This window comes from Malaclemys terrapin, chromosome 11, assembly GCF_027887155.1.
Source record: "Malaclemys terrapin pileata isolate rMalTer1 chromosome 11, rMalTer1.hap1, whole genome shotgun sequence".
NCBI lineage: Eukaryota > Metazoa > Chordata > Testudines > Emydidae > Malaclemys > Malaclemys terrapin.
This window is the reverse complement of record NC_071515.1, coordinates 11,162,355-11,306,533: the sequence shown is the minus strand read 5'-3', so window position 1 is coordinate 11,306,533 and position 144,179 is coordinate 11,162,355. Positions and strand designations below refer to the sequence as shown.

Sequence of the window (144,179 nt, the reverse complement as noted above, 5' to 3'; positions counted from 1 at the left end):
CCGTGGAACGCCGATTCTGGGCCCGGGAAACAAGCACAGACTGGTGGGACTGCATTGTGTTGCAGGTGTGGGACGATTCCCAGTGGCTGCGAAACTTTCGCATGCATAAGGGCACTTTCATGGAACTTTGTGACTTGCTTTTCCCTGCCCTGAAGCGCCAGAATACCAGGATGAGAGTAGCCCTCACAGTTGAGAAGCGAGTGGCGATAGCCCTGTGGAAGCTTGCAACGCCAGACAGCTACCGGTCAGTCGGGAATCAGTTTGGAGTGGGTAAATCTACTGTGGGGGCTGCTGTGATCCAAGTAGCCAACACAATCAAAGACCTGGTGATATCAAGGGTAGTGACTGTGGAAAACGTGCAGGCCATAGTGGATGGCTTTGCTGCAATGGGATTCCCAAACTGTGGTGGGGCGATAGACGGAACCCATATCCCTATCTTGTCACTTGAGCACCAAGCCACCGAGTACATAAACTCCAAGGGGTACTTTTCAATGCTGCTGCAAGTCCTGGTGGATCACAAGGGACGTTTCACCAACATCAACGTGGGATGGCCGGGAAAGGTACATGATGCTCGTGTCTTCAGGAACTCTGGTCTGTTTCAAAAGCTGGAGGAAGGGACTTTCTTCCCGGACCAGAAAATAACTGTTGGGGATGTTGAAATGCCTATAGTTATCCTTGGGGACCCAGCCTACCCCTTAATGCCATGGCTCATGAAGCCATACACAGGCAGCCTGGACAGTAGTCAGGACCTGTTCAACTATAGGCTGAGCAAGTGCCGAATGGTGGTAGAATGTGCATTTGGACGTTTAAAAGCGCGCTGGCGCAGTTTACTGACTCGGATAGACCTCAGCGAAACCAATATCCCCATTGTTATTGCTGCTTCCTGTGCGCTCCACAATATCTGTGAGAGTAAGGGGGAGACATTTATGGCGGGGTGGGAGGTTGAGGCAAATCGCCTGGTTGCTGATTATGCACAGCCAGACACCAGGGTGGTTAGAAGAGTACAGCAGGGCACGGTGCGCATCAGAGAAGCTTTGAAAACGAGTTTTGTGACTGGCCAGGCTACGGTGTGAAACTTCTGTTTGTTTCTCCTTGATGAACGCCCCCCCCCCTCGGTTCACTCTACATCCCTATAAACTAACCACCCTCCCTCCCCCCTCTGAGCACCGCTTGCAGAGGCAATAAAGTCATTGTTACTTCACATTCATGCATTCTTTATTAATTCATCACACAACTAGGGGGATAACTGCCAAGGTAGCCCGGGATGGGTGGGGGAGGAGGGAAGGAAAAGGACACACTGCAGTTTAAAACTTTAACACTTACTGAAGGCCAGCCTTCTGATGCTTGGGCAATCAACTGGGGTGGAGTGGCTGGGTGGCCGGAGGCTCCCCCACCATGCCTCTCTGGCTTTGTGGTAGGCTTGCCTTAGCTCCTTAATTTTCACGCGGCACTGCTGTGCGTCCCTGTTATGGCCTCTGTCCTTCATGGCCTTTGAGACTTTTTCTAATATTTTTCCATTTCGTTTACTGCTATAGAGTTCAGCTAGCACTGATTCGTCTCCCCATATGGCGAGCAGATTCCGTACCTCCCGTTCGGTCCATGCTGGAGCTCTTTTGCGATCCTGGGACTCCATCATGGTTACCTGTGTTGATGAGCTCTGCGTGGTCACCTGTGCTCTCCACACTGGGCAAACAGGAAATGAAATTCAAAAGTTCGCGGGGCTTTTCCTGTCTACCTAATCAGTGCATCTGAGTTGAGAGTGCTGTCCAGAGCAGTCACAATGAAGCACTGTGAGATAGCTCCCGGAGGCCAATAACGTCAAATTCCGTCAACGCTACCCCAAATCCGACCCTCAAAGGCCGATTTCAGCACTAATCTCCTCATCGGAGGTGGAATAAAGAAACCGGTTTAAAGGGCCCTTTAAGTCGAAAAAAAGGGCTTCGTTATGTGGATGTGTCCAGGCTTAATTTGATTTAACGCTGCTAAATTCGACCTAAACTAGTAGTGTAGACCAGGCCTTAGGAACCCACTATATTAAAAATGCAAATGGTTATGTCCTATTGTGGGAGCATATGCAACTTCAGTAGGAGGAAGACAGGATTAGTGCAATAGCTGGGCAATACTGTGACCATTTCAAGACTGTGTGTGGATCAATGTAGCAAATGTGGGGTTATGGAAGGAAATGGGCAACTGCTGGGTGGTTGCTGTGGTGGAGGAGGCCTAGTAGTTAATGGCCTATGAGTAATTCTATTATCTCTGCCCCACTCCCACCCCTACCCCTGAGCTAAAATCATGGTTTCTACAGAAAACCCCGCATCTCAGGACCAGGGGCTGGAAAGTAGGCCTACCAATATGCAGACAGTCGGCCTGGGTTTGATAGAAAAATTAAGGGAGATGGGTCCAAAGCTGACCCCAAATCAGGAAGCACCCTGATGAGAGAAGTGGCACCTCCTCAAAATGCAGAATGGGCTAAAGCAGAGCTGGGTGGGAGGCAACAACTCAGAGCAGGATCCCTGGCTAGACCACTGAGGGGAAATGCAGGTGCAGTTGCCCTGAACTGTGACATCCAGGTGGGAGTGGGAGGAGCAGAGCTCAAGTTGAAGGTTTTGGGGTAAGAAGGGATGTGGGAGAGCTGAGCTGCAGGGGATCTAAAGAGAAAAATTATACAGGACGCTAGATAAACACCTCTGCATGGAGTTTGGAAGGTTGCACACTGTCTGGCTAGCAGAATGTTTGTTATCTGAACAGGTGAAATGTCACAATATGAACCATAATGTGCAAACCGCCAGTTAGGAAATAAACCTATCAAAGCAATATGTCAAAGTGTTTCCCTAGGGTGTCAGTCAGCACCGTAGATACACTCCCTTCTTCAGCGGGGAGATGGACAGATTGCAATTTCCTGCAGTATTCTGGACAAACCTTACTGCGTTGTTTCAGTATTTTAGAAGCCCATTAAATTAAAAATGGAAATGTTTAGATACTGTTATGGGATTTTTGTAAGATCTCTTGGAGGAAGCCTTATTGCACCATTACTGCAACCTCTGGGAAGTAGTTCAAACTTGAAAAGATTCTGTGGCACAATGTAGCAGACCTGAGTGGTCTTTTGGGCCAATACATGGGAAGTGCAGTTCCTAGGAAGTACTGGGGAGGAGGGGATTGCAACCCCCACCTATGGGCTCAGCCTTTGAAACTTCACCCTGAGGGGGTCACTTTATCTGCTGACCACCTGTTACATGAGGCCAGTTCAAAGATCCCAGTTAGAATCACCAGGGACAACAGACAAAGAAAGGACGTTGGTCTCAAGAGCCTGAGTTTAAGCTGACTCTGGGCTTTCGTTCTGACCTAGTAAATGGCAAGGACCTCAGGTTCATGGAGACCCCCAATCCCTATGGATAGGTTGGAAGGACTGACACTGACCAGAGCCCTTGCGGTAAAGGTGGGTGGTGAGCTCTGGTAAGCTTACCATGTGTGTAGGTTCTTTTATTATTTTCAATGTTTCCCCTCTAATTTAGTTTGATAGTAAAGTGACATTTTATAGATGTCATCTCTCTTTGGGCTGGGATCCCTTGACTGCAGCAGCTCCCAGATGTCCTACCTCTCCTCTTTCCCTTACATCCTTCACTTCTCTGGCCATTGGTTTGCTGCATCTCTGAGTCCTCTCTCTATAGGCCCTGCCCCCAGCGGCTAGTTACCCAGACTACACTCCCATTGCCATCCGTGGGGGTATCCTGGGCTGTGAGGGCTGCAGGTTTTGGCCCATGGTCAATGCAGGCGCTACGGCTGCTGCACACCTACGTGGTGACTCCTGCAGCCCATCGCCAAACTGCTGGGCCATATTCTGCAGGGTGGCCTCCCTGGCTGAGAATCTGGGAGCAGAGAAATCCTGAGTTAGAGAAGGAAAATAGTCCCAACAGAACACTCTGTAAATGGCTCCCAGAGACGTCCCAGTGACACCCGACTGTGCAGCCATGGGGTTCTCTCGCAGGAGTTCTCCTGCTTCTTCTTTGTCACCGCGGGCAAGAGTCTGGCAGTGGGAATGGAGAGGGGTGTCTGCAGGCTTTCTGAATTGGAGCCTGACAGGGCTTGTGCCCTTGGTGGTGGAGGGCCCAGATTCAATCCCCACCCGTGCCCATGGTGTCTCTGTGTGGCCATGGGTTCTCTTACCCATCACGGCAGACTGTTCAGGAGGTGGAGGAGAACCTTAAGAGGAGGTGGCTCTGGGCCTGGGCAGCACCAGGACTGGGGAAGCCAGGCGGGACACTCTGGTACCTGAAGTTGAACGTGGTATCCATGGAGCTGTAGAGGACAGAGCTGGGCCCAGAGTCCAGGGGCAGCTCCTCAGTCAGCTCCTGTGAGACCCAAAGGAAACAAAGTAGCATGTGAAATTCAGGCCTCACTGATCCTTTGGCGCTTCCCAGAGAGAAGGCTGCCCAGCACCCAGACACAGACAGCACAACTGGGCCCTATTCTCCCTATTCCCTCCCTATTCAACTCAAACTTGGCTCTTCCTCTCCCCACCCCTCCTCAGTGCCAGGAATCCCTGCTCTCTCCTGTCCCCTTCATCCCCACCCATCAGCCTTCTGGCACAAGGCAGGGCCCCTCCTCATCCACTGTCTCCTGCCCCCCGCAGAGGTCCCATGTCTCACCATGACCCTCTCCATTAGGGTAGCTTTGCAGCTGGGGAACTCCAGGGTGTCCTGCCAGCTCTTCTGTGCTGGCGAAGTGCACGGGGGATGGTGTGCAGGTAGTGGATCTGCTCAGCCATGTCCTGAACCCTGTGTGATAGGAGTGGGACAGAGAGAGTCTGATAGCCAGGGACACCCCTTGCGATTCAAACCAGCTCTGGGTCTCATGCCCACCATGGGGGAGGCCAGGAATGGCTCCCCTTTCCCCAAACCAGCACCTCCTCCAGCAGAGGCAGGGTTAGAAGTTGGGACAGGGCCTGTGTGGGAGGGGCCCTGCTGAAAGTGGGACCATTTCTGGGGGATCCAGAATTCTAGGGGATAAACATCCCTATTAGGGGCTGTGGATTGTCAGGAACAAGACCCATCCATGGAGTGCTGGGATGGGATGAAGGGCAGACAGACTCAGTTCCCACTAAGATAGGCAAATTTTGTACCTTGTCTCTACTTATTTTGTGGTCAGATCCTCTTCATCTTCGATGACCAGGCCCTCATTATCTTTCTTCTCCTCTGCAGCCAGGTCCTTCTCCTCCTCTTCTTCCTCCTCCTCTCTGGCATCCTCTTCCTCCTCCTTCTCCTCTCTGGCCAGCCCTTCTGCCTCTTCCTCTTCTGCGGCAAGGTCCTTCTCCTCTTCCTCCTCCTACATGGCCACAATCTCCTCCTCTTCCATGGCCAGTTCCTCTTCCTACATGGCCAGGACTTCCACCTCCTCATCCACGTCCTAGTCTTTCTGCTCCTCCCTGGCCAAGACCTCCTCTTCCTCCTACGTAGCCATGTCCTCCTCCTCCTCTTCCTCCATGGTCACTTCCTCCTCCTTTTCTATGGCCAAGGCCTCATCATTCTCTTCCTCCTCCTCTGTGGCCAGGTTCTCCTCTTCCTCCTACTGCTCCTCCTTTTTCTCCTCTATGGTCAGATCTTCCACCTCTTCTATTGCCAGGTCCTTGTTGCCATCCTCCTTTGACTGGTTACTGGGGGTCACTGGGCAGAGAAGGGAAGAGAGGGAGCTCTTATGCTGCTGGGGGAGGAAGGGGACAGACAGAGGTGCAGCATTTAATGTTCCCCTCTCCAATGCAAGGGCCACATGGCAGAGAGGGCCCCACATGGCCCCTTCTACAGACCCCCCTTCAACTCCTGGGCTCCATGGCAGAGAGGGCCCTGCATTGTCCCATCCTCCTTGGGAGGACCCACCCCCAGAGCATCAGTGACCCACTTCCCAGCACCACACCCCATACCTGCTGCAGGGGGCAGCTGTGCAACTCCCAGTGGCATCAGTGGGGTGAGTGGTTCAGGCCAGACCCCTTGGCTGGGATCCCCCCAATAACTGACAGAGCGATGGATCACAGGGGTTAATGACCCCTTACTACTCCCTGTGCCCAGGGATCTCCTCACCTGCAGTAGAGAAACATTCAGCACCTGTGCTCCAGAAAGCTTCCAAGGAGTGTCTGCTCTGCTCAGCAAAAGCAGTCCCAAGACATGTTGCCTGTCTCTCATCATGGGCTGGATCCCACCTGTCCAGCTGGAACTTGGGCCCATCTCAGCCCAGATGTCGTCTCTCTCCCCTTGCCACCAGCCCCGGGAGCTGGTCTCCTCCTGGTGAGCAAGGCCAGACACGTCCCCCCTGCTGTGCTGATGTGGAGATGCTTCTCCCCCAGTGGAGATGGAGGGGCAGCTCTCTGGGGGTGATGGCAGCTGCCCCCCTCTGTCTCCAGGGCCACCTGCAAAGCCTTCCTCCTGAGAATCCTCCTCAGCACCTCCATCCTGGAACTGAGCACAAAGCAGCCGTAAGTCTGGGGATCACAGCCTCTCACCAATGGGCCTGTCTGCCCCCCAGCTGGGGTGACTCCCCTTAACCCTGTGCCCATCGGGGGGCACCTGGACTGGGATCTGCACACACTGGCAGGGCTCACCATGCAGGCTGCTCCCAAAGCTCCCCTGGCACTGGGACTCCTGGCCCTTGTTCCCATTTGCCTTGGCATTTTATAGCTGGTTTTATTAGTGACTTGTGGGACCTTGAGCAAGTCGCTCCCCACTCTGTCACTCAGAGCCCACCTGTAAAAGGGGGATCTGATACTTACCTGCTATTATATACGGCTGTGAGATTTACCCAGGGAAATCTGCTCTTGAGTCCACCCACAGAGACATGTTGTAAATGTAAGCAGGGTCTGAATGAGCTCTCCCCTGACATCTAGTGATGAGCTGGGGGAAGAGGACTTCAGGATCCGACCTTGTTTGCATGGGCACACCCACCCTGCATAGGTGCTCAGCATGATGGGATTGCTTTGCCCAAATGATCACTTCTGGCTGGTGTTGGATCACAAGTCACTTTGTTATAGGGGGCAGGAGTGCTAAAAGGTTGTTATCCTTGTATGAATCAAGGGCAGCAGAACTGTGCTTCGCATGCCCTGATTGAGGGACTCACCCTTAACTAAACTGCCAAAGTCTTGTAGAATTGAGAGTGTGTGGGTATGTATGTTTATACAGGAGGATAGGGGTTGTGTATAAGGTTTTTTGGACTCTATTTGGTTTTTTCCCCTTTTACTGTGTCATAGTAGAGCTGATTAAGATTCAGTTGGGAGTCTTGTTGCAGGCTCCTAGAGCTGAAACCAGGTCTAAGCATTAGACTTGCTTTGGAACAGTGTTTGATGTAAGATACTTTTTGTACTACCAGTGAGGCTCCCTACTAATAGCTAAACTCCTTGAGAGCTGTGTTAAATGGTGGGACTTCAATACATCCCAGAGGGTGTAGAGTGGCTGGCTGGGTAGCCGGTGGAGTGACGAGTGGCTGGCAGCATGGCTGATGCTGGAGTGAGTGCCTGGCCAGCAGAGCAAGCAAGGTGCTCCCTCCCCTCTGCCAGGGTGGCAGGTGAATTCTGCACATGCAGCTCTGAAATTTGGGTCTTCACTGACCAAGGACAACAACTGTGAGCAGGGTGTAGTGGAGGGAGGAAGGAGGGGTATGTTAAAGGAACTTTTGGTTGCTGGTCTTAAGAACCTGTGGCGAAAGGACACTGCCCAATGTACTTTGGGGTGTGGGTTTTTCTCATGTGTTTTTCTCATTTTCCCAAGTTAATGCTGGGTTACTTTCCCCCTTTTTATTAAAAGTTTCTTTTCTACACTCTCTCTGTGTTTCCAAGAGGGGAAGTATTGCCTTTAGAGATACCCAAGGGGTGGTGTGAATTATCCCAGGATTACTGGGTGGGGACTCGAGCAGGTTTTGTGTTGTACTGTTGAAAAGGAACCCCTAGATATTGAACCCAGCCCTGGTTGCTCCTGACTCCAACTGGCAGAAGGGTTATATTAGACATTTCATTATTGGCGTGGGATGGTGCCCAGCAGGAGATCAGTAGGGATTCTTGCCAAACAACACTTACCCACTGTCCTTCTGAGCTCAGAGGATGTAACACCCATTGTCTGATCAGGACTCACTAGTGCTAGGAGCTGGAGAAGTGTCTATACCATCCCTGGACAGATGGGGACGCTGAGGCATAGAGTAGGGAAGTTGACTTGTTTACAGTGTATAAGCACAAGGGATAAAAGTACAGTCATAATCCCCACAGTAACAATACAACAAGAGGGGGAGCTTATTAGGTACAGGGAACAAAGGACAGGGCTAAGGAAAGAACAGGAGTAACCGGAAGGAGAAGCCATCAACAGTACTTTAAACCCAGTGCAATGCCAGCATTTACAAGGGACACAACCCCTCTGCCCATATCTCACTCCCAGCCCCTGTGTAGCAGAATGGTAGTTGAGTATCAGTTCTCTAGGGGATGCTGCCGCCCTGTACTCATTGGCCAGCTTGAAATTCACAAGTAAAACAAGCAAACCTATGGAGTCTCACCAGGTCTTCAGTCTCCCTCTACAGTGGACAATTCGGGTGGCTCTTGGTAGCCTGACCACGAATCGTTCCTCAGCCCCCGGGTTGCTGGTCTCTGTGGCTGATACCCATGGCCCAGTGGCCACCAATAGGGTTCAAAGTCTCCCTTTGTATAAGAATGGGAAGGCCAATAGAGGATAAATACCCCCAAAGACAGGGCTCGAATCCAGGGGTCCTGACTCCCCACACCCTGCTGTAATTACTGCACCCCCCGTGCTTCACAAGTTGCGTCTTCCCACCAGATCAGCCACTAGGCTGGAAAGGCATCATTTACTGCCATTCTTTGCACTTCCTATGAGCAGGGTGAGTTCCAAAGGCTGCACAGACACTTGAATGGATCCTCATAGCCGCCCCTGCGCAGTGAGAGAGGTAGGGGGAGATTATTGTGCCCCATTTCTTGATGGAGAAACTACAGCAGAGGAAGGTGAAGTGATTTATATAATATCAAATGGGCAGGCAGTGGCAGAGTTAGGATTAGAACCCAAAAGTCCTGCCTTCCCTTGGGAGACTTTCCCCAGCCTCCAGGAGGAATAGGACCCAGGAGTCCTGATGCTCAAACTTACTGACTGCTCAAATTTCAGACACCAAATGCTCACAGTAAAGTGCTCTCAAATTAGCTACAAGAATTGTACATTGAAAAGAGTCAGCAAGTAATTTGGAAGAACTAACAATCAAAGCCTCCCAGACATTACTGGAGAGAAGGTGGAAAAGCTTATCAACTAAATATCTTTGTTATGAATTGTTGCTCAGTCTTCAAAGTGACTACTCTTTCAGAGGGAAGTGGCAAAATCAGAAGGGATTTCAAGCTCTTCCCCCCCACCAATTTCCTGACTGCTCCCAACTCAGACTGTCTCTCCCTCCATCTCTGGCCTTCCCCCACCCTCCCCTGCCTGGCACCTCCATACCCCAGACACACAAAGGGAACCCCACTAAGCCGATCTCTTCCCCTCCTCAATCCCCAGTTTTGCCATGGGGCAGATTCTGGCAGGAGATCAGTGGCTTCAGTGCTGTTAAGGCAGCTCGGATCCCGCCCACAGGTGCATTAACAACAAGTAGCAGATTCCCAGGGGCTGTGAGATCTGAGGCTCCTGGTGACATTTGTGCAGAGTCACTTTTCTGACCACCCCCAGGGTCTCTCTCAGTCACCTGGAGTCTCTGGCTCAGCAGTTGGGGTTGGCAAAGCCTGGGGCTGCCTTGGAGGGCTAGTTCCTGCCACTGGAGGAAGTACCTGCCTGGACTGGGAACAGAGGAGGCTTTAATGAAGGTCTCTCCACAGCACAGACCCTCCTGAGGAGCAGCAGTGGCTCAGCCTGGGCTCCCAGATCACAGGGGAGGCAACACCATCACACCCAACCCAGCAGAAGAGACTGTTCTATCTCGGGGACTCTCTTTTTGTCCCAGCACCCCCACGAACATGATACAGTTCTGCGGTGATCTGGAAGCCTACTTTCGCCGCCTCCGACTCAAAGAATACTTTCAGGATAACACTGAACAGCGCACTGATACACAGATACCCTCCCACCAACAACACAGGAAGAAGAACTCCACATGGACTCCTCCTGAGGGTTGAAATGACAGTCTGGACCTCTACATAGAATGCTTCCGCCGACGTGCACAGGCAAAAATTGTGGAAAAACAACATCGCTTGCCTCATAACCTAAGTCGTGCAGAACGCAATGCCATCCACAGCCTCAGAAACCACTCTGACATTATCATCAAAGAGGCTGATAAAGGAGGTGCTGTTGTCATCATGAACAGGTCTGACTACCAGAAGGAGGCTGCCAGACAACTCTCCAATACCAAATTCTACAGGCCACTTTCCACTTTCCTCAGATCCCTCTGAGGAATACACTAAGAAACTGCACCATCTACTCAGGACACTCCCTACACTAACACAGGAACAAATCAACATACCCTTAGAGCCCTGACCGGGGTTATTCTATCTACTACCCAAGATCCACAAACCTGGAAATCCTGGATGCCCCATCATCTCAGGCATTGGCACTCTCATTGAAGGACTGTCTGGATATGTGGACTCCCTACTCAGACCCTACGCCACCAGCACTCCCAGCTATCTCCGTGACACCACAGATTTCCTGAGAAAACTACAATGCATTGGTGACTCCCAGAAAACACCATCCTAGAGGCTCTCTACAGAAACATCCCACACACAGATGGAATACAAGCTATCAGGAACAGTATCCCTGATGATGACACAGCACAACTTGTTGCTGAGCTCTGTGACTTTATCCTCACACACAATTATTTCAAATTTGGTGACAATATATACCTCCAGACCAGTGGCACCGCTATGGGCACCCGCATGACCCCACAGTATGCCAACATTTTTATGGCTGACCTGGAACAACGCTTCCTCAGCTCTCGTCCACTCACGCCCCTTCTCTACCTACACTACATTGATGACATCTTCATCATCTGGACCCATGGGAAGGAGACCCTGGAAGAATTCCACCATGATTTCAACAGCTTCCACCCCACCATCAACCTCAGCCTGGACCAATCTACACGGGAGGTCCACTTCCTAAACACCACAATACAAATAAGCAATGGCCACGTTAACACCACCCTATACCGAAAACCCACCGACCGTTACGCCTACCTTCATGCCTCCAGCTTCCACCCCGGACACACCACACGATCCATCGTCTACAGCCAAGCGCTGAGGTACAACTGCATCTGCTCCAACCCCTCAGACAGAGACCAACACCTACAAGATCTTCACCAAGCATTCTCAAAACTATGATACTCACACAAGGAAATAAAGAAACAAATCAACAGAGCCAGACGTGTACCCAGAAACCTCCTGCTACAAGACAGGCCCAAAAAAGAAACCAACAGAACTCCACTGGCCATCACCTACAGTCCTCAGCTTAAACCTCTCCAACGCATCATCAGTGATCTACAACCCATCCTGGACAATGATCCCTCACTTTCACAGACCTTGGGAGGCAGGCCAGTCCTTGCCCACAGACAACCCACCAACCTTAAGCATATTCTCACCAGCAACCACACACTGCACCATAACAACTCTAACTCAGGAACCAACCCATGGAACAAACCTCGATGCCAACTCTGCCCACATATCTACACCAGCAACACCATCACAGGACCTAACCAGATCAGCTACAACATCACCGGCTAATTCACCTGCATGTCCACCAATGTTATATATGCCATCATGTGCCAGCAATGCCCCTCTGCTATGTACATTGGCCAAACTGGATAGTCACTACACAAGAGGATAAATGGACACAAGTCAGATATCAGGAATGGCAATATACAAAAACCTGTAGGAGAACACTTCAACCTCCCTGGCCACACAATAGCAGATGTAAAGGTAGCCATCTTACAGCAAAAAAACTTCAGGACCAGACTCCAAAGAGAAACTGCTGAGCTCCAGTTCATTTGCAAATTTGACACCATCAGATCAGGATTAAACAAAGACTGTGAATGGCTATCCAACTACAGAAGCAGTAGTTCTCTCCTCCCTTGGTGTTCACACCTCAGCTGTTAGCAGAGCACCTCACCCTCCCTGATTGAACTAACCTCGTTATCTCCCTACTGATTTATACCTGCCTCTGGAAATTTCCATTACTTGCATCTGAAGAAGTGAGGTTCTTACCCACGAAAGCTTATGCTCCCAATACTTCTGTTAGTCTTAAAGGTGCCACAGGACCCCGTTGCTTTTTACAGATTCAGACTAATACGGCTACCCCTCTGATACATCACACTCAAGAAACTCAACCCTGATACCTTAAGTAAAGAGAGACAGAGAGAGCAGCCTCCCCTCCCTTAGCAACAGCCAGAGCCCTCTGGTGACAGCAGCTAAGGACACCACTTCCAGGTTCTTATTGGCTCCCATGTTAATCCAAAGTCACTCCTCTTCCTTCCTTGCAGCAACTCTGGAGTCAATGAGACCAGAAATGTGACATTGGGGAGGGGAAGACGCCAAAATCTAGTTAAACACTTCTCCCTTTCCCCTGCTCTCCATATCTGGGGCAAGGACTCAGGGCAACTATCTTCCCTCCAAACCCTGAACATCCTACAGTTCTGAAGGGGGAGATCAACAACATTTGTGGTGATTTTATATTAGTATTTGATCAATGGAGAGAAAGTTATCACTGCCCCCGACCGGCCATTCACACAGTCCTGGGCAATGCTGCTTTAACAGGAGATGGGAGGGGATGGAGGAGCCAGAAGATTCAATAAACTTCCATGCCCTGTCGCTGGCTAATAATGGCTACCGTGGACCCACCCCAGAAGTGGCTGGTCTCAGCACTGCAGGAAGAGACCCCTCATGGTGAACGTTCTCCATGGTCTATTCAGGACCCTTCTGGTGAAAGCAGCTATCGGAATGTGAGGAGTTAGTACATGAGGATGGAGCATCTCAGCTGCTCTGGGCTCTGCCTGAGGGAATAGGGACACATCCACACACAGAACAGTCCACTGAGGGGATTGAACCCCTTGTCTCGCACCGTCTGAGGAAAGGAAATTCAGTCAGGGTCTGGCCACCTCTCCTGTTAGCAGTTGGAAGTTACGGGATAGTGTGAGGCCCAGATAGTGCGAGGCCCTGCCTGGGATGTGTATCTGAAATGGGGCAAGTCACTCTGATCAGCAACCCTGTGGATTTTAATGGAGATAAAGGGGGAAACAAATGATTCTCAAATGTGATGGGGAAAGTTGATCCCTGGGGAATTTAACCCCTCTGCAACCTCTATTGTGGAGAATGACTCAGGGCAACAGGGTCCCTCCAAAAAGGAGAAGGGACGTCAAATGAAAAATATGGGGAATACCTCAAAGCCTAAAAGGATTTTTTAAAATTAATAATTGATAATTATATGGCAATGGTAAAATCTGAAATGTGATATCAGTAATTAAAAAGAAAAAGGGGCAAATATGAGAAATCTGGAAAAGTTTGAGGGATTTTCTATCAACCATTGATACAAGATAAAGAGGTAAAATCTGAGTGGATTTCATATCAATATTTGATAATTAGGGAGAAAAGGGGAAATCAATATTCAAGGATTTAAGAAAAGGACAACATCTGAGGAGATTTTATGTTAATATCAGACGATTAGATGGGGAAAATCTCAGGGGATAATAAATCATAGATAACGAGAGAGAAAATGGAGCAAAATGTTCAGGAATTTTCTGTCAATATTTTAGAACTGAGGAAAAAATGGGGCAAAAACTAAACATTTCCTAATATAACAGGAAAACACCAACATCTGGGGGGACTTTATGTCAATATTGAAGAATTGGAGGGAAAAGTGGGAGTGTTTAAGGGGATTTGTGATGGGATGCAGCTGGCCTTTGCAGCTCCCTACAGGAGACCCCACAATCTTACTACACCCCACCCCAGGAAGCAGCGAAGGTGGGTCCTCTGGGCCTGCCTAGTGCCTACACAGGTCTCACAGAAGCAGCCACTCAGAGCCCAGCAGTCTCAGAGAAAAGTTGCTGCAGTGGAACAGCAGGTCAGTCCCTGGCTGGGACTGAAGGAGTAAAGCAAGGGGACTCTTCCCTGGCCTGGTGAGTGAGAAGAACCCTGTGACAGGGCTGCAGATAGAAGGGCCCTGTCAGAAGAGGCCAGGGAAATAGCAGTGATGGATTGGAGTGAGCAGTACATGGCTGCTGTGTATAGGGTCGAAGCCTAAAAGGATTTTTTAAAAATTAATAATTGATAATGATATGGCAATGGTAAAATCTGAAATGTGATATCAGTGTTCAGTAATTAAAAAGAAAAAGGGGCTAATATGAGAAATCTGGAAACCTGGGTTGGAACCTGGGGTAATGGCCGGGCTCCCCTGGCAACAGGTAAAATGGTGTAAGCCCCCAAAAGGGGACAGGCCTAATTTGGGAGCCTGAACAAAGGGCTGAATTAAAAGGACCCAGAGCTGGGGCTGAAGGCCCTAGCGAGGAGAAGCAGACTGCTTCTTTGTTGGACTCTTAATACCCTGGCAGGGGTTCATTGAGACTTTGGGACTCGGCCAGAGGCCCGACGACGGAATTCCCACCAAGCTGGCCGGCGGCCTGCAGGGGACACCAGGAGGAGAAAAGGTCTGAGATGCTGCACCGAGATCCTCCAGAGGTGAGTGCCCCATTAGGGGATTATACAGCAACATACAACAAACAGCACAAAGTGATGGATCCCCCTTGCCTGACATTCACAGAGGCAGCAGGGAGCCCTGGGCAGTGCTGCTTTAACAGGAGCAGGGAGGAGCTAGAAGGCCATGAGGGGCAGGCATTGGGGTCTGGCAATGAGACTGGCAGCTAGTGGCTGAGGGAGGCAGGGCAGCTGCCCTTCCTGCTGGCTCTCACCCTAGATAGAATCATAGAATATCAGGGTTGGAAGGGACCTCAGGAGGTCATCTAGTCCAACCCCCTGCTCAAAGCAGGACCAATCCCCAGACAGATTTTTGCCCCAGATCCCTAAATTGCCCCCTCAAGGATTGAACTCAGGTCAATGTTCAAACCACTGAGCTATCCCTCCCCCCTCATCCCAGCCAGGGCTTTGTCAAGCCTGACCTTAAAAACCTCTAAGGAAGAACATTCCACCACCTCCCTAGGTAACCCATTCCAGTGCTTCCCCACCCTCCTAGTGAAATAGTGTTTCCTAATATCCAACCTAAACCTCCCACACTGCAACTTGAGACCATTACTCCTTGTTCCGTCATCTGGTACCACTGAGAACAGTCTAGAGCCATCCTCTTTGGAACCTCCTTTCAGGTAGTTGAAAGCAGCTATCAAATCCCCCCCATTCTTCTCTTCTGCAGACTAAATAATCCCAGTTCCCTCAGATGTAGCTGTGCCTCACAGCTCTCCCAAATTGCATCCCTCACCCCATTCCTACTTGGCGAATGACTCATGGCAACAATTTCCCCCCTAAACAAGGACAAATTGCTGCAGATAAAATGGGCAGGAACCCCCCCCCAAATCTGAGGAGATTGTAAATTCTGCACTGGGGAGAAAATGGGGCAAAAGCTGTGGCAGAGAACAGAGGAACTCAATCATGGGAGAGAGAAGAAGGGAAAGCGACAGGGGTTTTACATCCATATTTGCTAATTATGGAGCAATGGAGCAGAGCCGGGGATGATTTTATCAGTCTGGGAGAGGGAAGAGGTAAAATCAGAGGGGATTTCATTCCCCCCTCCCCCTCCTGTATGGGCACCTGCTCTTCTCGCCCTGTAATGTCCTGGCTGCACAGAGATGGTAAAATCTACCACTCATCACATGATCTCTCTGCTCCTTACTTTCCTTTTCCCTTCATCCCCGGCATATTTCACCCCTCCTCCACCTGACAATTCTCCCCCCCCTTGATCCCCAGAGCACCCCTGCCCCCAGTGTCTTTTCCGATTGCATCCCCGGGCCTTGTCCTGGGGGCAGCCCCTGGCCGGTGCAGTCACAGCACGGGTCAGTTGGGGGCAAACGGCCCTGTCTCCGGCCCCCGCCACAAGCTGCAGGTTGGTTGGGGGTGCATGGCCCTGGCTGCAGCCCCCAACTGCAGTCCTGCCACAAGGGTGCAGGAGGGGGTGTGGGCTCTGGATGGCGCATACTTCAGGTGGCTCCCTGGAAGTGGCGACATCTCCCTCTAGTCCTAGGTGGAGGCATGGCCAGGTGGCTCTGTGTGCTGCCTCGCCTGCAGGTGCCACCCTCCCAACTCCCATTGGCTGCAGTTCCCAGCCAATGGGAGCTGCAGAGCAGGCGCTCATGGCATGGGCAGCACGCAGAGCTCCCCTAGCCGTCCCTGCACCTAGAACCCAGAGGGAGATGTCACCACTACCAGGGAGCTGCGCGGAGCCGGGTAGGGAGCCTGCCAGGCTCGCACCAACCAGATGCCTGGCAACCTTAGAATATCAGGACAAATGGCGTCCCGATTGTACATCAGTTGAGATGCGGGACAAACAGTTAAATATCGGGACAGTCCCAATTTTATCAGGACATCTGGTCACCCTAAATACACCACTCCTATCTCCTGCACTGCAACACTTTCACAGTTTGCTAACCAAGGACCGCCAAGACCCAGAGTTCAGAGGTGCGTCCATGTGGTTTCAGCACCAGCCCCTGAGGGTAGCGGGGAGCATCAATCAATGCCTCCATTGCTGCTGCTTCCCTGTCTGCAACTGGCTCACAGAGGTGGGCCTGGGTTACCGGAGCTCTCTGTGCTAACCCCATGTATTGGGGTGTGAAAGGGGAACTCTTAGAGCTCAGACCTGTGGTTGCCCCCTAAAGTTCATTGACACCCAGTGACTGTGAGCGGTGTAAACTGCAGAGCCTGGAGTTCAGGGCAAGCTGTGGCTGGGGAGCTAGGATGCAGGGCCCTGTGTACTGGCTCCCTGGAGTTGCTCTAGCGGTTGGGGAGACTGCAGTGGAGGGTCAGATTATGGCAATCTCACCAGGACTGCTGAACACCCTCAGCCAGTGACCCCCGGAGAGTAGCATGCTTCCAAACTCCAATTGACTCCAGCTTAGGGTCTCTCTGATCTGCTAACTAAGGGCATGTCTACACTGGCAGAGTTACAGTGCTGGGAGTTACCGTGCTGCTCAGAGAGCGCTGAAGGGAAACGGCTGTTGTGTGTTCACACTGTCAGCTGCCTGCGCAATAGCGTGTTCACACTTGTGGCACTTGCAGCGGTAGTTGGAGCATTGCATTCTGGGAAGCTATCCCACAGAATATTTCTTTCTCTTCTGCCGCTAAGAGTTGTGGGAAGATGGAGGGGGTCACGGGGCATCCTGGGTCCTGTCCCAATGCCCTGTGATGCATTGCTTCGCATCCCAGCAATCCCTGTGCTTCTGTCCGCATTTGGCGCCATCTTTCAAAGGTTTATGTACTGCGTACCCTGCCTCTTTGGGCTGCAGGAATGGATCCCGAACTGTTGACCAGTTGGCTGCTTGCTCTGACCAACACATCACGAATAGCAGTGGAGTTATTCCTTAAACTACAAAGCCAAGAGGAGTGCGACATTGATCTCGCCACTTGTACTAGCTACGACACGAGATTGCTTGTGGCATTCACGGAGGTGCTGACCAGAGTGGAACACCACTTTTGGACTTGGGAAACAAGCACTGCGTAGTGGGATCACATCGTGATGCACATCTGGGATGACGAGCAGTGGCTAAAGAACTTTCGGATGAGGAAAGCCACATTCTGTGTGATGAGACTGTGTGATGAGCTCACCCCAGCCCTGTAGCGCAAGGACACGAGAATGAGAGCTGTCCTGTCGCTGGAGAAACATGTGGCGATTGCACTGTAGAAACTGGCTACTCCAGACTGCAACCAGTTCAGAATGGGAAAGTCGACTGTTGGACTTATGTTGACGGAAGTGTGCAGGGCCATTAATTGCATCCTGCCCCGAAAGACCATGACTCTGGGCAACGTGCATAACATTGTGGCTGGCTTTGCACAAATGGGCTTCCCTAACTGCGGAGGGGTGATAGATGGCATGCACATTCCAATTCTGGCACCGGACCACCTAGCCACCGAGTACATTAATCGCAAGGGGTATTTCTCAGTGGCTTGTGGATAACCGTGGGCATTTCACAGACATTAACGCAGACTGATCTGAAAAGGTGCATGATGCATGCATCTTTTGGAACACTGGCCTGTTCAGGAAGCTGCAAGCAGGGACTTTCTTCCCGGACCAGAAGATCACTGTAGGGGAAGATGAAATGCCCATTGTGATCCTGGGAGACCCTGCCTACCCCTTAATGCCATGGCTTATGAAGCCATACATGGGGCAACTTGACAGCAGCAAGGAGCGGTTCAACAACAGGCTGAGCAAGTTCAGAATGACTGTTGAGTGTGCTTTTGGCCATTTAAAGTCCTGCTGGTGCTGCCTCTGTGGGAAGCTGGACCTGGCTGATTACAATATTCCTATGCTTATAGCCTATGCTGTATGCTCCATAATATTTGTGAAGGGAAGGGTGGACTGCAGAGGCTCAGCGCCTGGAGACTGAGTTTGAACAGCCGGAGACCAGGTCTATTAGAGGGGCGCAGCGCAGGGCCATAAGGATCAGGGATGCCTTGAGGCAGAAATTTGAAGCTGAAAGCCACTAATATTTGTTGCTATGCTTGGGAGTGCAGTGCTTGTAATGCTAGTAGGTGATTGTGATTGGTGCAGATGATGCAATATGAAGGTTTATCATAATTGTCTGTTGCTTTGCAGGGCTCTGTTTGCTTTCAATTAATAGAATAAAGATTGCTTTCAAACCAATACAATCCTTTTATTAAAAAACAACTGGAGGAGAGAATCAAACAAAAAAAAATCAGCAGTGAGGGGGATGGGAGAAGGGAAGGTCCCAGGAGGAGGTGGAGTCCCAGAATGGCTAAAGATTTGTGTATGTTCAGGGATCAAATCCAACCTTCTCCTTTGGAGTACAGTGCAGCAGGTACTGTACTTCAGCAGGGCCAAACTGAAGAGGGATGGGTGCTGAGTCCAGTGGGCAGTGACAGTCCTCAATGCTGGACTGTGAGGGGGGAGGAGTGGAATGCCGCAGGTATAGACTGGAGCCAGGAGGTTGATAACAGTGTGTTGGCGGTGTCTGGGGGGAGCATGGGAAAGAGTTTTGTGACAGCGGCTGCAGGGGAGGGTGGGCGTGGAGCTGCTCGGTTTGCAAATCTAGTATCGCCTGGAGTGTGTCCACTGGTGCTCTATAACATTTAAGAGCCGCTCCGTGGCGTCCTTCTGGCATGCCACATTCTCCTTTCGGTGTCTCTTCTCGCTGTCCCACCACTCCTTCAATTCCTGTTTCTCGGTGGTGGAGCGCATCATAACATCACGCAGAAAGTCCTCCTTAGTTCTTCTTGGCTGCTTTCTAATTCTGTGCAGCAGTTCAGCCACAGATAACTAAGAGGAAGGCTGGACTCCTAAGGTCATCTCTCTGAAGTTTAAACACAACATTTTACAGAATCAGTATTGTTTGCAACACACAACACTGATTCAGTGATTTAAAACATAGCCAGTACTCACACACCTGTCACTAACTGGCTGACCCCAGGCAAGCATGCATGATGAGCCACAAAACCCCCAAAATGGTGAGTAGCCGCAGGGCAGGGTAAATCACTCTTCCCGGACCCTGCTGTACACTGGGCACATGGCTTTTGGGGAGAGCCAGCACTGGGGGGTGGGGGGGCTGATAATCATTCCTGTCCCCACACTTTCTACAGGATGTGATCATTATGGAAAATATCTCGCTGCTGAGGGTGAGCAGGGAATCAAGAGAGAGTCTAGTCCAAGACTGCGGCTTCCACCCTGGCCTCTATGTGGCTGGCCTGTGTGCAGCAGTGGTCCCCTGCCTCCCCCCGTGATGGCACAGCGATGCGGGAAAGTTACCGTTAATGGGGCAAGAAACAAAGCAGCTCTGCTGAAGAACCTGCAGCAACGAATTGCCCAGTATCTCCATGAGAGTTTCCTGGATATCTGAGGGAGATTCCCGTGAAGTGAGGGAGTCAATCAACAGCCTGTTCCACCACTCAGACTAGGCATGCGGTGGGAGACAAGCCTGCTTTCTGCAACCCTCCTGCCCCCAACAACTCATGTCAGCAATTCCCCAAATCAGATCCACTTACCAGGGGCCTCCTCTCCTGTTTGAGCTTTGCCAACATCTGACAGCTGCTACTGGCTAGGCTCCTCCAGGATAGAAAAGAGCTCCTGACTGCATGCATCTCTGACCTCCAAGTCATCCTCTGCCTCTGGGTCCCCCTCCCCCTCCTCATCCTCCTGACTTAGTCCACTCTCGACTGGCACGCGAGCCACCCAAGTATCCACAGTGGTCTTCGCAGTGGAGGTGGGGTCGTCGCAGAGTATCATGTCCAACACTTTGTAGAACCAGCAGCTCATGAGTGCAGCACCGGAGCAGTGGTTTGCCTCCCATGCTTTGTGGTAAGCGTTCCGCAGCTCCTTCACTTTGACTGTGCACTGCAGTCATGGCCTCTTTGTCATGCATTGAGAAATCTGTCCGTAGGTATCATAATTCCTATGGCTGGAGTGCAGCTGGGACTGGACAGCCTCCTCTCCTCAAATGCTGATGAGGTCCAGCAGTTCAGCATTGCTCCAAGTGGGGGATTGCCTGGTGTGTGAAGCAAAAGATGTGCTGAGACCATCACCGAGCAAACAGGAAGGGGACTTTCAAATTTCCAAAGGAATTTACGCAGTGGGGATGACAGTTGGTCACCTGAGGGCAGGGCAGCAGAGTTCAAACCAATGACCAGAGAGGCGAGAACAGGCATTGTGCAACCACAGTGTCTACAGCGTTATAGCCCCAGCGCAGAAAGCTCTACACCTCTCTTTGGGGTGTTTTTTTTAAAGCACTGCAACAGCTCAGTTTCTATGCACTAAGTGGCTTGGCAGTGTGTACACCTCGGGAGTTACAGTGCAGAAAGCTGCTTTACTGCGCAGAAACTTGCCAGTGTACACTACGGGATTAATCCGAATTTATATAATTTGAATTTTGGAAACAGACTGTATAAAGTCGAATGTATGCGGCCACACTAAGCACATTAATTCGGTGGTGTGTGTCCATGTACCGGGGCTAACGTCGATTTCCAGAACATTGCACTGTGGGTAGCTATCCCATAGCTATTCCATAGTTCCCGCAGTCTCCTCCGCCCATTGGAATTCTGGGTTGAGATCCCAATGCCTGATGGGGCCAAAAACATTGTCGCGGGTGATTCTGGGTATATCCTCCCCCCTCTCCAGGGAAGCAATGGCAGACAACCGTTTTGCGCCTTTTTCCTGGGTGAACAGTGCAGACACCATACCACGGCAAGCATGGAGCCCGCTCAGCTCAAGATAGCAGTCATGAACATTGTAAACACCTCACGTGTTATCGTGCAGTTTATGCTGAACCAGAACCTGCAAAACCAGGTAGCGAGGAGTAGGCTACAGCAGCGCAGCGGCCAGAGTGATGAGGATATGGGCATGGAATTCTATCAAACCATGGGACCCGGTGCTTTGGAGATCATGCTGTTAATGGGACAGGTTATAGCCGTGGAACACCGATTCTGGGCCCGGGAAACAAGCACAGACTGGTGGGACCGCATCGTGTTGGAGGTGTGGGATGATTCCCAGTGGCTGAGAAACTTTCGTATGCATAAGGGCACTTTCTTGGAACTTTGTGACTTGCTTTCCCCTGCCCTGAAGCGCCAGAATACCAAGATGAGAGCAGCCCTCACAGTTGAGAAACGAGTGGCAATAGCCCTGTGGAAGCTTGCAACGCCAGACAGCTACCGGTCAGTCAGGAATCAATTTGGAGTGGGCAAATCTACTGTGGGGGCTGCTGTGATGCAAGTAGCCAAAGCAATCACTGAGCTGCTGCTACGAAATGTAGTGACTCTGGGAAATGTGCAGGTCATAGTGGATGGCTTTGCTGCAATGGGATTCCCTAACTGTGGTGGGGCGATAGATGGAACCCATATCCCTATCTTGGCACTGGAGCACCAGGGTGCCCAGTACATAAACCGCAAGGGGTACTTTTCAATGCTGCTGCAAGCACTTGTGGCTCACAAGGGACGTTTCACCAACATCAACATGGGCTGGCTGGGAAGGGTTCATGACGCTCGCGTCTTCAGGAACACTAATCTGTTTAAACGGCTGCAGCAAGGGACTTACTTCCCGGACCAGAAAATAACCGTTGGGGATGTTGAAATGCCAATAGTTATTCTTGGGGACCCAGCCTACCCCTTAATGCCATGGCTCATGAAGCCATACACAGGCAGCCTGGACAGGAGTCAGGAGCTGTTCAACTACAGGCTGAGCAAGTGCAGAATGGTGGTAGAATGTGCATTTGTCCGTTTAAAAGGTCGCTGGCGATCGTTACTGACTCGCTCAGACCTCAGCCAAACCAATATCACCATTGTTATTTCTGCTTGCTGTGTGCTCCACAATCTCTGTGAAAATAAGGGGGAGACCTTTATGGCGGGGTGGGAGGCTGAGGCAAATCACCTGGCTGCTGATTACGTGCAGCCAGACACCAGGGCGATTAGAAGAGCACACCAGGAAGCGCTGTGCATCAGAGAAGCTTTGAAAACCAGTTTCATGACTGGCCAGGCTACAGTGTGAAATTTCTGTTTGTTTCTCCTTCATGAAAACCCGCCCCCTTTATTGACTCATTCTCTGTAAAGAACCCACCCTCCCCCTTCCCCCAGCTTGCTTTCACAGGAAATAAAGTCACTATCGTTTAAAAATAATGTATTCTTTATTAATTGATTATAAACATAGAGAGAGAACCGACAAGGTAATCTGGGTGAGGTTTGGGAGGAGGATAGGAGGGAAGTAAAAGGCCACTGAAAAAATTCAATATAATGACAGCCTTTTGATTGGGCTGTCCACTGGGGTGGAGTGGGAGGGTGCACAGAGCCTCCCCCCCCGCGTTCTTACACGTCTGGGTGAGGAGGATATGGAACATGGTGAGGGGGGAGGGAGGTTATACAGCGGCTGCAGCGGCAGTCTGTTATCCTGCTGCCGTTCCTGAAGCTCCACCAGATGCCGGAGGATGTCCATTTGATCACGCAGCAGCCCCAGCGTTGCAGCCTGCCACCTCTCATCTCGAGCGTCCCTCATGACCTCACGTTCACTGTCATCTTTCCTGTATTTAGATACCATGTCCTTCCACTCATTCAAATGAGCTCTTTCATTGCGGGTGCATTCCATTATTTCTGAGAACATCTCGTCTCGTGTCCTCTTTCTCCGCCGCCTTATCTGAGATAGCCTTTGGGATGGAGGAGGGAGGCTTGAAAAATTTGCAGCTGCTGGAGGGAGGGTTGAAAAAAAGGAGAGAAGTTTTTAAAATGATACATTTTACAGAACAATGCTTATACTCTTTCATGGTGAACAACACTATTCACATTACATAGCACATGTGATTTCAGTACAAGGTCGCATTTTCCATCTTAATATTGAGTGCCTGTGGCTTTGGTGTTAGAGATCACAGACGCAGGTCCGGGCAACAGAATTCAGCTTGCATGCGGCCATGGTAAGCCATTGTCTTTCGGATTCTGCGCCCTCCTTTCCCACATACCAAGCAAAGCCCGTTGACTGCTGCGGTTTTCCTGTTAACCTTCAGCAGCAGAAAACAAACTAACCCCCCCCCACATCCAATTCTCTGGGATGATCGCTTTATCCCTCCCCCCACCGCGTGGCTGGTATCAGGGAAGATCCCTGCTAGCCAAATGCAAAAAGCTCAGGGCCAAATCCCCCCCTCCCCCGTGCTTGGCTAACTGCAGGGAAGGATTTCTTTTCAGCCACAGGCAAACAGCCCAGTAGGAACGGCCACCTCTGTCCCCTTAATTAAATTCCCATATTTCAACCAGGTTACCATGAGCGATATCACTCTCCTGAGGATTACACAGCGAGATAAAGAACGGATGTTGCTTGAATGCCAGCAAACACTGGGACCATACGCTGCCAGGCTTTGTCATGCAATGATACCAGATTACTTGCTGCAAGCATGGCGTGGTCAAGTGTCCTACCATGGAGGACGGAATAAAGCTGCACTGCCCAGAAACCTTGTGGCAAGGCTTTTGGAGTACCTCCAGGACAGCTTCATGGAGATGTCCCTGGAGGATTTCCGCTCCATCCCCAGACACGTTAACAGACTTTTCCAGTAGCTGTACTGCCGCAAATGCATCCCAAGTCCTCAGGGCAAAGTAATCATTAAAAAACGCTTGCTTTTAAAACAAGTTTTATATTTTAAAAGGTAAACTCACCTGAGGTCCCTTCCATGGTCTTGGATACTGGCTTGGGAGGGTTGGGAGGGTACTTCAGTCAGGCTGAGAAAAAGATCCTGGCTGTTGGGGAGAACGGAGTGCTAGGTGCTCTCCGCAAGCTCGTCCTCCTCCTCCTCTTCCCCGTCTGCAGACTCCTCAGGTGTAGCTGATGAGATTATCCCCACCTTGGAATCCATGGTCAGAGGTGGGGTAGTGGTGGCGGTCCCCTCTAGAACTGCATGCAGCTCGGCGTACAAGCGGCATGTCCGCAGCTCTGACCCAGAGCGACCGTTTGCCTCCTTTGTTTTTTGATAGGCTTGTCTGAGCTCCTTGACTTTCACGCGGCACTGATCTGAGTGGCCTCTCTCCATCATGCCCTTGGAGATCTTTTCAAAAGTTTTGGCATTTCGTCTTTTCGAACGAAGTTCTGCTAGCACTGAATCCTCTCCCCATATAGCGATCAGATCCAGTACCTCCCGTACGGTCCATGCTGGTGCTCTTTTTCGATTATCGGCCTGCATGGTTACCTGTGCTGATGAGCTCTCTGTGGTCACCTGTGCTCTCCACACTGGGCAAACAGGAAATAAAATTCAAATGTTCGCGGGTCTTTTCCTGTCTACCTGGCCAGTGCATCTGAGTTCAGATTGCTGTCCAGAGCGGTCACAATGGTGCACTGTGGGATAGCTCCTGGAGGCCAACATCATCGAATTGCGGCCACACTAACCCTAATTTGAAATGACAATATCGATTTTGGTGCTACTCCGCTCGTCGGGGTGGAGTACAGAAATTGATTTTAAGAGCCCTTTATTTTGAAATAAATGGCTTCGTTGTGTGGACGGGTGCAGGGTTGATTCGATTTAACGCTGCTAAATCTGAATTAAAGTCATAGTGTAGACCAGGCCTGGGCCTAAGTGATCTAAGGAGGAGCTTTACTCCTGTCCTGGGCAGGTGGCTGTGCTCAAAATGCCCTAAGCAGTTAGTTGGTGGAGGTGCTTTCTTCCCTGTTAGACCCAGCTGCCCCAGGGCACTGACACAGCCTGTTGCGTGAGTAGCTGTTCCCCCTGGGGTGGTATTGTGTAATCACCATGCAGGAATCCTTATTTAACTAGACCCTCAAAGCACAGGATACTCTCTACTGTGGGACATGATGAAATGGATCTTTAATGGCCCACAGTTGGGCGGATTGTTACCGGTGCCAGTGAAAATTCGGAAACAATGTTTAATGCATAGTAATTTATTTGAGAAAGAATCACACAAGCAATAAAGGTTACATAATAAACATCTCCCTAGTAAGCCTCAATTCCCCAAGCATAAACCCTCAGTAACTACGTTGCACTTACACAGTATCCTGATTGGCAAACAAAGCAGGTATAGCCACCAGTTCTAGACGGAGACTTCTTTTCTTTTCTTCTTTCCACTCTCAGGTACTTGGTCTGTCAAATGCCTCCTGGAGTAAGGTCTAGGTTACCCTGAGGCCTTCTGGTTCAAAGGTCCCACAAAGGTCCCTCACAGCAGGGTCTTGGTTATGCTGAGGTCTTCTGGATTCCAGTATCACGGAGCTCTTCAGATGTTAATTGGGAAACTAACCAGCTAATTTACTTTGTTTAGCATTTATACCTTTTCTTCTCAAAGGAGTCAGATGTTCCAGAAATATGCCCAGTGGGTGTTTTATTACTGTTGTTTTTTCTAATTCATATTTTGGAAGTGGGGCTGCAAAAAAGATGCAGACCAAAACGCAATCAACGTTTACTCTCTCATCAATCATTCACTTGAGCTCTTAGTGCGGTATCTTCCAAAAGTGGTTATTTCGACCTGGGTCAGCCTGTACCAAGCCCACTTGTTTTTATGTCTTCTTTATTTTGTGAGCTGCCCCCTCCCCCACCCCGGCTGATATATTCCAAAGTTGAAATTCTTGCACAAATTGAGCCATTTCAGTACTTCTAGTACATTTCCACATCTAATGCTAAGAGAATTCTGCTCTCAGAATCCTTTAGCCACTTCAGACATCCCAAGCCACACTGAACTCATGCTTATCACATTCATTCATATCAACCACAGTAATTCACAATAATTTGGCACTGTTCCAACAGTTTCACAATAATTTGGCACCGTCTCAACTGTCCCCCACTCGATATCCAATTATCAAAGGTAATCCAACTTATTCATAAATTATCTGGAGGAAAGGGTAAATAGTGAGGTGGCAAAGTTTGCAGATAGTTAAGACCAAAGATAGTTAAGACCAAAGCAGACCGTGAAGAACTTGAAAAAGATCTCACAAAACTAAGTGATTGGGCAACAAAATGGCAAATGAAATTTAACGTGGATAAATGTAAAGTAATGCACGTTGGAAAAAATAACCCCAAATATACATACAATATGATGGGGGCTAATTTAGCTACAACTAATCAGGAAAGATATCTTGGAGTCATCGTGGATAGTTCTCTGAAGACGTCCCCGCACTGTGCAGCAGCAGTCAAAAAAGCAAACAGGATGTTAGGAATCATTAAAAAAGGGATAGAGAATAAGACAGAGAGTATCATTTTGCCCTTATATAAATCCATGGTATGCCCACATCTTGAATACTGTGTACACATGTGGTCTCCTCATCTCAAAAAAGATATACTGGCATTAGAAAAGGTTCAGAGAAGGGCAATTAAAATGATTAGAGGTTTGGAACAGGTCCTATATGAGTATAGATTAAAAAAGCTAGGACTTTTCAGCTTGGAAAAGATGAGACTAAGGGGGGATATGATAGAGGTATATAAAATCATGAGTGATGTGGAGAAAGTGAATAAGGAAAAGTTATTTACTTGTTCCCATAATGTAAGAACTAGGGGCCACCAAATGAAATTAACGGGCAGCAAATTTAAAACAAATAAAAGGAAGTTATTCTTCACACAGCGCACAACCTGTGGAACTCCTTGCCTGAGGAGGTTGTGAAGGCTAGGACTATAACAGGTTTTAAAAGAGAACTAGATAAATTCATGGAGGTTAAGTCCATTAATGGCTATTAGCCAGGATGGGTAGGGAATGGTGTCCCTAGCCTCTGTTTGTCAGAGGGTGGAGATGGATGGCAGGAGAGAGATCACTTGATCATTACCTGTTAGGTTCACTCCCTCTGGGGCACCTGGCATTGGCCACTGTCAGCAGACAGGATACTGGGCTGAATGGACCTTTGGTCTGACCCAGTATGCCCATTCTATGTTCTTATGAAAAGTGATGACTAAGAGGGCATATGATAGAGGTCTATAAGTTCATGAATGGTGTGGAGAAAGTAAATAAAGAAGTGTTATTTATCCCTTGTCATAACACAAGAACCCGAAGTCACCAATGAAATTAATAGGCAGTAGGTCTAAAACAAACAAAAGGAAATACAGTAGAACCCCATTTATCTGAACCTCCATTATCCGTATTAACTGAACAACCAGTGCATGCAGGTCCAAAAGCAGGTGATTTCTCCTGTGGCTGCTAGATGATGATGCATCCTCACACATTCCCATTCTCCAGATTATCCAATTTTTGATTATCTAATGTGGCCCAATTAGATTGGATGAACAGGGTTCTGCTGTACTTCCTCACCCCCCACACAGCGAACCTGTGAAACTTGTTGCCAGGGGATGATGTGAAGGATAAAACTGTAACAGGGTTCAAAAAAGAATTAAATAAATTGATAGCGGATGGGTCCATCAACTGCTATTAGTCAAGATGGTAAGGGATGCAACCCCATGCTCTCGGTGTCCCTAAGCCTCTGACAGCCAGATGCTGGGATTGGACAACAAGGGATGGATCACTTAATGGTTGCCCATTGACTGCTGTTGGAAGACAGGATACTGGGTTAGATGGACCATTGGTCTGACCCAGTATGGCCAGTCTTAAATCGCATGCCTGACTGCCGCAGAAACCTCTGCCCCCACAGTTAATTTGCCAAGACCAAACTGGTTAGCAGTGGACCTGTAGCAGTCAGGAGTGCACAGCTTCCAGATGATTATAGCAATCCACTTCTGGACCAACTTCGCCACCCACTTGTATGTGTCTTGACACTGCAGAGTCAGGGCAAGCTCCTCACAAAGCTCCAGAAACATTACTTTTTGCATATGAAAGTTCTGCAGCCACAGGTGGTCATCCCAGGTCTGCATAACAATGTGATCCCACCAGTCTGTGCCTGTGGCCCTTCTTCACAGGTGCAGGACTACATAGGGAGCATCAGCAGCTATACCAAGAATCATGAGCAGCATCAGCCAGTTGACGTGTATCTTCCTCCTCTGACAGAAGCCTTCAATAGCTCGGAATCTGCCACCAGCATCTCACGTATGTTCTGCCCACTTTATGAAACAGGAGTGAAAATGCAAGCATGGCAAATTCTTCAAATGGGGCCTCACGCATGTTGCTGGGTCCAGCTGACGGCAGCTTGCAGACCCAAAACACAGCTTGGCTGGCTGTATTGGCGGGTGAGACAACTTCTGATAAAGTGCTGCGAGAGGGACACTCAAGTGTTTCCATGGTGCACAAGGAACAAAGGGCTGAAGAGGCTACAGCTCGGAGAGAGCTAGGAAGCCTGGGAGAGGCTGATTTGACTGGGTCTGCGCAGTGCACTGTGGGCACGTGAGCGCTGGTGTGAGACTCGGGTCTTGAAACTCTAAACCCAGGGTCACCGTTCAGTGTGGACTCTCCAGCACAGGCTTAGACACACTGAGCCTGCAGACTCGAGTCCCACACACCCAGGCTCACAAAAAACAAAAAAAGAAAGAAAAGAAATAAAAACCAATATAATTTGCAGTCTTACAATAGAATTCTGGTTATCACATAATCAGTCTCTTATTCTGTAATGATTAACATCATGTTTAATTCCATTATCACTGGTAACAACAACATATTCAAAGATTACAAAATCTTATCATATTGGTTAGTTTTCTCTCAATCCTCATTTCCACCAATGAGCCCTGTGTAATGCTCTGTTCTCCACTAACACAGGTGCCTTCCATTTCTAAGAGTTCATTTGTCTCTGGGGTGTGTCTATACTGCAACATAAGACCGTGATTGAGCCCAGGCTCAAGCCTAACCCCTTTTGCATCTACACTGCAATTGCGCTAACCCAGGGTCCCAGGACCCTGCAAGGCTGGAGGGCCCAAGCGCAAGTTAAGCTGAGATCCAGGGTCTGAGCCCCATTGCTTTGCAGTGTAGATGCAGCCCCGCTTGACTGGGATCCCAGGAGTCAGCTGGAAGTATCCCACAATTCCATGGGACAAATTCCTTAGTCCTCTCTCCCCCAACAATCTGCAATCCACTCTACTGAAAGCAGAAGCCTTCCCCCCTTTGCAAATGGCAGCTGCTCAGGTCAGCATTAACCCATTCGCTTCTGACTACTGATCTGTAAGCACACTATCAGAGTCTCTCCTGGGTGTGCAAAGGAGAGCGAACCCATCAAGCGTTTGGCAAAGCGAGCTGCTTCCTGGTAACATGCAGGGTGGGCAGTAAATTTTCCCAAAGTGCACCACAGTCCTGGAACTAGAATGGCCACAATTTTTTGGTGGGGAGGGGAGACAAGGGATGTGGGTACTTTGACTGGAGTCTGCGCACATCCAAAAGCATGCCGAACCAGTGCTGGCGAGGCCATGCCGGAGCCACCAGGATGCCCTTCACTTTTTCCCTCTAGATCTTCAGTAGGATCTTGTGAACCAGGAGTATCGGTGGGAAAGCGTACAGCAGGGTTCTCATCCAAGGGAGCAGGAAAGTGTTGGACAGGGAGCCTCTACTACTTTCAGCACCCCATCATGCACCGGGAGTGCCACCCTAGATGGCACCGCAACGGCCAAAATATCCAAGAGGCTGTCCAAGGGCTCAGTGAGTTCCTCCGCCTCTAACCCCAAGTTTGAGGTCACCCTCTTCAAAATATCCTGATGGGCCCTAAAGTCATCTGGAGGGAGCGGGTGAGCAGGCCTGGTGACCACCTCGTCCGGGGACGACGAGGACGATGGTAACACTTGGTGGGGTACAGGTGCCCCTTCCTCCACTGGAGAGGCTTCCCCTTGAGTCGAAGCCTGTACCTCGGTACCCACGTCAGAACCCGAATCCGGTTCCTGTAGTGAGGTGGGGGTGGGGGATGGTTCACTTTCCCAACACGGCTATGGACGATTGCGGGGAGTATGGTCCCAGCATCATAGGGAGCCTCCATGGGTTCCAGTACAGCCAATGAAATGGCCACTGAACTTGTGGCAAGACATCCGCTGCAAGGCTGGTACTACTGTCTGGTGTGTGGGCCAACCCAGTTCCTCTGAGAACAGGAACCAAGGTCCCCTTCCAACTCCAAGGAGGACTCCTCCCTCAGGGACCAATGCTGTGCCTCTCGCTGCCGGTTAAGATGCAGAGCCAAACAGCGCCGGGGGGAACAGGGGCTGCTAACAGGGAGTTTCGCAAGGGAGTCTGGAAGGGGAGCAGGAAGGGGGCGAGGGTCCCTTGCCAGTTCTATCTGTTTTCCCTTTATTCCCCTTAAAACCTATAAACCAACTACATTCAAAACTTCTCGCTTAAACAACCCTTTCAGCGGACAGGGGGCTGCAGACAGGAGTTTGACAGAGGGAGGCTTACGATGGTGAGGAACACCACAGAAGGGTAGCAGACATTTTCAGTTTCATATAAAATGAAATTCCAGAGCAGCTTATATCGGATAACTCAAAATCAAAACAGATTCTCCCATTGTGTTCTCCTCTGGTCCATTCAAACTTTCTTCACTCTGTGCCATCTCATTATTATTGAGTCATGTTATATACAAAAGATTTAGTATCAGGGGGTAGCCGTGTTAGTCTGTATCCACAAAAACCATGAGGATTCCGGTGGCAACTTAAAGACTAACAGATTTATTTGGGCATAAGCTTTCGTGGGTAAAAAACACTTCTTCAGATGCATGGAGTGAAAGTTACAGATACAAGCATAAATATACTGGCACATGAAGAGAAGGGAGATACCTTACAAGTGGAGAACCAGTGATGACAAGGCTAATTCAATCAAGCTAATGCTGCTGGGGCGAGGGGGGATTGTGACAGTGATGGGGAAGGAGGGAATCCGTTTGACTCACCCCATTTCCTTTGGGTGTCACCCGAGGCTGAAATGACACATTTTTCCTACCCCGCTCCTGCTCTTTGTTCTATTTCAATCTACTATACATGAGGAAAATGGTAGAAAAAATACTTCTGTCCAGCACAACCCAGACCAAAGTGAGAACAACTTGGATTGAGACAATCTGTCCCCAAAGGGGAACTCGATGACTAACAATCACTTTGTAATGGGGGAATGGTATCAATGTGATGCTCATAGTTTGTCTAGGGTAGGAAAAATGACGGAGGTGAGATCAGGCCAAGCGGAAAGCTAACCCCAGCCACTGTACCCAGGTTATGTCTGCACTGCAAATGTAGTCATGTTGTTACAACAAGATTGCTGAGCACCTACTTCCATATACAATCCCAGTGGAGACAAGACACAGGCTGTTTTTACCTCAGTGTAGCTAGTCAAGGTCAACACTATCTCTCGTATGTGGTGCTGATGGATATTTCTGGCAGGAGAAGGACACACTCCCAACTCCTGTCTTCCACAGGGACTGGTAATGTAGGTACTCTTCCTTTCTGTATTATGCTGTATTAATCTTTGTAATAAAAACCTCACTAATAAATTGATTAAACCTAGTTATTGGACAGATCTTTTTTTTAATTTACATTGCACCCACAACAAGTGTGATCGTGTCCAGTTACTTCAATTAGTTCTACAATTTGTGGTATGCCGTTGTTTACTGTTTCAGAATAGAAATATGAAAATGCTACCTGTTTCCTAGGTAGCACACCAAATAGCTTGGAGTATTCTTTCCCGCTGGCTGAACTACACTTGAACTTCCTCCATATCATGATGGAGGAGTGGGGGAAAGAGCCACAGAAAATAAGATATTAATTTAGCAAACGGTCATTTGTCTCAAAGTCCCCAAAAAATCTGAGGTACATTCTGTCAAACAAAAGTAATATCCAATTATGAGACTAAATCACCTTCAGGAGAGAGAGAAAAATCCACAACACAGAGGGGTAGAAGACACTTTCAGTTTCATATAAAATGAAATTTCAGAGCAGGGTATGTCTGATAACTCAAACTCAAAATAGATTTTCCCAATGTGTTCTCCTCTGAGCCATTCAAACTCTCTTCACTCAGTGCCATCTCATTATTATTGAGTCATGTTATGTACAAAAGATTTAGCTTCATCACAAGGGGGAAAAGCAGCCAAATTTCCCACCTGCAACAATCCCAGCTCAGCAGGAAAAAGCCCAGAAGCAGCTTTGCCGGAAGCAGAAATGAAAGCACAGAATGATTACTCTATGTTTGGGATCCATTCAAATTCCCCCGCCAGGTCTTGACAATTTCACATCTAGCCCCAATGACTCTGATTTAGGATCAAAGTGTGATACCTAAGCACAGGGAGCATGCAGATCATGGCATCACGTGACACACTGGGAGGTGCACGGGTAGAACGTGGGGAGGATAAACGCTATTATGGCTTACACAGAAGCTAATGCTGCTGGGGCAAGCGGGGATTGTGACAGTGATGGGGAAAGAGGGAATCCCTTTGATCCTTTGGGTGTCACAGAGGCTGAAATTACACATTTTTCCTACCCCTGCTCTTTGTTCTATTTCAATCTATTTTAATTGAGGAAAATGGTAGAAAAAATACTTTTGTCCAGCACAACCCTAAGCAAGGTGAGAACAACTGGGATTGAGACAATCTGTCCCCAAGGGGCTAGGAATCACTTTGTAATGGGGGAATGGTATCGACGTGATGCTTGGGGTTTGTCTAGACTAGGAAAAATGATGCGGGTGAGCTCAGGTCAAGGAGAAAAATAACCCCATCCACTGTACCTAGGTTATGTCGGCACTGCAAATGTAGTTGTGTTGTTACAAGATCACTAAGCTGAGCAGCTACATCCATGTACAATCCCAGTGGAGACAAGGCACAGGTAGTTTTTACTTCAGTGTAGCTAGTCAAGGTCAAACCCATCTCCCCCATCTGGTGCTGATGAATATTTCTGGCAGGAGGGGGGCACAGTTCCAGGTGATAGCAGACAAAGGAGTTGATAAAGGATGATGGGATTCACCCCAAAAGAGAAGGGGCAAAAGACAGAGGCAGGCAACTCACGTGGAGCTGAGAGACCACACTGAACAAAATGGTGCAAATTACTTGGGAATTATTTTACAAAAAATCTTTGGCCAGCTCTAGTCAAGAGGTTTATGGCATTACTTGCCTGTGTGGATTCTCTGATGTCTGATAAAAGCTGACCTCTGTCTAAAACTTTTGCTGCACTCAGGGCATGTGAAGGGTCTCTTTACTGTGTGGATTCTCTGATGTGTGATGAGGGTTTTCCTCTCACTAAATCTTTTCCCACATTCAGAGCATGAGTAGGGTCGTTCTCCTGTGTGGATTCTCTGATGTGATATAAGGTGTGAGCTCTGACTAAAACTTTTATGGCATTCAAAGCATGTGTAGGGTCTCTCTCCAGTGTGGACTCTCCGATGTGCTGTCAGGTTTGATCTGTGTTTGAAGCTTTTCCCGCACTCAGAGCATGTGAAGGATCTCTCTCCTGTATGGACTCTCTGATGTGTGATGAGGGTTGAGCTCACATTGAAGCTTTTCCCACACTCAGAACACGTGTAGGGTCGCTCTCCTGTGTGTATTCTCTGGTGTGTAATGAGCTGTAATCTTCCATTGAGGCTTTTCCCACAATCAGAGCATGTGTAGGGTCGCTCTCCTGTGTGGATTCTCTTATGTATGATGAAGGCTGAGCTCCAACGAAAGCTTTTCCCACACTCAAAGCATGTGTAGGGTCTCTCTCCAGTGTGAACTCGCCCATGTCTGATAAGGTGTGAGCTCACATTGAAGCTTTTCCCACACTCAGCGCATGAGTAGGGTCGCTCTCCTGTATGGATTCTCTGATGTATGATAAGGCTTGAGCGCTGATTGAAGCTTTTCCCGCACTCACAGCATGTACAGGGTCTCTCTCCTGTGTTGATTTTTTCATGGCTAATAAGGTTTGAGCAGCTACTGAAGCTTTTATCGGGCCTACACTGACTCTCACAGGTTTTTGCCTCTGCACGACTCAAAGAATCTTTCCCTTTGGATCTTTCTGCTAAAATCCCATGTGGCTCTACTTCCTCAGTATTTTCCTTCTTGGGAGTCGTCTTCTTGTTCTCACTCACCATCCCATCACCTGGAAGGACAGAGAGAGAATCGAGACATAGGTCACTCCCTGTGCTGGGAAGAAAGGAAACCTCAGAGAGTGGAATGGAAAAAGTGAGAACAAACCAAAATAAGTGCGGGAAAGATCAAACAAAATAGGATTTGATTTCCACCCTTTATCCCTGCCCCCCAAATCCATTCCCCAAAGGACAGAGAGGTGGGCAGTAAATTTTCTCACAGTGCACCACAATCCTAGAACCAGAGCAGCTATATTTGCGGGGGGCACTAGAAATTCTGTGTGTGGTTATTTTGACTTGGGTCTCAGCACTGCTGTGTGGACACCAGAGTCCTAAGTTCCAGCACAGGTTAGAAAAGTCTTAACACAGGCTTAAAATACAATACAGACACTCAAGACCAGGGTTTTTTCACATGTGTCATCTGACTCAATTCCCACTAAGCCTGAGCCCTGGTCTACACTAGGGGTGAGGTCAACCTAAGATACGCAACTTCAGCTACGCAAATAGCGTAGCTGAAGTCGACGTATCTTAGGTCGACTTACCTGGCCGTGAGGACGGCGGCGAGTCGACCGCTGCCGCTTCCCCGTCGACTCCGCTTCCGCCTCTCGCGAGCTGGAGTTCCAGAGTCAACGGGACTAGACGAGATGCGATAAATTGATCCCCGATAGACTGATCTCTACCCGCTGATCTGGCGGGAGTGAAGACCTGCCCTGAGATTATATTGCAGTGTAGATATACCTAATGTCTTTTGCTGTAAGCATTGGAGGAAGGGGTCTCACACTTTGTTGGAAGATTTGCATCATGAGAAAACCACCTGTATTCTATTTTCTCATTTTCTAATCTGTCAGAGTAGCAGGAGGTGGAGAAGTGATGCAAATGCATAAGACACAAGAGCAAAGCTAAGAGATAAAAGCATAGAATCAGGACTCAACATTCCTGTACCCTGCAGTTTGAACTTGGAGTATGACACATTCATTCCTTCACTGACCATCATCACATGCACAGCATGGAAGTGCTCCTTGTCCAAAAAGGCCGTTAGATGGGGATCCAGGGAGAAGGAATGTCCTCTGAAGGCACCAACTGTTTCTCTCTTTGCCCCATAAACTTTGGACCCAAATGGCAAATGACAATTGCTCCCAATTTAATCATGGCATTCTTTGGCACCAGAATGAATTCCCCTGAACTAAGGAGCAGTGTTCTAACAATAAATAGTTTAGCTGAGCCATAGGTCATCATAGTTTCCATCTCTGTGGTGAAAATCAACCACTGGATACCTGCTATTTCTACCTGATCTAATCCTTGGCCTTGCTCGGGATAACTTGACACTTCTCTGTGGTAGAATCCTTACCAAACCACACCAAATGTCAGTAGTGATAGTGAGGAATAGCTTCCACAAACATGCCCCGTTTGTTTATTAGATATGGTGGCACAGATCTAAGATAGGGACTAGATCCAGGCTTGGACCAGAATCCCTGTAACCCACCAAAGGTGGGGTGTTTATTAAAAACTGGTATAATTCTGAAGCTGTCTCACATTCAACAATGACTTCGTTGTATACATATTTGCAGCATCTGCAAGAGGTAAGCTCCTCAAAAATGCCACTTCCATGTTCTCCATCTCTGCAGAGATAGGGATTGTGTTTCCCAAATAACAGGCAGCGTGCACCTGATTTGGAAGGAAATGTCTTCAATAGTAAGCTCCTGTAGGGCCTGGACAACAATTGCTTTGTCACTAACTGGGGAATACACTTCCCAGATATCTGAAATTATATTGCCATATTGCCAAGTGAACAACAGTGTGTTGACCAAACTAAGTTAAAACCCACAGTGCTTCATAACACTAGCTGACAGAACTGGATCAGAGGGATTTGCGATCCAACTATTGAGCAAATTGAGTCAGTATACTCTTCAGCTAACTAAAGAAAAGTGGAAAAATACCGGTTGTGAAATCATGGCAGTGCTGTTGCAATGACAGCTACCATGTAAGAATGGAATTTTACTGAACCCTAAGTTCTACCATGGAACTATTATTCTGGAATGTAGTTTGCTTATCTAAGTTCTCACAATCAGAATTATTATTCAGGGATGTAAATTGTTTTACTACAAACTACCAGTTTGTCTGAATAAGATGTACTGGGATATCAGTTCTTATAAGTAAAAGGTTAAAAGTGTGATAACTGATAAAAATATAAATGTATTATTGTAGCAAGTGTAAGTGAAATAGTGGTATTTATAATCAAAATAAGAAAATAATCAATAATGCATATATAAAGTATATTATATTTGAAGTCCTTTGTATTCATGTTAACTTCTAACAAACTGTATGGCAGGTAGATGCTGCAGGAGGAACATCTGATTTGTATCTGTGCTGCAGAATGAAAGCTTAGCAAAAATTAAGATACAAGAAGCTTGTAAAATACACTTAAATACAACAACTTCTAGGTGTTGTGCTATATTTGGCTCTGACAATATATATGAAATTAGGTGAGAGAAAGTCTGTAAATTCTATAATTAGCCTATATTAATAGTATATACAGTATGGAAATTATATATAATATCACATGTTTCCTGAACTGTCCTCATGTTAATATCTTCCAAATTGCTTTTTCACTTACATTAAACAAAGAATTGAAATATTGTAATTAAGGGCTAGGCACAAACATAGCATAGATCAGTGCTTCTCAAAGTCGGGCCGCCTCTTGTTCAGGGAAAGCCCCTGGCGGGCCAGGCCAGTTTGTTTACCTGCTGCATCCGCAGGTTCGGCCGATCGCAGCTCCCACTGGCGCGGCTCCCACTGGTGCTCCCAATGGAGGCTGCGGGAAGCGGCGCGGGCCGAGGGATGTGCTGGCCGCCCTTCCCGCAGCCCCCATTGGCCTGGAGCGGCAAACCGCGGCCAGTGGGAGCCGCAATCAGCTGAACCTGCGATCACGGCAGGTAAACAAACAGTCCCGGACAGCTAGGGGCTTTCCCTGAACAAGCAGCGGCCCGACTTTGAGAAGCACTGGCATAGATAACCTAGGCCTGGAATGTTCAAAACAAAATTCTAGTCTTGTGTATATGCCTCACTGTTTTTCTTCAATGAGTGGGGTCTGCATAACTGTCAAAATGTGAAGTATACGCCATATTGAAACCTACAACATATCCACCACATAGAAGGCGTAGCAATTACTGTCTATGAAAAACATATCACAGAAAATAAAGAGGAAAGATACATTAGATAAAGTGATATGGGGAAAATTGCAAACTCCCCCTCCCTGTTAGGTATAAATATAGGAGGGATAAGCACAGAATCTTTGAGGAAGTGGACTGCTGCAACTCCTGTCTTCCGCATGGATTTGTAACATATTTACTCTTCCTTTCTCTCTTATGCTGTATTAATCTTTGTAATAATAATTTACTTATCACTTGATTAAACTTAGTTATGGGACATCTCTTGCTTTTAATTTATATTGCATGCAAAATAAGTGTGATCATGTCCAATTACTTCAGTTAGTTCTAGAATTTGTGGTATGCCATTGTTCACTGTTCCAGAGTAGATTTTTTTAAATGGTTCTGTTTCCTTGGGAGCATGCCCAATAGCTCGGAGTATTCTTTCATGATGGCGGAACTGCACTTGAACTTCCTCCATATCATGATGGAGGAGTGGGGAAAAGACCCATAGAAAATAAGATATTATCGCATTAGCAAACGGTCATTTGTCTCAAAGTCCCCAATAAATCTGAGGTACATTCTGTCAAACAAAAGTAATATCCAATTATGAGACCAAACCACCTTTAGGACAGAGAGAAAAACCCACAACACAGAGGGGCAGAAGACACTTTCAGTTTCATATAAAATGAAATTCCAGAGCAGGTTATGTCTGATAACTCAAAATCAAACACATTGAGAGATGCAGGGGTAGAACGTGGAGAGGATAAACGCTATTGTGGCTTACACAGAAGCTAATGCTGCTGGGGCGAGGGGGGATTGTGACAGTGATGGGGAAGGAGGGAATCCCTTTGATTCACCCCATCTCCTTCAGGTGTCACAGAGGCTGAAATGACACATTTTCCCTATCCCGCTCCTGCTCTTTGTTCTGTTTCAATCTATTTTAATTGAGGAAAATAGTAGAAAAAAAATTATTCTGTTCAGCACAACCCTGAGCAAGGTGAGAACAAGTGGGATTGAGACAATCTGTCCCCAAGGGGGAACACTGTGACTATCACTTTGTAATGGGGGAATGGTATCAATGTGATGCACGGGGTTTATCGACACTAGGAAAAATGATGGAGGTAAGTTCAGGTCAAGGGGAAAGCTAACTCCAGCCACTGTACCCGGATTATGTCTGCACTGCAAATGTAGTTGTGTTGTTACAACAAGATCACTAAGATGAGCAGCTACCTCCATGTAGAATCCCAGTGGAGACAAGGCATGGTAGTTTTTACCTCAGAGTAGCTTGTCAAGGTCAACCCATCTCCCCCACCTGCTGCTGATGGATATTTCTGGCAGGAGGATATAAGAGAAAGAAGTTGATAAAGGATGATGGGAATCACCTCAAAGAAGGGAAAGGGGCAAAAGACAGAGGCAGGAAAGTCACGTGGAGCTGAGAGACCACACTGAAGAAAATGGTACAAACTATGTGGGAATTCGCTAATGTAGTTTACAAAAAATCTTTGGCCAGCCCTAGTCAAGACATTTATGGCATTACTCACCTGTGTGGATTCTCTTATGTCGGATAAAACCTGAGCTCCAACGAAAGCTTTTCCCACACTCAAGGCATCTGTAGGGTCTCTCTCCAGTATGGACTCTCCGATGTCTGATGAGGTATGCACTGACTTTGAAGCTTTTCCCGCAATCAGGGCATGTGAAGGAGCCCTCTCCTGTGTGGATTCTCTGATGTGTGATAAGGTGTGAGCGCTTGATGAAGCTTTTCCCGCACTCAGAGCACTTGTAGGATGTCTCTCCTGTGTGGACTCTCCGGTGTCTGATGAAGTATGAGCTGTCTTTGTAACTTTTCCCGCAGTCAGAGCATGTCAAGGATCCCCCTCCTGTGTGGATTCGCTGATGTCTAATGAGGTGTGAAGTCACACTGAAGCTTTTCCCGCACTCAGAACACTTGTAGGGACGCTCTCCTGTGTGAATTCTCTGATGTCTGATAAGGTGTGAGCTCTCACTGAAGCTTTTCCCACACTCAAAACACTTGTAGGGTCGCTCTCCAGTGTGGATTCTCTCATGTATGATAAGGTTTGAGCTTCGATTGAAGCTTTTCCCACAATCAGAGCATGTATAAGGTCGCTCTCCGGTGTGGATTCTTTGATGTGTGATAAGGTCTGAGCGCCGAGTGAAATGTTTCCCGCACTCAGAGCATATGTAGGGTTTCTCTCCCGTGTTGATTCTATCATGTCTAATAAGGTCTGAGCCACTACTGAAGGTTTTCTCTGGCCTATGCTGACTCTCACAGGCTTTAGCCTCTGCATAACTCCAAGAAACTTTCCCTTTGGATCTTCCTGCTAATGTCCCATGTGGTTCTACTTGCTCAGCATCTTCCTGGCAGGAGGTCTTCTTCTTGTTTTCACTCACCATCCCATTGCCTGGAAGGAGAGAGAATGCAGACACAGGTCACTCCCTGTGTTGGGGATAAAGGAAACCTCAGGAAAAGGAATGGAAAAAGGTGGGAACAAACCAAAATAAATGCTTGAGAGATAAAAGAAATCAGGATTTGATTTCCACCTTTACTGCCCATCCTCAAATCTCTTTCCCAGAAGACAGAGAGGTGAGCAGTAAATTTTCCCACAGTGCACCAGTCTTATAGCTAGAGAGGGCACATTTTGGGAGGGGAAACTAGGGACTCTGGAACGTGTTTACTTTGACTCAGGTCTGGGCATTGCTGTGTGGACGCCAGAGTCCTAGGTTTCAGCACAGGTTAAAAAAGTCTTAACATAGGGTTAAAATACAATGTAGACACTCAACCCATGGTTTCTTCAAGATTGTTAAGCTGAGCAGCTAACTCCATGTACAATCCCAGTGAAGACAAGGCACAGGTACTTTTTACCTCACTGTAGGGTCAACCCCATCTCCCCAATCGGGCACTGATGGTATTTCTGGCAGGAGGACAACACAATCCCAAGACATATCAGACAAAGAGTTGTGAAATAAGGGTGAGGTGCAAAAGACAGAAACAGGCAACTCACGTGGAGCTGAGAGACCACACTGAAGAAAATGGTGCAGATTACTTGAGAATCAGCTAATGTATTTCTTTAAAAATCTTTGGCCAGCCCTAGTCAAGACATTTATGGCATTACTCGCCTGTGTGGGTTCTCTTATGTCTCATAAAAGCTGAGTCCTGTCTAAAACTTTTCCCGCACTCAGGGCATGTGAAGGATCGCTCTCCTGTGTGGATTCGCTGATGTGTGATAAGGTGTGAGCGCCGAATGAAGCTTTTCTCACACTCAGCGCATGTGTATGGTCGCTCTCCTGTGTGGACTCTCCGATGTCTGCTGAGGTTTGAGCTGTGGTTGAAGCTTTTCTCACAATAATAGCATGTGTAGGGTCTCTCTTCCATGTTGATTCTTTCATGTCTAATAAGGTCTGAGCAGCTACTGAAGGTTTTCTCTGGCCTATGCTGACCCTCACAGGCTTTAGCCTCTCCACAGCTCCCAGAAACTTTCTCTTTGCATCTTCCTGCTAATGTCCCATGTGGTTCCAGTTGCTCAGCATCAACCTGCTGTGGATTCTGCTCCTCGTTCTCACTCACCATCCAATTACCTGGAAGGAGAGAGAGAGAATCCAGGCATCGGTCACTCCCTGTGCTGGGGAGAAAGGAAACCCCAGAGAGGAATGGGAAAAGGTGGGACCAAACCAAAATAAGTGCTGGAGACATCAAACAAAACAGGATTTGATTTGCATCCCTGCCCCAACCTGCCCTACCAAAAGCCCTTCTCCTGCGGACAGAGAGACGGGGTCATTTCTGGGTCCACATCCAATTCAGGGGGAAGGAAGATTGGGGAGGAAGCTACAGCCAGATGTCAATCAGGAGAGGTGGGAAGCCAGGAGTGACATCTATCATGAGGATGCCAAACCTGCTGGTAACAATTTTGAATTCCAAGAAGTCACAAGATCTTTGTAGGAAATCCCAAATGTTTCCTTCATTCATGGACAGTTTCTGAGTTGGTTCAACAGATGCCTCACCTGTCTGGGCACCTTTCTGGAGCTCTCTTTCTTCAGAGCCCTGGAGATCTGGCACCCATGGCTCTTCCCCTCGTTCCAGCTGGAAGATCACATCAGGTTTGGAAACTGGAAACCCTGCGTAAGAGAACAAAAACAAGAGAGATCAGTGGAATTTGTGGGATACTTGTCACAAAGAACATTCCATGATTTTACCCTCAGATCACTTTTAAGCATTCCTGGGCTCCAATCAGTAGGACAGTTATTATTATTAATCATGTTCATTACAGTAGTGCCTAAGGGCCAATAAAAATGGGGCCCCATTGTTCTCGGCATTGTATAAACACAGAGTAGTAGAATGTCCATGCCCTGAGGTGGGGGAAGAATTAGAATACAGGAGCAGAGTGAACAATGTAATGGCACACAGATATGACAAACACAGGCATAACCTGAGGGTATGTCTACACTACGAAATTAGTTCGAATTTATAGAAGCCGGTTTTATTGAAATCGGTTGTATACAGCCGATTGTGTATGTCCACACAATAAAATGCTCTAGGTGCTCTAGTCGGCAGACCGCGTCCACAGTACGAGGCTAGCGTCGACTTCCGGAGCATTGCACTATGGGTAGCTATCCCACAGCTATCCCACAGTTCCCGCAGTCTCCGCCGCCCCTTGGAATTCTGGGTTGAGATCCCAATGCCCGGATGATGCAAAACAGTGTCGCGGGCGGTTCTGGGTACATGTCGTCAGGCCCCTCCCTCCCCCGTCACAGCAACGGCAGACAATAGATTCGCGCCTTTTTATCTGGGTTAGTTACCTGGGTTACCTGTGCAGACAACATGGAGCCCGCTCAGCACAGCTGAGCTCACCGTCACCATATATCCTCTTGGAGCCGGCAGACGTGGGACTGCATTGCTACACAGCAGCAGCTGCTAACTGCCTTTTGGCGGTAGACGGTGCAGTAGACTGGTAGCCTTCATCGGCGATCTGGGTGCTGGCAGCCGTGAGGCTTGCCTTTTGGCAGTAAATGGTGTATTATGACTGTTAGCCGGCCTATTACAAGTCGGGTCATCGCACATTAGCAGAGTCTTCCCTGAGCAGCAGCTCGTGCAATAGGCCTGAAGACCATCGTCATACACCGCCCCGTATTTGCTGCCAAGCACCCAGAAAGATGCCGAGGGCTATCAGTCACGCTGCACCGTCGTCTTAAGATGTAAAAAATAGATTTTCTCTGTATTCATTTGCTTCCCCCTCCCTCCGTCAAATCAACGGCCTGCTAAACCCAGGGTTTTCAGTTTAATCTTTGGGGGGGGACCAGTCTGTGACAGTTGTTTGTGTCTCTCCCTGATGCACAGCCACCGTTCTTTATTTTAATTCCCTGTGCCTGTACGCCATGTCGTCACTCGGCCCCCCTCCCTCCTTCCCCTAGGCCGTCAGATACTACGTTTGCGCCACAGCTCGAGCCGCGAAGCGGTTCACGCCTTTTCTTTGAATTCTGGGTTGAGATCCCAATGCCCGGATGATGCAAAACAGTGTCGCGGGCGGTTCTGGGTACATGTCGTCAGGCCCCTCCCTCCCCCGTCACAGCAACGGCAGACAATAGATTCGCGCCTTTTTACCTGGGTTACCTGGGTTACCTGTGCAGACAACATGGAGCCCGCTCATCACAGCTGAGCTCACCGTCACCATATGTCCTCTGGGTGCCGGCAGACGTGGGACTGCATTGCTACACAGCAGCAGCTGCTAACTGCCTTTTGGCAGTAGACGGTGTAGCATGAGTGATAGCCGTGGGGCTGGCAGCCGTAGGGCTGCATTGCACCAGCCCCTTCCAGGCGATGGTATATTATGACTGGTACCCGTCGTCGTCGTACTGGAGTGGCTGTCAATCATGGCCACCTGGGCAGACATGCTACTGTCTCGATGATGACGGTTACCAGTCATAATGTACTATTTTCTGCCAATTGCCCAATATTGTCTGCTAAGCACCCAGAAGAGGCCGAGGGCGATGCTGGGTGCTGGCGGACGTGGGGCTGGCAGACATGGGGCTGCATTGCTACACAGCAGCAGCCCCTTGCCTTTTGGCAGATGATGGTATATTATGATTGGTACCCATCATCATCATACTGGTATGGCTGTCACTCATGCTGCAGCGTCGGCTGCCACCTTAAGATGTAAAAAATAGATTTATTCTGTGTTCATTTGCTTCCCCTTCCTCCGTGAAATCAACGGCCTGCTAAGCCCAGGGTTTCCAGTTTAATCTTTGGGGGGACCATTCTGTGTGACAGTTGTTTGTGTTTCTCCCTGTTCCTGTACCTGTACGCCATGTCGTCACTTGGCCCTCCCTCCCTCCCTCCCTCCCTCCCTCCCGCCCTCCTTCTCCTGGTCCATCAGATACTACTTTCGCGCCTTTTTTCTGACCAGGCGCCATAGCTAGCACTGGGATCATGGAGCCCGCTCAGATCACCGCGGCAATTATGAGCACTATGAACACCACGCGCATTGTCCTGGAGTATATGCAGAGCCAGAACATGCCAAGGTGAAACCCGGACCAGGCGAGGAGGCGATTGCAGCACGGCGACGAGAGTGATGAGGAAATTGACATGGCCATAGACCTCTCACAAGGCACAGGCCCCAGCAATGTGGAAATCATGGTGTCACTGGGGCAGGTTGATACCGTGGAACGCCGATTCTGGGCCCGGGAAACAAGCACAGACTGGTGGGATCGCATCGTGCTGCAGGTATGGGACGATTCCCAGTGGCTGCGAAACTTTCGCATGCGTAAGGCCACTTTCATGGAACTTTGTGACTTGCTTTCCCCTGCCCTGAAGCGCCAGAATACCAAGATGAGAGCAGCCCTCACAGTTGAGAAGCGAGTGGCGATAGCCCTGTGGAAGCTTGCAACGCCAGACAGCTACCGGTCAGTCGGGAATCAATTTGGAGTGGGCAAATCTACGGTGGGGGCTGCTGTGATCCAATTTGCCAGGGCAATGAAAGACCTGGTGATAGCAAGGGTAGTGACTCTGGGCAACGTGCAGTCAATAGTGGATGGTTTTGCTGAAATGGGATTCCCAAACTGTGGCGGGGCCATAGACGGAACCCATATCCCTATCTTGTCACCGGAGCACCAAGCCACCGACTACGTAAACCGCAAGGGGTACTTTTCAATGCTGCTGCAAGCCCTGGTGGATCACAAGGGACGTTTCACCAACATCAACGTGGGATGGCCGGGAAAGGTACATGATGCTCGCGTCTTCAGGAACTCTGCTCTGTTTCGAAAGCTGGAGGAAGGGACTTTCTTCCCGGACCAGAAAGTGACCATTGGGGATGTTGAAATGCCTATCGTGATCCTTGGGGACCCAGCCTACCCCTTAATGCCATGGCTCATGAAGCCGTACACAGGCAGCCTGGACAGGAGTCAGGACCTGTTCAACTACAGGCTGAGCAAGTGCCGAATGGTGGTGGAATGTGCATTTGGACGTTTAAAAGCGCGCTGGCGCAGCTTACTGACTCGCTCAGACCTCAGCGAAAAGAATATCCCTATTGTTATTGCTGCTTGCTGTGCGCTCCACAATATCTGTGAGAGTAAGGGGGAGACCTTTATGGCGGGGTGGGAGGTTGAGGCAACTCGCCTGGCCGCTGATTACGCACAGCCAGACACCAGGGCGGTTAGAGGAGCACAGCAGGGCGCGGTGCGCATCAGAGAAGCTTTGAAAACGAGTTTTGTGACTGGCCAGGCTACTGTGTGAAACTTCTGTTTGTTTCTCCTTGATGAACCCTCCAACCCCCCCCCCCCGACCCGGTTCACTCTACTTCCCTGTAAACCAACCACCCCACCCCACCCTCCCCTCCCCCTTGCAGAGGCAATAAAGTCATTGTTTTTTCACATTCATGCATTCTTTATTAGTTCCTTACAGAGGTAGGGGGATAATTGCCAAGGTAGCCTGGGATGGGTGGGGGAGGAGGGATGGAAAAGGACACACTGCATTTTAAAACTTTAACTCTTATTGAAGCCCAGCCTTCTGATGCTTGGGCGATCATCTGGGGTGGAGTGACTGGGTGGACGGAGGCCCCCCCACCGTGTTCTTGGGCGTCTGGGTGAAGAGGCTATGGAACTTGGGGAGGAGGGCTGTTGGTTACACAGGGGCTGTAGCGGCGGTCTCTGCTCCTGCTGCCTTTCCTGCAACTCAACCATACGCTCGAGCATATCACTTTGATGCTCCAGCAGACGGAGCATTGCCTCTTGCCGTCTGTCTGCAAGCTGACGCCACCTATCGTCTTCAGCCCGCCACCTCTCCTCTCGTTCATGTTGGGCTTTTCTCATCTCCGACATTGACTGCCTCCACGCATTCTGCTGTGCTCTATCAGCCTGGGCGGACATCTGCAGCTCCGTGAACATCTCGTCCCTCGTCTTACGTTTTCTCTTTCTAATGTTCACGAGCCTCTGCGAAGGAGAAACATTTGCAGCTGGTGGAGGAGAAGGGAGAGGTGGTTAAAAAGGACACATTTTAGGGAACAATGGGTACACTCTTTCATTACAAGGTCGCATATTTCGGCTTGCAGGCAGCCATCGTAGGCCACAGTGTTTTGGCTTTTTTAACCTTCTTAACATGCGGGAAAGGTTGCAAACAGCAGCGCATTTCCCATATCAAGGATGAATTGGGTTGTCCATTTAAAATGGGGTTTCAATGTAAAAGGAGGGGGCTGCGGTTTCCCGGTTAACATGCGGCACAAACACAAGTAAACCACCCCCCCCCCCACACACACACACGATTCTCTGGGATGATCACTTCACCCCTCCCCCCCACCGCGTGGTTAACAGCGGGGAACATTTCTGGTCAGAAGAGCAGGAACGGGCGCCTCTGAATGTCCCCCTTAATAAAATCACCCCATTTCAACCAGGAGAGCTTTCTGGAGATGTCCCTGGAGGATTTCCGCCCCATCCCCATACACGTTAACAGACTTGCTTGCTTTTTTTTTGTAATGTTTACAAATATTTACAAAGTTACACTCACCAGAGGTCTCCTGTGTGCCCTGAGGGTCTTGGGTGAGTTCGGGGGTTACTGGTTCCAGGTCCAGGGTCACAAACATATCCTGGCTGTTGGGGAAACCGGTTTCTCCGCTTCCTTGCTGCTGTGAGCTACCTACAGTACCTCCATCGTCATCTTCCTCGTTCCCCGAACCGTCTTCCCTGTGTGTTTCTCCAGTGAGAGAGTCATAGCACACGGTTGGGGTAGTGGTGGCTGCACCCCCTAGGATCGCATGCAGCTCCGCGTAGTAGCGGCAAGTTTGCGGCTCTGCCCCGGACCTTCCGTTTGCTTCTCTTGCTTTGTGGTAGGCTTGCCTTAGCTCCTTAATTTTCACGCGGCACTGCTGTGTGTCCCTGTTATGGCCTCGGTCCTTCATGGCCTTGGAGATCTTTTCTAATACTTTTCCATTTCTTTTACTGCTACGGAGTTCAGCTATCACTGCTTCATCTCCCCATATGGCGAGCAGATCTCGTACCTCCCGTTCGGTCCATGCTGGAGCTCTTTTGCGATCCTGGGAGGACTCCATGACGGTTACCTGTGCTGATGAGCTCTGCGTGGTCACCTGTGCTCTCCACGCTGGGCAAACAGGAAATGAAATTCAAACCTTCGCGGGTCTTTTCCTGTCTACCTGGTCAGTGCATCTGAGTTGAGAGCGCTGTCCAGAGCGGTCACAATGAAGCACTGTGGGATAGCTTCCGGAGGCCAATAACATCGAATTCCGTCCACACTACCCCAATTCCGACCCGCAAAGGCCGGTTTTATCGCTAATCCCCTCGTCGGAGGTGGTGTAAAGAAACCGGTTTAAAGGGCCCTTTAATTCGAAAGAAAGGGCCTCGTTGTGTGGACGTGTCCAGGCTTAATTCGGTTTAACGCTGCTAAAGTCGACCTAAACCCGTAGTGTAGACCAGGCCTGATACTATTGTATTTAACTGTGATGGGGTACACAGTCCCCACATTGGGCCTGATAGGGTTAAAGGACTACCGGCTACAGGCAGCCACGCCCCGAGGCCTATGAAACATGCTTCAGCTGAAAGAAGAACAGGAGTACTTGTGGCACCTTAGAGACTAACAAATTTATTAGAGCATAAGCTTTCGTGGACTACAGCCCACTTCTTCGGATGCATATAGAATGGAACATATAATGAGGAGATATATATACACACATACAGAGAGCATAAACAGGTGGGAGTTGTCTTACCAACTCTGAGAGGCCAATTAATTAAGAGAAAAAAAAAAAAAAAAAAAAAAAAACTTTTGAAGTGATAATCAAGCTAGCCGAGTACAGACAGTGTGATAAGAAGTGTGAGAGTACTTACAAGGGGAGATAGAGTCAACGTTTGTAATGGCTCAGCCATTCCCAGTCCTTATTCAAACCGGAGTTGATTGTGTCTAGTTTGCATATCAATTCTAGCTCTGCAGTCTCTCTTTGGAGTCTGTTTTTGAAGTTTTTCTGTTGTAATATAGCCACCCGCAGGTCTGTCACTGAATGACCAGACAGGTTAAAGTGTTCTCCCACTGGTTTTTGAGTATTTTGATTCCTGATGTCAGATTTGTGTCCATTAATTCTTTTGCGTAGAGACTGTCCGGTTTGGCCAATGTACATGGCAGAGGGGCATTGCTGGCACATGATGGCATATATCACATTGGTAGATGTGCAGGTGAATGAGCCCCTGATGGTATGGCTGATGTGATTAGGTCCTATGATGATGTCACTTGAATAGATATGTGGACAGAGTTGGCATCGGGGTTTGTTACAAGGATAGGTTCCTGGGTTAGTGGTTTTGTTCAGTGATGTGTGGTTGCTGGTGAGTATTTGCTTTAGGTTGGGGGGTTGTCTGTAAGCGAGGACAGGTCTGTCTCCCAAGATCTGTGAGAGTAAAGGATCATCTTTCAGGATAGGTTGTAGATCTCTGATGATGCGCTGGAGAGGTTTTAGTTGGGGGCTGAAGGTGACAGCTAGTGGTGTTCTGTTATTTTCTTTGTTGGGCTTCAGCTGGAGGAACAGGTTAAAAGATGCTTAGAAGTCCAGGGAAATGGGGAAAAGGGAACAGGCTAAGGGAAAACAGGTCCTTCTCCTGAAAAGCCACTTGGAAGGTTGGACCTGGGATAGAATGACAGTGGTGAGACCCCCGCAGGCCATGCCTTCTCCAAACCCCACTCCTCCTTTTCTCACAACCAACAGACCCCACATGGCTCTGCTCTTTTGAACTCAGGGGGAGCTTGAATGGGAGATGAGACACTAACCAGGACTCTCAGCAGAGGCCGTTGCCATGGTGGAGAACTACCTGATGTCCCTTGGGTCCAAAGCTGAAACACCAAAAGCCAGTCTGGTGCACCTCCGGAGCCCCAAGTCCCACTGAGCCCAAATCTCACTGAAGCTATCCAGCTGGTCTTGGACACTGAATCCTAGCAGATAGGAATACAAAGACCAATAGAGGAACCTGGAAGCCCACCTTCAGCTAGTGAAGAGACATTTGGGTCAAGCCGAGCAGTCTTATTTGAAGGGGACATCCCACTCAGGAGAATTAATGGCAAAACCTGGGGGTTGCTTGCATGTGAGCAGCCAGGCCATTTCAGGTGGGACTGCCCACTCATGGATTATAATTATGGGCAGGCCTGGAGAGTGGATAACTGGGCTCAAAAATGGGCCCAGGGAAAATGTTAGTCTCCTTGCTAGTGAATGGAGTAAAAGTACAAAATAGACTCTGGCTGCAGTCAGACTTTAGTCAGGGAGCGATTGGTGGAGTCAGAAGCAGAATCTAGAGGCATGATCTACTGCCCATGTATCCATGGGACATACAACCCTGTTCGATGGGACCAACTCACTGTGCAAGACCACACTGAGACAGTGCAGGCCAGAGTGGCCAAAGACCTGGCCTATCTGGTCATACTTCGGCATGACTGGAAGTTTTTCAGGAAGGATGTCCAGGGATGGCGTGGAGCATCTGCAGAGGGGCTAGAGCCTGGACTGGAAGAACCAGGAGGAAAGCAGATGGCCATGGTGGCCAAGAGGAGGTACCAGAGGAGATAGCTCCATTGGAAGCCAAAGATCCAGGAGAGAGAAAGTATGCTGATGGATAAATGACTTTTCTCCTGAACTTAAATGAAGCAGTAAGGGCCTGCTACCACCTCTCAACCTGGACCTGCTGTCTAACAAATAAACATTGTGGGAAAGCAAAGGAGGGACCCAACCCTGAGTCAGGTTTACTAACATCTCACCAATGTAGATGACAAAGTGCTAGACGCTCAGCAGCTGAAACAGTGGCGCTATTTCTGATAGGGGAGGTCAGAATACAGCTTCTGTATCCAGGAATTTCCAAAAGGGATGTGCTTCAATTGGCCCATGCAGTGCTGTGCCGGGGCACTTGGGGACAGAGAAGACACTCAACAGAGTGACCACGGAGTTCTACTGGCTGGGCATCCACCCCAGAGGCACGGGACTATTGTGCCTCCTGCCCCAAATGCCAGTGGGTGAGCCAGAAAAAGATCTTAAAGGCCCCCCTGGTACTACCACCCACTGCAGGGGTCCCTCTGACTGTCAGATGCTGGGATTGGGGGACAGGGGAAGGATCACTGGATGATTGCCCTGTTGTGTCCATTTCTTTGGAAGCATCTGAAATTGGGCCCTGTCAGAAGACAGGATATTGGGCTAGATGGACCATTGCTCTCACCCAGTATGGCCATTCTTATGAATAGGCATAGAGCTTGTGGGCCCATTGAAAACATCTGCAGCCAGGTACTAATGTATATTGGTGACCTTGGACTGTGTGACCACATAACCTGGGGCTATTCCCCTCTGGTCACAAATAGCAGCTGTCATCGCCAGTAAGCTCATGAAAGTATTTGCCTGACTAGAGATCCCAAAAGAATTATTGACAGAGCAAGGGACAAACGTCACCTCACCGTTAATGAAGGAGGTGTGCGACCTGTTGCAGTTCAAGTCCTTGAAGACATCGGTATACAACTACCAAACCGACAGCCTGGTGGAACAGTTTAACAAAACATTAAAAAATTGAGGAAGATCATGACCACTGACTCCTAACACTGGGACCATTCTACCTGTTCTGCTCACCAGGCATCCACAGGTTTCTCCCCATTTGAATTACTTAATGGAAGGTAATCAAGGGGAATCCTGGACCTCCTCCATGAGACATGGGAAGGGCAGAACTCCAGAACAACCTACGTAGTGCAGTATGTTATACAGTCAAGAAAGAAACTGAAGACCCTGGGGGCACTTTTGAGGGAAAAGCTGCAAATGGCACAACACAACCAGGAGCAGGTCACCAGCAAGGCCCATCTCTGAGGGCTCCAACCTGGAGACTGAGCGATACTTCTGTTCCTGACTTTGAAATCCAAGCTACTGGCCTGATGATAGGGCTCTTTCAAGGTGATAAGACAGGTGCGGGAGATTGTTTATGAGGTCCGATAACCCAGAAGGAAGATATCAACCCAGGTATATTATGTCAACCTGCCCAAGTCTTGGAAGGGACAGGAAGGCCTCCTTGTCATCCCATTCCCTCCCTACCCCAAACTCGGCCCTCCGGCCCCCACACCCAAGATAACATCACGGTACTGGTAGGGAAGAACCTGCAGCCCAGCCAAGAGCAGTGAGGAAATGGGGTAGAATGAACAGGCTGGAGGGAAGCCAGGTCCTTTTCCTGAAATGCCACATGGAAAATTGAACCTGGAAGGGAACCATGATGCTGGTGAGTCCCAATTGCAGTGCCTTCACCAAACCCTGCCCTTTCCTGAGAACTGGCAGGCCCTGCGAGGCTCTGCTCATCTGAACTCTGTTCAGTTCCAGATTGTTTGGACTCTAGAGGACCATGATCCAGCTCAAAGAGAGGAGAGGTAGGAAGTGGCCCAGGGTGGCAGGTTTACATCCTCTGCACGGAGGAGTTGGTTGGTGTTGCTTCCCATGGGTCCTTGGCTGGGACCCAGTGGAGAGAAAGGCCCGGATCCCCCTACCATGCCCCGCTCTTGAGCTAGACCAGAGACGAGCCAAAATTGTGATGCCTCTGGCCTAGAAGCAGGTGTAGGCATCTCTACACACCCCCTCTTTGAGTCAAGAGATGGAAAACTGGGTATGCTAACCACTAGGTCACCTGGCCTCCCGAACAAACTATTACATTAACATCATGAATTTTACCTGTACATTTGAACAAGCTCTTGAAAGCATGAAAACATCACTGAGTATTATACTGAGATAGGCCAGACTATATTGGACCACAGAATATTTACACACCTTTGTATCAATGTGTCATGTATTTGTGTGTTCCTGGCTCGCTGGGGGTTGGGGTGGGGGATGGGTTTCCTGTGGAATCTGCTATCAGCACGGGGTGATTATTGCCAAATTCCAAGGCTGATTATGCAGATATCCAGCGTTTGAGGCTTTGTCCCACTTCGGTAAGAGAAGTGACTGGTGCTACCTGTTTCAGGAGACTGGGGAACAAAGAAAGATTTGGGGCACAGAAGGCTGTTTGAGATGATTGAGGTGGGTATCCTTGGGTATGTACACTGCAAAAAAACACCTCACAGGGACCCTCTGAGCCTGGGTCTGCAGACTTGGGCTCACACTACGGCAATAAAAAAAGCAGTGTACATCCTGCTCAGGCTGGAGCTTGGGATCTGAAGCCTGGGGTGGTGTGTAGGTCTCAGAGCCTGAGCTTCACCTCAACCTGGAACATCCATGTGGCTATTAGTGCTGTAGTGCTGTCACCATGCCTCAGTGGGTCACAACTGAGAACACCAAATTCAGAACAAACTACTGAGAAATAGGGCAGACTCACCCCAAAGCTGGTGGTTATTCTCCCATAAGTTATATCAATCCAGCAACAAACGTAAACTTCTATCTCACCACACTGGCTAACAAGAAGTCAGAAATACAGCCTCCTTAGTTATTCCAGTCCTTGTATCACCACCAAAACACTAGACTTAATGATGAGGGGTTATTTACAACCAATTTCATTAACTAGAGGGTTCTTCTGATCCCAAAGGACTAGCCACATACCCAGGTCAATATATAACTCAGATATTACCCAACAGTCACTTTTGCCAATACTTTAGTATCTAATATCTGAGGGTTTATTTATAAAAAGAAAGAAAGAGATGAGAGTTAAAATTGGTTAAAGGAATCAAATACATACAATAATTGAAAAGTTCTTGGATCAGGCTTGTAGCAGTGATGGAATAAACTGCTGGCTTGTTAAGTTTCTGGTTGCTTCCAAATCATTGGAAGGTTCTCAGTCCCTTGGTTAGAATGCTCCCATTAGTATAAGTTCATAGTCCAGAGGTTTGAGCAGGAAAGAGGCAAAACAGAAATGCTTCCAGGGCCTTGTGGAGGGAAACTCATTGTTTCAAACAAAGCCCTCCACACAACTTGTGGAAAATCACAGGTAACAAGATGGATTTTGGAATCACATGAGCAAGTCACATGCCCATGCATGCTTTGCTTAGTCATATCAGAGGCCATTACCCATACCCATACCCATTACCCATAGCAGAGGCCATTACCCACACAGGACTTTCCTGTAAACACTCTGGTTAGAATGTTGACAGGAAAGTCCATTAAGCATAGATGGGTGACTTCCATGGTCCACTGTGAGTACCTTGATGGGCCATTCAGCTTGAATAGTCCCTTCACCATATGCAAGCTAAATAACTTGTGCGTGTTACCACATGAGCAAACACATTTGAAATATATGTTATACATAGTTAATGTTATACATAGTGAATATACATAGTTAATATTCATAACTTCAGATACAAAAACGATACATGCATACAAATAGGATAATCATATTCAGCAAAACCCACAACTTTTCTATTGACACTGTACTTGTCACACTTTGTACAAGATTTGTTACAATTTTATAACAGTGGTAGCAACAATGAACTACCTGGTCTGTAGACCCAAGCTCAGAGGCTTCCTGCCACGTGTATTTTTTTGCAGTATAGACATACCCATTGTCTTTATCGATACTCCACTGATGTGAGCTGGTTTCATCTAGTACTTTAATGACCCATTCATACCATCCCAGACACCTCATGTCTCCCGCTCTGCAGCATGAGCATTTTTTTAATCCTTTTGCACCCCCTGGCTAGTAATCCCTAGGCAAGTAGGTCACTACCGTGTATATCATTCATGAAAATTCTCACTTCATCACAGCTCTTCCCCCTTTCAGACAGAACTGAGCAGGGTCACTTTAACCGGTGACCTTGGGAAGTTTAATCCCAGAATTGTTATCCATGGATGCCAAAACCAATTTCCTATGCCTTGGTAGCTGTCCTACCAGAATGTCATAGAATTATACAACCAGAGAAACACAAGATTAGAAGGGACCACAAGGGTCCACAATTCTTACAAACACAGTTTTCATAAAACATAAGAACGGACATACTGAGTCAGACCAATGGCCCATCTAGCCTCGTATCCTGTCTTCCCACAGTGGTCGGTGCCTGATGCTTCACAGGGAGTGAACAGAACAGGGCAATTTATCAAGTGATCTATCCCCTGTTGTCACATCCCAGCTTCTGGCAGTCAGAAGTTTAGGGACACTCAAAGGTGATGAAGTTGCATACCTGACCATCTTGGCTAATAGCCATTGATGGACCTATCCTCCATCAACTTATCTAATTATTTTCTAAACCCATTATACTTTTGGCGTTCACAAGATCCTCCTGGAAACCAATTCCACAGGTTGTATGTGTGTTATGTGAAGAAGTATTTCCTTATGCTTGTTTTAAACCTGCTGCCTATTAATTTCAGTGTGTGACATCCGGTTCTTGGGTGACGTGAAGGGGTAAATACCATTTCCTTATTCACTTTCTCCATGCCATTCATGATTTTATAGACCTCTATCATACCCCTCCTTAGTTGTCTCTTGTCTAAACTGAACACTCCCAGTCTTTTTAATCTCTCCTCATATGGAAGCTGTTCCATACCCCTAACCATTTTGTTGTCTTTCTCTGTACTTGTTCCAATTCTAATATATCTTTTTTGAGATGGGGTGACCACAACTGCATTCAGGATTCAAGATGTGAGTGTACCATGGATTTACATAGTGGCATTATGTTATTTTTTGTCTTATCTATACTTTTCCTAATGATTCCTAAAATTCTGTTAGCCTTTTTGACTGCCGCTGCACATTAAGAGGATGATTTCAGAGAACTATCCATGACTCCAAAATCTCTTTTGAGTGGTAACAACCAGTCATTTTATATGCATAGTTGCGATTATGTTTTCCAATGTGCACTACACTTTGCATTTATCAACAATGAATTTTATCTGCCATTCTGTTATCCAGTCATCCAGTTTTGTGACATCCCTTTGCAACTCTTTACAGTCTGCTTTGGACTTAACTATCTTGAGTAATTTTGTATCATGTGCCAAGTTTGCCACCTCACTGTTTACCCCTTTTTCCAGATCATTTATAAATATGTTGAACAGCACTCGTCCCAGTACAGATTCCTGCAGGACCCCACTATTTACCTCTCTCCACTATGAAAACTGACCATTTATTCCTACCCTTTGTTTCCTATCTTTTAACCAGTTACTAAACCATGAGAGCATCTTCCCTCTTATCCCATGACTGCTTAGTTTGATTAAGCACCTTTGGTGAGGAATCTTGTCAAAGCCTTCCTGAAAGTCCAAGTACACTATATCCACTGGATCACCTTTGTCAACGTTTGTTGACTCCTCAAATAATTCTAATGGATTGGTAAGGTACGACTTCCCTTTACAAAAGTCATTTTGACTCTTCCCCAACAATTAATCACAGTTAACTCATCCAATTAACTCAAAAAAATTATTGTGATTAAAAAAATTAATCGTGATTAATTGCAGTTTTAATCACACTGTTAAACAATAGAATACCAATTTAAATTTATTAAATATTTTGGATGTTTTTCTACATTTTCAAATATATTGATTTCAGTTACAACACAAAATACAAAGTGTACAGTGCTCACTTTTTTTTTTACAAAACGAGAGCCAACATAATCCAGAAACTAGCAGGGGCAACCTGGGTGCATCAGCATCAGTGTTGCGAACATCTGCAAAAGTACTTGTATATTTGGTAGCTGAATATGGAGCAGATGCAGCCACACACAACTTGTGGATACCCAGCTAAATACAGTGATGTGGTGCATCACGGGAACCCTTAAGTCGACTCCAACACCATGGCTACCTGTCCTGTCTAACATTGCTCCCCTCCAATACGCCAAACTGCTGCAACATTCCGTGAAGCTCAGTGAATCCAGGAAAACAGATGTCTTCCTATCACCAAGACCTTGACAACTCCCCCACGCAATGTCTTAAGTCCTGCAAGCCTTTTTGGGAACATTCGTTTAGCCTCATGCAATTAGACTATGATCAGAAGGAGGTTTGGAAAGCAACTGGGCTACACAAGATACAAAAAGTAAGCATCTTGTGCCAAATCCCATGCAGAAGGTTCCTGGGTTTAATCTTTCACAGTCATCTTGGTCAACGCCGAACCAAATTTGAAACAACCATGGTAGATGCGGATATCGGAATTCAAAAATGGAAAATCAAGGACTCCCCGGTGTGCGAATGTGGTTCCCCATGAGAGACCATCGAACATATCACTACCTACTGCCCAATTTATAAATATGAAGGAGGCATTACTGCAGTAGATCCTGCTACTCCTGATGTAGCCATTTGGCACGATCAGCTTCAGGTGAAACTGTACTTGATGCTGTACACCAGCCATACGAAAGAAGATTACAAATATTTGCACTGTAAAAAATGATGAACAAAAGAAATAGTATTTTTCGATTCACCTCATACATGTACTGTAGTGCAATCTCCTAATTGTGAAAGTGCAATTTACAATGTAGATTTTTTTTGTTACATAACTGCACTCAAAAATAAAACAATGTAAAACTTTAGAGCCTACAAGTCCACTCAGTCCTACGTCTTGTTCAGTCAATCACTAAGACAAACAAGTTTGTTTACATTTGTGGGAGATAATGCTGCCTGCTTCTTATTTACAATGTCACCTGAAAGTGAGAACAGGCATTCACATGGCACTTTTGTAGCTGGCATTGCAAGGTATTTACGTGTCAGATATGCTAAACATTCCTATACCCCTTCATGCTTCGGCCACCATTTCAGAGCACATGCTTCCATGCTGATCATGCTCGTTACAAAAATTATGAGCTAATTACATTTGTGACTGAACTCCTTGGGGGAGAATTGATGTCTCCTGCTCTGTTTTACCCACATTCTGCCATATATTTCATATTATAGCAACTGGTTTCGGATAATGACCAAGCACGTTGTCGTTTTAAGAACACTTTCACTGTAGATTTGACAAAACGCAAAGAAGATACCAATGTGAGATTTCTAAAGATAGATATAGCACTTAACCCAAGGTTTAAGAATCTGAAGTGCCTTCCAAAATCTGAGAGGGACGAGGTGTGGAGCATGCTTTCAGAAGTCTTAAAAGAGCAACTCTCTGATGCGGAAACTACAGAACCCGAACCACGAAAAAAGAAAAACAACCTTCTGCTGGTGGCATCTGACTCAGATAATGAAAATGAACATCCATCAGTCCGCATTACTTTGGATCATTATCAAGCAGCATGGATGTTTGTCAAAAGGAACAGGAGGGGCAAGGATAAAACATAAAATAATAACATAAAAATGGCCCTACTGGGTCAGACCAAGGGTCCACCTAGCCCAGTATCCTGTCTTCTGACAGTGGCCAATGCCAGGTGCCCCAGAGGGAATGAACAGAACAGGTAATCAAGTGACATCAAGAGACTTGGTGGGATAACTCACATGACTGGAGTACTGTCATGGATGGATATAATCTGTTCAGGAAGGACAGGCAGGGCAGAAAAGGTGAGGGAGTTGCATTGTATGTAAGAGAGCAGTATGACTGCTCAGAGCTCTGGTATGAAACTGCAGAAAAACCTGAGAGTCTCTGAATTAAGTTTAGAAGTGTGAGCAACAAGGGTGATGTCGTGGTGAGAGTCTGCTATAGACCACCAAACCAGGGGGATGAGGTGGACGATGCTTTCTTCCGGCAACTAACTAACAGAAGTTACATGAGTCCCTGGTTCTCATGGGAGACTTCAATCACCCTGATATCTGCTGGGAGAGCAATACAGCGGTGCACAGACAATCCAGGAAGTTTTTGGAAAGTGTAGGGGACAATTTCCTGGTGCAAGAGCCGGAGGAACCAACTAGGGGCAGAGTTCTTCTTGACCAGCTGCTCACAAACAGGGAAGAATTAGTAGGGGAAGCAAAAGTAGATGGGAACCTGGGAGGCAGTGACCATGAGATGGTCGAGTTCAGGATCCTGGACTTCAGAAAAGCAGACTTTGGCTCCCTCAGGGAACTGATGGGCAGGATCCCCTGGGAGAATAACATGAGGGGGAAAGGAGTCCAGGAGACCTGGCTGTATTTTAAAGAATCCTTATTGCGGTTGTAGAAACAAATCATCCCGATGTGTAGAAAGAATAGTAAATATGACAGGCGACCAGCTTGACTTAACAGTGAAATCCTTGCTGATCTTAAATGCAAAAAAGAAGCTTACAAAAAGTGGAAGATTGGACAAATGATCAGGGAGGAGTATAAAAGTATTGCTCAGGCATGCAGGAGTAAAATCAGGAAGGCCAACTCACACTTGGAGTTGCAGCTAGCAAGCGATGTTAAGAGTAACAAGAAGGGTTATTTCAGATATGTTAGCAACAAGAAGAAGGTCAAGGAAAGTGTGGGCCCCTTACTGAATGACGGAGGCAACCTAGTGACAGAGGATGTGGAAAAAGCTAATGTACTCAATGCTTTTTTTGCCTCTACTTTACGAACAAGATCAGCACCCAGACTACTGCACTGGGCAGCACAGCATGGGTAGGGGGTGACCAGCCCTCTGTGGAGAAAGAAGTGGTTCAGGACTATTTAGAAAAGCTGGACAAGCACAAGTCCATGGGGCCAGATGCGCTGCATTCGAGGGTGCTAAAGGAGTTGGTGGATATGATTGCGGTGCCATTGGCCATTATCTTTGAAAACTCATGGCGATCGGGAGGTCCCAGATGACTGGAAAAAGGTTAATGTAGTGCCCATCTTTAAAAAAGGGAAGGAGGAGGATCTGGGAAACTACAGGCCAGTCAGCCTCACCTCAGTCCCTGGAAAAATTATAGAGCAGGTCCTCAAGGAATCAATTCTGATGCACTTAAAGGAGAGGAAAGTGATCAGGAACAGTCAGCATGGATTCACCAAGGGCAAGTCATGCCTGACTAAACTAATCACCTTCTATGACGAGATAACTGTCTCTGTGGATGAGGGGAAAGCAGTGGACGTGTTATTTCTTGAGTTTAGCAAAGCTTTTGATACGGTCTCCCACAGTATTCTTGCCGGCAAGTTAAAGAAGTATGGGCTGGAGGAATGGACTATAAGGTGGATAGAAAGCTGGCTAGATCGTCGGGATCAACGGGTAGTAATCAATGGCTCCATGTCTAGTTGGCAGCCAGTTTCAAGCGGAGTGCCCCAAGGGTCGGTCCTGGGGCCAGTTTTGTTCAATATCTTCATTAATGATCTGGAGGATGGCATGGACTGCACCCTCAGCAAGTTTGCAGATGACACTAAACTGGGAGGAGTGGTAGATACGCTGGAGGGTAGGGATAGGATACAGAGGGACCTAGACAAATATTAGAGGATTGGGCCAAAAGAAATCTGATGAGGTTCAACAAGGACAAGTGCAGAGTCCTGCACTTAGGACGGAAGAATCCCATGCACTGCTACAGACTAGTGACTGAATGGCTAGTCAGCAGTTCTGCAGAAAAGGACCTAGGAGTTACAGTGGACGAGAAGCTGGATATGAGTCAACAATGTGCCCTTGTTGCCAAGAAGGTTAACGATATTTTGGGCTGTATAAGTAGGAGTATTGCCAGCAGATCAAGGGATATGATCATTCCCCTCTATTCGACATTGGTGAGGCCTCATCTGGAGGCCTGTGTCCAGTTTTAGGCCCCACACTACAAGAAGGATGTGGAAAAATTGGAAAGAGTCCAGCGGAGGGCAACAAAAATTATAAGGGGGCTGGAGCACATGACTTATGAGGAGAGGCTGAGGGAACTGGGATTGTTTAGTCTGCAGAAGAGAAGAATGAGGGGGGATTTGATAGCTGCTTTCAACTACCTGAAAGGAGGTTCCAAAGAGGATGGATCTAGACTGTTCTCAGTGGTACCAGATGACAGAACAAGGAGTAATGGTCTCAAGTTGCAGTGGGGGAAGTTTAGGTTGGATATTAGAAAAACTTTTTCACTAGGAGGGTGGTGAAGCACTGGAATGGGTTACCTAGGGAGATGGTGGAATCTCCTTCCTTAGAGGTTTTTAAGGTCAGGCTTGACAAAGCCCTGGCTGGGATGATTTAGTTGGGGATTGGTCCTGCTTTGAACAGGGGGTTGGACTAGATGACCTCCTGAGGTCCCTTCCAACCCTGAGATTCTAAGTGTTCCATCCCCTGTCGCTCATTCCCAGCTTCTGGCAAACAGAGCGGGTTCGAGCAGATGATGGAGCAAAGACATGAGGAGGCTGAAGGGAAAAGCTCAGACTTGCAGATGGAAGCAGGACCAAAGAATTCTGAGGGGAGACTGCTGGGTGAGGAAAGTGGACAGTGAGAGGGCAAGGAAAAAGAGAAGAGCAGCTAGTCCTATAGGAAGAGGGGAAGAGTCAATGGAGATAACAGCACCAAATATGAGCCCCAGGAGGATACGGGATGGGTTGTGGAGGTTTGCAAGGGACAATAGAAATCGAGAGGACTTGCAGCCAGAGGGAACAGGGGATAGACCAGAGAAACGCACCATAACCAGGGAAAGGCAGGTCTACGTGATTGGGGACTCCTTACTGAGAAGAATAGACAGGCCTGTAACTAGAGCTGATCCAGAGAACAGAAGGGTGTGCTGTCTGCCAGGTGCTAAGATACGGGATGTGGACCTGAGGCTGAAAAGGATCCTAACAGGAGCAGGAAAGAATCCGCTGATTGTCCTTCATGTGGGAACAAATGATATGGCTAGATTCTCGCTGGAATATATCAAGGGAGACTATGCCAGGCTGGGGAAGATGCCTAAAGAAATCGAGGCTCAGGTGATCTTCAGTGGGATTCTGCCTGTTCCTAGAGAAGGGCAACAAAGGAGTGACAAGATTATGGCAATCAACAGATGGCTCAGGCTGTGGTGCTATAAGGAGGGCTTTGGGATGCATGACCACTGGGAAGCATTCACAGACAGAGGACTGTTCTCTCGGGATGGACTTCACCTGAGTAAGGAGGGAAATTGACTTCTAGGATGGAGGCTGGCACAACTGATTAAGAGAGCTTTGAACTAGGAATTTGGGGGAGATGGTTGGGAGATGTCCAGGTAATCTCCACGCCGGAATTTAACAATGAGAGGGAAGAAAACAAAGTAAGAAAGGATACAGCCATGGGTATGAGAATGGACATAAGGAGGAAGGGTAGTGTAGATACCAGTCTAATAGGTGGTAGAATGTCTGTGCCTAATCGGGTAAAGAATGTCAGTGAAGCCAAACGGCAAAAATTAAGATGTTTGTACACTAATGCGAGGAGCCCAGGTAACAAAATGGAGGAACTAGAGCTACTGGTGCAGGAAGTGAAACCATGTATTATAGGGATAACAGAAATAATGGTGGAATAGTAGTCATGACTGGAGTACAGGTATTGAAGGCTATGTGCTGTTTAGGAAAGACAGCAATAAAGGCAAAGGTGGTGGAGTAGCATTGTATATCAATGATGAGGTAGACTGTAAAGAAATAAGAAGCGATGGAATGGATAAGATATAGTCTGTCTGGGCAAAAATCACACTGGGAAAGAAAGCTACTAGAGCCTCCCCTGAGATAGTGCTTGGGGTGTGCTACAGACCACTGGGATCTGATTTGGATATGGATAGAGGCCTCTTTAATGTTTTTAATGAAGTAAATGCTAATGGGAATTGTGTGATCATGGGAGACTTTAACTTCCCAGATATAGACTGGAGGACAAGTGCTAGTAATAATAATAGAGCTCAGATTTTCCTGGCTGCAATAGCTGATGGATTCTTTCACCAAGTAGTTGAAGAACCAACAAGAGGGGATGACATTTTAGATTTGGTTTTGGTGAGTAGTGAGGACCTCATAGAAGAAATAGTTGTAGGGGACAACCTTGGTTCGAATGATCATGAGCTAATTCAGTTCAAACTAGATGGAAGGATAAACAAAAATAGATCTGGGACTAGGGTTTTTGATTTCAAAAGGGTTAACTTTAAGAATTAAGGAAATTAGTTAGGGAAGTGGATTGGACTGAAGAACTTGTGGATCTAAAGGCGGAGGAGGCCTGGAATTACTTCAAGTCAAAGTTGCAGAAACTATCAGAAGCCTGCATCCCAAGAAAGGGGAAAAAATTCATAGGCAGGAATTGTAGACCAAGCTAGATGAGCAAGCATCTCAGAGAGGTGATTAAGAAAAAGCAGAAAGCCTACAAGGAGTGGAAGATGGGAGGGATTAGCAAGGAAAGCTACCTTATTGATGTCAGAACATGTAGGGATAAAGTGAGAAAGGCCAAAAGCCATGTAGAGTTGGACCTTGCAAAGTGAATTAAAACCAATAGTAAAAGGTTCTATAGCCATATAAATAAGAAGAAAACAAAGAAAGAAGTGGGACCGCTAAACACTGAGGATGGAGTGGAGGTTAAGGATAATCTAGGCATGGCCCAATATCTAAACAAATACTTTGCCTCAGTCTTTAATGAGGCTAATGAAAAGCTTAGGGATAATGGTAGGAATGCAAATGAGAATGAGGATATGGAGGTAGATATTACCAAACTCAAACAGCTTAATGGAACTAAATCGGGGGGCCAAGATAATCTTCATCCAAGAATATTAAAGGAACTGGCACATGAAATTGCAAGCCCATTAGCAAGAATTTTTAATGAATCAGTAAACTCAGGGGTTGTACCGTACGACTGGAGAATTGCTAACATAGTTCCTATTTTTAAGAAAGGGGAAAAAGGTGATCCGAGTAACTATAGGCCTGTTAGTTTGACATCTGTAGTATGCAAGGTCTTGGAAAAATTTTTGAAGGAGAAAGTAGTTAAGGACATTGAGGTCAATGGTAATTGGGACAAAATACAACATGATTTTACAAAAGGTAGATTGTGCCAAACCAACCTGATCTCCTTCTTTGAGAAGGTAACAGATTTTTTAGACAAAGGAAACGCAGTGGATCTAATTTACCTCGATTTCACTAAGGCATTTGATACGGTTCCACATGGGGAATTATTAGCTAAATTGGAAAAGATGAAGATCAATATGAAAATTGAAAGGTGGACAAGGAACTGGTTAAAGGGGAGACTACAACGGATCATACTGAAAGGTGAACTGTCAGGTTGGAAGGAGGTTACTAGTGGAGTTCCTCAGGGATCGGTTTTGGGACCAATCTTATTTAATCTTTTTATTACTGACCTTGGCACAAAAAGTGGGAATGTGCTAATAAAGTTTGCGGATGACACAAAGCTGGGAGGTATTACTAATACAGAGAAGAACTGGGATATCATACAGGAAGATCTGGATGACCTTGTAAACTGGAGTAATTTACTGGAGTAAAAATAGGATGAAATTTAATAGTGAAAAGTGCAAGGTCATGCATTTAGGGATTAATAACAAGAATTTTGGTTATAAATTGGGGACACATCAGTTGGAAGTGACAGAGGAGGAGAGGGACCTCAGAGTATTGGTTGATCACAGGATGACTATGAGCCGCCAATGTGATATGGCCGTGAAAAAAGCTAATGCGGTCTTTGGATACATCAGGTGAGGTATTTCCAGTAAAGATAAGGAGGTGTTAGTACTGTTATACAAGGCACTGGTGAGACCTCATCTGGAATATTGTGTGCAGTTCTGGTCTCCCATGTTTAAGAAGGATGAATTCAAACTGGAACAGGTACAGAGAAGGACTATTAGGATGATCCAAGGAATGGAAAACCTGTCCTATGAAAGGAGACAAAAAGAGCTTGGCTTGTTTAGCCTAACCAAAAGAAGGCTGAGGGGAAATATGATTGCTCTTCATAAATATATCAGAGGGATAAATATCAGGGAAGGAGAGGAATTATTTAAGCTTAGTACCAATGTGGACACAAGAACAAATGGATATAAACTGGACAATAGGAAGTTTAGACTTGAAATTAGATGAAGGTTTCTAACCATTAGAGGAGTGAAGTTCTGGAACAGCCTTCCAAGGGGAGTAGTGGGGGCAAAAGACATATCTGGCTTCAAGACTAAGCTTGATAAGTTTATGGAGGGGTTGGTATGATGGGATAGCCTAATTTTGGCAATTAATTCATCTTTGATTATTAGCAGGTAAATATGCCCAATGGTCTGTGATGGGATGTTAGATGGGGTGGGATCTGAGTTACTACAGAGAATTCTTTCCTGGGTGCTGGCGGGTGAGTCTTGCCCACATGCTCAGGGTTTAACTGATCGCCATATTTGGGGTCGGGAAGGAATTTTCCTCCAGGGCAGATTGGCAGAGGCCCTGGAGGTTTTTCGCCTTCCTCTGCAGCATGGGGCACAGGTCACTTGCTGGAGGATTCTCTGCACCTTGAGGTCTTTAAACCACGATTTGAGGACTTCAATAACTCAGACATAGGGGTTTGTTACAGGAGTGGGTAGGTGAGATTCTGTGGCCTGCGTTGTACAGGAGGTCAGACTAGATGATTATAATGGTCCCTTTTGACCTTTGAGTCTATGAGACACCATTTCTGCCCATCCTGGCTAGTAGCCATTGATGGACCTATCCTCCATGAATTTATCTAGTTCTTTTTTTAACCCTGTTATGGTCTTGGCCTTCACACCATCTTCTGGCAAGGAGTTCCACAGCCTGACTGCGTTGTGTGAAGAAAACTTCCTTTTCTTTGTTTTAAACCTGCTGCCTACTAATTTCATTTGTTCTTGTGTTATGACAAGTAGTAAACAACACTTCCTTATCTACTTTCTCTATACCGGTCATGATTTTATAGACCTCAATCATATCGCCCCTTAGCCGTCTCTTTCCCAACCTGAAAATTCCCAGTCTTATTAATTTCTCCTCATACGGAAGCCATTCCATACCCCTAATAATTTTAATTGCCCTTCTCTGAACCTTTTCTAATGCCAGTATATCTTTTTTGAGATGGGGCGACCACATCTGCACACAGTATTCAAGATGTGGGTGCACCATGGATTTATATAGAGGCAACATGATATTTTCTGTCCTATTATCTATCCCTTTCTTAATTATTTCAACATTCTGTTCGCTTTTTTGACTGCCGCTGCACATTGAGTGGATGTTTTCAGAGAACTATCCAGAATGACTCCAAGATCTCTTTTACACTTCATTTGCCAGAGTTTATGCTCCTTTCTATTTTCCTCACTAAGATTTAACCTCCACTTTTTAAAGGATGCCTTTTTGCCTCTCACTGCTTCTTTTACTTTGTTATTTAGCCATGGTGTCTCTTTTTTTAATTTGGGGTATACATTTAACTTGAGTCTCTATTATGGTGTCTTTAAAAAGTTTCCAAGCAGCTTGCATAGATTTCACTTTTGGTGCTGTACCCTTTAATTTCTCTTTAACTAACTTCCTGATTTTTGTGTAGTTCCCCTTTCTGAAATTAAATGCTACAGTGTTGGGCCACTATGGTGTTTTTCCTGCCACAAGGATATTAAATTTAATTATATTATGGTCACTATTACCAAGTGGTCCAGCTATATTCACCTCTTGGACCAGATCCTGTGTCCACTTAGGACTAAATCAAGAATTGCCTCTCCCCTTGTGGGTTCCAGGACCAGCTGCTCCAAGAAGCAGTTATTTAAGGTGTCAAGAAACTTTATCTCTGCATCCCGTCCTGAGGTGACATGTACCCAGTCAATATGGGGATAATTGAAATCCCCCATTATTAATTATTATTGAGTTTTTTATTTTAATAGCCTCTCTAATCTCCCTGAGCATTTCACAGTCACTATCACCATCCTGGTCAGGTGGTCAGTAATATATCCCTACTGCTATATTCTTATTATTATAGCAAGGAAGATTCTATGGTACAGTTTGATTCATTTACGATTTTTATTTCATTTGATTCTACGCTTTCTTTCACATATAATGCCACTCCCCCACCAGCACGACCTGTTCTGTCCTTCCGATATTTGTACCCTGGTATTACTGATTTCAGAGTAGCAGCCGTGTTAGTCTGTATCCGCAAAAAGAAGAACAGGAGTACTTGCATCCGAAGAAGTGGGCTGTAGTCCACGAAAGCTTATGCTCTAATAAATTTGTTAGTCTCTAAGGTGCCACAAGTACTCCTGGTATTACTGTATCCCATTGATTAGCCTCATTCCACCAAATTTCTGTGATGCCTATTATATCAATATCCTCATTTAATACGAGGCACTCTACTTCACCCATTTTATTATTTAGACTTCTAGCATTGGTATATAAGCACTTTAAAAACTTGTCTCCTTTTAGCTGTCTGCCATTACACAATTTAATTGAATGGGACTTGTCATAATTATAAAGGGAAGGGTAACAGCTCTCCTGTGTACAGTACTATAAAATCCCTCCTGGCCAGAGACTCCAAAATCCTTTTCCCTGTAAAGGGTTAAGAAGCTCAGGTAACCTGGCTGACACCTGACCCAAAGGACCAATAAGGGGACAAGATACTTTCAAGTCTTGGGGAAGGGGGGAAGGCTTTTGTTTGTGCTCTTTGTTTTGGGGGGTTGTTCGCTCTTGGGACTAAGAGGGACCAGACATCAATCCAGGCTCTCCACATCTTTCTGAACAAGTCTCTCATATTTCAAACTTGTAAGTAAACAGCCAGGCAAGGCGTGTTAGTTTACCTTTGTTTTCTCAACTTGTAAATGTACCTTTTACTAGGGTGTTTACCTCTGTTTGCTGTAACTTTGAACCTAAGGCTAGAGGGGGGTCCTCTGGGCTCTTTAAGTTTGATTACCCTGTAAAGTTATTTTCCATCCTGATTTTACAGAGATGATTTTTACCTTTTTTCTTTACTTAAAAGCCTTCTTTTTAAGAACCTGATTGATTTTTCCTTGTGTTTAGATCCAAGGGGGTTGGATCTTGATCCACCAGGAGTTGGTGGGAGGAAGGAGGGGGGATGGTTAATTTCTCCTTGTTTTAAGATCCAAGGGGTTTGGATCTGTATTCACCAGGGAATTGGTGAAGAGTCTCTCAAGGCTACCCAGGGAAGGGAATTAGCATCGAGAGTGGTGGCAGCGGACCAGATCTAAGCTGGTAGTTAAGCTTAGAAGTTTTCATGCAGGCCCCCACATTTGTACCCTAAAGTTCAGAGTGGGGAAGCAGCCTTGACAGGACTTTTTATTATTTGACTGTTTCTGATCAGACCCTGCCTGTACTTTATCATTTTCCATCCTCTCATACTCACTAGGACATAGAGATTCTCTATTAATAGATCCTCCCCTAAGGGATGTCCGTGCTCCTCTGCACCTATTGGCTTTCCCCAGCCCTTAGTTTAAAAACTGTTCTACAACCTTTTTAATGTTAAGTGACAGCAATCTGGTTCCATTTTAGTTTAGGTGGAGCCCATCCTTCCTGTAGAGGTTCCCCCTTTCCCAAAAGTTTCCCCAGTTCCTAATAAATCTAAACCCCTCCTCCCTACACCATCATCTCAACCATGCATTGAGACTCTGCAGTTCTGCCTGTCTAACTGGCCCTGCACGTAGAACTGGGAGCATCTCAGAGAATGCTACCATGAAGGTCCTGGACTTCAATCTCTTACCTAGCAGCCTAAATTTGGCCTCCAAGATCTCTCTCATATCCTTCCCTATGTCATTGGTCCCTACATGTACCATGACCACCAGCTCCTCACCAGCACTACACATAAGCCTATCTAGATGTCGAGAGATCCGCAACCTTCGCACCAGGCAGGCAAGTCACCATGCAGGAAATTGGAAAAAACAGAAAGCTGGCAGCTGAAAGAGGCTGCAGTGAGGGAGCCAGCAGCCACTCTCTGCACATTAGAGAGGGAAGCAAGGAAAACAAGCGGGAGAGGGTGTACAAAAGACTCAGGGAAAGGGCAGAAAGGTTTAAGAGGTGCAGACCTTGGTTGCTGATTATAGGGCCTCTGAGCTGAAATCTAGAGTAGAGGGCCGGCCTGGGTTCCCCTACCAGCTACTAGGGAAGTGGTGCAGACCAGGCAATGGATGGGAAAACAGTGCTGGAGACATTGTTCATGGAGAGACTTTAATAGCTGGCAAAACATATAGTGACCTGGCTAGAGAGCCAAACCACAGAGAGAGAGCACCCAGAGTGGCAGAGAGTGGGAGACAGAGGCAGCAGGGTGTGCAATGAGCTGCAGAAGTAGGCACTGGATCTGGAAAGAGCTAATCCCCAGAGCAGTCAGGAGGAGGCCCCCTAGTGGTGAGTGAACCTGGTGACAACTTGGTGGAAATGCAGGCACTCGGGGAACATAAGAGATTGGGCAGGACGAGCACCCCTAGTACAAGCGGTGAATGGACTCCATGACAGCAATAGGTTACATACCAAAGTTAGTAGTTCTGCAAGTTCATATTTGACTTCCATCTGAAGTCTTGGGTTCCTGGGGACTTATTACTTTTTAATTTATCAATTTGTTCCAACACCTCCTATATTGACTTCTTAATCTGGGACAGTTCCTCCGATTTGTCACCTAAAAAGAATAGGTCAGGTGTGGGAATCTCTTTTTCATTCTTTTGCAGTGAAGACAGGTGTGAAGAATTCATTTAGCTTATTTGCAATAGCTTTCTCTTCCTTGATTGCTCCTGTAACACTAGATTATCCAGTGGCCACATCTCATTGTTTGGCAGGCTTCCTGCTTCTCATGTACTTGAAAAAAATTTTACTGTTTGCTTTTGTGTCTTTTGCTACCTGCTCTTAATTCTTTTCTGGCCTGCCTAATTCTACTCTTAAACTTGACTTGCCAGAGTTTATGATCCTTTCTATTTTCCTCTGTAGGATTTGACTTCCCGTTTTTAAAGAATGGCTTTTTGTCTCTAACCACCTCTCTTATTTGGTTATTATGCCATGGTGGAATTTTTTTGATCCTTTTACAGTTTTTTTTATTTGGGGTATACATACAGTTTGAGCCTCTATTATGGTGTTTCTAAAAAGTTTCCATGTTTAGGCCACTGTGGCCAGTTAGTACTCTAAACAAAATAATTAGGGCTGTCAAGCGATTAAAAAAATTAATTGTGATTAATTGCACTGTTAAACATTAATAGAATACCATTTATTGAAATGTTTTTGGATGTTTTCTACATTTTCAAATATATTTATTTCAATTACAACACAGAATACAAAGTATGCAGTGTTCACTTTATATTTATTTTTTATTACAAATACTTGCACTGTTAAAAAACAAAAGAAAAAGTATTTTCAATTCACCTAATACAAGTACTGTAGTGCAAGCACTTTATCATGAAAGTGCAACTTACACATGTAGAATTATGTACAAAAAAACTGCACTCAAAAATAAAACAATGTAAAATTTTAGAACCTACAAGTCCACTCAGTCCTACTTCTTGTTCAGCCAATTGCTCAGAAGAACAAATTTGTTTACATTTGCAAGAGATAATGCTGCCACTTCTTGTTTACAATGTCACCTGAAAGTGAGAACAGGCACGCGCATGGCACTATTGTAGCCAGCATCGTAAGATATTTATGTGCCAGATGCACTAAAGATTCATGTTCGCCTTCATGCTTCAACCACCATTCTGGGGGACATGGGTCCATACTGATGACGGGTTCTGCTCAATAACAATCCAAAGCAGTACGGACTGATGCATCTTCATTTTCATTATCTGAGTCAGATGCCACCAGCAGAAGGTTGTTTTTCTTTTTTGGTGGTTTGGGTTCTGTAGTTTCTGCATCAGAATGTTGAACTTTTAAGATTTCTGTTTAGCATATCTGGCAAGTAAATACTTTGCAATGCCAGCTACAAAAGTGTCAATCAAATGCCTGTTCTCACTTTCTGGTGACATTGTAAATAAGAAGAAGGCAGAATTATCTCCTGTAAATGTAAACAAACTTGTTTGTCTCCTAGTGTCTGAAAAAGTAGGACTGAGTGGACTTGTAGGCGCTGAAGTTTTACATTGTTTTGTTTTTGAGTGCAGTTATGTAACAAAAAAAAAATCTACATTTGTAAATTGCATTTTTACGACAGAGATTGCACTACAGTACTTGTATGAGGTGAATTGAAAAATAATATTTCTTTTGTTTATCATTTATACAGTGCAAATATTTATAATAAAAAATATACACATTGATTTCAGGTACAACCTAGAATACAATATATATAAAAATGTAGAAATACATCCAAAATATTTTATAAATTTCAATTGGTATTCTATTGTTTAACAGTGCGATTAAAACTGTGATTTATTTTTTTATCGCAATTAATTTTTTTGAATTAATCGCATGAGTTAACTGCGATTAATCGGCAGCCCTAAAAATCATTTCATTTTTCCTAACCAGGCCTTGAAGTATGTCATTATCCTAAACTCTAGGGCACAATTCAAAATCCTTCTGCCTCTTTTTATTTTTTTTGTTAGTCCAAAATTTTTGCCATTCCTCTTTTTTATATTTTTCTGTACTAGGCTTTCTGGAAGCATTTGTAGCTAATTTCTGTGCCATTTATTTCCCTCTTATCCTGATATGCTGTGGGATCCAAATCCCCAACTCTACTCTGTTATTGGAAACATAATTTCATTGACGAAATCATTTTACATACAGAGACACCCTTTTTTTTATCACCGTAAATCCTGAGATTGAGTTTAAAAAAATGACTCTCTCTGTTGGGCATTCATCCCAGATCCAATTTAATGCTTGTATTATTGCTACTAGTTTGGCTGTCATGATAGCTGCAAAATCAGATATTCTTTTAGATATACAAATTCCAAATTTTGGTGTACAATACTTTGCCCCTACTACTTCTGTTTTTTTCTTGTTTGGACCCATCTGTATATATTTCACAAAACTGACTAGTTTTCATCTATATATTGGTACACTTCATTTTTAATACCTACTGTCACTTTTTTCCCCTTGAGTTTATAAAATAAATCTCAATCCACATTTGGACTTTTCATCCACAACCAATTTTCCCAAGACTAAAAGTTTTGACTGCGTTTAGCTTTTCCTTTCAACTTCTATATCCACATTTTAACTCAAACGGCATTGGAGGTCTAACAAGTTGTACTATAGTTCATCTATTGAATTCCCAGCAATCCTCACATTTATTGGGTACTTTCATCATTGCAACCAAGGCTGGTGGAAGCCAGAGAGGGCTGTGGGGCTGTAGACAGGATGCTGGGGTCAGAGCTGCTGAACTGGAGCTGTCTAGTACGCACATATTCAGGGTGTGACCTGCATGTTGGTAGGCTGATTCTCAGCAGCCCAGGTTGGCAGCTATAGCAGCAAAGCATTGTGGGGCACTCAGGGTTGCAGGGTAGTGGTGACACAACCCCCCACTGATGTGTATTACCCCCAAAACTGATGACAGGCACTGACTTCCTAATACTCTGTCTTTTCACATGCTTTTCCTTCTCTCATCACTGCTCAGTTCCAATGGCATCCTATACATCACCCCCTTTGCTCCAGGAACCTACTTTCATAGCTGGCAACTTATTTTAACTCTCCCTAGCATTGCAGTTTTTAGCAGTTCATCAACCTGCTCTTTGTTCTTACATTCAGCTAAAAGATCCACATCTTGTAACCGAATCAGCTACTTTCACAGGGTCACCTGCTCTCATTGTTTTGGCAAGGAAGTCTTATTTATGACAGTTCAGGTTAGTTCCTTCCTCAGATTTGCTTTTTTGCTGGTATCATCATCTGAGTTTGCTTCTATTTTATTTTTCTTTTCTACTTGGATCCATTTTCCCTCCCTACTAGGCTTTCCTTCACTTTCCAAAGTTACTTCATTTTAGGGTCAGAAAATATTCCATCTCCAGCCCTGCCTGCTTCTCTTCTCACCGCCAAGACCCCCTCTCCATCTAGCTCCCCCTCCTCTGGCCAGCAGGCAATCAGTTAATCACTTTCCAGGTGCAGTGCATAACTAATTAGGTTCTGTCCGTTGTCTTACATGTGATGGGGAGGAAACCACATCACATATGCCCCCCACCCTTAAAAACCTTGCTCCAACCCCCAGTGAGGTCTACAAGCTGTGCCTCCACCGGATCATGTGCTTTATTGTTTCCACATCCCTCTTTAGCTGGCACACCTCCTGAAGCAATTGATCCTTCTCTTGGAGCGCCGCCAGCAAGTCTCCTCCATGTCTCTCAGCTGCAGATCGCACTCTTTGCATGGTCTCATCTGTTTCTTGGGTCTCAGCTACATGTGTTACCAAGACTGCAGAGCCAGCTTTCGCCAGGGCCTCTGTATTCAGCTGACTTCAAGCTGCTTCCTCGCGGTGGTAACAATCCTGTCCCCCAGTTTCTCCCCATCTCCTACCAAGTAGGTCTTTTGGGTGGGTGTATGCTCTACTGCCATTAACGTTACATTCCCTTTCCCTGTCACTACTGCTTTTGTGCTGTGGGTTACCTAAACTCTTTCCTGTTCACTCATCTAGGATCCCTTTGTAGGGCCCATCCATTCTCCACCCATCAAAGTCATATGTGGTGGGCAGAGGTTGTCCCATAATTTCACTTCAACCCACAGGTCCTCACACCGGTGGGGTGGGGTGGGGGGGGAGGGAATGACACACACTCTTCATTCTCACCCTCTTTGTTTTGTGGGGGGAGTTTGCTGGTGTCCCTCCTTCTCATGGTCTCTATCCATCGTCTCTTGTTCTGCCAACCTTCCAAGCTCCTCTTGGGGTCCCCCCTCCTTGGCATTTCAGAGGCAGAAGTTCCAGTACCCGCTCGATCGCTTTTAATGAGCTTGGGTTAACTTTATCCCCTGCAGCTATTTCCTTTTCTTCTTCCTCCTTCGTCTCTTGGGGAATTCCCCTTTCTTTATTTTCTCTCTGGTTTGTGTTCTCCTGTGTGATCTTTTCTGACCTTTCTGTGCTTAATGGCTCTTTCCCTTAACCGTGTCATTCCTTCCCTCCAGGGTTTCCAGATGCCCCTTTGAATCCCTAATGGGAAGAGGTTCCAGGCTGTGCCTAACACAAGGAGATGGGTTAACCCATCCACTACCCCAGCCCGCTTCCATTTAAACTTCCCCTGAAATTCCAGGGGCACCTGTGCCACAGGGTAGCGTTTCTTACCCCCATTTATACATTCAAGCCTCACTCTTCCTCTGGGAAGTCTCCAGTGGGGTTTCACCAACTCATGCCTGATTAGTAAAAAGGCTGAGGCAATGTCTACCAGATCCCTTTGATAGCTCCTTCCCAATGTTATCGAAATGGTCAGTAACTTCCTTCTTCCTCCCTGCCCAGGAGTCCTGGCCCAACCACAGAATTCTGTAAACCCACACTCCATATACGGGCAGTCCCTTTTTATATGTCCCAGTCCCCCACACTTGTAACACACCATCACCTGAGACCCCACCGACGTTTCTCCAGCCTCTGCCCTCTTTTTCTCAGCGCCCTTTCCCGATGTAGCTTCTCTGATCTTCCTCCCTGGATCCAGACTCTTAAACTGCTGAGCCCTTCTGGGAATGTCTGCCTCTGCAAACTCCTCTGTTAGTTAACTGCCACATCTAGGGTGACCATTTGATGCCGCCTGACCCATAGTGGGGTCCTGTCTGGGAGATTCTGAAGGAACGGTTCAAGAATGACAGTGTCCATAATGTTGGTCACATGTTGGGTGTCTGGCCTTGGCCAATGAGTGGCCCAGTCTGTCAGTTTTGGGCAAATGCCTGGGGCCATAGTCCTCCCGTCCATCCTGCGGCTTGAAATTTTTTGCCAGTACTTTTCTGCCAAGAGGTCCACCCAATCTAATACAGCTGCCTGAACCACTTCGTAGTCCCTTTCCCGCTTGTCACTGAGTGCCAGGTAGGCTGCCTGAGCTTCCCCCGTTCAACAGGGAGCTAGCCATAGGGCCCAGATTCCCTTATCCCGTCCTGTCCCCAGAGCCACTGTTCCAAATGAGACCAAAAATCCATTGGGGTCAACTGTGAGGTCCATCTTGCAGAGGCCAATCCCCTGTGCCCAGCTGCTGATCCCGGCACAGGACTCACCACACTTTGTAATAGCTGTTGTTGCATCAGGGATTCCTTCCTACATGCTTTTTAGTTCCTCAGCCTGACGGGTGAGCAAGGACTCTCTTCCCCAAATGGTGGGACAGCATGAAGGCCTGCAAGGTCTTCTGCATTTCCTTCTGCTCATCAACCTATTTTAAAGTTTCCTCCATCTCCTGGACTGCCAAACTTTTACACCATCTCGCCTGTCACGTTCTCCATTCACACGGAGAAAGGCAGGATCCCAGACAAGCCCCCACGTGTGATGGAGCACTCACTATGCCTGTCCTCTTTGCTTTCCACAGACCACTGAGACCTTTTCTTGCACAGATACCACTCTGAAGTTTATTTACATTGTCTCACTCCACCACCTTTTACATACCAGTGCAGTCACACTATTTACAGGCGTGCTCTACGCTACAAAACTGTGCATGTCTACGCTTAAAGTTGTCTCCTGCCATGAGAAGCACCAACACAGTGACATCCCAAGCACTGCTGGACCATGGTCAATGAAACATGGGTGTAGATGCTGAGTTACCTATGTCGACCATTACAGTCCTCCAGCCACTGTCCCACAATCCCCGACACTGACTGCTCTGGTCACAGTTGTGAACTCCACTGCCCAGAGGTCATGTAGACCAGAAGCCCTCCCTCCCCCCGACCCCTCTTTAAAACTCCTGTAAATTTTTGAAATGCCTTTTCCTGGTTGTCCAGCTTGATGAGCACACCTAGCAGCTTTCCACTGCTGTGTGCAACTGCCCAGCTGCCGGTGCCAGCCGCATACTCCAGACACGTTCCTGCCTGGAGTAGACAGGAAACATTGGATCTCCTGTGCCTGTGGGGAGAAGTGGCTGTGCAAGTACAGCTCTGAACCAGCCATAGAAACATCGACATCTACAAGCAGATCGCTGGGGGGATGTAGGAGAAGGAGACCGGGACCAGCAGCAGTGCCACGTCAAAGCCAAGGAACTGCGGCAGGCACATGACAAGGCTAGGGAGGCCAACAATCGATTGGGTGCTGAGCCGTAGACCAGCTGCTTTCACAAAGAGCTGCACACCATGCCTGGCTGAGACCCCACCATGACCCCGCACACGACCCTGAGTCATAGGGTCCTGCCATGAACAGTAAGGAGGAGGCGGATGAGGAAGAGAACAGGTAACCAGAGGCTCCAGATGTGCCGCAAGCCAGGCCCAGTGTTCCCTCTAACTTTTCCCTCCCCTGTGCGGAATAAATTTCATTATGTGCACCACTATGGAGGTGAGGTGTGCACATATTGGTGCACATAACAAAAAACATGTGATTGGGGTGGGGCCAAGGGGTTCAGAGTGAGGGAGGGGGCTCAGGGCTAGGGCAGAGGATTTGGGGTGCAGGGTTGTGAGGGCTCAGGGTGAAGGCTTTGGGGTGGGGCCAAGGAATGGGGGGTTTGGGTGAAGGCTGCCCGGGGCTACAGTGGGCAGAGGACTCCCCCGACCTCTCTATCCCCACAGCAGCACCTGGGTGGTGGGGGCGGTGCTTGTCTCTGCCGTGGCCGCTGAATGTCGAGGAATACATTATTAGACTGGAACGGAACTGGGTAATAAGTGTAGGCTCTAGATTAAGTTTTATATTTTTCTTTTATCCGGAACCTTGTGTTTCCAATCCCCTTATTTGCCTTTAGTTTGGATTTTTGCCTTACGCCGAATTAAATACACTTCTAGTTGGTTTATTATAGCCAAGACCAAGTGCCTGACACTAAAGAGTGCGTTAAGCGGAGGGGAGGCTGGCGACCCCAGGGTGCACTGCTTCCCATCGAGGCAACGGATGTAGAGAGTGGGTGCCCAGAAGACAAGGGAGTGGGCACTTCAGTGTAACAAGGTGGGTGCATTAACTGCTAGCTTGCAGAGGGAACACGTGGGGCTCGTAGAGCAGAGTGGTGTGCTTGTGCTGCCAGCAGCCGGCAGGTTTGGGAGAACTTCCCCTGATGGGCACAGCCAAGGCTCTCTCACGCTGCGTGCAGCTGATAGTGATTCACCCCAGATACCTCGGGAACCCCGACAGTGTCACAGTGAGATCCTGGAGAACCCGCTCCTAGCTAGCCCCTTCCTGTGTCTGCACAGGGACATGAGCCACAGGTAGGGCAAATGGCTTCACCTCTGGCCCCTAGCGCCAGGCTGTGCATCCTTTCAGCATTCAGTGGGGTTTTTACCACACGAGGTTTGACAAGGGGTCTCTCATTCCCAGCATCTCTCCACCCAAGTAATGTCCCCCCAGTAACGAGTCTGAGCACACCGGACATGTGCACAGCGCCTGGGGTGGGAGCTCATCCTTCAGCTCACCCTTTAGCCCAGAGGAGATGGCTGTGAGATTGCTTTCCTCTGGAAGTTCAGTCACATAGCTCACTAGAGGAGGCTGAGCTACAGGCAGCCTTCTTGGCTGGACACAGGATGATTGAGCCCCTCGGGCCTGGACACACCCCATCTTCTCCAGCCTTGAGCAGCGCACCCCTGTATGCTTGATTTTCCTGCAGATGCCACATGTCAGGTTTTCGGGATCCCTTGGAGTCTACCTGCATTTCCTGTCACTCCTGGTTTCGATTTACTTGAATCCCACTTCTGGGGTGCCCCTGTGTGACCCCCCCCTTTTGGCTCCCCAACTTGGTCCAGTCACCCTTTGTTTTTTTCACTATGGGTCCTACTGTCCACAAACTCATCTGCCAACTGGAATGTGCTACACGGATCCTCAGGCTTCTTGTCCACTAACCACATTCAAAACTCATGGAGACACATCTCACAGAGTTGCTCTAACCTCACCAGGTCATATAAACTTTCCAGCATAGTGGCACCTGCACCTTTACCCCCTTTGCAGAGATATTTCACCACCAGGACGGCAGTTTCCATATACAGTAAACCCTGGGTCTTTGCACATCCCAAAACCTTTTCCTATGAGCCACACGTGTCAATTCAAGCTTATGCAGTAGAGCCCTTTTAACTGTTCATAGTTTCCAGTATCAACTCCACCCACCTGGCTATACACCTCTATCATTTTGGCGGGAAGACAGGAAGACAGAGAAGACGGTCTGCAGGATCAACCTGGTTCCAGCCACAAGCCTCCTCAAAGGCAGTGAGGTAGGCATCTATACTGTCCCCGTCCCTCCCCATTAAGCTGGGCCAACCATTTGGTATCTGGGCTCCTATGGAACTGGCTTCCTGTGGTCTCTCCCACTTTCCCCCCTATGGGACTTCTTGCTTCTCCATACCCACTTCATGCTATCGCTGCTCTTCCTGGTTTTTCTTCTGCTTCTCCTCATGTTTACCCTTTTCTCTTGATCAGCTCGCTGCCTTTCACGGTCTGCTAGTTTCTGTTCCTCCACCTAAAGCTCCTTTGCTTTCCACTCCAACTCCCACGGCTTCAACTCTAGCAAAGGGGGAACCAGATCATCAGGATGTCCCCCTGCTGCTGCTGTGGCCCTGGGACTCTCTCAAAATCCCACCTGGCTTTGGACCCTAATTCTTGATCTGATCATCCTTCCCCAGCCATGCAGTCGGCTGAGCCTTGTGTAACTTCCCAACACTGAACGCTCTCCCACCGCACAGCTCTGTGATGCTCTTCTTAAGGAGGTGGATATACTCCATTTTCTTCCTCTTTCCTTTGACTAGTCTTGTTTTTACTGCTGCAAATCACTTATTGCAAAATCCTCCTGTTGCATTCAGAATCCCGCCAGCTGCCACCAACTGTCATGGATCCTCCAGGTCTGTCCTATGCCTCAGCTTTTAAACAGTCTCTTAGAGGAACCCCTTCAGTGTGCCAAATCCCCAATGGGTCCCACGCTTCCCTCACGGTAGGCCATGCAGCCTCAAGGCCTCCAAGACTGAGCCTCTGTGCTCCAGCTCTCCTGCCTTATACCATGAGCTGTACCCAGCAAGTCCAGCTGAGATAGTCTCCTGGTCAGAGACTGCTACGCTCTTCAGGGATTAATGCACCCAGCAAGTATCTGCAGTGATACCCGGCAGCCTTTTCAAAAAGAGTAGGGTTTATTAGTCAACTGGAACGCAGCATCGGCAAGTCCTTAGGTTAGCACAGAAAAGTAAAGATTAAGACATAATCCATACTGGCCAAAGCCCTTGAGCCACATTGCTGTAGGAACCCATTCGGTGTCCTTTCCGTGTATCTGTCCCTTTGTCTTAGCTACAGAAAAGCTCCCTGTTTCTGGGAGCCCAGTTCTTTCTGCTCCTCAGAACACGCTGAGTTCATGTGCGCTCCACCCAGACGAGCTGGGAACCTCTCATTGATAGGTGTCAAGTGTTCAGTCCTGGGGGTTACTGTGGACTCTGTATGGTCTTCCATTGATATGGGTTAGTCCCAGTCAGTGTCTTCATGAGCCATTTGTATCACCCTGTCACAGCTCTTCACACTCAGAGCAGAGCAACACCAAATACAGAGGGCTGTATTGGAATAACAGAAATGTTACCAAAATTTCCACATCTGTCACACACACACACACACTGGTCACAGCCCTTGGAGAGAAGCAAAGCACAGGGGCTGGACTTCAGGCCAGTGAACGCAATGAAGGGTGAGGGGACTGCAAGCCTCAAACCTTGGTCGAGATGCAGAGGCTCCTATGTCCCTGCCCACAGAGAGGTGATGGCTGGAGGCCTGGTACCTGAGAGGGCATTCCTTAAGCAGACTTTGGAGGGGGTCAAAGGTGTAGCTCCCCCAGACCTGTGACATCAGACAAGCAGTTTGGGGAGAATTAGGGCAAATTAACCCCCCCCCCCCGCCCCAATGTCTGGGGCAGACTGGGGAATTAGACACTATAATTCAGGAGCAACAGACTCTAATTCCTCTGGAAAAGGAGAATGTGAAAAACAAGAACTGGGCCACATGGTCTCGGAAAGGACTGACTAAAAGATCCAAAAAGCCTGGAGGGAAGGCAGACCATGGCTGCTGGAGATGGGGGTGGGGAAGAGAAAAGACCTGGCAAGTCCCCAGAATTCTCACTGCCACCCTGTGACATCATCGACAAACAGTACATTTGTGCCGGGGCAGCGGTTGGCCTCTGGGATGGAGGAACGCAGCAAGGACTCAAAAATGGTGGCCAGGGTCGCAGTGGGTAGATACGGGGTAAGGGAGAGGGATTGCATGGGGGGCAATGAGTGGTGGACGAAGGACAAGAGTTTAATATTTGGGGGGGGGGGGGGAACCTGTAAAATAAAGCAAAACTGAACAGAACTAAAACTGGAGCGTAGGCTCTGAAGCAACAAGGCCTGGGTAGGGAGTCTGTGTGAAAGGCCTGGGATCCCCCACAGCTCCAGAGCCTCAAAACCTCTTCTCCTTCCCACTGATCCACCCTGCCCCCTTTCTGGGTGCCCTTCCTCTACACTCCCCTTCCCTTCCTCCCACTGCTCTCAGCCCTCCCCACCTGCTGGCACCCCAGCAATCTCTACTTCCCTTCTCCTCCCCTCCCACTGCTCCGTTTCCCTTTCGCCCATGAACTCTTGAGCGGCAACCTCCTACGCTTGCCTGTCAAAAGATGGGCTCATCTGACTGTCATGCCGTCCATGCACCACATAGTTCCCCTGTTTACTGGACTGTATCAAGAATTGTACCAGCTGCACAAAGTCCCCTTCAAATGAGGAAAGAGGTGAAAGTTCTATTTATTCATTAGTTTTAATGCATCCAATGAGGATAAATTAAACTAAATTTTATAAATCATATATTTTTTAAAATGGCCAACATCAAATATACACACGTCCAGAAATGACACTGGGGATGGACATAAGGCAAAAAGTGGGGAATGGAAACCTGTCAAAAATTACAGGCTGAGTAAAGGCCTAGAGTTACTACTACTCGGGTTCTGTAGAGACCCTACAGCTTCTATTACCAAGAGAACAGGAATCCTTACCCAGTGAGGCCACAGTGGCATAGTTCTCCTGCATGACCTCCCTGTAGAGGGCTCTCTGAGCAGGGTCTAGCAGAGCCCATTCCCCCTCCGTGAAGTACACAGCCAGCTCCTCAAAGGTCACAGGCCTCTGAAAGAACAAGAGTCGCCCACTCAGTACCTGCTGCCCAGTGACAACACCAGTATTCACAGGAGAGCAGGGCCAGTAAAATAAATAAATGAATAAAAAGAAATCTGATGAGGTTCAACAAGGACAAGTGCAGAGTCCTGCACTTAGGAAGGAAGAATCCCAGGCACCGCTACAGGCTGGGGACCAACTGGCTCAGCAGCAATTCTGCAGAAAAGGACCTGGGGATTACAGTGGACAAGAAGCTGGATATGAGTCAGCAGTGTGCCCTTGTTGCCAAGAAGGCTAACAGCATATTGGGCTGTATTAGTAGGAGCACTGCCAGCAGATCGAGTTAAGTGATTATTCCCCTCTATTCAGCACTGGTGAGGCCACACCTGCAGTATTGCGTCCAGTTTTGGTCCCCCCACTACAGAAGGGATGTGGACAGATTGGAGAGAGTCCAGCGGAGGGCAACGAAACAGTTTAGGGGGCTGGGGCACATGACTTATGAGGAGAGGCTGAAGGAACTGGGGTTATTTAGTCTGCAGAAGAGAAGTGGGGGAGGGATATCTCAGTGGTTTGAGCATTAGCTTGCTAAACCCAGGGTTGTGAGTTCAATCCTTGAGGGGGCCATTTAGGGAACTGGGGTAAAAATCTGTCTGGGGATTAGTCTTGCTTTGAGCAGGAAGTTGGACTAGATGACCTCCTGAGGTCTCTTCCAAATCTAATATTCTATGATTCTATGAATGCTCTGGGAAGGATACAGTAGCAGACTCCAATCCCTGTCCCACTCAGAGCAGCCAAGAAGCACCTGGGTGAGGGGAGAAAGAGAGAGCCCCTTCTCCCTGTCAGCAGACACAGGGAGCAAGGTCCTTCACATTTATCACACACCTATTAACCAGGGGCTGGTACAGGAGAGGGAATCCCAAAACCCTAACCATAAAGACAGTAAAGAATATAAGTCAGCAGCATGGAATTGTAGAAAATTCATGAGGACAAAAGGGGAAATCTATGGCCAGCTGAGTTAAGGACAATACAAAGGATTTTTTAAAGTATATTAACAACAAAATATCCTAACAATGGCATTAGTCCATTAGCATTAGTCCATTACTATGATAGAATTATCAGTAATAATACAGAGAAGGCAAAAGTGTTCAGTGAATACATTTGTTCTTTACTGGGGAAAAAAACAAACAGATGATAATGACACTCTTTATATTCCAGTAACAATTCATGAGGATGTTAAACAGCAGCTACTAAAGTTAAACATTTTTAAAATCAGCAGGTCCAGATAACTTGCATCCAGGAGTTTTAAAAGAAATGGCTGAGGAGCTCACTGGAAATATACCTATCTCATAGAGCTGGAAGGGACCCCATAAGGTCATCAAGTCCAGCCCCCTGCCTTCACTAGCAGGACTAATTTTGCCCCAGATCCCTAAGTGGCCCCCTCAAGGATTGAACTCAGAACGCTGGGTTTAGCAGGCCAATGCTCAAACCACTGAGCTATCCCTCCCACACTGGATCACTGCTGTTGATTTTCAATGGGTCTTGCAACATTGGGAAAACTCCAGAAGAATGGAATAAAGATAGTTCTGTGCCAATATTCAGAATGTGAAAAGGGGATGATCAGGTAATTATAGGACTGTCCATCTGACATTGATACCAGGCAAGATAATGGAGCACCTGATAATTGTACTGATAAAAGACTGAAGGAGGGTAATACAATTAAAAACAATCAACATAGGTTTAGATCCTCGCAAACTAACTGCATATTTTTTTGGATGAGATTAGAAGTTTGGTTGATAAAGGTAATAGCACTGATGTAATATATGTAGACATCTGTAAGGCATTTGACTTGGTACAGAATGATTTTGGTACAGAACAATTCAAAATTAACATTGCACACATGACATACATTAAAAAGTGGCTAACTGATAGGTCTCAAAATGTAACTGTAAGTGGGGAACCATGGTTGAGTAGATGTGTGTCTAGTGGGGTCTCACAGGGATCAATTCTTGGCCCTGTGCTATTTAACGTTTTTATCAATGACCTGGAAGAAAACATAAAATTGTCATTGATAAAGTTTGCAGATGACACAAAGATTGGGGGGAGCAGCAAATAACAAAGTGTATCGGTAGGTTCAGGCTCCAGCACTGGGAGTCTGGGAAGTTTTCCCAGTTCTGGCCAGGGGGGTTATTTCCTGTTCCACAAACAGGAAAAGTCCCACTCCCAACCCCCATGAGGCTGTTCCTCAAACGCAAGCCCCAGAGTCAACTAGTTCCAGCAGGATGGTCACACCGTGACCCCTCCCTTTCTCTACCTTGTGTATTTCCTGCCCCCCTCCTCCCACCTCCAGCAGCTCCCATCCTCTTGTGCATTTACTGCCCCTCTCCCTCCCATCAGAACCCACCACCAGCTTCCAGACAATCCCTTACCTGAGCCGGCTCCACTGACGCCATTTCCTTTCCCCTGGGAGGATGAGATGATCCGGAGCAAAATGTGGATGTTATTCTGCAGCCTGTCAGGGCGAGAAGGGCAGTTGGAGTGATTTCAGAAGGGGTTTTGTCCATTTCACATTCTCCATTCATCCCAGGTGTTCTCCCTGCAAACAGACATTCCAGGTTCTGCTGCCCTGAGAAACACGTAGGGTACATCTATACCAGACCGATACAGCTTTGGATTTCCTACTTTTGAGAGGTTTGAGTGTTGCTGAACTCGACATGCTGGAAGGGCTCAGGACAGCACTGGGCACCCTTAGCGCTGCATTAATGAAGTTATCAGGGAAAATGGATTTTCAATAAACAAACAGAAAAGGATGGTTCCCCGCCCCACCTGCCATTCACACACCCTGGGCCTGGCAACTTGAAGAGGGGAAAGGAAGGGAGATGGAGCTGGGCGGTTCCCTGGCAGTGGGAGGGGGTAGCAGCAGGGGATGACTGACAGTGGGGTTGGGGGTAGCAGGGTTCTAGGTAACCTGGGGCTGGGCAGTCTCCATGTGGGAGATTTGCTTCTCCCTTTCCCTCCAGTGCCCCTTCCATGCCCCGTTGCCAGCAGAGAATGGCCAACCTGGGGAATGGCTCAGAGCAACAATTCCCTACCAAACAAGGACAAAGCACTGCAGATACAAGGGATAGGAAACACCCCAAATCTGAGGAGATTTTAAATTGACACCGGAGAAGATGGGGCAAAAGCTGAATGGAGAAATTGTCAATAATTTGAGAGAAAAGAAGGAAAAATCGACATAGATTTTATATCCATATTTGATAATTACAGAGAAATGCGACAGAATTGGAGAGGATTTTATAAATCTTTCAGAGGGAAGTGGCAAAATCAGAGGGGATTTCAAGCTCTCCCGCCCCGCCATAATTTCCTGACTGCTCCCAACTCACACTGTCTCTCCCTCCATCTCTGTCTTTCCCCCACCCTCCCCTGCCTCGCACCACCATGCCCCAGACACACAAAGGGGAACCCCACGGAGCCGGTCTCTTCCCCTCCTCAATCCCCAGTTTTGCCACTGGGCAGATCCTGGCAGGAGATCAGTGGCTTCAGTGCTGTTAAGGCAGCTTGGATCCCGCCCACAGGTGCATTAACAACAAGTAGCAGATTCCCAGGGGCTGTGAGATCCGAGGGTCCTGGTGACATTTGTGCAGTCACTTTTCTGACCATCCCCAGGATCTCTCTCAGTTACCTGGAGTCTCCGGCTCAGCAGTTGGGGTTGGCTAGAGCCTATGGATGCCTTAGGAGGCTAGTTCCTGCCACTGGAGGAAGTACCTGCCTGGACTGGGAACGGAGGAGGCTTTAATGAAGGTCTCTCCACAGCACAGACCCTGTTGAGGAGCTCTGCCTGGGCTCCCAGATCACAGGGGTGGCGACACCATCACACCCAAGAAACTCAACCCTGATTCCTTGAGTAAAGAGAGCCAGAGAGAGCAGCTTCACCTCCCTTAGCAACAGCCAGAGCCCTCTGGTGACAGCAGCTAAGGATCTTATTGGCTCCCATGTTAATCTAGAGTCACTCCTTTTCCTTCCTTGAAGCAACTCTGGAGTCAATGAGACCAGAAATGTGACATCGGGGAGAGGAAGACGCCAAAATCTGTTTAAACACATCCTGGGAAGGAAGGTTCCACGCCTTCCCCCTCCCTGCTCCCCACATCTGGGGCAAGGATTCAGGGCAACTATCTTCCCTCCAAACCCTGAACATCCTACTGTTCCAATGGGGAAGAGAAACAAAATTTGTGGTGATTTTTGATAAATGGAGAGAAAGTTATCACTGCCCCCGACCGGCCATTCACACAGCCCTGGGCAATGCTGTTTTAACAGGAGACGGGAGAGGATGGAGGAGCCAGAAGATTCAATAAACTTCCATGCCCTATCACGGGCTAATAATGGCTGCGATGGACCCACTCCAGAGGTGGCTGGTCTCAGCACTGCAGGAAGAGACCCCTCATGGTGACCGTTCACCACGGGCTCTGGGTACCCTTTTGGTGAAAGCAGCTATCGGAATGTGAGGAGTTAGTACAGGAGAATGGAGTGTCTCATCAGCTCTGGGCAATGCCCAGGGGAACAGGGATGCATCCACACACAGAGCAGCCCCCTGAGGGGAGTGAACCCCTTGTCTCGCACCATCCGAGGAGAGGAAATTCAGTCAGGGTCCAACCACCTCTCCTGTTAGCAGCTGGGAGACACAAGATAGTGTGAGGCCCAGATAGTGTGAGGCCCTGCCTGGGATGTGTATCTGAAATGGGGCAAGTCACTCTGATCAACAACCCTGTGGATTTTAATGAGATAAAGGGGGAAACAAATGATTCTCAAATGTGATGGGGAAAGTGGTTCACTGGGGAATTTAACCCCTCTGCAACCTCCACTATGGAGAATGACTCAGGGTAACAGGGTCCCTTCAAAAAGGAGAAGAGACTTCACATGAAAAATATGGGGAACACCTCAAAGCCTAAAAGGATTATTTAAAAGTAATAATTGATGGCAATGGTAAAATCTGAAATGTGATATCAGTGTTCAGTAATTAAAAAGAAAAAGGGGCAAATATGAGAAATTTGTCACAAATTAGAGGAAAGTGGAAAAGTTTGAGGGATTTTATATCAATAGTTGATACAAGTCAAGAGGTAAAATCTGAGTGGATTTCATATCAATAATTGATAATTAGGGAGAAAAGGGGCAAATCCAAAGATTTAAGAAAAGGACATCTGAGGAGATTTTATGTTAATATCAAATGGTTAGAGGTGAAAATCTCAGGGGATAATAAATCATAGATAACGAGAGAGAAAATGGGGCAAAATGTTCAAGAATTTGCTGTCAATATTTTAGAACTGAGGAGAAAAATGGGGCAAAAACTAAACATTTCCTAATATAAGAGGAAAACACCAACATCTGGGGGGACTTTATGTTGATACTGAAGAATTGGAGGGAAAAGTGGGAACGATTTGTGATGGGATGCAGCTGGCCTTTGCAGCTCCCTAGGATCTTACTACATCCTGCCCCAGGAAGCAGCGAAGATGGGTCCTCTGGGCCTGCCTAGTGCCTACAGAGAAGCAGTCACTCAGAGCCCAGCAGGCTCAGATAAAAGTTGCTGCAGGGGCACAGCAGGTCAGTCCCTGGCTGGGACCAGAAGAGTAAAGCAAGGGGGCTCTTCCCTGGCCTGGTGAGAAAGAACCACCTGAGGATGGTGGCCCTGCAATAAGGCTGCAGATAGAAAGGCCCCATAGGAAGAGTCCCAGTGAAATAGCAGTGATGGATTGGCACGAGCAGTACATGGCTGCTGTGTATAGGGTCCCTGGGTTGGAACCTGGGGTAATGGCTGGGCCTGTTTCCCTTGGCAACAGGTAAAACGTTGTAAGCTCCCAAAAGGGGACAGGCCTCCTTTGGGAGCCTGAACAAAGGGCTGAATTTAAAGGGCTCAGAGCTGGGGCTGAAGGCCCTAGTGAGGAGAAGAGTAGGCCCTAGTGAGGAGAAGAGTATCAGGGGGTAGCCGTGTTAGTCTGTATCTACAAAAACAACAAGCAGTCTGGTGGCACTTTAAAGACTAACAGATTTATTTGGGCATAAGCTTTCATGGGTAAAAACCTAACTTTTTCATATGCATGGAGCATCTGAATACAGCAGGATTATCTGGCTATTTGGACTCTCTCCTCAGACCCTACGCTACCAGCACTCCCAGCTATCTTCGAGACACCACCGACTTCCTGAGGAAACTACAATGCATTGGTGTGCTTCCTGAAAACACCATCCTGGCCACCATGGATGTAGAAGCACTTTACACCAATATTCCACATGAGGATGGACTACAAGCTGTCAGGAACAGTATCCCTGATGAAGCCACAGCACACCTGGTGGCTGAGCTTTGTGACTTTGTCCTCACCCACAACCACTTCAGATTTGGGGACAACTTATACCTTCAAGTCAGTGGCACTGCTATGGGTACCCGCATGTCCCCATAGTATACCAACATTTTTATGGCTGACTTAGAACAACGCTTCCTCAGCTCTCGTCCCCTAGTGCCCCTCCTCTACTTGCACTAACTACATTGATGATATCTTCATCACATGGACCCACGGAAAGGAGGCCCTTGAAGAATTCCACTTGGACTTCAACAATTTCCACCCCACCATCAACCTCAGCCTGGACCAGTCCACACAAGAGATCCACTTCCTGGACACTACAGTGCAAATAAGTGATGGTCATATAAACACCACCCTATACCAGAAACCTAGTGACCGCTGTACGTACCTACATGCCTCCAGCTTCCATCCAAGACACATCACATGATCCATTGTCTACAGCCAACCCCTAAGATACAACCGAATTTGCTCCAACCCCTCAGACAGACACAAACACCTACAAGATCTTTATCAAGCATTCGTAAAACTACAATACCCACCTGGGGAAGTGAGGAAACAGATTGACAGAGCAAGACGGGTACCCAGAAATCACCTACTACAGGACAGGCCCAACAAGGACAATAACAGAACACCACTGACCATCACATACAGCCCCCAGCTAAAACCTCTCCAGCGCATTATCCACGATCTACAACCTATCCTGGAAAATGATCCCTCACTCTCATAGACCTTGGGAGGCAGACCAGTCCTCGCTTACATACAAGCCCCGAACCTGAAGCAAATACTCCCTAGCAACTACACACCACACCACAGAAACACCAACCCAGGAACCAATCCCTGTAGCAAACCTCGTTGCCTACTCTGTCCCCATATCTACTCTGGCGACACCATCAGAGGACCCAACCACATCAGCCACACCATCAAGGGCTCATTCACCTGCACATCCACTAATGTTATATATGCCATCATGTGCCAGCAATGCCCCTCTGCCATGTACATTGGCCAAACCGGACAGTCCCTCCGCAAAAGAATAAATGGACACAAATCGGACATCAGGAATGGTAACATACATAAGCCAGTAAGTGAACACTTCAATCTCCCTGGTCATTCTATTACAGATTTAAAAGTCACTATCATTGAACAAAAAAGCTTCAGAAACAGACTTCAAAAAGAAATAGCAGAACTAAAATTCATTTGCAAATTTAACACCATTAATCTGGGCTTGAATAGGGACTGGGAGTGGCTGGCTCATTACAGAAGCAGCTTTTCCTCTCCTGGAATTGACACCTCCTCATCTATTATTGGGAGTGGACTACATCCACCCTGATTGAATTGGCCCTGTCAACACTGGTTCTCCACTTGCAAAGTAACTCCCTGCTCTCCATGTGTCAGTATATAATGCCTGCATCTGTAACTTTCACTCCATGCATCTGAAGAAGTGAGGTTTTTACCCACGAAAGCTTATGCCCGAATAAATCTGTTAGTCTTTAAGGTGCCACCAGAGGAGCAGTAGACTGCTTCTTTGCTGGACTCTAATACCCTGGCAGGGGTTCATTGAGACTTTGGGACTCAGCCAGAGGGCCAATCATGGAATTCCCACCAAGCTGGCCTACGGCCTGCAGGGGACACCAGGAGGAGAAAAGGTCTGGGATGCTGCACCCTGCTGCTCCGAGATCCTCCAGAGGTGAGTGCCCCATTAGGGGATTATACAGCAATAGAAACAGCACAAAGTGATGGATCCCCCTTGCCTGATATTAACAGGGGCAGCAGGGAGCCCTAGGCAATGCTGCTTTAATAGGAACCAGAAGGCCATGGGGGTGGGCAGTGGGGTCTGGCAATAGGACTGGAAGTTGGTGGCTGGAGGGGCTGGGGGAGAAAAGGAAGTGGCTGGGCTGGGCAGCTTCCCTTCCCTACCCTGCTGCTGGCTCCCACCCCAGAGGCAGCTGTGCCTCATGGCTCTCCCAAACTGCACCCACCACCCCATTCCTACTTGGCAAATGACTCGTGGCAACAATTTCCCCCCAAATAAGGGCAAATTGCTGCAGATAAAATGAGTGGGAACCCCCCCCCCCAAATCTGAGGAGATTGTAAATTCTGCAGTGGGGAGAGAATGGGGCAAAAGCTGTGGCAGAGAACAGAGGAACTCAATCATGGGAGAGAGAAGAAGGGAAAGTGACAGGGGTTTTACATCCGTATTTGCTAATTCTGGAGCAATGGGGCAGAGCCGGGGAGGATTTTATCAGTCTGGGAGAGGGAAGAGGTAAAATCAGAAGGGATTTCATTTCCTCCCCCCCCCTCCTGTATGGGCATCTGCTCTTCTCCTCTCCCTGTAATGTCCTGGCTGCACAGAGATAGGTAAATCTATCACACGACACATGGTCTCTCTGCTCCCCACCCTCCTTTTCCCTTCGCCCCCGCCATATTGTCACCCCTCCCCCACCTGACAATTCTCCCTCCCCCCACCCCAGAGCAAACCCCCGGCCGGCGCGGTCACAGCGCGGGAGCAGATCCCGGGGCGGGAGATCCCAAGCTCCTGGGGACGTGGTGCAGAGTCACTTCCCTGCCCGGCCCAGCCCTGGCCCCTCAGTTACCTGGGTCTCCGGCCCGGAGTTGATGCCGGCAGAGCCGGGCCCGGGGGCTAGTCCCAGCCCCGCAGAGGAAGCCCCCAGACTGGATTCGTGCAGAGGTGGCGGGGAGAGGCGCCCAAATTTCTCCTCCCCGTTAGCCTTGTTGGAGGGGGGGCAGTGACACCGAGACTCTGTGCAGCGGTGTCCAGCCCAGGCTAGTTAGTGACTGACGGGGGCATCTGCGCCTGCATCAGTTGCTAGTCCTGGCTGGGCTGCGGGAGACGGGGACAGCCTGGGACTTCCTCTTCCCCTGGCACTGCAGGCTGGGTCCAGGTCAGACCCACCCCCAGCAACCTCCCGCGTTCTCGCCCCCATCGCTCCTCCTCCACAAGGGACGGGTGGATCGGGGAGTTGCCCCTCCCCCCGTCTGCCCAACTCCGATGCATCCGGAGCCCCACACACCCAGAAGCCCCTTAGCCTGTCGGCACCCGGAATCGCCCCACTGAATCCCACCTCTCCCCGCACCTGCATCCCCCACGAACCCCAAATAGAGAAGTTACCTCCGCTGCTCCAGCCCCTTCCTGTGTCCCGCAGCAGCAGCCCCCACCCCCCGGCTGCCTGCAGCGCTCCCCGCACCGGGGCTCTCTCTGCCCGGGACCAGCGCAGCCCGGGCTTCGCCAGCATCAGCTCCCGAGCCGGGCACGGCAGGGGGAGACCTCGGGGGCGAGGGCTGGGGCCGGGCAGGAAAGTGCTTCTGCACACCCGGTCCCCTCGTCCCAGCTCCGCTCCCCGGCCGGGGCCTGCCGGTCCTAGCGCTGCTGCAGGCGCCCGACACGCTGGGCGGGGCTGGGCACGTGCCCTACGGCCTGGGGCCCAAAGGGGCAAACCCGGAGAGGGGTGGGCAGAGTCTGTGCTCCCCCCAACAGTTATTTTGCAGCAGCGGTGACACATATCAGATGCTCCCCAGAAACAGACACTTTATAACTCATAGTTTTATAGATCTACCATTGATCTATTTCAGTGACTCTCAAACTTCATTGCACTGTGGCCCCCTTCTGACAACAAAAATTACTACCTGACCCCAGGCGGGGGGCAGGGTGCAGACGGAGCCTGAGCCTTATCCCTAGGCTGAAGCCCTTGGGCCTCAGCTTCAGCCCTGGGCAGGGCCGGCTCCAGGCACCAGCCGAGCAAGCTTGTGCTTGGGGCGGCAGATTCCAAAGGGCGGCATTCCATCTAATCTTTTTTTTTTTTTTTGCCCTTCACCACTTTGGCTGCCCCTGCAGGTTTTTTTTTTTTTTTTTTTTTTTGGTTTGCTGCTCCCGCCGCCCTGTAGGGGGTGGAGGAGGGGAGCACCCTGTAGCAAGCCCAGCAGGGCAGCCCGCGTCCTTCCCCGCCTGCCGACTGGAGCGGCACGGAGCCCTCCCGGCAGGCGCAGCGGGAGGGGCCATGTGGCAAGTACCCCGCATAAGGAAGCCCTGGCCGCCCCCTTTCTCCCCCCCCCTCGCTAGCCGGGGTGCGCACTCCGCTGCCCGGGGTCTGCAGGGCCGGGAGTCCCCCTGTACCCACGCTTCCGCCGCCCCACAGGTATTTTTTGTTTTTGTTTTTTCTTTCCTTCGCCGCTCCAGCTGACCGGCCAGTTTGTTTCCCCCCCCTTCGCCGCTCCGGGTGGGGGCAGGTTTGTTTCCCGCCCCCCCCCCTTTGCAGCTCCGGTCTGCTGGTTTGTTCTCCCCCCCTTTGCCGTTGCAGACAGCCGGTTTGTTCTCTCCCCCCTGCCGCTCTGGCCGGGGGCAGGTTTGTTTCCCGCCGCCCCCCCGCTTTGCTGCTCCGGCCAGCTGGTTTGTCCCGTCCCCCCCCTTTGCCGCTCCGGCTGGAGGCAGGTTTGTTTCCCGGCCCCCTATCCCCCCCTTTGCTGCTCCGGCCGGCCAGTTTGTTGTCTTCCCCCGCCTCCCCCCCCCACTCCAGCCGGGGGCAGGTTTGTTTCCCATCCCCCGCCCTGTGCTGCTCCAGCCGGCCGGTTTGTTCTCCTCCCCTCCGCCTTCGCCACTCCGGCCGGGGGCAGGTTTGTTTTCCTCCTCTCCTCCCTCCCCGCTTGCTGCTCCGGCCAGCTGGGCAATTTTTGCTTGGGGCGGCAAAAAAGCCAGAGCCAGCCCTGGTCCTGGGCCCCAGCAAGTCTAATGATGGCTCTGGCAACCCCATTAAAATGGAGTCATGACTGACTTTGGGGTCTCGACCCACAGTTTGAGAACCATTGAACTAACAATATCCCGCGGCACCAGCATGCACATAAAGTGACGAAGGCAGAGAGTGGACCTTCCTCTGCATGAGCCACATTTGCCTGGAAAGCACCATGCAGGTGTTCAGGAAATGTAGCCTATGGGAGCTCAGTGCATCCAGAGCTGTCTTTCCTCTCCTGCTGCCACACACTGCTCTCTGCACATGCCCAGAGCCAGGTAACTCAGTATCACCCTGCATGCATGGGGCTGCTTTGATGGGCGGGTCTAGGGATTTCCTCTGGACGGTGCCCTGAGCCAGTACATTGCTGGGTGGGCCTCCTGTGTGGCCCTGGGAGAGGTACATTGGGGGGGGGGAAGAGGCTGGGTTATTGGATTCATAGGAACTGCCATTCTGGGTCTGACCAATGGTCCAGTTAGCCCAGTATCCTGTCTTCCGACAGTGGCCAGTGCCGGAGCTTCAGGCTGTGTGTACAGAAGGGGCTATTACTGTGTGATCCACCCCTGGTTCCTCGCAGGCAGAGGTGATCCTCTTGGCTAACAGCCAGTTCTGGACCGATGCTTCATGAACTTACCTAGTTCTTTTTTGAACCCAGTTATATGTTTTCTTCATAACAACATCTCCTGGCAATGAGTCCACAGGTTAATTGTGTGTTGTGTGAAAAATACTTCCTCTTGTTTCTATTAAACGTGGACTCTCTCTAATTTTTCCACATCCTTCTTGCAGTGTGGGGCCCAAAACTGGACACAATACTCCAGATGAGGCCTCACCAATGTCAACTAGAGGGGAACGATCACATCCCTCGATCTGCTGGCAATACTCCTACTCATACAGCCCAAAATGCCGTTAGCCTTCTTGGCAACAAGGGCACACTGTTGACTCATATACAGCTTCTCGTCCACTGTAACCCCTAGGTACTTTTCTGCAGAACTGCTGCCTAGCCACTCCGTCCCTATTCTGTAGCAGTGCATGGGATTCTTCTGTCCTAAGTGCAGGACTTTGCACTTGTCCTTGTTGAACCTCATCAGATTACTTTTGGTCCAATCCTCTAATTTGTCTAGGTCCCTCTGTATCTTATCCCTACCCTCCAGCGTATCTACCACTCCTCCCAGTTTAGTGTCATCAGCAAACTTGTTGAGAGTGCAATCCATCCCATCATCCAGATCATTAATGAAGATATTGAACAAAACTGGCCCCAGGACCAACCCTTGGGGCACTCCGCTTGATACCAGCTGCCAACTAGACATGGAGCCATTGATCTCTATCCGTTGAGCCCGACGATCTAGACAGCTTTCTATCCACCTTATAGTCCATCCAGCCCATAGTTCTTTAACTTGCTGGCAAGAATACTGTGGGAGACCGTATCAAAAGCTTTGCTAAAGTCAAGGAATAACACGTCCACTGCTTTCCCCTCATCCACAGAGCCAGTTATCTCGTCATAGAAGGCAATTCGGCTAGTCAGGCAAGCCCTTGGTGAATCCATGCTGACTGTTCCTGATCACTTTTCTTTCCTGTACGTCCTTCAGAATTGATTCCTTGAGGACCTGCTCCATGATTTTTCCAGGGACTGAGGTGAGGCTGACTGGCCTGTAGTTCCCCGGATCCTCCTCCTTCCCCTTTTTAAAGATGGGCACTACATTAGCCTTTTTCCAGTCATCCGGGACCTCCCCTGATCACCTTGAGTTTTCAAAGAGAATGGCCAACGGCTCTGCAATCAAATCAGCCACCAACTCGTTTAGCACCCTCAGATGCAGTGCATCCGGCCCCATGGACTTCTGCTTGTCCAGCTTTTCTAAATACACCTCTACCCCAATATAATGCTGTCCTCGGGAGCCAAAAAAATCTTACTGCATTATAGGTGAAACCACGTAATATCGAACTTGCTTTGATCCGCCAGAGCGTGCAGCCCCCTCCCCCCCCCCCGAGCGCTGCTTTACACCGTTACATCCGAATTTGTGTCATATCAGGTCGCGTTATATCGGGGTAGAGGTGTAGTCCTGAACCACTTCTTTCTCCACAGAGGGCTGGTCATCTCCTCCCAATACCGTGCTGCCCAGTGCAGTAGTCTGGGAGCTGACCTTGTTTGTAAAGAGGCAAAAAAAACATTGAGTACATTAGCTTTTTCCACATCTTCTGTCGTTTGGTTGCCTTTCCCATTCAGTAAGGAGCCCACACTTTCCCTGACCACCTTCTTGTTGCTAACATACCTGTAGAAACCCTTCTTGTTACTCTTAACATCCCTTGCTAGCTGCGACTCCAAGTGTGATTTGGCCTTCCTGATTTCACTCCTGCATGGTCATTTGTCCAATCTTCCACTTCTTGTAAGCTTCTTTTTTGTGTTTAAGATCAGCAAGGATTTCACTGTTAAGCCAAGCTGGTCGCCTGCCATATTTACTATTCTTTCTACACATCGGGATGGTTTGTTCCTGCAACCTCAATAAGGATTATTTAAAATATAGCCAGCTCTCCTGGACTCCTTTCTCCCTCATGTTATTCTCCCAGGGGATCCTGCCCATCAGTTCCCTGAGAGAGTCAAAAGTCTGCTTTTCTGAAGTCCGGGATCCTGAACTCGACCATCTCATGGTCACTGCCTCCCATCCACTTTTGCTTCCCCTACTAATTCTTCCCAGTTTGTGAGCAACAGGTCAAGAAGAGCTCTGCCCCTATTTGGTTTCTCCAGCACTTGCACCAGGAAATTGTCCCCTACACTTTCCAAAAACTTCCTGGATTGTCTGTGCACTGCTCTATTGCTCTCCCAGCAGATATTGGGGTGATTATAAAACCTAAACCTAATTTCCCCAATATTAATTTCCCGCTACTGTTACTCACATCTTCTTGTCAACTGTCTGAAATGGGCCACTCTCATTACAACTTCAAAGGTTATTTTTCCTTGCGCCTCAAACTCCTTTATCCTTCTTCCCAGAGCCTTGTAGTCTGCAGTGATCCGCTCAAGGTCATTCTTGGCAGTATCATTGGTGTCCACATGGAGAAGCAGGAAGGGGTAGCGATCCGAGGGCTTCATGAGTCTCGGCAGTCTCTCCGTCACATCGTGAATCCTAGCTCCCAGCAAGCAGCACACTTCTCAGTTTTCTTGGTCAGGATGGCAGATAGAGGACTCAGTCCCCCTTAGGAGGGAGACCCCGACCACCACCACCTGCCTCCTTCTCTTGGGAGTGGTGGTCGTGGAACCACCATCCCTAGGACAGTGCATCTCATGCCTTCCAATCGGTGGAGTCTCCTTCTGCTGCCTTCCCTCAGATGTATCATCTAGTCCACTCTCTGCATTAGTACCTGTGGAGAGAACATGAAAACGGTTGCTCACGTGTATCTGCATTGCTGGTACATGGATGCTCCTCTCTTCTTCTGGAGGTCACATGCTGCCAATTTTCTTCACTGTCCTCCTGTCCCCGCTGCGCAGACTGCTCTGATTCTTTAGGATGTTGTGCCCATAGAAGCACATCCTGACGTCTGTCCAGGAAATCTTCATTTTCCCTTATGCAATGCAGGGTTGATACTTGTGTAACCCTTCTGCCCATCTAAGTTGGCAGCAACAAGGGCCGGGTTCTGTATCTAGGGGTTCCGTTTCAATAACGCAATGCAAAACTGGCTCGAGCCCCCACCCAGTGACCTGGGACAATTACATACCACCCCCTGGGTGCCTCTAAGAGGCAATACTTCCCCTCTTGCAAGCACGGAGTCTGAGTGTAGCAGAAAATGTTTAATAACAGGAGGTAAACGACATCAGCATTAAATTGGAAAAACACCACAAACAGGATTCATAACACAAACCATGAGCAAAAAAACCCACCCCAGCAAATTGGGCTGTGTCCTTTCCCTTTGGTTCTTGAATCCAGCAACCCAAAAATCACCCAGAGTCCCCAAAGTCCAACACCCCCAAAGTCTCTGTCCCTGGTCAGTACAGCCCCAGAGTATAAAGGGGGGCACACAGGGTGTTAAGGGGCACCTTACATGATCCGAGGCCAGCTGGCCATCTCTCTGTGGGGTTCCGCCGTAGCCTTCACCACGAGCCAACCCACTTCCTGCCATCCCACGAACCACTCCGCTCTACAAGCTGCTCCACTTCGCTCACCAACCTGTGAGCCACTCCAGCCGTCCCTGCAAACAGCTCCGCTTGCCATTCCTTGGGCCGCTCCTCCAGTCATCCCCACAAATTGCTCTGTCAGCTGCTTAGCAACATACCTTCAGACTCCCCCACTAGTTAACACAGCACTTAATAACTTTAACTCTTTTGTGATTTCAATTCACAGTAGGGAGCCCCAGTGCTGGTGCACCACTAGCCCAAAGTGAATTCAGCTCAGCAGTCTGTAACTAGATTCCTATAGAATCAAAGTTAGCTCTGACATTCAACAGTTGAGAGAGATCGGTACAATTGGTGTTGCAAGCCAAAGGACATACCATCAGATACAAATACTTGACCCATCCCCTGTCAATTCACTGGGTTTTGTAACCCATGCCCCTTGTCAAGCAAGTGCTACTTAGGTAATGGTGAAGGACTCACTCAGTCCTTCTGTCATACAACAGTTCCACTGGCCTTGATTCACAGAATCAGGGTAACAAAACTTTATTCTTCCTGCCCCAATAACAGAGAAACTGGGGATCCCACACCAGCCAAAGTAACCACTTTCAGTTGCTGTTGTTTCATGCCAGGTGGGTGGGTGTGCCTATGCAAACAAGAGCAGCCCCTGGAGTTCTTTTCCACACTTGCCATAATTCACCACCAGATGTCAGGGTAGAGCTCATCCTGACTGCTTACACTTGTTTCTCCAGACCTCGAACCTTCTCTTCCAATATGGAGACCAGCTTGCACTTTGTACAGACAAAGGCGCTTCTGTCCTGTGGAAGAAAGACAAACATGGCACATCCTGTGCAGGTCAGAACAGCTGAGCGCTCACCTTCCATATCACCTTCCTTCTAAGAGCTTCCTCAGCTGTTGCAGGAACTACTCAGAGAAGCCTGCAAAATGAAAGCCTCAGTGGGCTCTCTTCCTATATCTCTTCCTACACCTGGCAGTTAGTGCTTGGCTTATGCCCTGAAGCAGGAGGGTTAGAACCCTGACCCCCAGGTCATTTATCCTGGCTCCGGGAGAAGAGTGGGCATTGTTACCTGCTCCTGCAAACCTGGCAGCTTTTGAGTTTTAAACTTTTGTTTCTCCGCTCTCCTAGGACCGAGTCCCAGAACCTGTCTCTTAAGGAGGCCTGTTAACTGCTTCTGCCTCCAAACCCTGTTGTACCCAGTTATCTTTAACTGCCTCCAACTCAGCCTCCCTCGGGGTCCCCTAATGCTGCTCCCATTTTTTTCTTAATCTCATTCCAGATTGACTCCTTAACTGGAATGGGCCCTGATTTTTCCATATCCCTTAATCCAAAAAATCCATTACCCCTGCTGGCCAGAACCCACAACTACCATCACGAGAGTCTGCCATAATAACCCACTCCAAGCAGCTGTGCGCGCTCTTGGGGAGAGGGACTTACAGGCTGCCACCCACCTGTCCGACGCAATACATGTGAGTCATGGCCAGGGCCGGCTCCAGGGTTTTTGCCGCCCCAAGCAGCCACCCCCCACCTCGCAAAACAAAAAACAAACAAACAAAAAAGCCGCGATCGCGATCTGTGGCACTTCGGCAGGAGGTCCTTCGCTCCGAGCTGGAGTGAGGGACACACTGCCGAATTGCCGCCGAAGAGCCGGACGTGCCGCCCCTTTCTGGTGTGGCCGCCCCAAGCACCTGCTTGGTAAGCTGGTGCCTGGAGCCGGCCCTGGTCATGGCACCAAGATGTTCGAGGGTTTATCCCTTCACCCTCCACTCCCTGGTTCTTCTCGCGTAAACAGAGAGCTGCAAAACTAGAAGTCTGAAGGTGCAGACAATTTGATGTTTATTGGGCTTAGATTCCAGCAAGCAATGATTCCAGTTTCCTTTTATCTTTTTCCCTCAACCTACTTCCTGTTTGCCCCAATTTATATAGTAATAGTCTCAGCTATACCTTAACCAATCATTTTGCGGAAATGTCTAGCCCCACCTGTCTCTTGTCCTCCTTCAGCCTCTCTCCTTCCCTGCTGGGGCGATGCAGAGATAAGCCCCCATCTGGGGGAGTCACAGGGAGCCTGTAGCCAATGGAGTGTGTGTGGGACACGGAGAGGGTTGTGACTCTGTGTGTGGGGGGAGGGACTGTCAGGGAATGAGTGATGGAAACCAAAGGGGAAGTGAAAGTGAGGCCCCTGTCTGAGTATTATGACCCTGTGTGGCGCTGCCATTCCCCTTCCAGAACCTCCCCGACCTCATCTGTCATTGAACCCAGCGTTTGTAATCTGTCCTCATCACAGATGTGCTGCGCAGCTATGCCTCAGATAGCGAGTGTCTCTCTCAGACAGCAGAAGCAGATCACAGACTCACGTAGGAGCGATGGGCAGATCCCCTGTCAGAGCCGCATTCATCTGGAAGGTGCTTCATAAAACAATACTTCCCCTGTGTAAGAGAAACACCCTCCTCACACACCCCTTACTGCTACCACCTTACTTTGCGCTCCGTGGGGCTGTTTGTCCCGTGGGATCTGGCTCTTTCTGGGAGGCCTATGGTCAGTCTTAAAAGAACATTTGAGGAACAGGAGTCATCCCTATGGAAATCGTTTCACTTCTTTCTCAGGGCCACCTTCTTAGCCTTGGCTTTGGGTTTGGTTTTAGCCTTGCTCCCTCTTGTCTTGCTTTCCGGGGGGCTCTTGACCATCTTCTGGGGTTTGGCAGCTTTGACCTTTGCGGGGTTTTTTTTCTTCCTTTTTTTGTCCCTACTGCAGCCACCACTTTCTTAGAACTATTCCTGGACATGGGCATGGTGGTCTTTCTGGGGATCCTGGCAGCTCTAGCCAGCTTCTTGGTGGCTATTTTCCTGCTCAGAGCCACTGGCTGGTTCTTGTGGCTTGTCCTGGGGCCCAGCTACTGCTGGCTGACTGTGAAGGAGCCAAGGTGCTGGTGATCTCTGCTAACCCCTGAGCCCCAACTGGATGTGGTTCTTGTTCTTCTGCACAGCATCGCTCATGGAGAACAAGGACCTGCAAATGTGCATTCATATTCTATCATTGTTCGAACAAGGAGGAGTCCTGGTGGCACCTTAAAGACTAATACATTGATTTGGGCATAAGCTTTCATGGGCTGGAACCCACTTCATCAGATTTGTTAGTCTTTAAGGTGCCACAGGACTTCTCATTGTTTTTGCTGAAACAGACTAACACAGCTCCCCGTCTGAAACTTATCTTTGTTTAACCAATGAAAGCAAACTAGAGCCTCAGACGACCGGAACTGATTTTAGACGATGGACAGGTTTGCCTCTACCCCTGCTCCACCCCCTCCTCCTTCAGCCTGTCCATGCCCCCCCCACTCCCTGGAACACTCCATAGGCCTGCAGCTGCTGGGGGGGAGGCACAAGGGGCACCTCTGTTGGAGGAATTTCCCAGGGTGGGGGAGGGCTTTACACCTTCCCTACAGCCCCTTTGGCCCATGCTAACCAGCATGGGAGCCAGAGCACAGTGGTGGGCTGGATCCAGACTTCAAGAATGTCTCTTGATGTAGGGTCCAAACCTGGGATACTGCCTTGAAGTACGTAGGGGCTGGTTCTCTGAGGGGCTGGACCCCTGCACTGCCCACGGACTCCAGATGCAGTTGGAACAAGGTCCCTGCAGCCCTGTAGTTCAAAGAGATAAACGGAGGTACCCAAAATTAGGCCATTGTTGTACATTTAGGCCTTACCGCCTTGCCCATTAACAACAGTAGGTGGGCTAAGGCTCATTCTCAGTCACAGTTTATACTTGATCACGGCTGACCTGGTCCTGGTCGTAAGCAGAGGCCTGGCAGTGAAAGTTCCTGATTCTATCCCCAGCACCCAGAGACAGATGGTCCCTCAGGGATGTAACAACCCTGGGGGATATTTTACACTCATGATCTTTCCCACGGGCTGGGGAATTCCACAGTCTCATCCCAGGGCTGAGAACCTCAGGGTTAAGTTGCACACAGTGAAAATAACTGAAATGAGACCCCTGCATTTCACATTGTGCTGTGCTGCCCTGGGCAGATGTCGCTTTAAGCTGGTGTCCAAGCCGCATCCCACTCTCATAGAATCATAGAATCATAGAATATCAGAGTTGGAAGGGACCTCAAGAGGTCATCTAGTCCAACCCCCTGCTCAAAGCAGGACCAATTCCCAGCTAAATCATCCCAGCCAGGGCTTTGTCAAGCCGGGCCTTAAAAACCTCCAAGGAAGGAGACTCCACCACCTCCCTAGGTAACGCATTCCAGTGTTTCACCACCCTCCTAGTGAAATAGTTTTTCCTGATATCCAACCTGGACCTCCCCCACTGCAACTTGAGACCATTGCTCCTTGTTCTGTCATCTGCCACCACTGAGAACAGCCGAGCTCCATCCTCTTTGGAACCCCCCTTCAGGTAGTTGAAGGCTGCTATCAAATCCCCCCTCATTCTTCTCTTCTGGAGACTAAACAATCCCAGTTCCCTCAGCCTCTCCTCATAAGTCATGTGCTCCAGACCCCTAATCATTTTTGTTGCCCTCCGCTGGATTCTTTCCAATTTTTCCACATCCTTCTTGTAGTGTGGGGCCCAAAACTGGACACAGTATTCCAGATGAGGCCTCACCAATGTCGAATAAAGGGGAACGATCACGTCCCTCGATCTGCTGGCAATGCCCCTACTTATACAGCCCAAAATGACGTTAGCCTTCTTGGCAACAAGAGCACACTGTTGACTCATATCCAGCTCAAGAAGGACTGGGCCAAAAGAGCTGATTTTCAATGGCACTCACACTGCCCGGGTCCTGGCCACTGGTCTGGGGGACTCTGCATTTTATTTTAATTTTAAATGAAGCGTCTTAAACATTTTAAAAACCTTATTTACTTTACATACAACAATAGTTTAGTTATATATTATAAACTTATAGAAAGAGACCTTCTAAAAACGTTAAAATGTATGACTGGCAAGTGAAACCTTAAATTAGAGTGAATAAATGAAGACTCGGAATACCACTCCTGAAAGGTTGCCGACCCCTGACCTAGGGGTTACAGTGGACGAGAAGCTGGATATGAGTCAGCAGTGTGCCCTTGTTGCCAAGAAGGCCAATGGCATATTGGGCTGCATTAGTAGGCGCACTGCCAGCAGATTCAGGGAGTGATTATTTTCCTCTATTCGGCACTGGTGAGGCCACACTTGGAGTATTGCGTCCAGCTTTGGACCCCACACTACAGAATGGATATGGACAAATTGGAGAGTCCAGGGGAAGGAAACAAAAATGTTTGGGGGGTGGGGGGGCTGGAGCACATGACCTATGAGGAGAGGCTGAGGGAACTGGGCTTATTTAGTCTGCAGAAGAGAAGAGTGAGGGGGGATTGGATAGCAGCCTTCAACTACCTGAAGGGGGGTTCCAAAGAGGATGGAGCTCAGCTGTTCTCAGTGGTGGCAGATGACAGAACAAGGAGCAATGGTCTCAAGTTGCAGTGGGGAAGATCTGGGTTGGATATTAGGAAACACTATTTCACTAGGAGGGCGGTGAAGCACTGGAATGGTTTCCCTAGGGAGGTGGTGGAATCTCCTTCCTTAGAGGTTTTTAAGGTCAGGCTTGACAAAGCCCTGGCTGAGATCATTTAGTTGGGGTTGGTCCTGCTTTGAGCAGCGGGTTGGACTAGACACCTCCTGAGGTCCCTTCCAACCCTGATCTTCTATGATCCCAAGTCAGTCTCCTGAGGGTTGGAAAAGAAAGTGTCAGACGTGGGAGTGGGCAGGGAATTCCCACTGAACCTCAAAGCACAGAGTGACCTGTCCAATCTTATAGCCCTGGTTCCAACTATTGAGAAAATTGCTTCTGGGCTTTTTCTAGGCTAGTTCAGATCATTTGTAGATGTGTCGTTTGGGTTATTTTTTTTCCTCTCTCTCTCTCTTTCTTTCAGTATAGTGATGCTAAAACGTTTGTCACTAATACAGCCAAATAATGAGATGAATAGTGAAGCAGGTTTAGCTACTTCATAAGAAAATGGGTAAATTTATTTTCTTGATTTTAAGTCTTAAAAGATTTTCTGAGATTTCAATTTTTGAATGTGCAAGTGTTTTATTGCCCATCCTGAATTGTGGGTTTTCTCTCCTGGTGAAGGCTGTTTGGTCACATACTTTGATATTAGCTTAGTTTGACAGGATGTAGCTTAGATTTATTGAGGACTTGGGGGACGGGGGGAACCGCCCCCCAACACTTGCCGGCAGTGCGGCTGGGAGTCTGGGTGCGGAGCAGGCTGGGTCTGGGTCGCTCTACTTATGGGTGAGGGCAGGCCCGACCGCTTCTGGAGTCCTCAAGGGAGTGGGGGCGGAGCAGGGGCTGGGGCAGAGCTGGTGCCCCACACAGCTGCGCACTTTGCATATGGGTAAGGACGGCCCTGAGAGGCTGCACCCAAGACTGAGGCTCTATTGCGCTCGGTGTCGTATTAGACACACACATTGTGAGAGGCAGCTCCTAGGGGAAGGAGCTTCAAGTCTAACTGTACAAAGCAGACGCTAGGAGGAGTGTGTGGGTGTCGGGAGCGTCTCCGTGATTAAGGCCGTGCTTGTAAACCAAGTTTTCAACTTCCAATATATGTGAAAAAACAACAACAGATTTTTCTTCCTCCAAATAACAGCACTTACACTTACAGTACAGGACAAGTAGCCCGAGTTCCCTGCAAGCTGCATAGCCACGCAGCCACCCAGCAGCCTCCTTAGCGCCGCATGGGCCCTCAGACAACCCACCCGGGGGCCTGCCATGGCCAGGGGAGGGACACCCTTCCCTGAGCCCCAATCTATCCCGGCCTCCAACCTGCGCCAACCCAGCTGAGCCTGAGCTGCCCTTGCCCAGGCCTGAACCCAGCCCTGGCCTTGCCAGGGAGAGGTGCCTATCCCGTGGGCCCGGCCCTGCAGCTGATATGGGGAGCAGGGGGGCGCCCCGCCCCCAAGCCTAGGTGCTGCTGCAGGGAGAGACAGCTGGGAAGAGGCCTCTCTCCCAGCCGGAGCACCCACCTGCACCATTGGAATTCCCCACCCGGGCCTGGGACACTCATCTCCAGCTCTAATGAGTTGGATACAGGATCAAATTGATCCTAAGTGCAGAGACTCTCTGGGAGGGAGGGCAGGACAAAATACAGGTGGATAAACTCCACTGTGCCTCAGATACAGGCCAGCGCTGCTGGAGTCAGCAGATATGGTGACGGTGAAGGGGAAGGAGGGAATCCCTCTGACTCGCCCCATTGCCTTCCGGCCTCGCAGAGGCTGAAATGATCCATCTGTCCCACTCCTGCTCCTCCTTGTTACATGGAAATGTATTTTAAATAAGGAAAATGGTAAAACACTAAATACCTGCTGCCCAGCACCATCTGGACCAGCGTGAGCACAACTGGGAAGGAGACAATTTGTCAGCAAAGGGGGGACTTGGTGACTAACAATCCATCTGCTACTGGGGTGACAGTATAAACATGATGCTCAGGGATTGTCCAGACCAGGAAAATGGGTGTCCATTAGGACAGGCCAAAGGGGAAGATGCCAGTTAACCCCAACCCCTGTGCCCGGGCTATGTCAGCATTGCAAACAGAGCGGTGTGTTTACATCAGGATCGCTACCTCCAGCACGCCGATGCCCAAGGAAATCCTCGAGCAGAAGACAAACCTCATGACCATTCTCAATCAATGAGGCGACTTGTCGTCACCCCAATTTCCCCCACCTGGGGCTGATGGAAACTCCTTGCTGGAAGGACACATACTCCAATGACTCACAGGAGAAAGGAGCATGGGACTCACCCCAGAGAAGGGCGACCTGTAAAAGGCACAAGTGGGCAACACACGAGGCAGCTGAGAGAACAGAGGGACACAAATGGTGCAAACAAACCACAAGGTCACTATGTGGGAATCAGCAAATGTGTTTTTAAAAAAAGTCTTTTCTCTGCCCTACACAACGTTTCTACGCTGCATCGCTGTCCTGTGAACACCCTGATGTCTTGTAAGGGATGGGCCCCGGGTGAAACTTTTCCTACACTCACAGCATCTATAAGGTCTCTCTCCCATGTGAATTCTCTGATGTACAATGAGGTCTGAGCTCACACTGAAGCCTTTCCCGCACTCACAGCACTGATAGGGTCTCTCTCCTGTATGCCTTGCCTGATGTGTAATTAGGGTTGATTTCTGACAGAACACTTTCCCTCATTCACGGCATTCATAGGGGCGCTCTCCCGTGTGGATCCTCTGATGTGTATTGAGGGCTGTCTTGACACTGAATTTTTCTCCGCATTTATGGCACTCATAGGGTCTCACTCCAGTGTGGATCCTCTTATGTGTAATTAGAGCTGAACTCTGTGTGAATGTTTTTCCATACTCAGAGCACGGATGAGGTATCTTTCCCTTGTGGATATTCTGATGTCCAATAAGGTCTGAGTTGACAGTGAAGCTTTTCCCACACTCACAGCATTCCTAGGGTTTCCCTCCTGTGTGGATCCTCTGATGGTTACTAAGGGTAGAGCTCAGAGTGAAGGTTTTCTAGCACTCACTGCATTCATGGGGTCTCTCTCCTGTGTGGATTCTCTGATGTTTTAAAAGGCCTGAGTGGTTAATGAAATGTTTTCCACACTCAGTGCATGTGTTTTTTCGCTCTCCTGTGGGTATTCTCGGCTGGGCTGTGGTTTCCAGGAGGTCCTGGTGAGTTCCCTGACAATTAATGGAGCTACCCACTTTCTCCGCTGGCTGGTTTCTCTGCTCCCTCTCTGGCCTGTACTGACTCTCACAGGCTTTGCCCTGCACACAATGCCGGGACACATTCCCTCTGGAGCCGTGCGATAATCCCCCATGTGGTGCCACTTGCTCAGAATCTTCCTGCTGAGGATTCTGCTTCTTCTCCTCACTCACCATCCCAGCACCTGCTGGGACAGAGAGAGAAACCTCAGACACAGGGATGGAAAGGGGAAAACAAACCAAAATTAGAGCTGGAGAGACAGAAAAGAAACCTAGTAGCTGGATTCTCCACAACTCTTCCCCATAGGGGAGAGAGGAGGGGAACAATTCTGCCTCCACATCCCCTCAGGGAGGGAGCTCTGCCAGGTGTCAGTCAGGATGATCAGAAAGCCATGAGCAACAGCTGCCCTGAGGATACACGGCTTCCTGGGGATACTCCTGAACCCCGAGAGCTCACAAGGCTTTTAGGGACTCCCAGCTGTTTCCTTCAGGCACTGAGAGCTTTGAGTTGGTTTAATGATCCCTCACCTGTGCAGGCACCTCTGGGGATCTCTCCTTCCTCACAGCCCTGGAGATCCAGGATCCACGGCTCCTCCCCTCATTCCAGCTGGGAGATCACATCAGGTTTCGAAACTGGACACCCTGCTCAGGGGAAAGAAAACAAGGGAGATCAGGGAATTCATGGGACATTTCTATTACTTTAACCCCAGCCCATTTTACAGCAGGGAAAGGCTGGGGGCAGCTCCCCAGGTGCAGGAGGGATTTAACTCTCCCCATCTCTGCTGGGAACACACAGAGCCAGACACTGCTCAGCAAAGGGGCTCCTAAAACACAGAGACAGGAACTCCATGTTCCAGGAAGTTAAGGCCCCAGCCAGAGGGGAAGTTACCCTGGACCTGCTTCTTCATCCCAGAGAGAAACCCCGAGAGAATGGGGGAGTTGTAGGAGAGCCAGGACCGGTGAGCATGGGCTGGTGGGATTCAGCGCAGTGAGGAATAGGAGGGATGGGGGGTGTCACCGAATGTCATATCTCAGGGCTTGCCTACACTTGAGACACCATGACTGGACTGCTGTAGTGGATCAGTGTAGATACTCAGCAACGGGAAGGTTCTGCTGTCGGGGTAGGTCATCCACCTCCCCCAGAGGCAATAGCTAGTCCACAGAAGCATCAATTTCTGCATAAAAACCAACTATTCTAACTACCCTAAATTCCACAGGTGCATTCAGATGGCCTTGAAATGTGCTGGCTTCTATGGTCATTCATGGACGGGTTACTGGTCCCAGTATGGGGTGACTGGTTCAAGATGTTCCTGAGATTCAGCCCCACCACCCTAGGCAGCTTTTGACAAAATCATCTTGGTCTTGAAATGTTTTTTGCACACAGCTGGGGCTGAAACTGTGGTTCTAATTGTCCGTGGACTGATCACAGTCACTTGGCGTTGATCTGTTAATACAGGACACCTGTCTTCTGCAGGAAACCAGCTCTGAAAGCCAATAGCTGATGAATCTGGAATCTCAGAGCAGCACAAGCCAAACTGAGCAGTCGCTGACCTGGAAATGCACACGTGCTGCCAGACTATGTCCCTATGAACTGCGCGAGGGTTGCCAGCAATCTGCTGGCCCAGGGAAAGGTTTGCTCAAGGGGATGGGCTGCGGCCACTGAACCTGAACGACACCCATGAACTGAAGCCTGAGCCCGAGCGCCGATAGCTTTCACACAACATGTGTTGTGCATTTTTCTTGCATTCAGCAGAAGTTCCTCTTGGAAGCTTTGCCCTTTTATACCAAAATGTTTGTGTTAAGATTAATAGTTTAAAGTTCTCTAAACTAAAAAACCCACTTTCTTGCCCAGTCTGCACTTAAACTTTTTGCTAGCCTAGCTCTGTCTGATGGGGGTGTGAAAAATCACCCTGCTGACCAACACAGCTATGCTGGGAAAAGCTCTAGGGTAGACATAGTTATGGGGGGGGGGAATCAATTAAAAAATGAAAGGTAATTAAATACCCATAAACTACAGCCACGCAGAGGTCAAGAACATGCCACAATTGCAACACAACCTTAACTTTGCCCCTTTCCTAACCCTGGAGCTGGCAATAGCCACTGGAAATGGTTCAGTAAGGCTGGTGCAAAGGTTTAAAAACTACCAATGGAAGTGGAGGCTCCTCCATCTCAGGAAGTCTTCCAATGAAGATTGGATGCCTTTGTGGAGGCTGATTAGTCAACTACAAGGTATTGAGCTCAGTACAGCTGTAAGTGGATGAAATTCCTGGCCTGTATTGTAGATAGTCCTTTCTGGCCATAGAAAGCTACAGCTATGAAGAACGACTAAGAAGAACATGCCACCGTTTGTGTTGTGTTCCACGGATCGGAATACCAGCATTTTCCTGCATGTGTGTCAGCTGTGGATGACTGGGAGCAGCTTGGCAGAGATGTGACTGTGATATGAAGAGAGGTGCATGTAAAACTTGGGGGCCTAGTCTGCCTCATGCCCGTGCTAAGGGCTGGAGGCTGGGTCCATGAAGGTGCACAAGGGTGAGTTCTTGTCACCGAGATTGTCAGCAGTCTGGTGACACATGTGCTAGTGATCCTCAGGGCTCAGTGAGAGCTAAGCGAAGTCCGCAACTCAGGAGGAATCCTCGGGGCGAGGGGAAAGGGGTGATCTCACTTTGCAGGTCCGAGCTGGTTTGTGTGGAGTGGGAGCAGTGTCTGAGTGCCGTCCAGGGGTCAGAAGTGCTCCTTGTGTCGCTGGAGCCAGAGCCATCCCTTGAGTAGGGCAAATCTGGGCAACCGCCCCGGGCCCTGCGTTTTGGGGGCCCCCGTGCTCTGATAAAATAGGGACTGTCCCGATATTTAGCTCTTTGTCTCACGTCCTGACTGATGTACAATCGGGACGCCATTTGTCCCAATATTCAGGTGAGGTGGGAGGGTGAACAGGGTGAGGAGGTGAGTGGCAGGCAGGCAGGTGGAAGGGGAGTAAGGAGTGGGAGGGGTGGGCAGCCGGACGGCGAGGAGGAGAGCAGCAGACTAGTGGAGTGCTGGACAGGTGGCAAGGAAACTAACGGGGAGGCTAGAGTCAACCAGGCGGGTGAAGAGACGAGTGGCAGGCGGGTGTGCGGACAGCGAGGCGGTGGCAAGGGACGGCCCAGCGGCCGGCAAGGAGGCTGATTTGTCCTAGGCCCCGCACCCCCCTAGGGACAGCCCTGGCTGGAGTGCATCCACACTAGCAGCTCTTGCAACGACAAAGAAAGCAGTGCACAGTGGGATAGCTACCACAGTGCAACTGGCTGCAGGGTGCTTTGGGAACGGTTGCAATGCCTCATGGGGCAGGTACAGCATCTCATGATGCAGGTTTCTCAATCCCATTGTTCCATGGGCATCCTACTAGATTGCCAGCCACTTTTTAACTGAAGTGCGGGGACGGGGGGAAGGAAGAGTGTGTGACGGAGTGTGTGTGCATGAAGGGGGAGAGACAGACAGTGTGTGCTGGGGGAAAGTGAGTGTGTTGGAATGTTGTGTCCACGGGCGCCAACTCCGTGGGTGCTCCGGGTCTGTCCTGCCCCGCCCCAGCTCACCTCCGCTCCACCTCCTCCCCTGAGCGTGCCGCGGCTCTGCTTCTCCCCCATCCCTCCCAGCGCTTCACGCCACGAAACAGCTGATTCGGAGCAGCAAGCACTGGGAGGGGAGGGGGAACGTGGCATGCTTGGGGAAGAGATGGGGCCAGGATTTGGGGAAGGGGTTGTGATGGGGACGGGGCAGAGCGGGGCTGGGGGTGAGCACCCACCGGCGCCTGGAAAAGTTGGCGCCTATGGTTGTGTCCTAAGTTCAGACAGCTGCCAAAAGCAAACTATCCTGAGGCAGGGGGAAACCCCTGACACCAGCTCCTGGCTCCCTCTCTGGCTCTGCACAGCATGTCACACACACACACACACACGCGCGCACGCCTGCCTGCCTCTGTGTACGTACTGTGGGAGACAGCAGGAACATTCCACGTTAAAGATTTGCTCTATGATTCCAGGAGCAGCACAGCACGCCAGCTGTCAGAAGGGAAGAGACACATGCCTGCAAGACTGCAGAGTTCAAAACAATGAGCAGCATGGTCACTGCAGGCATTGTGGGACATCTCCAGAGGACAATGACAGTGATAAAAGCAAACAAGGTGTTTACACTGGCACTTTGGCAATAAAACCTTTGTGCAAAAAGCCTTATCACTCTCATGGAGATGGTTTGATTACAGCGCTGCAACAGAGGAGTTTCGTTGCAAAAGGTGGCTTTGCAGCACGTACACTTCTGCTGTTTCATTGCCAAAAGCTGCCTTTTAGCAAAAAAATTTGGCCATGTCAGGCCTTAGTCTTTGCAGAGTATGAGCTCTCTAAGGCAGGGAGCTCATCTGTCTGTGTTTGGAAAGTCCCTGGCACGGTTGGGTACTACCACAATCTAAATGATAACACTCTCCTCCAAAGTGTGGCAGGTTTTTCATACTGCACCTACTTCTACAGACTAGAGATTCAACCTACAAGAACTGTTTACCTACTGTTAGAATAAAGGCCAAATACTTGCCTATTATCCCAGCTGTTTTTCCCATATATAAAGGTATAGCAAGACAATCAATTAAAGAGGCCCAACAGCAAGGAGGCCCAGCAGATGTATCCCATTACCCCTACCCCTGGACCCTGGAAAAGCAATCAATCAAGGGGGCCCCAACAGATGTATCCTATTTACCCCTAGAAAGGAATTTAAAATTCCATAGGTCAGCAGAATGTATGCACGTTAAGTCATTTGTTACTGAATATAAAAAGGCTTGCTCTACGCTTGTAGGGTGTGTTCCTCCCTCTGGCATGAGTCGAGGGGGACACCCGCTCAGCTGACTGATCAATAAAGAACTTGAAGCCGTCTTCTAGACTCCCGTGCCTCCTTGGGGTAATTGGGCAGCTCCAGGGGGAAACGAGCCCATTTGGCTAACAAATGGCGACTCCGCCGGGACTTCTCTCCCTGTAGAGGGCACTGACCGACGGCCGAGGGCGATCCCGAGGAGTGGCCACCTCGAGCTGTTGCTTTGCTCGGGCCTCGGATCGTCACAATCGGCCGGGGCGGCTGTGTCCTCTCTAAAGAGAACTCTGAAGGACACGGAAGCAAGACGGCTTCAGAAGAAGGGGAAGTCTGACTGCCGGACGCGGCCACTTCGGGCGGTAAGTGCGTTTACCTCCTGGGTTTGAGGAATAACGCCCCCGAGGTGTGGGTTGGACAGTGGAAATCCCCTAGGCAGCCTGTATACGGGAAGGTATGTTAACATTATTGTAGCTTTGTAAATGTCTTGTTGTTGTGTTTTTGGTTAAAGGGTAAGCAAATAACGGCCAATGAGTAACGTAACTAACTCCACAAATCCATGGGCTGTTTTTAACAATTATTGGGACTTGGAGCAACCTCAGGGATTACTCTTGTTTATAGGAAGGGTAATCTTGTTTCTCCTCTTAATGGTGTGTTGGAAACCGAGATTGTACCTGATTAAAGGATCTGTGTGAAAGATGAATGACTGCTGCTGACAGGTCTGAGGCTTAAGCTGACTTCAGCCGCCCCAAGACTCCTGCGAGGGGAAACCCGATGACCAGGATATCTTGATTGCAAGGGGGGTCAGCCGAACCTCGTGACCCAGCGGATATCTGAGTTAGAACTAGATCTATACCTCTTTCCCCTCTTGATATCTCTGTCTCGGAAAACTCTGGGTAAAGCATAATGGGGTCCGGACAAAGCACCTTCTCCTGGACACCCCTGGGATGTATGCTGGATAACTGGAAGGCGTTTAGATGCCAGGCTAATTATGGAATTGTATTATGTAAAGACAAGCTTGTAAAATTCTGTACTCTTGAATGGATGACATTCGGGGTGGAATGGCCCGAGGGAGGGACGCTCAAACCAGGGGTTGTACAAGCAGTACATAGCATTGTGACCTGGGATGGGCATTGGGACCAATATCCCTATATAGATATTTGGCAGGACCTTGTGGCCAATCATCCCCCATGGTTGCAAAAATGTAGATCACAAACTATTAAGACCTTAATGGCCCGTGCCCCTGTTAGGAAACCCTGTTTCCCTGTTAAGAAATCTTGTCTGCGGGCTGTGATTCCTTCTTCCCCGGATCCTATGCCCCCTCCCCCTTTGTATCCTGGCCTCCCGGCTCCGGTACCCTCAATTGAAATCCCCACCCCCTCCTCTGAGGATAATGCCTCAACTGAAAGGGGTGAGCCAAGCGACCAGGACTTTTCCAAACGGGAGCCCCCTCCGATCTCTCTGAGCTCCCAGGTGTCTAACCACACCAGGAGAAAGACTGGCCCCGTGACAGCTCAGAGCTCTGAAACGCAGTGGAACTTGTCATCTGACTATAACCCTGGGGATATTCGGTTTACCCTTATTAGCTCATCGAGCAAGGGTGGCCCGGGACTCCAAGGGCCCCTGCAACAGAATTATTTGTGTCCACTGCAGGAAATTGTAGCCCCTGAGGGCAATCTCACTATGGTATATGTTCCCTTTACCACTAGTGAGCTATATAATTGTAAGGGGCTTCGGGCAAGAATATAGAGGAACTTTTAGAAATAGCCATGAAGGTTTATGATCGGAGGGATGATGAGGAGCGAAAGAAAGGGGCCCGCGTTTTGGCCATGGCCCTGAGAGAAGGATATGCAAAAAGGGGGGACAAGGTTAAGGAGAAGCCAGGGCCACCTGGGAGGGGACGGGACCCCCGCCTGGGTCGAAACCAGTGCGCTATCTGTAGGGAAGAGGGGCACTGGAAGAATGAATGCCCCCGGCGACAGGCCATGGGAAAGGAACATAAAGATAAAACCCCATCCCTTCCCATCCTCTACAACAGTACAGGACGTTCAGGGGAGGAGTCTTCCCCATAGGGGGGTCGGGGGACCCAGCGGCCCCTCCTGACAGCACAAGCTGCCAGCCTGGATCCCACGGTAAAAATTAAAGTGGAGGGCCGCACAATTGAAGCCCTTATTGATACTGGGGCCACTCTTAGTTTGCTCCCCCTTAATAAGGCCCCCCGAGATAGAGCTCGGGGACGTGCCATAGTCCAGGGGATAGAGGGACAAACTACAGCTTTGGAAAAAAAAAAAAAAAAAAACTTTGCCTCTCCTAGTAAAAAAAATAGGGGACCGTCAAATTTCCCATCAGTTTGTTTTCAGTCCCTCCTGCCCCATAGTGCTGCTCGGACGAGATATCCTCACTAAATTACAGGCGGAGATCTCATTCGATAACGGGACAATGGAAGTCAGAATCCCTAAGCAACAAGCCTCTAATTACCAGATGGCTCTCATAAATGCTAGAGATCACTCCCTGGAATGTAAGGGAAGTGATGGAAGCCACCTGCGGGGGAGGGGAGGGAGGTGTAAATCCCAAGGTCTGGGCGGAGGAAGGAGGCGTGGCCCGAGCCAGGAATGCTACACCAGTGCATATTTCCCTTAAGGAGGGAAGCAGCCCAGTCCGAATTCGACAATACCCCCTTAAGCTAACCACTCGGATCGGGTTAAAACCCCTGATTCAAAAGTTTTTGCAGTGCGGGTGGTTAAAGGAAGACACGTCCCCATACAATACCCCAATAATGGGAGTGCCTAAGCCTAATGGGCAGTATCGGTTGGTCCAGGACCTGAGACAGGTTAACAAGTTAATAGAGGCTCCCTATCCAGTCGTCCCAAATCCCCATACTATTTTGGGCCAAGTTCCCAAAGAGCACAGTTGGTTCTCTGTAATAGACTTAAAAGATGCCTTCTTTTCCATCCCCCTTGATTTGGAATCTCAGAAACTGTTTGCCTTCGAGTGGGAGAACCCAGATACTCACTATAAGGCCCAATACCTTTGGACTGTGGTCCCACAGGGACTTACCTGTGCACCCGAGATTTTTGGCAGCCAGTTGAGAAGGGACCTTGCCCCATTCCTGGCTAGACACCCCTCATGTAACATAGTCCAGTATTGCGATGATTTGCTCTTAAGTACTGAAACAGAGGCAGCCTGTAAAGAGCAGACTGTAAAGCTCCTTAATTACCTTGGGGCACAGGGGTATAAGGTCTCAAAGGAAAAAGCACAATTGGTTAGGCGACAGGTCACTTTTCTTGGGTATCATTTGTGCCAGGGAAGTCGTAGTCTAGGTAAAAAAAGAATCTAGGTGATACTCAATAACCCTCGACCACAAAACCCCCGAGAGTTGAGGGCTTTCCTGGGGTTAACTGGATTTTGTCGGCTCTGGATCCCTGACTACGGGGGAAGAGCCAAACCACTGTATGAATCCTTAACTAAAGAAGGTCTGCTCCACTGGAAATGGACCAGGGAAATGGAAAAAGCATTTCGAGAGCTAAAAGAAGCCTTGGTTCAGCCTCCCGCTCTAGCCCTCCCCGACCCTCGGAGGCCGTTCACTCTATACGTTCACGAGAGGGGAGGGGTGGCTGCTGGAGTTCTGTGCCAAAGGTCGGGACCAACCTGGCGATCCATTGGATACTACTCAAAGGTGTTGGACCCTGTCGCCAAGGGGTGGCCTGCCTGCTTATGGGCCGTTGCAGCAACCGCTCTTCTTGTACAAGAGGCTAAAAAATTGACCCTGGGAGGGGACACTAAGGTTGTGGTCCCCCACAGGGTGCCTCAAATACTGGGGACAGGCGCTGGGGAAAAGCATTTAAATCCCAGTTGACATACCAGATATGAGGTAGGGCTCTTGCTAGCCCCTAACTTAACCTTTAGGACAGTTAGCTCCCTCAACCTAGCTACCCTATTGCCTGACCCTTGGGTTTCCTATGAGACCAGCCCCACTCATGACTGTATTGAAGTCTTGCAACAGGTGTCCCAGGCACTCGGTATACAATGGAGGTTGCATACCCCCTGGAGGTCGCAGAGCTCGGGTCAGGTGGAAAGAATAAATAGAACTCTCAAGGATACCCTCACTAAACTATGCACAGAGTCTAGTTTAAAGTGGCTTGATGCGTTACCACTCGCCCTTAACTGCATTCGAAGGGCCCCACGTAAGGGTCTTAAGCTCTCACCATTTGAACTGGTCTTTGGGTTCCCTCCCCGAATCCTGATCCCGGGGTTCCGGGAAGATGTAAACTGGGAAATGGGAAAGGACTCCTTATGGAAGCAGGTCTCCTGGTTGCAATCTGTTTTGTTACAGCTGCATCGGTACGCAGTGCCTTTCCAAGCCCTTCCCCTGGACCAGCCCACGCATCCGTTCCAGATCGGCGATCAGGTCCTTGTCAAGAAATGGAGGCGTGACCCCCTTACACCACGGTGGAACGGCCCGCACACTGTCTCGCTCATCAGCCAAACTGCGGTCAAAGTTCTCGGGAGCGACAAATGGACACACCATACACGGGTAAAGCGGTTTCTGAGCCCTAGCCCGGAGACTGAACTAGCAGAAGAGAACACCGGCCCTCTGCCCGCCCCGGCTCCGGACGCCCGGGGTGGCACAGGTGAAGACTCTACCTGGGAGTACCAGTACTTGGACGGATTAAAGGGACTGTTTAGAAAAAGATAATGAAATTGCTGCTAATATCCTTGTTTATATGCTTCCACCATTATTATGGTTGGGAGAATAGGTTTTTACCTCTAGGGGAGACAATAGCAGGATCCTTTAACCTCAGTAACTGTTGGGTATGCGAAGGCCCAGGGGAATTAAATGAATGGCCTTGGGTAGCCCAGCCCGTGCAAGCTAAATGGTGAATTAGGAATTAAGGTATATGACGACTTGATTAGGGAAAGGCGGTCCATTGATTCCGCATTGACTGCTGGAAGCTCCCAAAAGTGGGGGGGCTCAAGAGTGGCTCCCTGTGTAATTGCATTAGTCCAACAAATGGCTAATCAAATTGTACGCCAACGCATGATGGCATTATATCAACCGGTAAAAGCTAAGGATTGGGGGCCATAAGGCTCTCAAAATGCTTTTAAGGGGGGAGAACCTTGTTAGAATAAAGGCCAAATACTTGCCTATTATCCCAGCTGTTTTTCCCATATATAAAGGTATAGCAAGACAATCAATTAAAGAGGCCCAACAGCAAGGAGGCCCAGCAGATGTATCCCATTACCCCTACCCCTGGACCCTGGAAAAGCAATCAATCAAGGGGGCCCCAACAGATGTATCCTATTTACCCCTAGAAAGGAATTTAAAATTCCATAGGTCAGCAGAATGTATGCACGTTAAGTCATTTGTTACTGAATATAAAAAGGCTTGCTCTACGCTTGTAGGGTGTGTTCCTCCCTCTGGCATAAGTCGAGGGGGACACCCGCTCAGCTGACTAATCAATAAAGAACTTGAAGCCGTCTTCTAGACTCCCGTGCCTCCTTGGGGTAATTGGGCAGCTCCAGGGGGAAACGAGCCCATTTGGCTAACACTACTAAAACTTTTCATATGGAGCATATTCACTGTGTGGTAAAACAACAGTTGTTTTATATCTTTACAAGTCAGGTGGGAGTTTTACCTGCCACTTATGACATGTTACAATATCCACTATAAGGGAAGTCTTTTCACAACCTCATTTAAATATCATTTAGCCAGTAAGAGACCCCAAGTCTGAGATTTGAGTTGACTGAATCGCTCCCACCTTGTCAACATTTGTACTTTGTGCCAGTGCTACAGGAGAAAGCGGACAGGGAGAGCCCAGAGTATCGCCAATATTTAAACTACAAGAATCATTTGAAATCCCATTCCCTTTTGGAACTTCTCTGCTTTCCATTCCCAGCATCCCCACTGACTGCTTTCAAACACTTCCATAATAATTACCGTATATGGACCATTAACCATTTAGTTATGATACTACAGTTCTCAGTGTACCACAAAGTGGTGTAAGATCAGAGACCACTGAGGCCCTTATAGCACCAAAGCCATTTGATCATACATGAGGGCAGGTAGCTTTGGAAAATATCGATTTGCTGAATATCTAATGTTTATCCAGATATACACAGGCTAGAATTTTCTCCTACTCTGACGCAACCCCGATGTGACTCAGCATTTTGTGTTTCTGATATTAGTTTTAAAAGAGCAATAGTGTTTCTAGCACTGTTGGAAGAGTCTTTGGATGTAGATTTCAGTAACATACTAAATGTAATCATAATGCCTAGAAACTAATGCTTGTTGCAGATTTATACTGCATTCCTGGGCCTAATTCAGAAAAGTGCTAAACATTCACAATCCCAAGAGCGAATAGTAGTGGGTGCTGGGCACCACTCTGGATCAGGCCTTTGTGTGATTGTATGACCACCAGCTCAATCACAAAACCTCAGTGCCAAGGAGTACAGGGTATACTTAGAACAAAGACTTCAATGGAACCCTTAAAAGGAAACAAATTTAATTACACTAAAGGCCATTTAAAGTACTGCTATGGGAATGAAGAAGTTAAAATATTTTAGTAAATCAGGATTACCCATTTAACATACTCCCATTATACCTTATCTCTAATGTACAGCAGTTAAAATCCCAAAGCAAAGAAGATTGAAAGTACTCCGCAAACAGAGATTAAATCAAAAGCCTTTCTGCTTCAGAAGTAAGTTTTAGCTGGCTCCTCGAGATCATCACAGTAGCATACCTAACCACAGAAAGTAAACAACCAAAAACAGAGTCTTTACAGAGTAAATACCAACCAGTTTGACTTTCAATAACCCACACACAAAACATAATTCACACGATACAACACTAGAAAAAGACTGATTCCCTAGTGCATAAAATGAAACTTTACACTTCCTGCCAAGACCGTTTATTCTGTCAGCCAATCCAAGCTCACTCACACTTTCAGCAAACCAAAACACAGAGGCAGCATGCAGTTTTCAAGCCTTTGGAGCATCAACAGCTCCAAACTCACCACCACACAGGTCAAAAAGTGAAGTGACTAATTAACTTCCTTTGCATCAACAAGACATTTATTTAGTAAACAAGGCCACTAGACTTTTTTCCTTCAGAAGTTTCATCATCCCTATCACTACTATAGCTAAACCAAGTGCCAACACAGATTCTGCTCTACAGAAGCTTTTATACTGCGTTCATTGCCATAGTATCTGAGCATCTTCCAATAAGTGTGTTAAGCAACATGACTATACATCTGTCACATGGTTGTTCGCTCTTCCTCTCCCCAGAAAAAAGTGTGTGCAGTGGAGTGTTGTTTTGGTAGGAGTTTTTTTTTAATTAACCAAATATACCTTTTGCTATAGATTTACATTAGAGAAGGCAAGGTCAAGAAATGCACCTGGCACTTCACGCAAAACGCTGTGCAGTTTGTGATGGTTCTTAGTTCCTGGGGGAGCTCATTTCCCAGTCTTGGGCCACTCCTGGAGAAGATTCCGTCTCCCGCACAGATAATCTTTATACTCTTACGGTTGAGAATTCCGGTGTGCCAGAGGAAAGCAGTTGTCAATCATGGCCTTTGGCCTAGAGCTTCAGACAATCTTTTCAATACCCTGGGCCCAGGCTGTGAAACACTTTCAAGGTTCAATGGCAAAAAAATGTTAATGCAGAGTTAAGATTGCTTGGCAGTATATCGTCCTCTTGCAGAATACTGAAATGAGCAAAACTCAAACTTCTGAGAACCAGGAAATGTACAGTTAAGATTCAAAGGGAGGCCCCATTAATTTTGTTAGGCCCAGGTTAGGATCCAATGGGGAAACAAATACTTGCACCTGAAGCTATAATCTGTCCAACCCTTTTAGAAATCTGATAGTTATGGGGTTGGGAAAAAAGTGAGAACTCACCCACTGGAGGGTGGAATGCTGCAATGGCTGCCAAATGTACTTTAATGGAACTAACTAACTGTCAGGCCTTGATGTTTTAGGTGCAACAAATAATCCAAAATGTAGTTAATGGAAGCATGCACTGGAGACACATTTCTCTGCTGAGATCAAATAGAGAAACGTTTCCATTTGGCCAGGTAAGCATGCCTAATTGAAGCTTTCTGCTGTTCAGAAGCACCTCCTTCATATCTTTCAAGCAAGTCATTTCTACTGGGTGTTAGCCACAAAGCATCACCGCTGTTAAGTGGAGGGTCTGCAGATCTCTTCCCTTGAATGTGTAAAACTGCTGCCATCCTTTTAAGCAGTTCTTAGTGAGCCTTGTTATCTTCTTGTGGTCAAGAAAAGTTCACCACCTCATCTGGTGATGAGGAACACAAACACACCAGGACACTGAGGCAATGGCTAGTCTGCCTCTTGTAGCGGAGGAGCTGTCTGAACATCTTCCAGTTGCTCAGTCCTGGTCAGAGAACGTTGTCTGCAGTGCAGATAATCTTTGATGAAGCCAGCTCAGATAAGTGAGGAGAAGTCCTAGCAGCAGGAGAGACACCCCACCGTGTCCAGAATAGCCACTGACATGGTGATGGAAAGTCCCATGGTTACACAGGCCATTGCCCCTTGAGATGTGCCCACTGTTGGGACATCCACAGACCCCATGGGGCTCTGATGCAGGGAAAGCTTCCCACCTGGTGTGGGACACAATAGGACCCATTTCCAGATCCAACGAAGATGACTCAATCATGTGATAATGGTGGAGCAGAACCCTGTGGACAGGAGACCAGTAAGCCAAATCCAGAAATGGTGGCAACAGGGATACTAACGGTGGCAAGCCCCTAGAATGTACAGGCCTCCTAGGCACCAGAAGTAGCATCAGTACTGTATGCTCTTGCAGAGGTGGTGTAGGGACCAGTTTCCAGTGAGGGCTGAAACCCTTCCTGAACCACAAGGGACACTGGTACAAAGAGGTTCGGTAATTCTCTGGTGGCGGTGTACCCTTCTGGTGTAGTCAATATCGAAATTGGATCTTGGGTCCGACACAGACACTTCAGGAATCGGCCTCAACAGATCTGGCACAGGTTCTGGGCTTGACAAACCCCGCTTTGCAGCAGATGAGCATGCTGGAGAATGCTTCCCTTCAGAGTCCCTCTCAGAATTCTTGCTTTTAGATGGCCTGGGTACCGAAGGTCTTTCTGGACAACATACCATGTCCTTGGCAGATCTGGGTCTCTTCATCAGTTCTAGAGATACAGAACACAGTGCCAAGGCCTCTCAGGAGGTACGCTCTGTACAGATGGAGCCGCACTTGGAGTGCACTCGGAACCCAACAGCTCCAATGGAGGGCCAAGTGCTGACTCCATAAGGAAATATTTAAGTCTCACAGCTCTATTTTTTTTGAGTGAGGTTTAAAACGTCTATAAAAGGTGATATTTTTCACTGATGTGAAACTCCCCCAACATTTTAGGAAGCTGGGGTGTGGGTCACTGACCGGCACTGGCCTGGCACACAGCTAACAGGACTTAAAACAGGAGGTTGAAAAACAAACAAAAGGAACTATTTCTTCACACAACACACAGTCAACTTGTGAAACTCTTTTCCAGAGGATGTTGTGAAAGCCAAGACTATAACAGGTGTGACAAAGTTCCTCCTCTATCTTGGTGGGTCCTGCGCTTATTGGCGGATTTTCTTGCCTCAGAGATTCACCATGTGGGTTGGGGAACAGCCCAGAGACCTTCCCTTCTGGAAGAACCCACAGTCCAGGTCAATTGGGAGGTTTGGGGGGAACCTGGGCCCGCCCTCTACTCCGGGTTCCAGCCCAGGGCCCTGTGGACTGCAGCTGCCTAGAGTGCCTCCTGTAACAGCTGCATGACAGCTACAACTCCCTGGGCTACTTCCCCATGGCCTCCTCCAAACACCTTCCTTATTCTCACCACAGGACCTTCCTCCTGGTGTCTGGTAACGCTGGTGCTCCTCAGTCCTCCAGCAGCACACCCTCTCACTCTCAGCTCCTTGCACCTCTTGCTCCCAGCTCCTCACACTCTCGCCACAAACTGAAGTGAGCTCCTTTTTAAAACCCAGGTGCTCTGATTAGCCTGCCTTAACTGATTCTAGAAGCTTCTTCTTAATTGGCTCCAGGTGTCCTAATTAGCCTGCCTGCCTTAACTGGTTCTAGCAGGTTCCTGATTACTCTAGTGCAGCCCCTGCTCTGGTCACTCAGGGAACAGAAAACTACTCATCCAGTGACCAGTATATTTGCCCTCTACCAGGCTCCTGTACCCCACTGGTCTGGGTCTGTCACACAGGGTTCAAAAAAAGAACTAGATAAATTCATGGAGGCTAGGTCCATCAATAGCTATTAGCCAAGATGGGCAGGGACGGTGTAACTGGCCTCTGTTTGCCAGAATCTGGGAATGGGCAACAGGGGATGGATCACTTGATGATTACCTGTTCTGTCATTCCGTCTGAAGAACCTGGCATTGGCCACTGTGGGAAGACAGGAACCTGGGTTAGATGGACCTATGGTCTGATGTATGGCCATTTTTATGTTTTTATGACTTAAACCCCAGAGAGAGAGAGGTATGACTCTCTCTACCAGTTCCGGACCAGAGAATCAAATTTGGTCCAAAAGAGACCAAAAACTAAAACCTATCATACACTGTAACTAACTACTGAACAAGAAACAGACTTTATGCAAAGAGGGAGGGAAATAAACTGACAATAGCAAGACTGCCAATACCATCACTGATGGTAAGAAGAAACTGGGAGGGGTCAGGGGCAGCTCTGCCCTCTTATACCAGCATGCAGTGGCGTGCAGTGACACAACACTCAAACCGCTTCAACCGGTACTAGGGAGGGGAAAGTTCTCCAACAGCCATGCAGGAGGCATGCACGGATCTAAAGTGGAGTGGACATGTGCAATCACTCAAAGAAGAATGTTTGTGTGTCATACAATATACCAGGGGTAGACAACCTATGGCACGCGTGCCAAAGGCAGCACGCAAGCTCATTTTCAGTGGCACTCACACTGACTGGGTCCTGGCCACCGGTCGCGGGGGCTCTGCATTTTCATTTAATTTTAAATGAAGCTTCTTAAACATTTTAAAAACCTTATTTACTTTACATACAACATTAGTTTAGTTATATATTATAGACGTATAGAAAGAGACCTTCTAAAAACGTTAAAGTGTATTACTGGCACGCAAAACCTTAAATCAGAGTGAATAAATGAAGACTCAGCACACCACTTCTGAAAGGTTGCCGACCCCTGCAATATACATTTATTGGGTAGCCACACACCTGCCCATTTCCTGATTAATATTGTTCTGACTCTTAACAGCTTTCATATTGTCACTGTACTGATTATTCAAATGTTCAGCCAAATCAGAGAAAACTATTACACAGCTCCTGGATGCACATTTCTGATGCCGTCCAAATCTGCTATCAGACATGGTTTGAGGTGTATACCAGGAATTAAAAAAAAAAAAAAAAAAAAGACAGATTATTTCCACCTGAGTGAATCACCATGAGGTCCAATAGATCACTACCTCTTAAGTCACCAATTAGATGCTGCAGGGTGGGTAAAACATGATGCTAATGCAAGCCAACTCTCTTTACCCAGATCAGCCTGTAGCCAGCAATCCCCATGCCATGGTGTACTTCTTGCTCTCCTGCAAACTTCTGCAACCTCATGATCCAGGAATCACCAAGAATCCACATGCTGCCAACCCAGGCAGCGCACATACTTCTTTTCCCTCAGCGATCAACTTCCATGCTGTGTGTCTTTGGAAACACCACATTCATCTGTCCAGAGATCAGGAAGTAGCCAGGACACTACTACACACAGAAGAGGCAAAAAGAAGGCAGGGGGAATTAAGGCAGAAGTTGATGCAGGGCCAAATACAGCAAAGGAGTGGGTCTGTTGGGGCAGCAATTTTTCCAGAGTCCCCCAGAGAATTAGCAGGTGCCATGCAAAACCTGAGATCAAAACTGACAGACCATTTTGACCTGCATCACAGCAACAGTTTGATCTCTACCTCGGCACAAAAAACCCCAAAACACACCAATTTTTTTTGAAAAATGGCTATTTTCCCCTCCCAGGTTATATCTCTGGAAACTCTAGTTCAAGTGACCCCAAGTTTGAATCACCAACCCTACTCTGCACTCCCACGAGTCACAGGTAATTTCAAGAAACCCAATGCAAGCACGCAGATTTTAGAGCAGTCAGAAGTGTCCTTTAAAGAGGAAGTGAGGATGGGAAGGGCTCCTTTACACATCCACTGACAGCATAGGAGGGTCTGAAAGGTGTGAAGTGGCACATTCATTTCAATGTGATGTTCTCAGCATGCAAACACCCCACGGAGATGAATATAATCTAAAACAATAGATCTGAGACTTGTGAACTGCTCCATGCATCTCAATGTGTGTTCCCATCCACTTCCTGCTTTACAGTTTGTGATATGCATGAAGTATGCATGTTCTCAGCTCCCCATCCAAAGGGGCAGGACTTTTCCAGATGCTGGCTCAAATGAGGGGCAGGGAGAGAACCTCAATGTTAAGGCTCCACAGGTCTGGTGCCTTGCACAGCTCTGGAACAGTCCCTGGGAGAAGCCCTTTAGTGTGTTAACCCCTTAGCTTCACTGCCTCTTGGGTCCGAACTTCAGAGCCTTCAGCACCCATTTCACTCAGTGAGTCCACTCGAATTGGCCACCTGGGGGGAGACTTGCACATCCAAAGGAAGCAATGCACCCCCAACCTCAGTGACTCAGATAGCATTGTAAAAATAGAAGGGTTTATTACATGTCTGGAACACAGCATAGAAAGTCCTTACTTAGCATCGAGAATAGAAAAAGTTACAGCATAGTCCACCTGGGTCAGTCCTGCCCCTCCTCTTTTGTCCCCAGTCCAGAAGCGTGTCTCCTGCTTCCAGCAGCCCACACTATACAACCCCCAGAGTCTCTCCTCCATCCTTTGTTCCTCTTCCTGGTCTGAACAAGGTCACCTGGTTATCTACCTTAGCTCTCTGTCCCGCACCTGGACAAAACCAGCTGGCTTCCTGTGGGGGTTGGGGACAGTCCAGGGTCATTAGTTGCCAGGCACCACATGTCCAGCCATTGGAGTGGCCATATTCTGCTGAGACTCTGCCAGAGTAAACAACACTTCCCAGCACCTAGTTCAACACGCAGCACATAGGAGAAACTGAGGTATGCACAGTAATCATACAAAATATTAAGAAACATTCCCACTTCATCACTCAGACCCTCTCAAAAGGGCAAGCGCCTCCCCTCCCTCATCAGATTGCTGTTCACATGATGGGGGAGGAGGGGTATAGAAACCCTGAAAATAGAGAATATAAATAATAAGAAGGAATTTTCTATATCTTTCAAAGACTTGCAAACAAGAGCATTTTGGTTGCTCATGTAATGTCAGATGAGTCCCCTGAAGTTAACACAAAAAGCTTTAGCTCACTGGCAAAACTTCACTTTAGGTAATTACATCTGGCCTACCTAAGATGCCTTGGGCAGGTTTAGCTGGATGAGTATTTTTACACTTCCTGGCCTTTTGGCGTTGCTGCGTACTGTTGAACAGTTGCCACATTCCACCCATGAGGCTGGATTTCAGTGATGGGTGACGCAATTCATATATATAGCTTCAAGTAAGTTTAAATGCATTGTGAATTTTGAAGATGAAAGGCATAATTTGAAGTGATCAAGATGATTACTATGAAAGTATAAACAAAAAGTCTGACTGTATAGTGCTACCCAAGTTACCTGTGTTGACTGGATCACTGTAAGGTCATTAATGTAGCAAAAGCCTGCCCCCATGGCAGAACCAAGTCCAGCAGTCCCAAATGTCAGCCTGCAACAGAGGCGATCCCGCAGCTCCTTGTTCATCCCATTCCGTACCAAGTTTTCAATCTGCTCTTTTGTTTTAGGATTCTGCAAAAGAAAAACGAAGGTTCTGTTCCCACTGCTCAAGGAGGATCTGATGGAACAATTACTGCTGCAGTGCAATTTGTGTTAAAATAATTCTCACTAATTCACAGGATAGGAAGAAGTGGTCTCTGTATCCACAACCCAAGCTCTTTTAGAATACAAGTTCTATGTTGGTGTAAGAAAGGATCACTCTTTGCTCTAACCTTTGTCACTTCTAATGTGTTCTCTATTTAAACATATCTAATTATGCATAGGCTTGGAAGTAGTAGATTTTTATTGGTAAGTGTCAATTTCACCATATACACACAAATCAACACAAATATTCCCATCTATAATAATCAAAATGTACATATAGGCAAAGAAAGAAAAATGCTGCTTGAGAACTTGCTAGAATTTGAGTCAAGGCTCAAATTTACTTAGTATATTTTGACAAGTGATGTTGACTCGTTGTGTTTTAGCAGTTACAAAGCTTTAACTTTCTGAATCTCAACATCTACTGTGATTAATAATTATTCGCTGACCTTCCTATTGTCTGAAATACCCCAGAATTTCCTGCAGCTGTGAAAAGTTATAGATTAAAAGTCAGAAAAATGCTTAAAAAACAAACATTTTTTATATTATCCATCAAACTGACAAAGTCAAATTCTGCCAAGTCTAATTATGCATGATTTAATTATTAAGGAAGTGAATTGTACTCCAGAAGATGTTCCTTTCCAAAGTTAAGACCCAGAACCAGAAAGCTTAGAGTTGTTTATATTTCAAAGAGTTGCAACAAAATTGCTTGTCAGCTGCACCAGGAATTGGGAATTTAAAAAGACTTGAGTAAATTTTCAAAGGCACCGTTAGTCAGTGGGAGTTGGGCTCCAAGGGTGCCTTTCAAAACACTACCCCCTACAGTATTAGGTAATCTTATTAGTTTCTAGTGGCTAATGCAGAACCATTCCCTAGTGCTTTGTCCAGTTTAGCTTTAAGTTACTCAAGCAGAGGATATGCCATGTTGTTGTAGCTGTGTTGATCCCAGGATATTAGAGAGACAAGGTGGGTGAAATGATATTGTTTATTGGACCAACTTCTGTTGGTGAGAGAGACAAGCAGAGGAGTCAAGCAACAATTGAGTCGGTGTCACAATCAGGACATGTACGGGATATTCAAGTTACATTCAGCCTCAGAAATGTGTTTGGATCTGTGAGTACCCACAGTAGTCAAAAAAAGGATAGGACAAGATTTGTTTTTATGTAGAGGAATGTAAATATGAATGCACAAGCAGCTTCAGTGTCTCTAAGTAGTGACAAAATTACTACTGTCGTGTACCAATAATTTAATCAGAATTGTAAAAAAATATTTTAAAATATAAAACCCAGCATTCATGCAATATGAAGACTGCACGGTTCATGATAAAGTCTGGCAATGCAAAGCAGAAATTGCAGTTCCAACAGCAACTTTTATTGCTTGATTTGAAGCAAGGCTGAATTATACAAATTAGAGGTTTATCCAGAAGAATAAAAGAGTGTGGTTCTCAAACTATTGTAGTGGTGACCCCTTTCACATAGCTAGCCTCTGAGTGTGACCCCCCCCTTATAAATTAAAAACACTTGTTTACATATTTAACACCATTATAAATGCTGGAGGCAAAGCAGGGTTTGGGGTGGAGGCTGACAGCTCGCGACCCCCCATGTAATAACCTCACGACCCTGAGGGGTCCCGACCCCCAGTTTGGGAACCCCTGGTGTACACTGTATTTGCACTACATGGTACATATTAATCTTTTACTATTCCTCTTTGGGGTAAAGTATTACTGCTCATTACAAAAGGTACATTTTTTTATGTCTTATGCTGCACAACAGCTGATTAACACTGAAGTTGGACCCTTTTTATTTCTAACTGTGCAAACTCAGCATGTTTTCTGCATTGATTTTCCTAGTGTTTTCTGGGGGAAGCTGGAAGTGTGGAAGCTGGTTTTAGAAGACCTTTCTCCAACTTACAGGCTCACTACTCCATAGCTATTCCATTTGCAACCCTTACAAGTTCTGCTTTCTACTGCTGAATTCCACAGGCCAATACGTGTGCACTTCCATATTTGTATTGCACTAGCATACATAGTATATTCAAGTGTGCGTGTGTAAACTTTATTTTTCTACTGCACATATCCAACATTCAATTTTGAATGATTAAATCAAAAGAGATTTTGTTCAACCTAAGCAATGGAAGTCATCCTCAATAAGCAAAGTCCTTATCAGCTTTTACGCTTCAGAGCTCAGCTGTTTCTTTTTACAACTGGGGAATGGGGAGGAATGCTTCACTCTCACCCAACAGTCAGACTGTCAAATGCAATTTGACTTTGGATAGAGACCAGTATGGGAAGTTTACAAGAATGCTGCCAATTTAAATTCTCTAAAATAGACTTAAACAGCATGCTCTGATTTTGTCTCCAATTCCTTTTATAGCATATTTCTTCTCCCCGGTTTACATTTATGCAAATCTTTTCTGCAAGGGAGAAGTTTTGCAGAAGAATGATGAAACTGACTAGATACCAAAAAAAAAAAAATTGAGAATTTTTTTGCTAGCTTTTAAATTACAGTACTTTTAGGTGTGACCTGTCACTATAGTACGTACAACATTCAGACAAATGATCTTTCAAATCATGTCCCTTTAAGCCTACAATTCAAAAATTATATATATATATATATATATATATATATATATATATATATATATATATATATATATAAAAAAAGATGCAATTGAAACTAGTAATGTAACTTTAGAGTCTAGCCACACACTTATGCACATGATTAACTTTACCAATGAGTAGTCCCACCAGACTTGAAGTGTTTGCAGAATTGGGCCCATAGCCATTATTTATATTATAGTAGCATCCAGGGGCCCCCCAATAAGAATCAGGGTGCTATCTGAACATATAAGAAGAGGTGGTTCATACAATGAGGAGCTTACAAACTAGCTTAAAACAAGATGCAACAAGTGGGCATAAAAGAAAGGAATGAACTAGATAATCATAGGGGTATATGGTCACAGACTAACCATATGCACAATTTAATAGCTCCAAATCATTGTGCTGAGATATTTTGTGGTGTTTTTTTTAAATTCAGAGACGGAAAAAAATAAATAAGATTAGCATTCCTCACTGGCCATGTACCAAGTGAACTATAATAGATACAAACAGTACCCAGACAATTTAATATTTTTAAATAGGTCAGAAAATCCAGGTCAGAATTAGAGACTGCATGCAAATATTTGCCATTTATAATGTAAGACGGACAAGATGGGAGATCTCTGTGTAAGCTTGAAACTTCTCTCACAGAAGTTGGTCCAATTACCTCTCGCACCTTGTCTTTCTAGTATGGGCACTGACACTTAACCAGAAGAATGACTCAGAGGTCCTTGTATGTAACCATCATACAACTGAAGACAGTGTCAAACTCTCTCTCATGGTCAAAAGCCTCCAATCCATTGTCCAACCTGTTATTTGGAAAAATCCCATTTGATTGAGGCTGAACTGACTCATCATTATGCTTGCCAACAAGTGGTCCATTATTTCAAAGATTCATGCTGATGATCAATAGGGCTATTGAACAATAATTGACATGCTCCTCATTGAGTATACATTCTGAGAGGATATTTCCTTCAAAATACTTTCCTTCCATGACAGAAAAATCCAGTTAGAGCTAAATAATTTAACTGGGCTTAGATATATTCCCTATCTGATTCCTCAAAACCAGTACAAATCTACCCCAGGAAAACTGAAACTGCTTTTATTTGGTCAAGGTCCCCACTGCTGTTTTTAAACTGCTGGCAGTACCTTTTTCTGCCTCTGCTAGGATTATTTGTATGGCAACTAACAATGTCTAGTTTGTTGCTTCTTTATTATGGAATTAGATTAGACCCAACTGCTGAAATGACTGGGGATACGAGTGAAATTAAATGCAGCGCATTTTACCAAGGACTCTATGGTATGTCTGTCTACACAGCTGCCAGGAGCGAGTCTCGACAGACTCACACTTGCAGGGCTTGGGCTAGTGTGCTAAAAATAGCTGTGTAGGCACTGCTTTGACATTTGGGCTCCCTAGGCTCCACAGGCCGAACCCGGACAGCCACACTGCTATTTGTAAGCATGCTAGTGGAAGCCCCACTAAAACAAGTCTGTCCACACAGGCTACAAGACTTGCTCCCAGAAGCTGTGTAGACACACTCTCCAAGGTCTATGTCAACTAGAAAGGCTTGCAATAAAATTAAAAGCAAATCAGGTTAAAAGTTGATTTTTCTTTTTAAATGGCCTAGTCTCTAAGACACCAAGTATCCATGAGTTTTATCTGGATGCAGAGTCAATACGTGAATATCTATGGTAGAATACTTCTACAGAAACCACAAGAACACAGAAACAACTTCCTTTTAAATAAACAGTAGTTGGACGAAGTCAGCTGCCCAGCATGTTTTGCAACTAACTATTTTAAATTTAAGTTTGATTCAGTTGGGGTTGGTCCTGCTTTGAGCAGCGGGTTGGACTAACTGACCTCCTGAGGTCTCTTCCAACCCTAATCTTCTATGATTACAAGTGAATTTGATGACACAGAAGTAGGTTTGTTGTCTTGTTACTATGGAAGTCAGCAACAAAAACCTCTTTCTTAAAGAGGCATTAATTTGGAGTTATCAAGAGCATAATTTAAATACTGTACCTAACCTGCAGTTGTAGCCTCACAGGCAGGCCCTTTTACCCACCTGGAGCCCTACTAGTTCAATGGACTCTAAAAGTGATCTGATAGCAGATCTGTTAGCTTTAGCCAATATAATTATTACTCAAGAAGCTTTCTAATTTGTGCACATTAGAGCAGGGTAACAGTAATGGAAGACTTAAGTTACAGGATGATAGACCTTGATGGCAGGGGGAAGTTTGAAGAAATCTGCTACATCCTCTACATTCTCAAGTAGGCCACGCAACGTGCCTACATAGCTTCATAGCAACATTGCGATTTGTGGTTCAGGACACCCAGTTAAAGAGCAACCTCGTTTCATTCTCCAGAATGAGGAAGCTCATGACTTTCACTGAGATAATCCACATAGTCTCAGAGACCAACTGTCACTTACTACAGAAATTAGGTTTTACTCAATTTTTGTGTTTGTTTTTAAGACAAGGTTGAAAGACAAACAAGTTATGCTTGTGCAATATTATCGCTGTGGTAGAACTGAAGTGAGGAAAGTCAAAGTTATGGTTCCAACGTCAACAATAACTCAGCTGCACTAAACACAAGTCATATGAATGGGTAAACTATACAAATGCAGTGCTACCAAGATTACCCAAAATGCTGCTTTCTGAAATAGTTATCATAGGACATGACCTATAACATTGACCATTCCCTCTATTATCCAAAAATTAGATTCACTGTCCCTCACTGTAGTTAAACAATGGATATTATATACATGTATGCAAGGGGACTAAATGATATATCTTCCCACAGCATCAAAGATCCCAACCATAGCACTGAACATGAAAAAACCCTTCAAGTAATTATATTGAGCTTAGCTGCCTTTAAGCATTTGATACGCAGCATGTTTACTACAGAGCACCCATTCACCATGACTCTCACAGACAGCAACATCTTTCTCAAAAACTGATGTTCTGCCTGGAGCAGCTGTTCAGACAAAGCACTCTGACAACAAGAAGTAGTGTGGTATTAATTAACTGGAGACTTCCATTTTTATTAGTTGTCAACCAAGAGTACACTTTGTTAACGCTTGGTACAATTTTTAATAGGCATTTTGCAAAGTGAATTTTCAAGTTAAGACTGGATTTAAAACAATTCAGAAAGATGTTCAAGGTCAGAAACATTAAATTCAAATTAAAGTGGATGCAGTGACCCGGGTACCTTATACTTTAAACAAACTACAGGGAGGAGCCAGCCAGAGACTCCAGCTAGTAAAAGTGACCAAAGAAGGGACCCACAGACGCTGATATCATCAGAATTTTCTAGTTTTGACTGGACCTTCTCCACTCCGTGCTAGCTGGCTATTTGTTCCAATGCTTCCCCTCCCCCCGTTTGCATCTCAGCCTTATACTGGCCTTTCCTGGCCTTCACTTCTCCCCTGCAACGCACATACACCATTTGTCCTTTAAAGTTATTCTATGCACAAGGTAAATATGGATGGCCACACTTGATGTAAAATTTGGGCCCCTTTAACAGACTTTTAAAGAATGTCAATAAGGCATTCTGAATACACTTCAGCTGAAAAACTAGCTGCTCTATTTCCTTGACATTTCCCAAGACTTTCTTAAAGATTTCTCCCCACCTCCTGAGGTTTGGCATCAAAGACACTGAAGAAATATCATGGTTGGTGAATAGGGAAAATTCTTTGGGGTTGCCCCTTTCTCTCTCTCTCTCTCTCTCTCTCTCTCTCTCCCCCAAGAGAAGAGTTTATCAGTCACCTCTCTCCACAAGGTCATATGCTCCACAAGATCATCAGGATCTTGTCCGTGGTAGATTTCCTCTAGGTCACTAGGATATAGCAGGTTTCAGAGTAGCAGCCGTGTTAGTCTGTATCCGCAAAAAGAACAGGAGTACTTGTGGTACCTTAGAGACTAACAAATTTATTTGAGCATAAGCTTTCGTGGGCTACAGCCCACTTCATCGGATATAGCAGTATCTGAATTGGCATCTGTCCACTTCAGTGATCATCCTTCAGTACACATTCTCTGGAATTCTTGATCAGGATCAGTGTGCTTACAGTACATTTGGTACAGTCAAAATACATGTATGGAAGGAGGTGAGGATTGGTCAGTTTCAGCTTTGTTATCTATATCAGACAAACTAAGAGAAGACAGAGTCACTTTCATCCCCATCATGCTATCTTGGACAGACTGCAGATAAAGTATTACATACACAAAGTGAAGGAAACAGGTGAATAAAATGAGTTAAAAGGAAAAAATAGCAGGGAGCCATGGTCAAAACAAACAGAGCTCAATGAACACTACTAGAAGGGCAGTTCCAGTGCTGTGAAAGGGTGGAAATCAGACTGGAAGTGATCCAAGTACAGTAGGTTATTTTGGGAGAAGTGGCTGGATAAAAATAACTGATGTGCTTCAGAGCCCACCTATACTGAAGGTTCTACAAAGACAGTGTGAGTATCAGGAAATGCAGTACCGTACATCTATTTCTGATTTTTGGACAACAGGGTTAAATCCATCTCAGTTGTAAGTACACTGAAATCAGTAGTGCTGGTCCAAGGATGAATTCACACCAAGGAGCTTCTGGGCTTACCCCTGAATTCCATGAATAATGTTACATCAGTATTGGATTTCACCTGCCAGCACTAGTCTCACCCTCTTTACCACCACCTTTCAGGAAAACCTGTTGTATGAAAGGAGACTCGAGGAGCTCGGGTTGTTTAGCCTAACCAAACGAAGGCTGAGGGGGGATATGATTGCTCTCTTTAAATATATCAGAGGAATAAATACCAGGGAGGGAGAGGAATTATTTCAGCTCAGTACTAATGTGGACACAAGAACGAATGGATATAAACTGGCCGTGGGGAAGTTTAGGCTTGAAATTAGACGAAGGTTTCTGACCGTCAGAGGGGTGAAATATTGGAACAGCCTTCCGAGGGAAAAGGTGGGGGCGAAGGACCTGTCTGGTTTTAAGATTAAGCTAGATAAGTTTATGGAGGGAATGGTTTAATGGGATAACATGATTTTAGTCAAATGAACAGTGTGCCATCGCTGGTAAATAGTATCAATGGCCAATGAGGGTCTGGCTGGAGAATCTTGCCTACATGCTCGGGGTTCTACTGATCGCCATATTTGGGGTCGGGAAGGAATTTTCCTCCAGGGTAGATTGGCAGAGGCCCTGGAGGTTTTTCGCCTTCCTCCGCAGCATGGGGCAGGGGTCAGTAGCTGGAGGATTCTCTGCTGCTTGAAGTCTCTAAACCACAGGATTTGGGGACTTCAACAGCAGAGTCAAGGGAAAGGGTTGGGACGGCTTTGTGGCCTGCATCATGCGGGAGGTCAGACTAGATGATCATAATGGTCCCTTCTGACCTTAAAGTCTATGAGTCTATGAGTCTATGATACCAGGTAAATCACCAGAGAGTACTGAACTGTCAGGGCCCAGCCCTGCTGGGTGTAACATATACAAAGATCAGCTTCCAGTGGAGACAAGTTTAATACAGAGCCCATGGCTAGAAGGAGGTTCCATTTTGTCTCACTTAGTATGGCTGCGGTCAACACACCACGGTGAATCTCAGTATAAAATTTCAGCTAAACAGTGAGTCTAGCCACCATGTGTGATGCCTTAATAATGGCTGTTTAACTCTAGACACCAGTTGGCAGACAAGACCTGGCACAACTCCAACACTGGTTTTAACTGACCTCTGGTTAGTGCTCACTCAAGCTGTAGTATTGCAAAGCCTCCTTACGTGTGACGTTCCCCCGGTGTTATCCGGACTGGTGATCTGCTAGGTCACTCCAAACCTTGACTCTGGGGGCCAGCCTGACCCTGCTCTGCTGTGAGAACCCCCACTCCTGGGCTGTTCACATACAGCCTCTGGCATGTAAACTGCTCCTTGGATTGTGCAACCAAATGACACTAGCCAATATCTCCGGTCCCAGACACAATCCTAGAAACCTTCGTCTTGCAGTGTCCAGTTATGCCCACTGGATGCTGCAAGCTTATGAGAGTTTGTCAATTTAACAAAGAAATTGATATGTACCAGGCTTTTATCCCAAGGGGACTCTCTGACATGCTTCAAACCAAACGCACTGCTTCAGGTAGAATAAACAGATTTATTAACTACAAAGATAAATTTTAAGTGATTACAAGTCAAAACATAAGTCGGATTTGGTCAAATGAAATAAAGGCAAAACGCATTATAAGCTGATCTCAACACTTTCAGTGTCCTTACAAACTTAGATGCTTCTCACCACAGGCTGGTTGGTTGCCCTTCAGCTAGGCTTTCCCCTTTGATCAGCGCTTCAGTCGCTTGGTGGTGATGTCTGTAGATGGAGGTGGAAGAGAGGAAGAGCATGGCAAACGTCTCTCCCTTTTATCATGTTCTTTCTTCCCTCTTGGCTCTGCCGCCCCCCCACCCCCTTGAGAGTCAGGTGAGCATTACCTCATCGCAGTCCCAAACTGACCAAGGAAAGGGCGGTGACTCACTTGAGAGTGCAACAGATCCTTTCTTGCTACCTAGGCCAGCGTCCTTTGTTCCTGTGAGGCTGGGCTGGGTTTGTCCCATATGTGCCCTGATGAGGTATGAACTGCCCCTCTGCTCTTGGAGAGTTTTTGTCTGGGCTTGTTTTAAGCTACAAGGACACATTTTCAGTCTCATAACTACATACATAAAATTACAACCTATAACATTACTAGAACAATAATTACTATAACATTACAACAATGCTCAGTGTATAAAGTAACTGGGATAGTTTTATAATGATTTGATAATAAGTGAATATAATGTAACTGGGATATACTTCGTGCAAAAGGTCTCTTGTAAGGTATCATTACAAAGCTCATAATCTACTGAGTGTGATCATCCTAGTTGTAGAAATGTACCACTCTTGTATCTAAAACTAGAAATATAAAACATAACTCTGAGGGCCTATTGTAATTATGTAAAGTATGGGCCATTAATGGTGGTTTGGAATCTTGACGACTCCCATTAACAAGGACCATTGTCTGCAGATGGCTGTGTTTAACTTTTAGTCTTCCTGTATATGTGTGTGCTGGCAAGTGGGCAATGAAGTCTTGCAGTGACATGTGATCATGTCACCTGAACTGGAATCCATCTTTAACCTGGTGCTTTTCCAGTGAGGGGGGGTGGAAACCCAGAGGGACAAAGGGTTCCCGCCTTATGCAAAAGATATATAAAGGGGTGGAAGAGAACAGAGGGAAGAGGATCCATCATGAAGAATCCCCTAGCTATCACCTGAGCTGCAACAAGAGCTGTACCAGGAGAAAGAATTGTGCCTAGGGCTGGAAGGTGTCCAGTCTGAGAAAAAGCTTACTGAAGCATCTCTGAGGGTGAGATTATCTGTATTCAGTTTGATTAGACATCGATTTGCGCATTTTATTTTATTTTGCTTGGTGACTTACTTTGTTCTGTCTGTTACTACTTGGAACCACTTAAATCCTATTTTCTGTATTTAATAAAATCACTTTTTATTTAGTAATTTACTCAGAGTTTGTATTAATACCTGGGGGAGCAAACAACTGTGCATATCTCTCTATCAGTGTTATAGAGGGCAAACAATTTATGAGTTTGCCCTGCATAAGCCTTATGCAGGGTAAAATGGATTTATCTGGGTTTAGACCCCATTGGGAGTTGGGCATCTGAGTGCTAAAGACAAGCACATTTCTGGGAGCTGTTTTCAGGTAAACTTGCAGCTCTGGGACAAGTGATTCAGACCCTGGGTCTGTGTTGGAGCAGACGGGAGTGTGTGGCTCAGCAAGACAGGGTGCTGGAGTCCTGAGCTCGCAGGGAAAACAGGAGCAGGGGTAGTCTTGGTATATTAGGTGGCAGCTCCCAAGGGGGTTTCTGTGATCCAACCCCTCACACCCTGCAATGCCCAAAATACTGTGGGGTTTGCTCATCAAGTAGGTTACTGCCAGTACAATTGTGTTGTGAGATTGGGGATAGGGACGTGCTGAATTTGGGCCGCATAAGGGTAACAGCTTGAAAGTGCTGCTTGACCCAGTCCATGGAGCCCAGGGGCATATAAGGGGGGACAGCTTGAAAGTGCTGCTTCATCCAGCCCAGTGAGTCCAGAGACATATAAGGGGTCAGCTTGACAGTGCTGATTGACCCGCTCTGCTCAGACTTGCTCTGTTAATGTATGTGTGGGTGGGTGGGTGTTTATCTGATTCTGGGGCTGGAGAAACCCAGCCCTGGGGAACCTAGGTCCTGCAGGATAGCTCCATTGGGAGGGGACTTGCAGAAGGGAGAAGTAGAGCTCCATATAAAAACACAAATGACACAAACAGTACACTGATAGAATTACAGAATCCCCTTCCCCAGAAGAGTAACCCGAATAAATGAGCATACCCCAAAGTAATGGGCAAATCTTGTAACAAGACCCAATCCACTCAGTCCTAATTGCAATCCATTCATAGTCAGCCATGTCAAGCAATGATCCCCAGCCCTACAACTCCAGGGGACTGTGTATGGACATGCACTGCTGTCCTCTGTTGCACAAAGCACATCAGACCAGATTAAGTATCTATTAGATTTTATTGTTTTCCTCTGAATAGCGGAGGAGCTGCTCCTTTCCCTCCTCAAGGGCTGCATTTCCGGAGCTCAGGGTCATGGGCCCCATTTCCAACTGCCACAGGTAAGTGGGTGGCTAACGAGTGTGATGCCGCCTGCGTATCCATCCATGGAGCATTATGAATGGATCTGCAGAGCAGTGGGTTCGAGAGGAACTTGATTAATGGCAGGAAAATGCCAAACAGTCTAAAACCAATAAAACTGATAAACCCTGGGATGAAATGTAGCAAAAGCCATTCCTATCCGCTCCAGGTTTCTGTCGGGATATTCAGAGGACCAGAAAATGTAAATGGGTGATTTAAATTGTCTGCAGTTAATTTAACTTCATAGTTAATCCATGGACCACAAATCTTCAATTACTGGAAGAAACTCTTCCACTCAAGGGAGAAAAGTGAATGACGTGGGTGGAACTGAGACTGGATTGATTATAGCCTGATCAGGCGTATGTGTGACTTGGGTTTGAGGGCAACAGTCCTGAGGTTCGTTCTCATCATAAAAAATACCAGGCAGTTCAGCAAGATGATCTGTCCCCTGCGCAGGTCTAGAGTCGCCAAGGGTGCTGCAGAGCCGAGCAGAGCGGGATGCAGCAGCAGAGCTCAGCGGAGAGGGGCAGAGCAGAGGGCAGTTGCACGTCAGGACTGAGAGTTGTGTGTTCAAGCCCATCACTCTCCAGGTGCATTGTTTGGACTGGACTAGCAGGGGCGTGGCAGGCCACGGAGGATGGGTGATGCCTTGACACAGAGCTGTGTGGATGGTGCCCGCTGGATGCTAGGGAGATGGTGGAATTTGTGGCCCCCTTCTGTTAGTGGACATGCTGGCAGGGTGGGATTCGATAGTATGGAAAACGGAAGTAGTATAACGACCCTACTGTCAATCAAACTGTAACACCTCCCCTTGGCCCCTTAAGCCCCACCCCTTGACCCATTAAGCCCCGACCACCTGTCACCTGAAGTCCCACCCATGGGAGGTATTAATTCTGGGTTCAAGACGGACACATGACCGGAAGCAAAGTGTGTCATGTGACCCCTCTAAGAACTCCTCCCACTTCCCTCTACCAATCAGGAGGGGTTTCAGCCACATAGGACAACCCCGAGAGCAGATTTGACCAATCGGGGGTGTCCTGGGGTGGGGTGACCCATCCGGAAGTGGATAATGTGACCTCTCTAAGAACTCCTCCCACCGCCCTCTACCAATCGTGATGGGTTTCGGTCGCATAGGACCGCCCCGAGAGCAGATTTGACCAATCGGCGGTGTTCCAGGGCGGGGTGACCCACCCAGAAGAGGGTCGTGTGACCCCTTTAAAAACTCCTCCCAGCGCCCTCTGCCAATCAGAGTGCAGCACCATCACCCCATAAGTCCCAGCGCCGGGGCAGAAGAGGCCATCTTTTACCAAGAACACGTGCTTTAGAAATCGTGGAAACATGGACTCCTTCACCACCCCCGTGAGAACTTCGGACTTTGTTTTAGCCCCGAGGGCCTTTGACCATCCGTGGAGAAAGCGCTACATCAGCGACAGTTCCGAGGAGGAGGAGGGAGCGACCGAGGGGAGCCCTTTGGCCCAGCCGTTGATGGATACGCCAGAACCCGAAACCCAACTGCTTGTGAGACACCCCGATGAGCGTGGTGACCTCTTGTCGTCCACCCCCATGGAGGAGGAAGGGGAACACAGCTCGGGGGAGTCACCGGAGGACAAGGTGAATGGAAAAGACGTCGCTCAGGTAAATGAATGATTAAGTGACGGTTGATGATGGGGTGTAATGGGGTTTAGGAACCAGCAGGTTGTGTAAATCTAAAAACAAACAGTGGGGTGCTTACTTTCTTTTCTGAAAATCTCTCAACAGCTCAACGATGCCTTTCTAGAAGCCTTTGAGAACTTACACATCGGTAGCCCCGTGGGAGTAAATAGACATAAGCAAAAACAGCTGATGCATGATATGAGACACAGATATCAAGACGAAAATCTGGAAAAGGACAAAATGGAAGAATGAACCAGCTCAGACTTCCTTATGGAGTCCATTTTTACAGGCGGCTGTAAAAGGTCGTGTTAAACCAGGCGATTAATAAAACGTATTTATTGAAATGTGTCAATATGAATGTGTCCCCTTTCATATTTGTGTTAGTAAAAGACGGTACCAGTAAAAGTCATGTCTAGGCAGCTCTGTTAAAGAAAATATATTACACCCCCAGGGAAGTTGGGAGCTTGAGCGCTATTTCTGAGATGGCCGCTACTAAATCGTCAGAGGCCGAACATAGTCTAGCCCTTCTTTGCTGCGGGGACAATTTGCTAAGTCATTTTAAAAGGACCAGGTTCCTCTTTACACAGCTAGACATGTTTTCGGTTGGCAACCCCAGCTGCAACAAAGGGGCCTGCCAATAGTTCATCTCTTTTTATACCCGGCTGTTGTTCTTTTCAAAGTATAAACCACCAGCCAGTCTGGAGGGAAAACACCAGTTCTTAGTCTATAAGCTTCTGGTGTGGAAGCATTTAAATCCACCACCAGGTAGCCATAAGGTCTTTTGGTAGCATCCTCAAAAGCTTCTAGAAAGAATTCAGCTTTGCAGGGGTACATTTGCCGAGCGAGCGTAGCGATTTGTGATTTATCCCTGGGGTTTTTGCGTTTAGATTAATTGTGTGACTCTTTTCCCCCTGACAAAATATGTTTTGAACTATAAACAATGCTCAGGTTTCTGTGATGCACATACTTGGTAAAACCTTTCTCGATTTCACAAGCAGAGTTCATCAGATCGTCTATGATAATCATATTTACTTGATTGGTAGGAAACAAACGGTCATCGTCAAAAGCATCAGGCAGCCCCTCCACAAAATTGATAAAGGGATATTTACAGAGCAGTTCTTTATACAGAGGTTGCCAACAACTGTAACACCACACAATATTCTCAAGCATAACAGATAGTGTTTGTTTGGCATTCTCCAACACATTTTTTATAAAGTAACTTTTCCCGCAGTTGCTAGGCCCCGCGAGAATTGCAGAAAAGAGGTGTTTCCACCTCGTATCCATTTCTAAAAGCCGTAGGGCAGGGTTTTAAACCCTTCTTCTAGGACCCTCTTGTTGTAAATGACTTTCAAGTGAGTTTAGGACCCTGCAGTGGTGAGCAGCAGCTGGGCGGGGGGGGGTTGGGAATCCCAGTGGGGCCTGATTCTGGCAGTTAGGCCAAGAGCCCACCCGCAAAACACAGATTGGTACCGGTGTAAATCAGGTCTACTAAGCATTGTCTCTTTTTATGGAGGATTTAACTACCGCGGATAGAATTTAAACCTCTACGAGCGCCCCCACCCCTGTTTTTTACAACTGTCACAACGAGGCGCAACGTCCCATCGAGATGCAGCTCTCTATTGCTCTGTAGCAGCTTTGAGGCCTGAGTTAAGAAATCCTCAGCAGACAGCTCATTCCTAGTTCTTCTGACTGAAAACAAAAGGTTAGTTAAATTTCGGCTCTCTAAACGTAACTGAACATAATCATCATAATCACCATTAACGTCATCTAGAACTAACTGTATTCCCCTCTGTATGGCTTCAACAACCTGCTGAGCTGAATTTATTCACTCAGGATTGACAAAACAAAATTCCTCACAATACACCGACCCCCCAAATCTAGGTAATTCACGTTGCCAACGTCTCACTCTCTCCATATACACCTCTGCATTTTCAGGGTTACTTGGGGATTCCTCTATGGGACCGTCAGCGGCATCTTCTACATCAGATGCTATTTGAGAGTCAGACTCCGAGGGGCCTCCGTGAGGGTCATCAGGAGGAGACGGGGACCTTCTAGAGAGCCCTCTGGGGAATTTTCTAAATCAGACTCTGCGTGAGAGTCGGGGTCCACCTCCCCATTTTCAGACAAGCCAGTTTGAGAGCCTCCAGTAGGGGGCATCTCTTTTTGCTTTTTTCCTCATTACCTCTTTAGCCTTTTTAAAAAATTTTACTGAGACCCTGGCCTGGAACTTTTTGGCCGCCATTTGTTTGTCCACCAAGAGCTGTCCCCCCTTTTGTTTACACCTGAGCTGATGTGTACCCTTGAGGGTGCCCTTTATACCCAGGCCCCTTTCCACGGCTAGTCACGCCTGCTCAAAGCCACCTTTTGGAAAAATTGAAGTATTTTTCAAAAAGTCACCTGCCAGAGCTTTTGCATTTTTGACGTGGTTTCCAGCTCTCCTTTCTTTTAGACCCCTGAGGATCATAGAATCATAGAATCATAGAATATCAGAGTTGGAAGGGACCTCAAGAGGTCATCTAGTCCAACCCCCTGCTCAAAGCAGGACCAATTCCCAGCTAAATCATCCCAGCCAGGGCTTTGTCAAGCCGGGCCTTAAAAACCTCCAAGGAAGGAGACTCCACCACCTCCCTAGGTAACGCATTCCAGTGTTTCACCACCCTCCTAGTGAAATAGTTTTTCCTGATATCCAACCTGGACCTCCCCCACTGCAACTTGAGACCATTGCTCCTTGTTCTGTCATCTGCCACCACTGAGAACAGCCGAGCTCCATCCTCTTTGGAACCCCCCTTCAGGTAGTTGAAGGCTGCTATCAAATCCCCCCTCATTCTTCTCTTCTGGAGACTAAACAATCCCAGTTCTCTCAGCCTCTCCTCATAAGTCATGTGCTCCAGACCCCTAATCATTTTTGTTGCCCTCCGCTGGACTCTTTCCAATTTTTCCACATCCTTCTTGTAGTGTGGGGACCAAAACTGGACACAGTATTCCAGATGAGGCCTCACCAATGTCGAATAAAGGGGAACGATCACGTTCCTCGATCTGCTGGCAATGCCCCTACTTATACAGCCCAAAATGCCGTTAGCCTTCTTGGCAACAAGAGCACACTGTTGACTCATATCCAGCTTCTCGTCCACTGTGACCCCTAGGTCCTTTTCAGCAGAACTGCTACCTAGCCATTCGGTCCCTAGTCTGTAGCAGTGCATGGGATTCTTCCGTCCTAAGTGCAGGACTCTGCACTTGTCCTTGTTGAACCTCATCAGGTTTTTTTCTGCCCAATCCTCTAATTTGTCTAGGTCCCTCTGTATCCGATCCCTACCCTCTAGTGTATCTACCACGCCTCCTAGTTTAGTGTCATCTGCAAACTTGCTGAGAGTGCAGTCCACACCATCCTCCAGATCATTAATAAAGATATTAAACAAAACCGGCCCCAGGACCGACCCTTGGGGCACTCCACTTGAAACCGGCTGCCAACTAGACATGGAGCCATTGATCACTACCCGTTGAGCCCGACGATCTAGCCAGCTTTCTATCCACCTTACAGTCCATTCATCCAGCCCATACTTCTTTAACTTGGTGGCAAGAATACTGTGGGAGACAGTATCAAAAGCTTTGCTAAAGTCAAGAAATAACACATCCACTGCTTTCCCCTCATCCACAGAGCCAGTTATCTCATCATAGAAGGCAATTAGGTTAGTCAGGCACGACTTCCCCTTCGTGAATCCATGCTGACTGTTCCTGATCACTTTCCTCTCCTCTAAATGTTTCATAATTGATTCCTTGAGGACCTGCTCCATGATTTTTCCAGGGACTGAGGTGAGGCTGACTGGCCTGTAGTTCCCCGGATCCTCCTTCTTCCCTTTTTTAAAGATGGGCACTACATTAGCCTTTTTCCAGTCATCTGGGACCTCCCCCGATCGCCATGAGTTTTCAAAAATAATGGCTAATGGCTCTGCAATCTCACCCGCCAACTCCTTTAGCACCCTCGGATGCAGCGCATCCGGCCCCATGGACTTGTGCACGTCCAGTTTTTCTAAATAGTCCCGAACCACTTCTTTCTCCACAGAGGGTTGGTCACCTTCTCCCCATGCTGTACTGCCCAGTGCAGCAATCTGGGAGCTGACCTTGTGCGTGAAGACAGAGGCAAAAAAATCATTGAGTACATTAGCTTTTTCCACATCCTCGGTCACTAGGTTGCCTCCTTCATTCAGTAAGGGGCCCACACTTTCCTTGATTTTCTTCTTGTTGCTAACATACCTGAAGAAACCCTTCTTGTTACTCTTAACATCTCTTGCTAACTGCAACTCCAAGTGTGATTTGGCCTTCCTGATTTCACTCCTGCACGCCTGAGCAATATTTTTATACTCCTCCCTGGTCATTTGTCCAATCTTCCACTCCTTATAAGCCTCTTTTTTGCGTTTAAGATCAGCAAGGATTTCACTGTTTAGCCAAGCTGGTCGCCTGCCATATTTACTATTCTTTCTACACATCGGGATGGTTTGTTCCTGCAACCTCAATAAGGATTCTTTAAAATACAGCCAGCTCTCCTGGACCCCTTTGCCCTTCATGTTATTCTCCCAGGGGATCCTGCCCATCTGTTCCCTGAGGGAGTCAAAGTCTGCTTTTCTGAAGTCCAGGGTCCGTATTCTGCTGCTCTCCTTTCTTCCTTGTGTCAGGATCCTGAACTCGACCATCTCATGGTCACTGCCTCCCAGGTTCCCATCCACTTTTGCTTCCCCTACTAGTTCTTCCCTGTTTGTGAGCAGCAGGTCAAGAAAAGCTTTGCCCCTAGTTGGTTCCTCCAGCACTTGCACCAGGAAATTGTCCCCTACACTTTCCAAAAATTTCCTGGATTGCCTGTGCACCGCTGTATTGCTCTCCCAGCAGATATCAGGGTGATTAAAGTCTCCCATGAGAACCAGGGCCTGTGATCTAGCAACTTCTGCTAGTTGCCAGAAGAAAGCCTCGTCCACCTCATCCCCCTGGTCTGGTGGTCTATAGCAGACTCCAACCACGACATCACCCTTGTTGCTCACACTTCTCAACTTTATCCAGAGACTCTCAGGTTTTTCTGCAGTATCATACCGGAGCTCTGAGCAGTCATACTCCTCTCTTACATACAACGCAACTCCCCCACCTTTTCTGCCCTGCCTGTCCTTCCTGAACAGTTTATATCCATCCATGACAGTACTCCAGTCATGTGAGTTATCCCACCAAGTCTCTGTTATTCCAATCACATCATAGTTCCCTGACTGTGCCAGGACTTCCAGTTCTCCCTGCTTGTTTCCCAGGCTTCTTGCATTTGTGTATAGGCACTTAAGATAACTCAACGATCGTCCCTCTTTCTCAGCATGAGACAGGAGTCCTCCCCTGTTGCGCTCTCCTGCTTGTGCTTCCTCCCAGGATCCCATTTCCCCACTTACCTCAGGGCTTTGGTCTCCTTCCCCCGGTGAACCTAGTTTAAAGCCCTCCTCACTAGGTTAGCCAGCCTGCTGGCGAAGATGCTCTTCCCTCTCTTCGTTAGGTGGAGCCCGTCTCTGCCTAGCACTCCTTCTTCTTGGAACACCATCCCATGGTCGAAGAATCCAAAGCCTTCTCTCCGACACCACCTGCGTAGCCATTCGTTGACTTCCACGATTCGACGGTCTCTACCCCGGCCTTTTCCTTGCACAGGGAGGATGGACGAGAACACCACTTGCGCCTCAAACTCCTTTATCCTTCTTCCCAGAGCCACGTAGTCTGCAGTGATCCGCTCAAGGTCATTCTTGGCAGTATCATTGGTGCCCACGTGGAGAAGCAGGAAGGGGTAGCGATCCGAGGGCTTGATGAGTCTCGGCAGTCTCTCCGTCACATCGTGTATCCTAGCTCCTGGCAAGCAGCAGACCTCTCGGTTTTCCCGGTCAGGGCGGCAGATAGATGACTCAGTCCCCCTGAGGAGGGAGTCCCCGACCACCACCACCCTCCTCCTCCTCTTGGGAGTGGTGGTCGTGGAACCCCCATCCCTAGGACAGTGCATCTTTTGCCTTCCAATCGGTGGAGTCTCCTTCTGCTCCCTTCCCTCAGATGGGCCATCTAGTCCACTCTCCGCATTAGCACCTGTAGAGAGAACATGGAAACGATTCCTCACCTGTATCTCCATTGCTGGTGCATGGACGCTCCTCTTTCTTCTTCTGGAGGTCACATGCTGCCAAACCTCCTCACAATCCTTCTGTCCCTGCTGCGCCTGCTCTGAATCTTCAGAACATTGTGGCCGTAGAAGCATCTCCTGACGTCTGTCCAGGAAATCTTCATTTTCCCTTATGCAACGCAGAGTTGATACTTGTTTCTCCAGCCCTCGAACCTTCTCCTCCAATATGGAGACCAGCTTGCACTTTGTGCAGACAAAGTCGCTTCTGTCCTGCGGAAGAAAGACAAACATGGCACAACCTGTGCAGGTTACAACAGCTGATCGCTCACCTTCCATATCACCGTCCTCTTAAGAACTTCCTCAACTGTTGCAGGAACAACTCGGAGAAACCTGCAGATGAAAGCCTCAGTGCGCTCTCCCTAGGCGAACTCCCAGGCAAACTCCCGCTGTTAGCCTCTGCTGTTCGCCGATCAGCTGGTTCGCTGCTGACTGCCCTTATATACCAGTCAGGCCCACTCAAGGCCCAGCTGGAACAAAGCACTCCCAATTCACACTTTTCAAACAAACAAGCAAGCAATCAAGCACACGGTCAAACTGACCAACTGTCCCAGCAGCAGACACTCAGATACTCACCAACACAGCCCCCCTAATGCAGCACTTAGCGTACCTCCTCTCGGACAGCTCCCAGGCAAACCTCCAGCAACCACCAGTATTCTGAACAAAGCCTCCTATTTTCCCCAAATCTTCATCAGTTTTCTGAATGAAGCATCATACTTTTCCCAAATACTAGAATATGGGGGAGCTGTGACGAGCTTATGGTGTTTGGAGAATGGTCTGTCAGTCCTTGTTTTTTTATTCACAACCCCTAGAGCGCGTGCTCCAGGTTTGTGAATGTGTGTATTTTTGCTCACGTTCACAACCCCTAGAGCGCGTGCTCCGGGTTTGTGAATGTGAGCGTTTTTGCTCAGTTTTCTCAGGGCTTGGTCTGGTGGTGGCCGCTGAGGAACTGTAGTTGTGTTTGCGTGGTTGGTCTTTACCAGAATCTTTTGTTTTGTCCTTGGGTTTGACGTATATGAGGTTTGGACTGCCCTGATGCTTCATCTGCACTCTCGTGCTCAGGGCCGGCGCAACCCATTAGGCGACCTAGGTGGTCGCCTAGGGCGCTACAATTTGGGGGGCGGTGACCGCGGCGGTATTTCAGCAGCAGGACCTTCCGCCGCCTCTGTGGGGGGGGCGGCATTTCGGGGCGGGACCTTCCGCCGCCTAGGGCGGCAGAAAAGCTGGCGGCGCTCCTGCTTGTGCTGTTTTGTGTTAGCGTTGTTAAAGGTCTCAAAGCAGATTCCTGGTTCTTTGGCGGTTCTGGTGGAGGTGTCCCTGTAGCTTCGACTACAGCATTGTCAGGAAAGCTGCCCGTGCCTATGAGGGAGGAGAAAAGACATTTTACAAAACTGAACTTTACCATCTTTCTCACCCACACCTATGGATTTACTTAAAATACAAAACCTCATGAAACAAATAAGCAAAATATATTTACTGGGCTTCATCCATCCATCAGTCATTGATGCTGGTGAATTTTCCTTTTCAGCTGTCTCTTTCCTTTTTCTTCTGAGCTTGTTTACCCTCTCGTGTTTTGACCGTACTGTGAAGCAAACAACATTATAAAACACATGAAACTGTCTTGTAAACTTAAAAAAATAAAATATTTGTTAGGGTGTTTTTCTATTTTAAAAGTCACAGCTTTAAAACAAAATCATCCATTTCAGGCTGTACAACAAACACAGGTTTTGAGTTTATTTCTACTGCTTTAAAAAACAAACCCACAAACATTTTTTAAAGACATCTCATTTTGCAAAATAAAAACCAAACTGCTTTTAAAATCCATTGAAAATACTTTTCAATAAACCCACATGCATTTAAAAGGCACATGGTTGTTCTGTCCACCACCACCCCGCCCCCACCCCTGCCATGTGTGTTTGGGCCTTCAGGTTAAAGAACAAGCAAACATGTTAAGTTTGGATTACCCCCAAATCCCTATACAACCTGTGTAATACCTGAAGGGTTTTTTTTTGTTTTTGTTTTTTTTAATTGAACAGTATTAAGCACATCTATAGTTAAAATGGTTTTTACCTTGGCCTGGTGGTGAAATGCAGCTTAAAGTTCCTGGTTCCATGCTAAACAGATCACACTGCAATAAAGCCAGGCACCATTATTTACTAAGACGGCATGGCCAAAGAATGGCATTATAGAATATCTATTTTCAGAGTTCAAATCAGGGCGCATACCTCCTCTTGGAGTCCAGCAGCAATTCAAGAGCGTTTCTGTTGAAAGAGACAGGCTCCAAGCTCCCTGAGGTTTTTATACCATCCTAACTCTTTGTTTCAAAATAGTCAGCAGGTTGATTGGCTCACCCCTCCCTAGCATTCCCTTTTGTGGTCTGGGCTGGGGGAATAAGTTGTCTGCACAACTGGGCTGCTTTTCTTTTCTTTTTTTTTCTTTTAGTTCAAATACATTTTTCTGTAGGGCCTCTTACAGTACCCATTCTAAGTGGGGGCCCTTTGCAGATCTCAATGAATGTCTTGGGGCTTGTTTTTTATCAAGGCCCCCCTGGCGCTAAATGTTCTTGGGTTAGGCAC

The 144,179-nt window shown here is 47.7% G+C and overlaps 1 protein-coding gene across 3 annotated transcripts; it reads right to left on the bottom strand.

Moving 5' to 3' along the window:
• Positions 1-25,498: 25,498 nt before the first annotated feature.
• Positions 25,499-89,556, bottom strand: LOC128845531 (zinc finger protein 585A-like). 3 transcript variants are annotated; one of them, XM_054044322.1, is made up of 7 exons: positions 89,316-89,556; positions 82,271-82,353; positions 79,730-79,856; positions 41,668-41,781; positions 40,786-41,244; positions 39,192-40,070; positions 25,499-34,515 (listed from the first exon to the last, which is right to left on the bottom strand). In XM_054044322.1, exons 1-7 carry the CDS (start codon positions 89,437-89,439, stop codon positions 33,545-33,547), a joined length of 2,757 nt encoding a protein of 918 aa, XP_053900297.1. In that variant the 5' UTR covers positions 89,440-89,556; the 3' UTR covers positions 25,499-33,544. The 3 variants fall into 3 exon arrangements, with proteins under 3 accessions (XP_053900297.1, XP_053900298.1, XP_053900299.1); XM_054044323.1 differs by lacking the exon at positions 89,316-89,556 and adding an exon at positions 88,780-89,166; XM_054044324.1 differs by lacking the exon at positions 40,786-41,244.
• Between the last annotated feature and the right edge of the window lie 54,623 nt (positions 89,557-144,179).

Coding starts and splice junctions, on each gene's coding strand:
- LOC128845531 (XM_054044322.1), bottom strand. CDS start 89,439: ATGCTGGCGAAGCCCGGGCTGCGCTGGTCCCGGGCAGAGAGAGCCCCG. Junction 40,071..40,785: donor ACATAAGAGAACCCACACAG/GCGAGTAATGCC, acceptor CTCTCCTTCCAG/GCAATGGGATGGTGAGTGAA. Junction 34,516..39,191: donor ACATAAGAGAATCCACACAG/GTGAGTAATGCC, acceptor CTGTCCTTCCAG/GTGATGGGATGGTGAGTGAG.